The sequence below is a fragment of the Acipenser ruthenus genome, chromosome 6 (genome assembly GCF_902713425.1).
Source record: "Acipenser ruthenus chromosome 6, fAciRut3.2 maternal haplotype, whole genome shotgun sequence".
In the NCBI taxonomy this organism is placed as follows: domain Eukaryota; kingdom Metazoa; phylum Chordata; class Actinopteri; order Acipenseriformes; family Acipenseridae; genus Acipenser; species Acipenser ruthenus.
In genome coordinates this window covers 14,985,619-15,104,357 of record NC_081194.1, presented here as the reverse complement: position 1 = coordinate 15,104,357, position 118,739 = coordinate 14,985,619, and the positions used below count along the sequence as shown (strand labels likewise).

At 39.2% G+C, this 118,739-nt stretch overlaps 4 protein-coding genes across 10 annotated transcripts; 2 read left to right on the top strand and 2 right to left on the bottom strand.

Moving 5' to 3' along the window:
- Window positions 1-3,366: 3,366 nt before the first annotated feature.
- LOC117410672 (son of sevenless homolog 1-like) lies at window positions 3,367-64,412 on the top strand. The gene is made up of 22 exons (XM_034017394.3): window positions 3,367-4,310; window positions 30,503-30,628; window positions 31,973-32,104; window positions 33,206-33,370; window positions 36,031-36,240; window positions 36,805-36,948; window positions 37,177-37,287; window positions 38,016-38,114; window positions 44,818-44,945; window positions 45,743-46,398; window positions 49,289-49,370; window positions 49,560-49,682; window positions 50,636-50,739; window positions 51,117-51,339; window positions 52,345-52,464; window positions 57,098-57,260; window positions 57,358-57,475; window positions 57,922-58,094; window positions 59,204-59,320; window positions 59,980-60,244; window positions 62,823-62,944; window positions 63,614-64,412. Exons 1-22 carry the CDS (start codon window positions 4,224-4,226, stop codon window positions 64,106-64,108), a joined length of 3,963 nt encoding a protein of 1,320 aa, XP_033873285.2. The 5' UTR covers window positions 3,367-4,223; the 3' UTR covers window positions 64,109-64,412.
- A 3,019-nt stretch (window positions 64,413-67,431) lies between these two features.
- Window positions 67,432-89,406, bottom strand: LOC117411265 (rho guanine nucleotide exchange factor 33-like). The gene is given in 13 exon segments (XM_059025932.1): window positions 67,432-71,136; window positions 73,762-73,907; window positions 74,275-74,983; window positions 77,414-77,562; window positions 78,228-78,316; window positions 78,768-78,846; window positions 79,864-79,980; window positions 79,983-79,996; window positions 82,325-82,443; window positions 82,568-82,689; window positions 82,772-82,936; window positions 86,218-86,261; window positions 87,343-89,406. Coding segments are annotated over 13 exon segments (1,899 nt in total). The 5' UTR covers window positions 87,353-89,406; the 3' UTR covers window positions 67,432-71,000.
- Window positions 89,407-90,249: 843 nt separating this feature from the next.
- dhx57 (DEAH (Asp-Glu-Ala-Asp/His) box polypeptide 57) lies at window positions 90,250-112,119 on the top strand. 4 transcript variants are annotated; one of them, XM_059025066.1, is made up of 24 exons: window positions 90,250-90,361; window positions 91,045-91,241; window positions 92,518-92,796; window positions 93,615-93,815; window positions 94,669-95,492; window positions 95,864-96,045; window positions 96,718-96,839; window positions 97,185-97,380; window positions 97,952-98,076; window positions 98,487-98,620; window positions 99,007-99,061; window positions 99,572-99,774; window positions 100,253-100,369; window positions 100,988-101,084; window positions 102,000-102,173; window positions 102,775-102,975; window positions 103,583-103,859; window positions 106,553-106,648; window positions 106,910-106,993; window positions 107,466-107,603; window positions 107,811-107,885; window positions 108,120-108,254; window positions 109,133-109,333; window positions 111,146-112,119. In XM_059025066.1, exons 2-24 carry the CDS (start codon window positions 91,054-91,056, stop codon window positions 111,287-111,289), a joined length of 4,248 nt encoding a protein of 1,415 aa, XP_058881049.1. In that variant the 5' UTR covers window positions 90,250-90,361; window positions 91,045-91,053; the 3' UTR covers window positions 111,290-112,119. The 4 variants fall into 4 exon arrangements, with proteins under 4 accessions (XP_058881049.1, XP_034777692.2, XP_058881048.1 ...); XM_034921801.2 differs by having other exon boundaries at window positions 90,250-90,505; XM_059025065.1 differs by lacking the exon at window positions 90,250-90,361 and adding an exon at window positions 90,513-90,653.
- A 161-nt stretch (window positions 112,120-112,280) lies between these two features.
- LOC117410403 (gem-associated protein 6-like) lies at window positions 112,281-115,516 on the bottom strand. Of its 4 annotated transcripts, none has more exons than XM_034016914.3 (3): window positions 115,472-115,516; window positions 113,569-113,704; window positions 112,281-113,256 (listed from the first exon to the last, which is right to left on the bottom strand). In XM_034016914.3, exons 2-3 carry the CDS (start codon window positions 113,691-113,693, stop codon window positions 112,875-112,877), a joined length of 507 nt encoding a protein of 168 aa, XP_033872805.1. In that variant the 5' UTR covers window positions 113,694-113,704; window positions 115,472-115,516; the 3' UTR covers window positions 112,281-112,874. The 4 variants fall into 4 exon arrangements, with proteins under 4 accessions (XP_033872805.1, XP_033872804.1, XP_033872803.1 ...); XM_034016913.3 differs by lacking the exon at window positions 115,472-115,516 and adding an exon at window positions 115,264-115,464; XM_034016912.3 differs by lacking the exon at window positions 115,472-115,516 and adding an exon at window positions 113,827-114,079.
- Window positions 115,517-118,739: the final 3,223 nt, after the last annotated feature.

Here is a 118,739-nt window from a genome sequence, read left to right as displayed (position 1 = left end):
TTATGACCATCCCATCTTTTTTTTGCTTGGGCAGATGCCACCACTTATACATCCCTAAAAATAAATAACATAATCTTGGTTGTGTAACTGAATAAATCTAAAAAAAAAAAATGACACCAATGTAGCTATTCACTAACATTTTCCTGCCAAATTAGTAACTACAAAAGCTTTGGGTGCCATGCACAAGCTGATATAATTACTCACTTTTTCACAGTTTCTGATTGCAAAAGCAAATCTTGACTCGGACTTGTAGGCGGTTAATCTGGACATGGCATTACATCATACCATTTCCCCCATATTAATAATCTAAGGTCCATTGGTCTAAAGTCTGAGGGGTGCAGTTTTGTAACCTTGAACTGTTGCATTCATAGTACATAGCAATGTACTTTAAAAAGCAATGATAAACTTTGACATTGTGTTGTGATTATTTGTACTATCTATATTAGTTTCCAGTTAATTTTAAAAATGATAAATGAGTATAGGAAATAAAATAGAGAAAATCAACGTTGTAGTACTGGAATAACTTGGGACAATGAACTGTCTGCACCCACCTGATTAAACTCTGTTGTGGTTCTATGTTTAATAACTACCTTGTAGACCCCACAAAAGCAATCCAGACAAAAGCTTAATTATTTGAATGCATTTCACCAATTCAGTTCCTATAACAGACACGGGTACTATGACTAGTGCAAAGCAAAATACTTGCAGATTAGTTATTGCAAAGCAGTATTGTTTCTCGCTGATTCTTACTCGTGTTTCTGACTCATGTGTTCTGTCAGCTGGGTAACGTTTAATGCTTGACGTTGAAAGACGACAGTAGCTAATCTTATTTTGCGGAACCACCAATTACGAAAATGTGGGTTTGACGGAGCGTCTAAACGTGAAGGAGAGTCTTCTGGGACTTGTAGTATTAAGTAGTCCGTTTTAAAAGGATACACTTGGACTTGACAGTTGTCCCGTGGTCTCAAAACGTTACTGCATCCAGTTTTCACGTAGTGTTATTATAGAGCTGTCAATAAATGTTTCATGTATATAGGTTTAACATATACAAAGGTTAATTTATTAATATAGTCTGTCATTAACTGCATTTTCCAGCCCTTGAACCAACTAACCGTAGAGGGATAAGCTGGACGACTCAGAAACACACAAATAAAAATGAAAGTGAAAGAAAATAATGATCTTGAATTGATTTTGTTAACACTATTATATTTAATTTCTAAACAATTGTCCATAAATATTACATTTTTGTTGAGCACCTCACAGTGAACCGCAGATAATATAAATAAATAAATAAAAAACAACGATTCCATCACGTCCGTACTTTCCATCTGTACGCATGCGTGATTTCGATTGAGTTGATTTCAACTCTGACATGGGTGGGAGAGGCAGGGGTCTGGTGATTCTGGAGACTATTAGTGCAACAAAGCAATATAAGTCACACACTCTTTAGCCAGTGACCCACCTTGGATGATGTTTGAAATTTCATGACCCATATTTTTTAAAACAAATTGTCTCCCTGCAAAACCACACTACCTAAAATGACCCTATTCACACTGTCAGAAATATGTGATATTAAAAGGACAAGAAGAATAGAACTTATAAATATGAATAAGTAGATGGGTTTATACCTTCATTGAGAGACATGCATTTTGTTCACTGCTACTGAAGTTAATGCTGAGACTGGTGACACATGCTACAGCTGGGACTGGTAAGACTGGTGCTGACACTGCTGGAACTGGTGCTAAGACTAATAGGTATGATGCCACAATTAAAACCACTGATTTAGAAGGCTTTACTTTAAATATAGAGTTTGCCAATCCTCCTATAGCCTGATCTATCAAAACACTGTAACACTTCCTTCTGGGACACTTCCTTGTCTCTGGACACATAGCAGGGCAAGGCCATTCAGTCTATTTTCACCCATACTGCTGCGAGACCACTCATATCGAAACGATGCACTCAGTTAAACTCTTTCTACGTCATGAACCACAATATTAACCCAGATATGCCTGATTTTATTTTGCAATTCCATATGAAGATGACAGTAAATAGTGAGTCGGCCTGTGCGCTAAATACACATGGTCGCCAAACAGTGATTTATGGCTAGAATTACACGTACCTCCAATTCTTCATGGCATCGGGGCCATCGCACAGAAATACAGTACATGAAAAGTACTAAAAACTACAGCTATGAATCGTTATATCAGGGGAGGGGGAAGGCGGTGCCATTGCGCAGGAAAAACATTGATTTATCAAAACAATATTAAAATAAGAAGAAATAAAATCACTAAACATTCTTACTTAGAGTTGGCTTCTTCTGAAAGAAGCGTTATGGATTGGTTTCTTCATTTAATCTTTGAGTACGGTATGTACAGTACCAAACCATCCACTAAATAATATACTGGACTACCCGCTGCTCCAGGGGCCGGTTGCACTATCGAGAACAAAAAAAATGGATCATAAGGCGTTGTAAGCGGGTCTGGATCAGGATCCACTGATCCGTAATCTTGATCCAATTTTGGAGCTGCACGCGACGTAACTAGGGAAACTGACCAATGAGAAGCGATCACGTCTGTGTGGCGCGAAGTTTCAATACACCGGCTGTCGAAGAAAACACAAGAGTGCAGAAAGTTATGCCGAATGCCTTTGGATCATTTTTATGTTGGCTTTAATAAAAACGTTTAGCAATGTTAATTATTATAGTTTTATCTTGAGGTTAATGTTTGTTTTTTTTATATTGTAAACATTTTAAATGCCACACATAATCATGCTGAGATGGGAAGTACATGGTAAGGTGATAAATATGGACTATTTTGTATTATTTATAGTAACTTTGCTGACTAGAAAGCGAATACGAGTGTTTCCAAAGAGATTCTCAAATACTCTTTTAATCTTTTAATTTGGTGTATTCAAAGACATGTACTTAAAAGTTTTAAGAATTAAGCCAATACTGTTTGGTATTCTATCCTAAACCAGCAGTTTGTCAGTCCCAAACTGTTGATACATAAATTATATATTAAATAAACGGGACAAAAAGGAATGTGGTAATCAGAATATTCTTCCTTTTGTTGCAACTGTGGTACCATTCAGTTGAGTGAAAATTGTAATGGGGTACTTGAACTGAAAACTAGACAGACGGGTACAGTTTCAATAAAGGGTTGAAAACTCCCGCGCTTATAAATTAAAATAAAAATAAACTTGATGTATAATGTAATGTAAGGGCCCCGTGTATCTTAATGTCCCAGCCTCACGTCTTGCAGTTAGTTGGTGGTGGAGCTATTTCCTGAGCACGGGTTGTCTGCCAGCCGATAGTTTGTCATCTTCTGAGATACATTGCTTCGGTCTGATTTCCCTGTGCCCTTTCAACCCCAGTTTCATTCCGTATATGGGGGAGGTTGGATGAGCTCGGGTTTTGGCAACGCAGAAGGCACAGTGCGCATGCTCCTTCCAGCTATAACTGCATCCGAGCCATAACACTCGCCAGAATTGAACATTTTTGGCTAAAGAGTCACAAATCAAAAAAGCACAATCCGAGGAATCAGATTGTCAAAACAACAGAGCAGGTGACACCCCTTAAACAATGAAAACCCTAATATTCAGTTTGTGGAGAATAAGAAGGTGAGCCTGCCTTCCTTTGCAGTGAAGATTCGGTGAAAATGGGCGATTATGTATAGAAGAGGGTTTTTTTCCAAAAACGGGGAGTTGTGAAAAAAAAAAAAAAAAAGAATTATTTTGAAAAAATCGTCGTATTGCATCGGTTTGGTGGTGAAATCATACCAACACAACCCGGATGTTTTAACCAGCTGATGAGGAAACAAGCAGTTTGGAAGAGATAATTGTGTTATTTTTTTTCCCAAATCCAAGCAATGTCCTGAAATTAAAAGCCAGGCTGTACACTGACCGAACATACAGTACAGCAGGAGTAACCGGCGATCACCGTCTTCTAACTTTTTCTTATCTTTTTATGTATCGTGGAATAACTATTTGAGCCGCCGGGGTTATTGACTACAGTACCTCAACACTGTATATTTGTATGAATTATTTTTGGGGGAAGGACTTACATGTCAATGGTCCGCCTTTCGCAACAGAAGTGCATCGCTTCCACCCTGTTTTGATGTGAGAAGCGGCGGAGATACAGCTGAATAACTCTGGCTGTCTCTCTCTCTCTGTGTATGTATGTATGTGTGTGGTGTGTGTGTGCGTGTGTATAAATAACTGGAGCCATGCAGACTCCACAGCTACAGTACGACTTCTTCAGCGAAGAGAACGCACACAAGTGGCGGGGACTGCTGGTACCGTCCCTCAACAAGGTAAGTCTGTGCCCCGGGGTGCATCAGACGTAGATACTGTCTTCGTACCGGCATGGTCTTGCTGCTTTTCTTTGCATAAGTCAATGACAGGTCGGCTGGAGCTATTTTAATCATTATGTTCGGTCATTCAAGTCTAGATATTAATTATATCAGTAATATACTGTAAGGAAACGGGAATGTTGATCAGTCGTTTTTATTGTAGTAACACAGTATTAGTGCTGGTGCTTGTATAGTTCTAGCACCGTTTGTTTATTTACAGACTCTTTCTCTAGACGCAGCAGCACAAAGAGGGTGGTGTTTGTTGCGTTCCGCAGCGCCTTGCCTTGTGAATCTCTCAAAACTGACACATGCAAAATTGACACTGCAAGAAGTCTCACTGTGTAAGATCAGTGAAGCTAAAATTATAACCGGGACAACTTGTGTGTTTATGGAGCTGTACCCTTTAGTGTTCAGGGAGGAACATATTCCATTGCATGGCTTCCAGCAGGCTTAATTAGACACACCAGCCAGTAGCTAATTAAGCGCCTAGTACTGTATAATGTTATGCAATGCAAGTCTTATCAAAAATAGTATTTTTCATAGAGCTATTAATTGATTCATAGTTAGGCCTAATATTCCATATTGTTCAATAGCTGAGACAAATACGTTAAGACTTCTATTGAATACTGTAGCAGTTTTATGTGAAAATATACCTTTTGCTGATTTTACTCGCCAGATACTAGCCTATTGACCTAAAATGTTGTCACATTTATTTTTTATTTTTAGGAACTACAACACAGGAGATAAATAGTTGGTTTCATTTCAGTAAAACAATACAGAGGTGAAATTGACACATTTTCTGTATATTTTGTAAAAAAAAAATTTTAAAAAAAATAAATATTTGTATTCATGATACATCTCTTTCAAACAGGACTACATGTCATTTTCTTATACAATTTTTGAAAAATCCCCAGTATACTGAACTGAGACCGCACAAGGACATCCAGTTCTGAAACAGAACACCTACAGTTGTCTTACTTCTGCAGAAAGGCAATAGAGAAAAAAAAACTACTACGACTACTTTTACTGCTACGACTACTACTACTACTAAATAATAATAATAATCACTGTGTCTGGCTTCCAGTAACCAAACATAAATTATCCTCCCACATGAATTAGCAGCAAATTCTGGTTATTTGTTTAATGAATTTTGGTGCTTATGAAATGTGCAGGATTGCCAGTATTGGAGACTCTATGTAAGAGCTGTGATACCCCAGGCAGTGGCACTGTGAGCTTCCCTAAACTGCCACAGGCCTGCCCTGGAGAAACATATGAAGTCCTTCTCCGTGAAAGAACAGGGATTGCACAAGCTGTGGCAGTGTAAGCTTCCTTGCATCACCCACCCAGCATTGCTCAAGCCTGCCCTGGAAGGACTGCCCTCTTGAGGGGGGTGAGGTAGCAGTTTGGTTTCCATCCTCGAATAAATACAGCATTTGAAGCTACATTTCTGTGAAATCTCTAAAGCTTCACCTGCATGAAGCCACTAACTCCATGTCGATTGGTATAACCAGGCCTCTTGCCTAATAAGTCAATACAAACTATGAAGTCCTTCTCCAATTAAATTGCCTTGTAGATCCACCCAATGCTCACAAGAAGTAGACTTTAATGTTGCATTATACCACATAGTCTCCTCTACATATTCATTTTTTGTGACTGCAATATCCTTAATGTATGGCAAACAGGATCGGCTGAGGAAAATACACCCTTGTTTCAACCTAATTTACATCTGTACTGGTGTTAGCAGTGTCTTGGTAACTGCAATACAGAGTAGCCAATATAACTCTCCTCTTAATATAACCTAGCCCAGATCCTGTGTTTATTTTTCTCACAAACACTGGAACCCTTTCTTCCTTCACCTGGAATTCATCTATTATTCGTCACAACCACAAATGGGACAACCACCTTCCCAGAAATATGGATGACCAAGTACTGTTTTAGTGGCCAAGGACTTTCAGGGGGAAAGTGCTGTTAACAGGTGGAACTTTGTTATACTGCAGATGAGGGGCCATGTTAATAAGCTTTTTTTGGTATTGTAGAAAAATAGCCGGAGGTGACTCTTGGTTTAATGGCCATTACATTTTTATGATGATTAGCAGGGATCCCAGGAATCCGTTTGCTCCGGGAAAAACACACATTTTGTATGTCAAAGAATTATTAGTTTTACACTTGAGGCATTTTTTGTTTTGTTTGATAACCAAATCAATACACTTATCATATATAATTGTCAACACAGACAATTTTCCTTAATTTATGTAAACATACTTGTTCAATAAAACTGCTTCTGATGTACAGAGGTCAAAGTTGAACGAGGCACACTGTCACATTTATGTTGAAATGTATCTGCAGTTTACTTCAGTATTCAGTGCGTTGTTACTACTGAACAAGTTATTTAAAGATGCCAAAAAGGATCGGGTTAATGAGTTTGGCAGTACTGTCCAGATGACAAAGACTAACATGGAGATAAATGAATATGAATATGAAACTATCTGTAGTTTATTATTACTACTACAAAGAAGTGTAGGTAATGTTTAAAGTAAAATGGTAAGTTTGTTTTATGTTATTGATTGATGGCACTGGTGAGCATGTAACTTCCTTAGAATTTAAAAGTGTACAAGTAAATACTTTCTGTTAACTGTTATTCAATAGTACTCTTTTAGCCTTTTATTTTAATTGTACAATAACACAGATTTTTTTTTTTCTTTTTTCTTTGAGAATTTTGTTTTTTTATTGCGGGAAAACTAGGATCCCTGATGATTAGGCATGTGCAAGCCTGCTGTATTGTGAACTGCCAGTTAGAGATAATAACCAAGGCTTTAAAAAACATTTTCATCCAGTAACTCGTAACAATTTTCTTTAAAGTTCACCCTTGTCTGAGAAAGATTAACCTTTTTTATCTGTTTTCAATATCGCATATTTTCCACACGATGACCTAACTGTAAATTTTTTTTAAGGGGAGAAAAAGAAGAAACAATTAGTTTTCATGCTTCTCAAACTGTTTTGGCAATGAGTCCTTTCTTTACCAATTTCCCCTTTCAGATAGCTATAACCGGCCCCATCTGCTGCTGTTCTAAATATTTAGAGTGCCTTCCCTTATAAGAACCTATTGCTCCACTTGTTTGTCTCCTACAGAGTTTTGTCTCGTGAACAAAGACATATTCTTCCTTACTGGTAAGATAAATCAAAACAGGAAAATAGAAACCGTTACAAAATTCAGTTCGCCAACTGCTAGGACCAACATTACCGGGGAGTCTGAAACCATCTCCCCAGTAATGTTGTTGAAGCTGACACCCTGGGATCCTTCAAGAAGCTGCTTGATGAGATTCTGTGATCAATAAGCTACTAACAACCAAACGAGCAAGATGGGCCGACTGGCCTCCTCCCGTTTGTAACCTTTCTTATGTTCTTATCCTGATACCTCTAGTGACTTCAGTAAAGAATAGTGTATCTGAAATGGACGAAACTGAGTGGCATGCTTTAGTAATTTTGTCTGGTTTTATTGTTTTACAAAAATATTTTCTTTTCTACATGCTGTATAATTTCTTAATGCACATTCCTAGCTACTATGCCTCATTGTATTAACCGCACAATTCAAGTAATAAGAGGTAACCCCTACATGTATATAATATAGCTAGTTTTTATATTTTCTGTTCAATATAGCACTGATACCTCCATATCCTAATACTGTTCAGTAGTTAGCACTCAGTATTTCAAGGCTGACTGGTATAGTTTTTATAGAAATCAGTCCTGCTATTCTAAATTATTAAAATATAAACGTTTTCTTTCAATTCTGTAAAAATAATGGATGCAACAGTTTACCACAGTAAATTTGCATGGTATTTTTGCAGTTTTCTCATTGTTGTTATTTGCCTTTACCATGGTTTTAAAAAGCTAGCATATGCTTTACCATGCTTTATTACACTTTGATATGCTTTTATTGTGGGGAAACTGCCTCAAGACAGAGTTTAGTAGTACATCATATATGACTGTACCCCAGTCTTTGCAATATTAGGACATCCTATATTTTCTCATATTGTATTATTTAGTACTGAGATGTTAAGGGTTAAGAGTGGTTTGGGAGTAGAAGGTTCTGCAAACTTTAAAGTTGGCCTTCCTGGTTTCTTGTTCTGAAAACAAGCAACTGGTTTGAGCTTTCTATAAACCTAAAGATCTGAAAAACAGTGTTTTTAACTATTTTTATAGTTCTTCTGGGCTACCATTTTCATTATTTTTCAATACAGTTAAAACATGATTGTGCATTTTGACAATTTGTGTGAAAAAAAGGAGAATAGCCCCCTTAATCACTTTACGGTACATATATGTGCTAATGTATGTACCTGTACAGCATTAAAAACAATCACGAAAAATAGAAACTGACAGCTAAGAAGTAGCAATCATCAGCTGTCTCTCAGCAATGAAATGGAAGGTGGTGTGCTGTGTTATATTGTCATTTCGACGCTTAATTGAAAGGGGGGCATTTCTGTAACAACCCTCTTCCATCTGCTGCACAGCACATTTTTGTTATATATGTGAAACCTGGAGCAAAAAATCTAGCCATTTCTGAAGGAGTGAATTTTGAATGGACAGAGAATCTCAACCATGTGTGGTATTATAAAATATATTATAAGTGTTGCGTTGTCTCACACGATTATAGTTACATCTTTGAAAAAATGCTCTGAGGAGACGTCCAATTTGAGATGAAGAGGTTGAAGCCAAAGTGTGTAGTATTGTCTTTCTGATTTAAGATGGTACTTTCCACTTTCACCACTCCTGGCATTTAGGGCCTCCTGCTTCCTTGACATGCAGTCTAGCCTGTGGAGAACCCGGATGCAGTTGAAACTGTCGTAGTGAACATATCTGGTTCTTTTGAAACAACAACGTCCTTCTGTAGATGGTGTAACCAGTCAAGACGGAGCATTTTAAGAAATCACCTATCCTTTCTGATGAGAAACATGAGTTGCGATGAGTTGGTTACATCAACAGGAACATTAGGGTATCCTAACCTCATACAGGGGCCAGTCAAGGTTTTTGATAACTTGCTTTTGCTTGAAGGCGATGACATACAGGAACCTGAAATTCTTTTTATTGGAAAACTGACTGAATAGTGAAAACATTGCAATGCCAATTTTATATAGCACCTTTAATCAAACTATCAGTCATCCAGCTGTTCTACATTACCATTTGTGTTGAAAGCAGATGAGTGAGATCCTTACTTTTAGAAATATACAAATCCTGTTACTGTAAATGTCTGAGACATCTGGCTCTCCTTTATAATAGTTTCATTGGGATAAGAACTTGAATTGCATCAAAAGGCCTTTGGTTTTGCATTAGTTCTGTTATTGGCTTCTCTGTAGGGCTGTGCAGGTGTGTGTCTGAATGTACCGTAGCTTGAGATTAACCTTAGAAATATTGCGTACATATTTGTAACTGTTTTCTAAGCCTTATTTATGATATTATGTGCCTATAATGAAGAGGGGAGGAAATGGTCTGTAACAAAAAACTAGGCCCTCCGGTTTACAGTAGTATCTTTTGCTGAGTTACTGGAAATTCCATTACTTCTGTAATGTCTGGCTCTGATGTAACATGTAATGCAGCTTCAATTGTCTTTGTGCACACATTAGCAAACATGGCAAACTTTCTGTTTGCCCAGTCAAATGTGTACAGCATTAGTAGAAAACTAGCAGCAGGGCTCCCACAGCGGAATAATATGAATAAGGAGATTAATTGTAATTGAAATGGAAAAGTCAGCTCTTATCTTGGACTGTGTTGGTACTCGCTGGTGAATTAAATATGTGGAAGTGTAGCAGGGCGCTAGTCAGCCCTGCTGATTACAAGTGTATTTGTTTATTTTTAGAACGGGGTTCTTCCCTCCGCCCCTGTGCTGTGTTATTTTGTATTTGTTTTGTATTATTTTTATTATTATTGTTATTGTTGTTTGTTATTTATTATTATACGACGGTGAACCGCCGTGTTATTTTATTTATTTGTCGGCGTAGCCGTGTTTTGTTTTATATTTTGTTTAGCGTGGATGGTTAGTCCCATCCACAGTTTAAAAAAAAAAAAACTTGTGCAGAAGGTGAACCGTCTCCCGAATTAATTACAGGATTAATTTTGTTGCTAATTGGGAGATGGTTCACCTTAATAAAAGCCTGCAGCTCTCGGCACTCTGGGTGGGTGTTTGGAGCGAGAGGAGAGAACGAGAGGAGAGAAAGAAAAAAGATAACGGATCAGTGAAGGCTGTTGCCCAGCCTGACCGTATTGATTTTGTGTTCGAGATTTGTTTCTGTTTATCTGTTTTATTTTGCTCTGTGAGCAGTGTTTTTCTGTTTAAACTTTTTATTTTCTTTTTGATTTATTTAATTAAAACGGTGCAAGCCTTTAAACTGCAGTACTGCCTGGTGTGTTTTTAGTTCCTGCTTCTGCCGTGACGTCAGACCATCGTCCACCCTGTCACAGGAAGTCTTTGTCTTTGTTTCACTTTGGACTGCGCCACTTGATTTGCTATGAAAGTGAAATGGTTTTACTGCAGGTTGTCTGATACAGGGATTCATGTATTGCATTTACTGCTGCTGTTCTTGGCTGCATTGGTGCAATTGCTTTTGCACTCTGATTTTTTTGGTTGCTAATGGGACACAACATTTGGGGGGAGAGGGGGAGCTTTACAATTAGGTCATTCATATGAATGTTATTAAACTATTGGACAGGGATTAATTGAAACCATTATTTGCCGACCGAGGACGGGAGCTTCCAGGGGGCGGCGCTCAATTGGCTGAGTGCCGCCCGGGGGGAGGGAGGCTTAGGTCGGCCACGGTGTCCTCGGCTCACCTCGCACCAGTGACCCCTGTAGTCTAGCCGGGCGCCTGCGGGCTTGCCTGTAAGCTGCCCGAGAGCTGCGTTGTCCTCCAAAGCTGTAGCTCTTGGGTGGCTGCATGATGAGTCCGCAGTGTGAAAAAAAGCTGTCGGCTGACGGCACATGCTTCGGAGGACAGCGTGTGTTCGTCTTCACGCTCCCGAGTCAGCGCAGGGGTGGTAGCGATGAGCTGAGCCTAAAAATAATTGGCAATTTCCAAATTGGGGAAAAAATAATTGGCAACGACTAAATTTTATAAAAAATAAAAAAAAATGCCTGTCTAAGTATGTACTGTATAGGTACCCAAAAGCAGGGATGGAAATAAGACTCCCATTGCATAGCAGTTTGATACATTCCTGGTTTTGCTATGAGTTGAATAAGACACACTTGAGGTGAGGTTGTCATCTATACACTGGGGCTAATCAAGCTCATGGTAAAACCTGGAATGGGTGAAACTGCTGTGCAATAGTAGTCTTATTTGCATCTCTGCAAAAATATTGATCCTCTCCTATCTTTTTGATGCAAAATGTTCCAATTCAAGGTAATATTATTACCATGGGTACAGTATGTGACCTGTATGAAAACACTTTTAGTTTTTAATTATGCTAAGAACTATTGTGAAAAACATCTGAATTGGAAATTACAAAATTAAAAAAAATGAATGTCAAAGAATCTTTTGGAAGCAAATTTGTATAAACTATTTTATTTTTTGTTATGCTTCATTTTATTATTTAAAACATTTAAATATATTTTGTAAAAAATAAATAAATAAATAGATACATTTGCAAACTGAAAAGAGTAATATTTTTTATTTTGCATCGTAGTTTCAGATTCCGATGTTTTACACAATAGTGGTGATAAGTTTTATTAGGTAGATCTCGTACTTCCAAAGTGATACTGAAGTAATACAGTTTTGTGTATTGGAGCATTTTGCATTGAAAATATGAAGGGGTTTCAATATATTTGGAAACCACTGTATGTTTAAAGTACTGTATACCACCATTGAGTGTTTTATAGTTCCATGTCCAGCACTATGTTGTACATATGATTTTTTTTGTTCAAGTTTTTTTGGGAATATGTTAATATATGGACTATTTTTTATAATTACATTTTTAACACTGTAATATCTCTAGACAGACACTGTCCAACACTAAAGTCCTGAATATTCCAAATCAATGTTCTGCACTCCATACAGTAGTCCTGATTACCGTAAATCTGCAACAACTTGGAGTTTACATACAGAGAGGCAGGCTAGAGACACTGTTCCATCTGCAGTAATTGTTCAAAAAGACAATCACAGTTGAACTTTGTTTAGCTTTATGAAATTATTGACAAAATATATATTTTCTAAATGTATTATAATAATAATTAAACAAGTGTGCTGTAATTTGATTTTCAGTAGCAGAAAGGTGAAAAAGAAAAGACAGATCCTTTGTTATGTCTGAGTGACACTTCTCCGTGGTCCGTACACCAAGATTATGTACAGGAAGCTTTTATAATTTTGTCTAGTTTAAATAATAAATGCTGATCCATTTAGCAAAAAAACAGTTACAACAATCAACACATGTGCTATGAAGTAGCAAAAGCGAGATTCTTTGTCTCAAGGTCAATTTGTGAGAGCATTGGCTTCAGCCTTGGATGACCTTAAGTAAGATATGGAAATTAATCGAATCTGATTGTCAAAGGAAAAAGCAGAATTCATAATAACTCCTAAATGCTTCACATTCGATACTGGAACAAGGCAGCAACATGGTTTATCTATGTGGCTCCCTAGAATTTGGACCACTGGAACTGGAATGACCCCCAAAAAAATACAGTACATCTCGTATGCATATCCAAGTACATCTAGACCCTGATTACAGATAATGGTAGCTATGTAGAAACAAAATGTGTTCCAAAAATATTGAAGAGCAACACTCCTTACTGCAGTTTCCTGACGTTCTACAAGCTAGGCCTAAATTCAGTCGATGAAAACATTGAGAAAATTAAAGGCCTGGTGAAAATGTGTGTCAGGGCAGCCTCTGCATGTGTGCCATGAAGGAGCAGCAGCAGCAGGAGGAGGCTGTGCCTTGAACTGCTGACAACATGAAGGATTCCTGGCATTCCTTTCCAGTGAAGCGGCTGGCAGCACTCTCACTGAAACTTAACAGTTTAGAAGCCTGGTTTCCTGGTTAGCCCTCCCCTGGGAGGTCTTCGGTGAAACGGGATGTTAATGTTTACACACCTGAAGGTAGAGAAAGACTGTAAAATGAGATGTGTGGGATGAGCTGACAAACGCTGGAAATACCACAGCGGTGGTGCATCAACCACAAATATGCGAGGAATGGCACTGAATGCCTTTGGGTCAGTATAGCCAGTATCCTCTGATGTGCCTGTTCTGGAAGGTACTGGTGGGATTCAGGCTTGTGCCAATGGAGCTTTGGTTGTATTTTAGGTTTCACAGGAAGTTAAAACTATGCCAAAAAGCCCGGGAGTGGGGAAACTTGACAACCATATGACAGGAGCCTTTTTATTGGAAACAATCTCATATAGATGAGTGGCACATCAACACGTATTGATATAGGCTTGAAGTCCAGTACACAAAATGGTGTCAAATTTCACTTTTTTTTTGTTTTACAGCTTAGAAGTTTCATTTAAAGCGGTTGTTTAAAAAATGTCGTTGGTTTATTTAGTATTTGAAGTTTTGTGAAGCCTTTTATTATTCAAGAAATAAAAAGTCATTTTTCTTTTTACTATCATGGTTGCCCTGGTTACCACACCGCCCAACATAGAAATAGACTTCCCCCGAGGAAGCATCATGAGCTATAGAGCTACTGTTGTGTTAATGGTAAAGTCTCTTGGGATTAAGACCAATTATAAGTGTACAACACGTCCTGTTGCAATCGCAAATAAAATATGTCAAGTCTGTGTCATGTGGTGTCTTAGGTTTATGCATGAAACAGCACAATTTGAGATTTAGTAGTGCCTTCATGTAGGTACAGCTAGATTCTGAGAGTCATGTCCCATTAAGAGGTGCTGTCAATTCAAGGGGTAGATGTACTAAAGTGTTGCGCCTGTTGCGGAAGAAACACACAGTACTGCGAAGTGAAATGTGAATTGCGCTGTTGCGCAGTTTAATAAATGAACAAAATAAAAGGTTTAAACAAAAACATCACACGGCACTTGAGGCCAAAATAAAATAGACAAAAACGATCAGACGAAATGAAACCGACACTAACAAACAAACGGTGGACTAACACTAAACAAGTATCGTGCGAGTCCTCTTTCACGAGTATCATTTGTTATTGTTTTAATTATTTATTATTTTAATCTCCTCTCCACACCCGTTCTCCACTCACGAACACACAACTCGGAGTGAGTGAAACATGCATCTATATATATACTGTTGTCCCGGGATTCAATTAATACTAATTAATTATTCACTTGAATCTCAGCACGTGAACTCATTTGTGCAATCCCGTGCTCACATACTATTGCATACTTTAAATGCAAGTGAAGTCTTTGTGCAATCCCCGTGCCTAAATACAGCTATATATTTTAAATCACTCGTGTTACACAGACCCATTTATATCCTGTGCAGCAATATCTATAGATCAATATTAACACTCCACACGCCACACCTAACACATAAATACGCACAGGGGCGAGCACTTTGCCACAGGGCCACACTATAGAATCTAATGGGATTAAACTTCCTTTCATTTATTTATATATATATATATATGCTCCCTTGAGAAAGATATGTACAACATATCGAAACGTTGGGCAGCTGGCTATTTGAGCTAAAATATATATATACAGTACTGTGCAAAAGTTTTAGGCAGGTGTGAAAAAATGCTGTAAAGTAAGAATGCTTTCAAAAATAGACATGTTAATAGATTATATTTATCAATTAACTAAATGCAAAGTGAGTGAACAGAAGAAAAATCTAAATCAAATCCATATTTGGTGTGACCACCCTTTGCCTTCAAAACAGCATAAATTCTATTCTATTTTTGCATAATTCAGCATAATTCATGTCTATTTTTGAAAGCATTCTTACTTTACAGCATTTTTTCACACCTGCCTAAAACTTTTGCACAGTAATGTGTGTGTGTGTGTGTGTGTGTGTGTATATATATATATATAATATATATATATATATATATATATATATATATATATATATATATATATATATATATATATATATATATATATATATATATAAACAGTATTTAAAATGTTATTTTGATTCTTGCACCCTCGCATGTATAGACGTTATCCTACAGGCACACTTTGCTGCAGCAAACCACAACTCAGCTCCTGCTATTTATATGAACAATGTCGCAGGACTCTCGCAGTGTATAATGCTAGAGATCTCGCTAAGAAGATGCAACAAATATTTCAATTAGTATATTGTGGCTCTTTTCATTAACATATTTTCTCTTGGTACATACGACAAAATGTATAGGCTACTTTGCGAATTGTCGCAACGAAAATGCAAACCGCGGTATGTTTGCGCTGCGTCTGGCCCATCTTAGTACATCTACCCCTAAGTGTTTCACTGCCAATTTGTTTAATACTCTCAGATCAATGATACTGGACGTACTCTTTGATATAGTGTCTTCACATTTGGTAATTAGCTGTATTCTGTAACTCTCGGTTATCTTCCATCTTTGGTATTCTCAAATAACAAAAATGAAATGATTGGTGGCCACATTTGGTTTATCAAATTTCAGAAACTGCTAACGATACATACTTTTAAACTGAATCGTCTGCTTTACAACCACTTACACCACATATCCATGTTACTTTACAAACCATTAGACCAGTGATATTATCCCATAACTGTACATTATGCCACCAGGGATGCTTGGTTAATGTTCTACTGTATGACTGAGTTTATCAAAACCTACCCACATTTCAAAGGATACCAAACACAGATTGGTTGTGCTACACTATGTGGTATGTATATGACTTGAGTGGTAATTGTGTGGCTCACTGTGCCAAAGGCAATAATGACAAAATTGCTATTTCATTTCATGCTTTCCTATCTCATTATGTCTCTGCGTGTTCTTGGCTTTACAGGCCTGCACTGGCTGTTGATCTCTGAGAAGTGAATTCCAGGCATATCTTTGGGTTAGTCTAGCAGGCTTTATGCAGGCCACCACCCAAACGCTGTTTTTGGCTACAGAAGCGAGCGAGGCTGCATAATCCTGGATGACCATCGGAGAGTTTCTGGACCACAAAAAGTGTGACTGTGTCTATTCCAAAGCCATTCTGCCTAATGAGGCGGTGAAAGCTTAATATTGGCTAAGGTAGCATCACACCTCCAAGAAATATTTTGCCCTTTTGTTCGCCTAGAAGTAGCACCCCCTCTCCAAAATACCTGAGCTCCTTCCCACAGCATACTGTAGTTCTTTACACCCTGCAGGGTTAAGTAAAGGCATGAACCATCATAATGTCTGTGATCTTCATAATCCCATCGCCCCCACAGAGTGGACCATCCTCTGTTTCCAAACAGCCTCCTACATTAGGCGACTGTTCTCCCTTCTTGCCAGCCCCGCTATAGAAATTGACAAACACAACTCTTGAACAACAGTGTTTTTTGTTTTTTTTTTAATCTGGGGTGAGGTTTGCCCCTCATTCTTTTTAGTACAGGTGCTTTTGGCTGGAAATTCAAATGATACCCTGATAACAGAGATCTAGTTGAGGCAGTTTGCCTTATGCACTCTGTCATGTATAGTTTTGCATGCAGTATATCTCTAGAATCTAATGTCCAGTTATGATGAAACTTGATAAGGACCTCTTTAGCTCATATTATTGAATGTGATTTCCTCTTGGGGTGCATGGAGGTTGTCTCTTTCCAATGCTTGTCTGTATCTATTTATTCATATCTAGAGAGCTGCTTATTCAGTTATTCTAAAACATTTAGTTGGACATTCTTTAGCACTTTAGTTATTGAGAGCATCATACAGTAATGTGGTGGTTTGTCTATCTGTATATAAAACTAGCACCAGTGGATATCTATCATGGTTATGTTACTGATAGCTTGTAATACAGCCATGATAGGGGTTGTACAGTATGTTCCAAGGCTATGGTAGTTGAATTTCATAACCTGACCTAACTCAGAATATTAATAGAGAGAGGAGATGGTGGTGAGATACATTATAGTTTACATCCTTTTTTTCTACAGATTCTTACAGTGCAGCACAGCTTGGTTTCCCCACTGACTTACCAAAGTGCAGGCTGTTCTGTTCCTGGAACTGACCTGTCATGTGAACTTTGGTTAGCGTTGTGCTCTTTGGAAGGGAGTGAAGCCTGCTGGGGAGGGGATGGGAAGGGGGTGAGGAGGGGGTGAGGAGGGGATGGGGAGGGGATGGGGGCCATGGTGGTGTAAACAGCAGCTGGAGTTGAAAAGGTGTCTGGCCTGCAGCTGGTCTGGACCAGTAGTTTGAAGAGTTTGCTATTCTTAGACTATGCTGGAGCTCACTTCTCCTGCACCTAAAGGGCTTTGAGAACCGTAAATCATTTCAAATAAATAAATAAAATACTAAATCACATCATCTTGTTGTCTTGTGAGAGCATCCATATCTTAAACTACAGGCTCACAGCCAAAATCCAAACCGCCATCTGTGATTTTCTTTATTTGTTTGTATTTGCCTTCAGAAAATAGAATGAGAATTCTTTAACAGGGCTTTGTGGATATTCATGTGCAGCTTCCATGGCTATCTGTATGGTTGGTTGTGTTTTTTTTTTTTTTTTTTTTTTTTTTTTGAGGAATGGGTTTTAAGGAATAAAGATGAGACTAATTATGGATGAATATTATCTGCGACAGGGATATCGTGGAGTTGTCTATGTCCTGTACTGTACTCTACACATGCTGTATGTTTTGTGAGACTTGCCCAAATTTACATGGACATTTTCTAAGAAGTTTAATATACAGCGCATGCTTTGGTTGCAGGCTAGGTACTATGGTAACACTTAATTGGCTGAGTTATTGAAGGCATTATCTCAGTGTTCGAGGTCACCTACATATCAAACTGGATGCATTTTAAAACTGAAATGTAAAGCAATTTATGCCACCCAAAGAGAAATGACTTGTTAAAGAAGAAGTTGAAATTTAAAGTGAACAGTTTTTTATATTAATATCTTCGACTAGGAAACTGTTAGTTATTCAAACGGTACAAATATGTCAGCTCACATTTGTCAGCTGTTTCCACCTGGCATTTTACCATAGCGGTCATTACAGTGCAAATACCAAAACATACAAAGGTCTTGATAGAAGAAATGCTAAAATCGGCCAGTGGTAATGATAAAGGACACATGCAAGCACAATTATATTTTGCTTGATTTGCAAGATTTGCATGTTCTGTATAAAGGTTGTCTAGTTTGTCCACCTGAAGTCCCAAAGTTGAACAACTGGAACAGTAATAAATGGATAATGTTACTGACGACTGTTACGGTAACCAAAATATATCGCTTGCATTTATATAGTGTTTAAAAAAATGAGCATCACTGTACTGTACAGAGTAAGGCACATAAACTGTGGTGCATTGTGATGTTCCATAGAGCTTCAGAAGCAAGCCTATTGGAATTAAAGTTGATTTTGTAAAGGGTGTTTTATTCAAATATAAAACCAGTAAATCATTTGGGAAATGACAAGCCAAATATTTGTGGAGCGCTGCATGCTGAAAATAATAAGAGTACCTTTCCAAAACTTAAAAGTAAAATTGTGCCTGCAGCTTTTCTGTTTCGTCACCCACTATGGCCTTGGAATGGAATAAACAAGAGATTGGAGTGCAAGAGAGACCCTTGCTGTAGAAGACGTTATCTTCATATATGGAATCCCTGGATACAGTAAACCGCCCCTTTCACATTATATTCTTAAAGGAGAATGCGAGAACCTAGAGAATGATTTATTATTTACCTTGTTTGGTCATGTAATGACAGAAAAGTGGACTACTCTTTATGACTAAGCATAGCAAAGATAACTTGACAGATGAGGCTCAAAGCTTTTAATAGCAACTATACCCTTGTAAAAATTTACCACAGTATTTTTGCGAGCTATTTTTTGCAGTTTTACCATGCTTTTCCTAGTTAGGCCTATATGATGCATTTACCATAGTTTACCCTGGTTTGCCATACCTTGCTATTCTTTACAATGCTTACCTGTGTTTTACCATGCTTTCACTGTGCTAAAGTACACCTTGAGTACAGCTTTTACTATGTGAAGCTTTTATAAAGTTATGCATTTGTGGCCACATCTCTACTCATACTGTATCATAGTACTTCCATTTTTAGCTTTCTTGAGAACTGCTTGTTGAATTGTATTGAATATTAGTATATAACGTTACAGTTGTAGGTCAAGGTTACCTAGTTTTCATGCTTCTGATATCTTATTGGCTGATGGCTACATCTTGGGATATCTGACTGATGAAACTATAACCCCTTTCACACTGGCGTGCTCTACTCGGATCAGGACCCGGTGTCATACGGGTCAGCTACGCGATTTCACACTGCTTTTGGTCAAATGTTTGTTCATCCCTGCTGCAATCTGGCTCATGGTGTGTCTCAAGCAACAAAAATATGGCTAAACAGAAACATTCCTTGCGGTAGTGAAACCTTCACGTAGGCATGGCTGTTTGTTATTTCGTCGGCTTATGAACGGCCGACATTATTATTATTATTATTATTATTATTTATTATTATTTATTTCTTAGCAGACGCCCTTACCCAGGGCGACTTAAAGTTGTATACAAAAAATACATATCAAGAATTACAGCTCAATTAAGAGCAAGATACAAAATACAACGACTTCAGTCCTAGTAAGAGCAAATACAAAACCCAGTACAATTTGATATTGGGGCAGTTCAAGAGCAGATAAGTGTTGATAGTTACATCAGTGTTAGATACGAATGCAAGTGAAATACAAAATACTACAGATTGGGTTAAGTGCAGGAATAAATACAGTAAAATAGGGAGCAGATAAGTGTAAGTTAAAGGCAGAGTGCTATATTGTCCAGAAGGGAAGGGTTGAGTTTTACAGGTGTTGTCTGAAGATCTGTGTCTTGAGGAGACGCCAAAAAGTGGTCAGGGACTGGGCAGTCCTGACATCCATAGGAAGGTCATTCCACCACTGCGGGCGAGGGTGGAGAAGGAGCGGGCTCTGGAGGCAGGGGAGCGTAGAGGAGGTACAGCCAGTCTTCTAGTGCAGGCGGAGCAGAGTCGGGTGGGGGTGTAGGGAGAGATGAAGTAGCTGGGAGCAGTGGAGTAGTGTGGGAGAAGCGAGGCAGAGAGAACACCAGGCAAGCAGTGGAGTTCTGGATGAACTGGAGTGTACTGGCAGCGGATACAGGGAGGCCGGCCAGGAGGGAGTTGCAGTAGTCTAGGCGGGAGAGTACCAGGGCCTGGATGAGGAGTTGTGTGGAGTAGTTGGTGAGGAAGGGTCGGATTCGAGATGTGCTGGGAGTAGGAGAGGCAGGGGTCCAGGGTTACTCCAAGGTTCTTGGCTGAGGAGGAGGGAGAGATCATGGTAGGTTCCAGAGGAATTGAAATAGTGAGATCAGGGGGGGGGGCGGGGGGGCGGGGGGGGGGGGGGGGGGGGAGGTCAGATTTAGAGAGGTTGAGTTTGAGGTGAGGTGATGCGAGTGCATCCAGGAGGAGATAGGATGCAAGACTGATCCTTGGCGGGGGGGGGGGGGGGGGGAACTGCTGTTGACAGAGGGTGAGGTGTGGATGTTGAGCTGTGCCAGGTTACCTGGTAGTAGAGGTAGGAGGAGAACCAGGCCAGAGTAGTGCCGGAGATTCCCAGGTCAACGAGAGAGGATAGTAGAATAGAGTGATCGACAGTGTCAAAGGCAGCAGAGAGATCGAGGAGAGAGAGGAGAGCGAGGCAGCACGGGCAGAGTTTTAGAGAGGGTCGAGCAGAGAGTGGTTAGACAAGAAAGCAGAGAGCTGTCGGTGTACTGCCCGCTCAAGGGTTTTAGAGAGGAAAGGTAAGAGGGAGACAGGACGGTAGTTCTGGAGGGAGGTGGGGTCGAGGGTAGGTTTTTTGAGGAGGGGGGGTGATAGAGGCTTGTTTTGCAGACAGAAGGAAAGAGGCCAGAGAGGAGAGAGGTGTTGAGAAGGGAGGAGATGAAGGGGAGTAGAGCAGGAGCAGCAGCTTGAAAGAGGTGAGGGGGGGGGTCCAGGGTGCACGTGGTGGGTTTGTGGCCCTGGAGGAGGGAGGAGAGTCTGAGAGGGGAGAGAAGGAGGAGAAGGTGGGTTAGTTAGTAGGGGAGAACAGAGGGTGTTGGGCTTGGAGGGGGTAGGGGGGATGGAGAGGTGCTGAAGAGTTTGTGGATATCAGAGATTTTAGTGGAGAAGAAAGAGGCAAAGTCTTTAGAGGAGTAGGGTAGGGTTGAGGAGGGAGGAGAAGGTAGAGAATAGTTTCCGACAGTTGTTAGTGGAGGATTGGATAATAGATTGGAAACAGGAGCGTTTAACGGAGGAGAGGAGGGAGCGGTAGAGGTCTAGGGCAGCAGGGAGTTTGGTTCTCTTCCATTTCTTTTCAGCAGAGCTCAGTTTGGTTCTTGCAGAGCACAGGCGAGGGGAGGGGCGGGTAGGTCGGGAGGTGAGGGGAGTCGAGGGTGGAGGTAGCAGAGTACAGAGTTGGGAGAAGGAGTCGATAGGAGGGAGGTGAGAGAGAGTGCTGGAGGCAAGGACAGAGGGGGAGAGAGAGTGGAGGTTACAACAGGAGGTGACAGTGGGGGTAGGTGGAGTAGGGAGAGATGAAATAGTCATCAGAGAGGTCCAGAGGCGTGACAGAGAGGGTGGAGGGGCAGTAGGCCCTGGAGAAGGTGAGGTCCAGTTAACGGCCAGCTTTGTGGGTAGGAGGGGATGGAGAGAGAGAGAGAAGGAAGTTGAAGGAGTGAAGGAGAGGAAGGAATCCGGCAGAGTGGGTGGTGTTGGAGAGATGGATTTTGAAATCACCTAACAGGACAGTTGGGGTAGACAGAGAGGGCAGGGAAGAGAAGGAGATAGTCAAGTTCATCGAGAAAGTGAGTGAGAGGTCCAGGGGGACGGTACAGTACAATTAGCAGTTGACAGGGAGAGGTTAGTTGGACAGTGTGAAATTCAAAGGTGTTAAAAGTGAGTGAGGAGAGGTCAGAGGGGACAGAAAAGAGTAAGGAGGGAGAGAGGAGAAGACCAGTCCCACCTCCCTGCCTAGTGAGATGCGGCGTATGGGACAGGACATGGAGAGAGGACAGGGCAGCAGGAGTTACATTTTTATCAGGAGAGAGCCAGGTTTCAGTGAAAGCACGGAAATCGAGAGAGATCGAGGTGGGTCGCTGGGACCCGGGTCAACCCGGGTATGACCCAGGTACGTGGTTTCACACTACGCAGGATTGTGACCCAGGTAGCCAGAACCCAGGTCGGGATCCGGGTAGGAGTGCCAGTGTGAAAGGGGCTGATTTGTAATTTGTAGTAAAAAAAAATCATCAATCAACATAAAATACAAAATACAATTCCTAAAATCTGTTTTAAGTCACTCTATGATTTTTGCATGGATTTTGTTTTACCTCGCTTTGCATTGAATTTCCAGGTTAACCTGTCCAGATTCTTTGAATTTGGATGCTTTATCTGCTTGGTCAGACTTGTGAGTCTGTGAGTGAGGAAGAAGACCAGGTTCTTGTGCAGAAGAATCCCCTGAATGTAAATTAGAATTAGATGTATTATAGTTCTGTGGATGGTATTAAGCTTTTTAGGATGGGGCAAAACTAGCTGTCAGCATAAACCTAAAGGAGAATCATTCATAATGTATGGTGGCTATTAATCCTTTGAGTGAATTAATGTTTTCCTTAATATTATAACCATATTTTAATATGGGGGGGGGGGGGGGGGCTTATAAAAACTGTTTTACATTGACTGCAATGGATTGTTTAGCTTACCCACTATTAACCCCCCGAATTGTAAATATTGCTTGCAGTTGGGGCTACTGTAGTGCTCCCAAGTGTGAGAGAGTATAACTGAGAAACCAAAAAACACTAAAACACCACATCTGTCACCCACTTGATGTCTGGCTAACTCCTCCTTAGTCACATTGTCATGTGTTTTATTTTATTTTTTTAATACTGAAACCTGAAAGCTACTAACTACTCATGTTAAAGATATGTGGGCCTTTTAACATACCAAATATATAAACTAATTCAAAATAATACGAGTTTCAGACATTAGTCTTTTGAACAGCCTCCTTTCCCTATGTGTTTTGTGATTTAGGGGTTCTACTGTATTTAGATACACTCGATCTGTTTGCAAGGTACCTTATCCCCTTGTTAATTAATTACCCCAGCAATGTTCATAGCGGGGAAAAAAAATAAAGTTGCTAGCTGAAAAGTATTCATGACCAAATTCAACAAGGGTCAAGTGGGGTAATGGACACGTCCTGAATATTTCACATTTAGATAACTACAGTGTTTGGTTAAATTACACTAATTCAGATAATTAAGGGGTACCTCTACTGGTTTGTGGAACCTGGCTGGTTGACCGTCTCACAGAAGCAGTGGTACCCCAACTTTTTATTAGTCTGGTGCCTCCTTCCCTGATTCCACCAGATACTGTTGCTGTGGTAACTAGCATTTTGTACTGACCAGAAGTGAGGCCTACTGCTTGTTCATTCCTGCTCCGCTGCAGCAGGAATGCCTGATATGCAGCCGTTATCTGCGGTGCTGCTAAACACTCCTGCGGGGTCATGTGAGTGAGTGAATGTACTCTAGAAGAGAGCCATTTTGCTGATAAAGCACTCCCCAAATGTTTATGATGCTGCAGCTTGGCTCCTGAGTACCTGCCAAGTGTAACAGAGATACTTAAAATAAAGAGAGAGCGAGTGTGTGCGCACGCGTGTGTTTTTGCAAAGTCATGCTCCATCTGAGGGAACTTGGCTGCATTTGAGTTCAATTTGTTTTTTTTCTGTGCAGCTATTCCGAGAACGGTTAAGTTGTATCTTCTATTTAGAAATATGCAGTGCTGGATTTTGTAGCAGTATGCTGGGAGGCTTGGTGACTTAGCAAAAGAAAATTAACTTTAGCCTTTTACCTGATGGTTTTCAGTACTGTAGTTCTCCAAGCTGGTGGTTGATGAGAGCTGCAGTGGACAGCTCAAGGAGAGTATAGGATGGCTCTGTCTGAGACCTGAGGCTCTTGGTGGGTGGTTTTCCTCCAGTTCCTGGCACTTGGCAGTATTCCAGTATGCCAATGATGAACTTGGGCATAAACATTAAACTGGGCCCCCCTGCCCCAATTTCTTTTCTGCTTTTATGAACATGCTCCGGGAAGATCTCTGGTTAGCGAGGAAGGGGGATGAAATAAAAAAAAAAAGAAACACATAGGTGTTTTTAATGTACTTTTTATAGCATTAATATGGCAGTTTGCATAGTAAAGTAGACAATTCAAAAGAACCTTAACCTGTACAGAAATCATTAAGACATTCAATAAAGTCACTTTCAAAGGTCAAACAAAGTTCTATGTCAGCAGAAATCAGTAATGGGTATGCCCACCATTGGCATCAATGATGGCCTGACATCTCCTACCCTTGGATCGAATCAGAGCCTGGATAACATGTTGGGGTATGGCAACCCACTCTTGCTGAAGTGCCTGGAAAAATCCTTGTAACGTCTATGGCTCGGGGTGATGTCGTCGCACACGGCGATCAAGCTCGTCCCACAAATGCTCAATAGGGTTCAGATCTGGTGATCGAGACGGCCAGGGAACCACTTGAACATTGTTCTGAGTGAGGAAAGCTGTGGTGGCCCAGGCTGTGTATTGTCATGCTGGAAAATGACTTTACGGTGGTTCGTGAATGGGATCTCATGAGGCTGTATGATCTCATGACAATAGCGCTGAGCTGTCAGGTTGCCTTGAACATGTACAAGGTTTGTTCTGCCACTGTCTGAGATTGCCGCCCACGCCATGACACTCCCACCACCAAATCCGTCAACCTGTCGCACACAGTTGGCTGCAAAACATTCATGACGTCACCTGTATACCCGGGCTCTTCCAGCTGTACATCGAAGCAGAAACCTGGATTCATCACTGAACACCACATTTCTCCATCTTTGTATGGGCCAAACTCTGATTTTGACATAACTGAAGTCGTAGTCAACGATGTTGCGGCGTAAGAATCACTCCTCTAACTGGCCTTCCTGCTCAAATACCTGCCTCCCGTAGGCGGTTTCTGACAGTCTGGTCTGAAATTCTACGCATTCCTGGTACTGCAGATGTTGTAGAGGTTGCAGTGGTGAACCTGTCACGTAAATGATGTAGGCGTATAAATCTGTCCTGGGCTTCCGTCGTCACACCTGGTCTACTGGATCTTGGGCGGTCAAGTGTTGTTCCACGTTGCTGATATCGGTGCCAAAGTCGTCCTATAGTGCTCTGGGAAACATTCAGATGCCGTTCCACAGCGGACTGAGATTCGCCAGCTTCCAAATGTCCACTAGCATTATTCCGTTGAGCCTCGGTAAGTCTAGGAATAACTTCAAATATGTCTACAGCGAACACCAATAAAACAGGCAAGCTGAGAACCGTCCACTTTTATAGCCACATCTCTGCATGTTGCACGTGCAGTGAATGCACGTGAATATTAAGTCTTAAGCAAATGGTGTTAATTTTAGGAATATTCACATGTTTTGTCATTTTGGCATCTCTCATGCTTTTCGATCCTGACACTGTGACAATCTGTCAGAGCAAAACGTGTTTAAATAAAATACAATTCTTTTGACCAAGTTTTGTTGCAGATTTTTAAAGCATGAAGAAAAAATATCTGTTGTGCATTTCTTTTTTAGAAGGGTATAATATATATATACAGTGCCTTGCAAAAGTATTCAGACCCCTGACCAATTCTCTCATATTACTGAATTACAAATGGTACATTGAAATTTCGTTCTGTTTTGATATTTTATTTTAAAACACTGAAACTCAAAATCAATTATTGTAAGGTGACATTGGTTTTATGTTGGGAAATATTTTTAAGAAAAAATTAAAAACTGAAATATCTTGCTTGCATAAGTATTCAACCCCCATACATTAATATTTGGTAGAGCCACCTTTCGCTGCAACAACCGCTTTGTCTTTTGGGGTAAGTATGTACCAGCTTTGCACAGTGGAGTGATTTTGGCCGATTCTTCTTGGCAGATTTGCTCCAGGTTGTTCAGGTTGGTTGGACGACGCTTGTGGACTGCAATTTTCAAATAGTGCCACAGATTCTCAATGGGATTGAGATCAGGACTTTGACTGGGCCACTGTAGGACATTCACCTTTTTGTTCTTGAGCCACTCCAATTTGCTTTGGCCTTGTGCTTGGGATCATTGTCCTGCTGAAAGGTGAATTTCCTCCCAAGCTTCAGTTTTTTAGCGGACTGATTCAGGTTCTCTTGCAGTATTTCCCTGTATTTTGCTCCATCCATTCTTCCTTCAGTTTTAACAAGATGCCCAGTCCCTGCTGATGAGAAGCATCCCCACAGCATGATGCTGCCACCACCATACTTCACTGTAGGGATGGTGTGTCTTGAGGCATGGGCAGTGTTAGGTTTGCGCCACAAATAGCGCTTTGAGTTTTGGCCAAAAAGCTCTATCTTGGTCTCATCTGACCACAAAACCTTTTCCCACATCGCAGCTGGGTCACTCTCATGCTTTCTGGCAAACTTCAGACATGCTTTCAGATGGTAGTTTTTGAGTAACGGCTTCTTTCTTGCCACCCTCCCATACAGGCCAGTGTTATGCAGAGCTCTTGATATGGTTGACTGGTGCACCATTACTCCACTCCCAGCCACTGAACTCTGTAGCTCCTTCAAAGTGATTGTTGGCCTCTCTGTGGCTTCTCTCAAGTCTCCTTGTTTGAGTGCTGAGTTTTGAGGGACAGCCTTTTCTTGGCAGTGCCTGGGTGGTGTGATGCAGCTTCCACTTCCTGATTATTGATCCAACTGTGCTCACTGGGATATCCAAACACTTTGATATTATTTTGTACCCTTTCCCTAATCTATGCATTTGTATTACTTTATCTCTAACTTCTGTAGAATGCTCTTTGGTCCTCATTTTCCTTCAGATTCACAGCCTGACCAATGATCCTTCAACAGTGGGGTTTTTATCCAGAAAATGTGACAGCAACTTTAATGGTTCACAGGTGGAGGCCATTGGTAAGGTAATTGCGTCCTCATTAGGGCAATTTCTTTCATCGGTGTAAACTGGGAGCTTCCACAGCACAGGGGTTGAATACTTATGCAAGCAAGATATTTCAGTTTTTTATTTTTCTTAAAAATATTTCCCAACATAAAACCAATGTCACCTTACAATAATTGATTTTGAGTTTCAGTGTTTTAAAATAAAATATCAAACAGAACGAAATTTCAATGTACCATTTGTAATTCAGTAATAAGAGAGAATTGGTCAGGGGTCTGAATACTTTTGCAAGGCACACTGTGTGTGTGTGTGTGTGTGTGTGTGTGTGTATATATATATATATATATATATATCTATATATCTATATACACACACACACCAAGCATCAAAAGAAACCTATCACTATTATAACACATTTATTTTTGAAAAAAAAAAATAAGGTAGACATTGACAAAATGTTTTTAGTTTCTTTTAAATCACTCGATCATTCATCCTTGACCATGACACGCTTGAGTGACTATGACTGAAGCAGATGCACTTAATCACCTAATTAGTGAGACGGTTGATTGGACACTGGAGTGATTTTCAGCTGTTGAATTTCAAGCTTGAATAAAAGCAATAAAGAAAATCACAGAAAAAAAACAATATGCCATGTTTTTTCAAGAGAGCAGCGCCTTCGTGCAGTCGGCATGTTGGTGGCTGGACTAGGGCAGCGTACTGTGGCTCGCCGTCTTGGGTGCTCACAGTATAACCAGACACACACTGTCAATGACAGGCCACGAACTGGGAGACCAAAAGTCACAACACCTGCCCAAGACTGACAGATCATTTTGCAGTATCTTCGTGATGTCAATTGTTAATCGGCACAATAAATAGTCACTGCACCTGCTCTAAAACAGAGTTTGTCATTTTTTGATCACATCTAGTGAATTTTATATAACAAATATAAGTGATACGTTTCATTCGTTGCCCCTTTTAATCAGACCCAACACACAGAAATTGATTTAAGCGCTTACGCACTATTTTTAATACACAAAATGAAATAAACAAACAAAATCCTAACTCCGTGTTGGAGCACTGACTAGACAGGCAGGTCCCTGACTAGCTCGCAGGACAGCTAAGCAATTTCCCTGTCATCAGAACAAAACAAACCACACAGGTTTAGCACAGCACTTACTTTTTATATGACTGCTCGGAAACAGAGCACACCTTCTGCTTCCTACTACTCCGCAGCCTTGAGAGACTGACTGTCTCTCTTTTAAACTCTGCACCTGGCTCTCATTTATAATGTGAACCATGTGCGGGTGATAATTAACAATAAAGAAAACAATTAAATTAAACAAATTTGCACTCACATGTGTTTTTTTTCTTCAGCAGGGAGGAATTTAACCCTCTCCCTGCTCACTATATATATATATATATATATATATATATATATATATATATATATATATATATATATATATATATATATATATATATATATATATATATATATATATATAATTATTATTATTATTTATTTCTTAGCAGACACCCTTATCCAGGGTGACTTACAATTGTTACAAGATATCACGTTATTTTTTACACATTATTTATACATACAATTACCCATTTATATAGTTGGGTTTTTACTGGAGCAATCTAGGTGAAGTACCTTGCTCAAGGGTACAGCAGCAGTGTCCCCCCACGACCCTCCAGTCAAGAGTCCAAAGCCCTAACCACTACTCCACACTGCTGCCCTAATGTATAGCGCAGGGTTTCAGATAATTGGCCAATATCTTTTGGTATGCTATGGAATCCATTTTACCATTTATTGGAACAAAATTTCCTGTGCCATTAGAGGAAAAATAGCCTCATAGAAGGATATTTACCACCTCCATGCTAGACAATAGGTATGGTGTTTTTTTCTTTGTATGCACTCACATGCTTAACCCTTTTATACTCTCTCAGAATGTTCACCTACAATTCAGCATTTTCTAGACTTTACTAGAATTAGGTTCTGCATTATCATATTGAAATTTCCAGCACCTTGTAGACAATACTATCATAGCATCAAAGGGTATGAATACTTTTCAATTAGCATTTTTTGAGTTTTGCAAAAAAAGTGCTGAAAAAAAAAATAATTGTAGACATTATTTCTTGTAACTTTTTTTTTTCCTCATCCACAAAAGCAAAACCTTTGCTACAAAAGATTTTTCCTAAAATTATTTGTTTTCGAGAAATTTCTAGAAATGTCATTTTTTTTTTTTTAAATGTTCTGAAAACTTCTCGGTCAAAATAAAACAACACCTTTCACTTTGTGGCTTAAGAGGGTTGGTCATGTTTGGTTTCCAGATGATAAAGCCCTTCATCTTTTGAGATAGCGGTTTCATACTCGGTACACAACTAACTGTATTCTATTCTGTAACACTTTTTGTGGCTGTAGTTTCACAAAACGTCCACTGTTGCTCTGTCAAAGTCTCATATCTCAGACCATCTGAGGAAGTGACTTCATGTTTGCAGGTTTATGTACTGTAATCCCTCCAGGCTAAATGTGTTAGGGGACCATGACATTCACCTTTGACCAAATATGACTGTCATATTGTGGCCATGTGACTTTGTTTGGTTTCTGTTGTATAGAGACACCGCACTGTGAATTATTGTCCTCCACATTTAATATACAACTATAGGGTTTAGAGCTCTCAAACCTTTTCACTGCCATATTTAACCTCTGGCCATATTAGTGATACAGACCACATACTTTGAGATAGTACCCCGTTACAGCTAGTCCACAGCTGTATTCTATGATTCTCTCAATAATGCTCCAGTACAGTAACAAAAATAACCATTTCACTAGCACAATGTTTTAGCCAATAACAATGAGAGACAGACAATATGCTTGAGATCAGGGCTTTAGCGTACATACACAGCTGCATTCTGGATTCACTGCAGCTCAATACATTTCTGTTTTCTGTGACTGAATAGAATTGTAAGGCATTGCTATGTTAATGGAAGTTGCTCACTGTGGCAAAGTGGCAAGTGATCTGCAGGTGAAGAACAGGTGCAGTAACCCATTTGAAACAAGCAGACAAAAAGGCACAGGTGAAATTGTTTGTTTATTAATTTTGTAATCCAGATGGTCTGATGACTAGGCAGAAAAGAATAATGATTTCTCTTTTTTGGTAGGTTTTAAACCAAGTCCACCCAAAGCTCTCTTCAAAGGAGGATGCCCTACAGTACATTGAGGAGCTGATCCTGCTGTTACTGAGCATGCTCTGTCAGGCCCAGCCACGCACCGTGCAGGATGTGGAGGTACGTTGACTGCGGGAGAGAATTCGGCGGGAAAACTGGGAAAACTATCTTTTATTGGGTTACAGTACTTCAGATAGAGCTTTCTGTTTAAAATTTGGATTGCAGACCCACTGTCCCAGATATCAAATGACCTGAGGCCAATTATAATTATAATTAATTTTAGTTCAACCTTGGCACACCTGTGGAATTGTAATTATACCATATAATTGATCTATTACAGTTCAATTACGCATTTATTTGTCATTCGATTCTTATTCTTGTATTTTCAACCACTTCTGTTGACCCCATTTGTTTTGAAGAAAAAAAAAAAAAAAAGTAGTTGTTACTTTTTAGTGTAATTGAACAAAATATAATTGGAATTGTAAATAACATTTCAGCAAACAATTCTGCTGTAATTGTGATTATAATTCTGATTGATCCCAGGTCTGGCTTCAGTGTGTTATTTTTTTTTTTTTTTAAATGATAATACTTCACGTTAAGTTTCTGGGCCCCTTTGTTTTTCAGTTTGCATTTGATATTGCCACTGAATATTGTGGTTTTTCATTCTTTTAGTATGTTTTATGCAAGAACAAGTTAAATGGATATCTAGTGTAGGTTACACCAATACAGTGCTTGCATACGTTTTTAAAGAAAGCCTTGTCACCATTTGTCTTGTTTCACACTCCCCCGGTGTTTGAAGGAAAGGGCCCCCTCTTTTGGTGAACAGCTGCAATGACTGCTCGTAATATTTGCTGCATCAGCGTTCCCCTTAACAACCCAGCAGAGTGGATTTGTTGCCTGCTCTTGGAAACCATTCATTTGTTTATTTTGTGTGAATTTGTTCCAGCATTTACATGAAAACAATTGCTGTATCTTGGTGCATAGTTTGTTGATGACTCTGATGGAATACAATGCTTTAAACAGCAGCAGTCTTTAACTCTATATTAACCTCACTGGTATTGAACCACGTATCACATTACTACATGCAGTGATATATCCAGTTTAGACGAGAACTTTGGGATTTAACATGCTGACCAGTCAACAGGTTTTTATGCTTCTGCATGCTATGTTGTGCTACTTTTATAAAAATTAATATTAAAAACAATAATGTTAAGGTGTAAATCAGTTGTATGACTGATACATTTGATTGTAAGTAAGCGGAGTGTGATACTATTTGAAGCGATTATTATCAGGTTGTCCACATTGACTTCCATTATATTGCGGCAGGGACATATCAGAGTGATGATAAGAGGAGAGTGATGTTAGCAGCAAGAATATGAAGGGCATGTCACGGTTTGTGTGCAAGTAATACAAAATGTGGGCACATAACCACCTCTTGAGTTTGCCTTCTCCTTGCACTTTCAGGAGCGTGTACAGAAAAGCTTTCCACATCCGATCGATAAGTGGGCCATAGCAGATGCACAGGCTGCTATAGAGAAGAGGAAAAGAAGGAATCCACTAGCCCTGCCTGTTGACAAAATTCACCCTCTCCTAAAGGTAAAGACAGGTTCAATTTAATACCCAGATAACCAAGTAAATCAGAATTTCCTGGTCAGACTTTTTTATTTATTATTATTATTATTATTATTATTATTATTATTATTATTATTTTAATTGTAACAAAAGTTGACTTTTGATCAGTTTTAGTAGTGCTGATTTTCAAATGGCAAAGCAGAATTAGGAGACGGTTGAGAAGCAAGCTGTTATGTTTCATTGTATACAATCTTAAATTAATCTCATTCCGATAATCATGTGCTGGCCTGTGTTACCGCCTGAGTTTTCCATTAACCAATTTGGTTTACCAGGGTGGAGTTCAATTTTACTTTGTTTGATACTGGTAGAGGCCAACAGAGGGCAGTAGTTATTTTAAATTTACTTTACTGAGACATTTTGGGTTCTAGTCTAATACTCCAGTTCCATTGCCTTATTTCCAGCAGATGTTCACTTCATATTTAATTCAGTTTGACAAAAAAAAATTAAAAAAATCTTCCAAATGTAAAAAGACACACATTTCTAAACCTAGTTGTACAGCCAGGGATTTCCTCATCTCATGCTGCCTGTCTTAACAAATAAGCATGCACATAAACACTGATTTGATTGGAGTTAGGGTTGGGGTCAATTCCTTTTTTTCAATTTCTTTTTAAAATCAACCCCAACCCTGATTTATAATAGATGTATTCATGTAGTTTGAGCCCCATATTACTCTGTGACAACAACCTACTAAACAGAGACCTGAAGTCTGTTAAAACATTTTCTTTGAAGTCAGGTACATAAGAACATAAGAAAGTTTACAAACGAGAGGAGGCCATTCAGCCCATCTTGCTCGTTTGGTTGTTAGTAGCTTATTGATCCCAGAACCTCATAAAGCAGCTTCTTGAAGGATCCCAGGGTGTCGGCTTCAACAACATTACTGGGGAGTTGGTTCCAGACCCTCACAATTCTCACAATTTTCAGGTACAGACCGGCTCAATGCAGCAGAAATGATCACCATGGACAAACTCCAGTGGCAGTCCCACCCTCCTTCATCTCCCTGTACTCTGTTCACGTCATCATAACTTTTTTATTTTTTTTATTTTTCCTTTTCTTTCCAATTTCTAGGAGGTCCTGGGATACAAAATTGACCATCAAGTTTCAGTTTACATAGTAGCAGTATTAGAATACATCTCTGCCGATATTTTGAAACTGGCTGGGAATTATGTACGGAACATCAGACACTATGAAATCTCACAGCAGGACATTAAGGTGGCAATGTGTGCTGATAAGGTAAGAACATGTTTACAGTATATATGTTTCAAGGACTTGTTTTATGAAACTTTCACGTAGATTGCCCCTGGCCATTCTGGGTAATTGGTTCTGTTCACAGCTGATGAGTCTTAGGGAAGGCCTAAGACTCACAGGCTAATATTAAGTTGGTAGCTCTATTAAGTAAAAAGGGTTTTCTGCAAGACAGCAGCAATAGGACACCAGACCTGAGATCAGTTATAATTATAATTACAATGACAATTACAGCAGAATTCTTTGCTGAAATTTCAATTACAATTACAATGTTATTGTGTTCAATTACAATTAGTTACAATTATGCTGCAGTAATTGCAATCATAATTCCACTCAAAAGTAACATAAACAACTGCACACATTAACATGTTTACTTGATTTATTTGAAATAACCCAGCAATAATCACAGGTACACATACAGAAACATACTGTGTAACTTGTTTTTTTCAAACAAATGGGGTCACCAAAAGTGGTTGAAAATGAAGAATAATGATCGAATGACAAGGAAATGCATAATTGAACTGTAATTGATCAATTATATGGTATAATTACAATTTACACAGGTGTGCCAAGACAACTAGAAGTGAAGAGCAGTTCCTAAACTTCTTGTCAATGCAGTTTAACACAGAAATATCATATTTTACCTTTCCCTTCAAATCTCTGCTGTAATTCTCAACTGGCATACATACATGTAGACATGATGATCACTTACTACCCAGGCATGTTTTACACAGAAACATGTCCACCCACTTGGATGCAATCTTAGACAAATACACTCACACTCTGCTTTTCTTAAACCTCCCAAAAGATGCAGCGACGATGTTGTTATTTGGTTAAGAGTAGATAGCAAACCCTAAATAAAGTAATGTAACACAATGAGAAATTCACACGACTGCAAACCTCCAGCACGCCTTACTGAGTTAAAGCCGTCATGGTAGAAGAATGTTCACACAGCACACATTTCTTGCCCACAAAAAGCTTTTTATTCTTGGAATATAATCAAGTGTGAAAGAAAATGCTCTGCGCACATTCTTCACATCAGTGTAGGCTAAGAATAGTGTTTTGCTTTTGTGTTATTTGTTCATTTTAATGCCAAGTCAAAACATTCCAGAACACACCAGCCATATCTTTTAAATACCAGTGTATGTAGTCTTGAATTTCAGTGTATTACAAAAAAAACAAAAAAGAAACACATCAATGTCTACTCTATTCAGCTCAAACACTAGAGCAGCACCTGGTGATTTCGTTTATTTTGACACTCTTTGTTTGATAATGATTTGCGTGGGAATTTGACAGTGGCTCACCTGGTAAAGGCACGACCGTGTGGTGTGCAGGGTGAGCCGTGCCAATCTTGGCTGTAGCCCCCACAGGGAGTGTTGCGTTTTCTCTTGCACTGCTGTGGGTTGTGGAGGTAAAATCGGCTGCTTCATCTCACCATGCCATGCCACAGCGGCCCTAACTAAGCTGACATTTGCAGAACTGTCTTTTGGAGATCAGAGGATGCATGCTGACCTTAAATTCTCCTGAACTGTTGTGCTACAATGAAGAAACATAATTGGGTGGGGGTGGGGAAGGATAATATAATGAATTGTGTAACTATAACTCTACTCTGACCCTTCACTGATGGTCTCGTGAGTCTTCACTAGACTTCTCTATTCCTTTTGCAGCCCCCTTCCATTCCTAGTCATAGATCAGGAAGATATTGCCCTCCTTCCCTGGTTAAATTTAATGATGACAGCTGGAATGCTGTGTAATGCAAATTAAATCCACGCGAAACCAGAAGCCTCCTTGAAAATCCAAGTATTCCACTCATAGAACAATAAACGCCCCAAATCGCTTTCTTTTTTTACATTTTGTAACAGACGTTGGAGTGTTCTGTACAATTTTTTTGATGTACTTCTTAGTGCTTCAGCATCACTTTAATGACCGGTGACGCTTTTCAAACTTTTTTATTATTTATTTATTTTTTTTTTTTTAGCCCGGTAAAGCTGGCCTTTTGTTCACAAATATAAGATCCAAGTACTTTTATTTTAGAAGTTATTTTTGTGTAAACTTTAGGTGACCATGCACGTCAGCTGATGCTTCAGTCTTTGTTCCTCCCACATTTTTCATAAGGACACGGTCTTCAGCTATACGAGACATTATAAAACATGTACACCAGTGCCAAACCAACAAAAAGCTCTGTAACAAAGCTTCAGATAAATAACCCAGCTTTTAACATTAGTTGTATGTTTTCCTTTTACAAAAAAATTAACAATGTTGTAAATTCTTTGGGAAAATATGCCCCAGGGTCTTCTATTATTAAACTGCTATAAATAGTGACCACATTTAAGATCATTACAGGAGATTATGTTTTATATTTGATATCGATTTAAAACATTTTGACATCAGATGAGATGTCAAATTGACTTATTTATGGTAACTCTTCATTTTTACCACTACATAAAAAACTGCATTTTACAGTAACACAGCCATCTGGATTGCATCCCCATGGGTGAACTCCGGGGACCCATTTTTATTTATTGTTTTGTGTTTCTTATTTTTATGCTTAACCCCAGCTGTGATGTCAGGCTAGAATGCTGGTAAATTCCCTGTGGTGAGTTAGTTTGTTCCCTCTCTATGACTAGTCCATGTCATGTCCTTCCTAGGTGCTCATGGACATGTTCCACCAGGATGAGGAGGACATCAGTGGGTGGGCCCTCATTGACGAGGAGCCCTCTTCCTCTGGGGAGCAGATGTACTACGACCTGGTCAAGACCTTTATGGCCGAGGTGCGGCAGTACTTGAGGGACCTCAACCTCATCATCAAGGTCTTCAGGGAACCGTTCGCCTCCAACACCAAGCTCTTCTCCCTACATGTAGGTTTCTCTCTCCTGCTTATCTCACAGCTGTATTCTCCTTTGATGAAACCCTCCCCTTGTTAGGCAACATTAACTCTATTAACATTATCGCTGGCCTTTTAATAAATCCATAACTGTAATTGATCAATTATAGGCTTTCATTACAGTTATGCAGGTGTGTCAAGGTTCAATTACAATTACATTGTAATTGCAATTAATTATGAACTGCACAATTACAACTGTAATTGACTCTAGGTCTGGTTCAGGATATGCAAATATTTCAAATACAACACTATGGATAAGTGCTGAAGTCTGCTACATTTGCTGTTGTACACATGGTCCGGTTGAACTGCTGCACATGGAAGCAACTTCTAAGATATAGAATTGTGTTTGAAATACCTGCATATTCTAAATTGAAATATAAAATACAGGCGAAGAACCAACATATCTCTGGGGTGTATTCTGCTGTAAAATATGTAGCATATTATAGGCTACTATAGAGTTTTTGGATGGTATATAGTATTTTTTTTTTATATGGGTTTGCACCTCCCATCACAACTACATTTCATTCTTCTCTCTTAGGACGTTGAGAACATATTCAGCCGCATTGTAGATATTCACGAGCTCACTGTTAAACTGCTGGGCCTTATTGAGGACACAGTAGAGATGACAGATGAAGGGAGTCCTCATCCATTGGTAGGAAGCTGCTTTGAAGATTTGGCTGAGGTAAGAGACCCCCATCCTACCCTTTGTTTCCCTATTTACCTTCTATTTTCATTACCCTTTTACGTTTTATTCAATCATTTTGAATTTATTTTGGCCAATGCTCTATAAGGTCCTTCTTCAGAGTGAAATATGTATAAATAAATAAATGAGAATGCTCCACCATTTACTGCCTTTTAAAATGTGTATTTCTTGACCTGCTTTCTGTACAAGTGAACGGTATCGTTTCAGGAGCTGGCGTTCGATCCTTATGAAACGTATGCACAGGACATCCTCAGGCAGGGCTTCCATGACCATTTCCTCAGCCAGCTGTCAAAGCCAGGGGCAGCTCTTTATTTGCAGGTATGTGTCTTCACCCCGTCCCCAACCCCCTTCACTTCCTCAGGGAGAAGGGAATAAGAGAAGCTAATCGGCCAACCACTGACCATGAAGTGATTTGTTGTGCTACTTTCATGTCTTCTGTGCCTACATAAACATGTGATGTAAGCTTTTTTGCATGAAGATACTGCACTGTATTAAATGGTACAAGGTGTTTATGTAGTTTGTACAAGGCTCTCCTGTCTATTTGGTGCTTGTGCATTGTTTATGATAGGAAATCAACAATGGCAGTTGCTGCAGTCTGGCACAGAGCTGGCAGAAAGTGAGAAAGCTTTTCTCACTTTTTTCTGCCAGTGCACCTCCACACTGACCTGAACACCCCCATCCATTCTATCCTGGGCCTTAATCAGAGACTACAAAATTCTGTGGTGGTTTTCTAGTTATAACTGACTGTCAGCCTGGAGGGAAAATTAAGACCTTTAACCCGTTTAACTTGTGGCCTGAAGTGGATTTAAAACTAGGCCTTCGGAGGAGAAAGTCTAGAATAAGCCTTCTGATCCATCAAGCCCTTTTCATATTGTTGTTCGTTTTTTTAGAAAGTTGTAATGGTAAAAGTTGTAAAATGAAGTGCGTTGCCATGCCGACTATTGCTGTTGGAGCACCCTGTGCTGTTTTATGTCCTGTACACCTCAATTGATTTTGCAGGTTTGGTAAAATGTGTGTCCCTTCATGTGATTCTTTTTTTCTTTCAGTCTACAAGTGAAGGGTTTAAAGAAGCTGTCCAGTATGTCCTCCCCAGACTGCTTTTAACTCCAGTTTACCACTGTCTCCACTACTTCGAAATTTTAAAGGTAAGCCGACATTTTTAACTGTGTTTTGTCTCCTAAGACATCAATGCTCAGCCAGTCCAGAGTTTCCCCACTGTTTGAAAAGGAGTTGGTCTTAAATTAGCTACATTTTGTGATTTCGATTGAGATTTATAATAATAATAATAATAATAATAATAATAATAATAATAATAATAATACATTTTATTTGGCGGACGTCTTTCAGGACACTCAAGGACATCTTACATTTAAAGTAGGCCTACATAAAATCAAATGCAATCCATAAAATCATAAAATCAAGTGCATCAATCAACAGTGCAATCTAAAAATCTAAAATCAAAGGACCAGACAAAACAGAACAGATAAAAAGAGGAGGGAGGGGTTGGGTAAAGGATACAAACCCGGTTTAGGGTAAGGGTTTAGGTTTACAGTTTACTGCTCCATAAGCCTAATATTTGAATACGTTATTGTTGAGAATCTGGTTGTACCTTCTCCTTTGCCATTTATTTTGGAAATAAAAATGTAAAGCCCTCATATGGACATAGTCGGAAAGCAAAAGGAAGACTAAAGAGGTCGACCTGGAGATTGGTGGCACTCTCTGTGCTGTGCCTCTTCATGCCTTGTGTCATCCCAGGGGCCTTTGTTATCTCCTGGTAACCCACCCCTCTGCTGTGCCCTGTTGCTGAATTTACTGGCAGGATGCTGTTGGTCAGTACAGGTGCTCAAGATCCTCTCCTAAAATCAGGTCACTTATTTTTAACCGGCGATACTAAGGGGAGGCTTAGTCATACTTAGAGCCCCGTGTTTTTCGCAACGAAATGCAAATATAAAAAGAAAAAAAACGAAAAATTATTCTAAAACAAACACAGAATGACATTTTTAAATTGGGAGGTTTATACTTGTAGCAATTGTAGTTGTCACCGCTCCGCTGTTACCATGGACACGTGATATACATATATTTGAGTTGTTTTATTAATGTGTATCTGTAATAAAACGATATTTGTGAAAAATAAAAATAAAAAAATATATTAAAAAAAAAAAAAAAGGAATTTCACGGGGGCTAGTCATACTGTTTTGATATTTAATTATTTATTTATTTATTTTTAAACAGTGTTAATAGAAAGATCCTGTTTGCACCTGCTGCACTCTAATGTTTATTCTAATGTTATGTGTTAATCGCAAACTTTATTTATATTGAATTTTGCTGCAGGGCGAATGCATCTTAGCCTAGCCTAAGCTAGCCTATACTTGTAAGACTCTTGTTCATAGACTATGAGAGAAAAAAAAAAAAAAAAAACTTTAATTCAGAGCATAGATTGATTGCTATAATATGGTGCTAAATATATGATATTGTTTCTTTTTACTGACAAAAACGGAAATGTAATACCATTTAGGAACCTGTCCAGTAAAGCAACAGACAAAACAGGCCCTGTACTAAAGGACACTCTAGTTCTCCATTTATAGTTATCTTAAATATTTACACAGGATGGAAAACCCTCACAAGGGTGTCTGGCTGCAGCAGTAATGGCTTAATTACAACCAGACCCCCTATTTATTTAAAGACAAATGGAGCATTGCAACAGTACGCCAGGTCTGATGTACACATTTCGGTGCAATTAAAAGCATACTGTTGAGCATACTCCCACAGTACAGTGGAACAAAGTGCTGGCCACTTAAGCAGGATGGCTTTTCCACAGAGCAACATGCCCAGAACAAGCGCTTATTATTTGGAAGCCACAGAGATGGCTGATGTCATGCCTGGCTTGGGTTATTTGTTGTGCTTGTTTGTGCGAGAAGTGTTAGGGGAGCACTGTCCTGGGCTAGCAGGCTGACCAGATTATCCACGGCAAACCAGTTATAGTTCAAGGAATATTTGCACCACTTGGAACCCCTCAACAATGGTCCAAACTTAACAACCCTGCATGTGGCCATATACTGTACAGTTCAAATTTGTGAAAGCCATACTAATTAGGATTAACAAAATAATTTATAGTACAACAATGCTAAATATTTGCCTAAATTTTGCTCGGAATTTGTAGTGCTAAAATGCAGGTTACCACCCTTTGTATGGCTATAAAACTACTGTATTAGAAGTCAAGTGACAAACGTTACGGCTATAGTGCCTTCATCAGTACCAGTTGCAACTGAATACATCTTTTTACACCTGTTAAAAATCAGTTCCCACAGAATTTCTTTTTTAAATATAACAAATTGTTTCCTTTTTTCGTTCAAATGCAGCTGCACGGCATCTCCCTGGTAGTTAGGAACAAGGAGAAGAGCAATAAGGATATACAATTAATGTACAATAAACCAGACTATTGTTTTCAGTAGAGCTTTAGCATATAGTCGGTTCCCATACACAAAATAAAAATCCTGAGAAGTAGGTAATGGTCCATTGGATTGTTGTTTTAAACATGGAAAACCAGAGCACCATGCATTTAAATCCGGAATACACTAGCTTTTCACTCCTGAAAATAACTCACTGTAGCTGATGAAGTTATTCTACTCATCTGGCAATGCTGTTATTAATAATTTGCTATAGCCAATGTAATTGTTGTGCTGCAGAGCCTGCATTTGAAGCAATGTGTTATTAAAGGAGCTTCTAAATTAAAAGCTACACCCCAAACCAAACATGCCAATTTACTCCTTTATTTATTGGACTATTTGTTTTGTTTCAAAGCCTTTTTTTCTTAGACACAATTTAGTTTAAACATGTGTTTACTTACAGTATTCTTGGTTTCTTGTAGTTGTACTACTGCAAAATGACTACGTTTTTGTAAGGGTCAGAGGAGAGCTAATAAAGTAGAAATTAGTACCCCAACCGTTGATTTTATTGGGGATGACATTGTTTCTGCCCCTATTGTTGAGAGAAATCATGCTTAAACTAGCCAGCCCTGTTAACCTCTCTGCAGTACAGTCATGCTGCTCCCCTGTGTCTTCTGAAAGTACGTCAACACGTCCCTTCCAGGATTCGGCTGGCACACTAATTAACCAACAGGGACGCCTGCGGTTTCTCTCAGAATGTGATGTGAATCATTCAGTAACGCCTTGTCGTGCTGACTCAGCCTTCTATTAAAACCTGGGGACCACCTCAGTTATTCCACAGTGCATTCCTCCCCTCCTCTACATATCTCACAGAAAACAAAGACCAGTCAAGGGTTTGAAGCTATAGAAGTGTATGAATGAGCAGAATGTGTGACGCTTTTGCTTTCTGATCTGCTTTTGCATTGAGGTACATATTAAGTAAAAAGGGCTAGGCCTACAAACACAAAGAACAATCGTGTAAAATTGAATTTTCTTGTATCAGTATGTAAAGTTGGACTCCCTTACAAGTAGCAGATTCTCAGATAAAAATACTTATTTTTTTCCCAGTTGAAGTGTTTAGTTTAAAGGCACTGCAATCCAAAAATGAACTGTTCTCTTGCAATTTAAATAATTTGAACACAGCTTGTTTGGAGGAATTTCTCTGGGCCAACACATTATGCATACTAATACAAAATATTTTAAAACTATGAAAATTTTTCAATAAACAATGCATGTAATTGCATTTTAATAGATAATTAAGCACAATAACATGTTAAAGGCCTTATAAATAAAGGTAAAACTGTGTAAATCATAACCTGGTTATATAACGGTGTGCCAGTACTGGGTTAAACTATCTTGATAAACTACTATTTGTTTGTTCATTCTTGGTCATTTTTTGCATCTACCCCTTCTGTTTTATCTAACACTTCTCACTCTCTGTAATACTTGTTTTATGGCATGTGATATTGTACAGTAATGCCTTTGTGCATGTGGGGTAGATTTGATGTTGATTATGGGGCCTAGACAATCCATAATCCACAAGGCAGTTTTGATAGTTCCTGCTACCACAGCCAACACTTGGTTTTTGTATTCTTTGGTGCTGTGAATGGAGATATCGAATGTATTTTTGATGACTGTAGGCAGGGATTGTATCCTTGTGGGCTTCATTTGCGTATGAAGTGCCACAAGCCTGTTGTCATGGTGGCAGCAACCAGCCTGCTGCTTACGATGGCATCAAGCTCAGTATCATGCTGTGGTAATCAAGCTGCTCACTTAGCAGGCTGCATCATCATCATCCTCACTGAAGAAAAAGAGGTGACGGAACAATACTGGCAGCTCCATGACCTGTTGCCCTATGAGTATTGAGACTTGCTGACAATGCCTTTTATCCTGAGGTGAGATTTGCACCTGTTGCTTTCAAGGGACAAACAAGTTTTTCATAGATTTTTTTAAAATGTATTTTAAGGAGAAAAAAATCTTGTAAGATATATTTAAGACAGTAGAGGCAGTTTTATGCTGCCATAATTGAAAATAGATGGTCTTCAGCGTTGAACATGGATGTTCAATCCCAAAGTATTCTACTTAATAAATAAATGAAAGTGGGCAACATATTTTCTGTTTTAAAAGGGTGCTTAGAAAAGAAAGCCAGCTGCTAGGATAACTAATTAAAATGTTAAATGTCTTTTACTTAAATGGACATATATAATGGTATATTGCTGTAGATTACTTTACTGGTCTGATGTTTTTTTCCTAAAACTGCATAAGGTCTTCAGTGTTGAAAATACATGTTCAATCCCAAAGTATTTTTACCTAATACAAAAGGGACAACATATTTTCTGTTGTCTTAAAAGGGTACTTAGAAAAGAAAGCCAGCCGCTAGCATATACAAGCGGGTCTGAAAATAATGGTTTAAGACGAAGTTGAAGTGATTTATGATTATAGCTGTTCTGATTTTATTTGACTAAAACCTCTCCAGGTCACAAGGATCTGTCAATGTGACCCCCAAAGTCCTAGTGTCACACATTTCATTCACGAGGTAGGGAATTTAAGCTACTTTCAGTGAGGAAAAATGTTTGTTGTGTTTGGAGTTGTTTGTGCAGAATTTACATGCCACTGGTTCTTGTAAAGAAAGGGTTTCATTTCAGCAGTAACGCTTAATTGGAAATGTTTTATAATAAATTGTTCCACTACCTCTTTAAAAAAAAAAAAAAAGCATCTGGATACAAGGTTGCATATGGCTCGATGAATATCTCTCGTTACAACTGCAAGCCTCAAGGGGGATGCAGTTGATAAAAGCAAAGCAGTAGGTTTCTTCTTAAAATGATTGTATTTTACTGTAGCAGTGTGAAAACTTTCTTTTGGAAAGGCAAGTTACAGACAATTGGAAGGCTTATGGGGTGTATCCTTTAGCATGTTTCTGGTGTTTTTTGCTGTGTAGCTACTATACAGAAAGTATTGGTTTTCACAAAGCATCACATTAAAATACAATTTATGTGGGGCTCCAGAGTGGCACATCCAGTAAAAGCACTCGCGTGCAGGATGCACCCTATAGTCTGGACATCGCCGGTTCAAGTCCAGGCTATTCCTTTGCCGACCAAGGACGGGAGCTCCCAGGGGGCAGTGCAGAATTGGCCGAGCTCCACCCGGGGGGAGGGAGGGTTAGGTCGGCCAGGGTGACCTTAGCTCTCCGCGCATCAGCAACCCCTGTGGTCTGGCCGGGCACCTGCGGGCTTGCCTGTAAGCTGCCCAGGGCTGTGTTGTCCACCGAAGCTGTAGCTTTGGGTGGCTACATGGTGAGTATGCAGTGTGTAAAAAGAAAAATAAATAAAAAAGCGGGCGGCTAATGTCACACACTTCGGAGGACAGCGTGTGTTCATCTTCGCCCCTAATGAGTCGGAGCAGGGGTGGTAGCGAAGAGCTGAGCTAACCAAAATAAATGGACACTACTAAATTGGGGAGAAAATAGCAAAAAACAAATTGGCAACTACTAAATTAAAAAAAAAAAAAAATACAATTTCTGTACAATTTTGGAAACCCTTTTAGTCAGTACATTTCACACAAATCTGCTACTTTTTTCAGTTCATAGGCCTGCTTTAATATTGATGTATTTACACATGGAAACCCCAATTATTACGTGTAGCATTTTACTAGAATGTGTGTTCCCTGTTTCTGTTTTTTCAACCACTGGGTTGGCTTCTGAAAAGACTCTCTGAAGTGAGGGAGTTTGAAAACGACCACCAGGGATGTGCAATTGTGAGGTTTTTTGTGTAGAAATTTCTAAACCAATGCTCAGTTGTCACAGTTAAAAACTACAAGGGGACTAAACGTTTTAATGAAAATGTTGTTTGTTGTTTTTTTTTTGTTATGTTTTTTTCCCACTGTTTCAACCCAAAGTAACTTCACAGAAAGACTATGTCTAAGATAATTAATTACAATTTTCAATGTATTTTACTTAAATGACAAAAATGGGAATATTGTAGTAGATTACTTTACTGGTCTGCTGTTTTGAGTGGAGTTTTCTTTCCTAGACTCGTATAAAAAGGTCTTTGGTGGTAATAAAAATAAAAACATCATTACAGTTTTTACTTAAATCGCTGCGGCTGTCTTATTTTATTTAGATTTTATTTCTTTGCGTCTTGTTTAGCTTCTCTATGAGGTTGAATGCACCCAGACATTACATTCCTTTCTTGCTTCCCTTTCACAGAAGGGCAAAAGCCCTCACGTAGCAGGAAATATATCCTCTGTATTCCACTCTTCTAGTTGCTGTTGTATGCCCCTTTATTTTCAGAGAGGGCGATTTAGCAGACAAGGAGCATGTTTTCTGTATGTGGTTAATCTCACTCATGAGGAAGGCCTTACTGCTGTCCAGTCCAAACCTTTTCCTTTCCTCATTTTTGTTTCTTTTTTTTAAATTTCTGATCAGCAATTAGAAGAAAAGAGTGAAGATGAAGAGGACAAGGAATGTTTGAAACAGGCAATAACGGCCCTGCTTAACCTCCAGAGCAGCATGGAGAGGATATGCTCCAAAAGCTTGGCAAAGCGACGACTGAGGTAAGTGTCTTTTGTTTTGGTTGCCCCTGTTTTCAGTTACACCCCCTGACACACCCCTCCTCCTCCTAATAATTGGCTTTTTCAGTCTCTCCCAATTTCCTGAGGAGAGAGACCCAGAGAGGGAGGGTGCAGCCTGTTTGGTGGCCTGCTCTATTGTCAAAAGGAAGTTACGTCAGGGTGTGAGTTAGGGGCCTGTTATTTTAAACTTTCAAAAAATATAACGGCATCACAGCCTCCCAATTTGAAGTCCTGCTTTTTTCTTTGTTTTTTGTTTTTACCTGGTAAGAAGTAAGTTGTGTAGAGGTTTTAAATATGTTTGTTACAGAGTTACTGTATGCATTTTTAAATGGTACCAGTAAGTATGTTTTGGTGTTTGTGGGAGACTGACTTTTTAGTTAAATGAATGGGTGGGTCTATACAGTAGATAGTGTAAAGGTGTTCCTTACAGTACTCTGTTTTGTTGTAGCTTAAGGCAGAGGCTTCTTGACAAGAGACTGCATATTTCTGATTTAGACAATAATTTGCAAGGTTTTTTTTTGTTTGTTTGTTTTTTTTTTTTTACGAATACAGCTTTTGAGTAAATATGAATGTACAAGAAAAAGTCAAGTGTGAACAAATTCTAAAACGCCAACGCGTTTGTTCAAATCTTTTGTTGACACTCGACCGTTGATGCTGTCTATTATCTAGCAGGCAGTGCCCGCTTGTGTTGGATCCATGTTTTGAAGATTCTGCTTTGCTGGAAAAAAATAAATAAATAAATAACAAAACCAAAGCATTTTTCTCTCCCCGATCCACAGCGAGTCTGCCTGCCGGTTTTACAGTCAGCAGATGAAGGGCAAGCAGCTGGCCATCAAGAAGATGAACGAGATCCAGAAGAACATCGACGGCTGGGAGGGCAAAGACATCGGGCAGTGCTGCAACGAGTTCATCATGGAGGGGACGCTGACGCGGGTGGGCGCCAAGCACGAGCGCCACATCTTCCTCTTCGATGGGCTGATGATCTGCTGCAAGTCCAACCACGGGCAGCCCCGGCTCCCGGGCGTCGGCACCGCGGAGTACCGACTCAAGGAGAAGTTTTTCATGCGCAAGGTGCAGATCAATGACAAGGACGACACGGGCGAGTACCGACATGCCTTTGAAATCATCCTGAAGGACGACAATAGCGTGGTGTTTGCTGCCAAGTCCGCCGAGGAGAAGAACAACTGGATGGCGGCGCTCATCTCCCTGCAGTACCGCAGCACCCTGGAGCGCATGCTGGACCTCACCATGCTGCAGGAGGAGAAGGAGGAGCAGATGAGGCTGCCCACCCCAGACATGTACCGTTTTGCAGAGCCCGACTCCGAGGAGAACGTGGTCTTTGAGGAGAATGTGCAGTCCAAGTCTGGCATCCCCATCATCAAGGCTGGCACGGTGGTGAAACTCATTGAGAGGCTCACCTACCATATGTATGCAGGTGAGATTGGCGCATGAGAAAGGGAAGAATGTAAAAAAGAAAAGACAATTCAATATGTACTTGTCTGTATGCTTTTTTTTCTTCTTTTTTTTTTTTAAACTTGCATAGGAATTGTTTTAAATATTCAGCTTGCTGTTCATGACTATGTAATTGTCTTTCTATATTCATGCATACATTTAATTGTTTATGGTCTTTAAAATACCTATAACTTACCCAAATGAACTAATGGGAACCTTTAGGTTGTGAAAATCATTTTTCTGATTAACCCTGACGTGGAATGTTACTTTTCGTGTAAGTTCTAGTCTGGTCTGATCTGCTCTGGTCTGGTCTTTATGAACATGTTCAGCTTGTACCTGTATTAGATTTTTTAATTGGGAGTTTTCAACAGTTAAGAGTTGATTTTATTAAGGCAAAAGCACAAAGTTACTGCCTGTGTTTCTCATCCTGCTCCCTTGAGTGTTTGCCGTTCTAGTACCAGCAGGAAACCCACAAGTGAACCTTCTAACCCAAATATAATTGAGACGATTTATACATTTTAGGACAAAACATTCAGCATTTGGTTCAGTTTTGCACTTGGATATCCAATTTTCTCATCAGACAGTGTGTTCAGCCAGAACACTGGAGTCTTCACACCCGTTAGCTGTAGACCCTTGTGATTTAATAGGCGTTCAGGTTTGTATTTCCTCCTGCTCTCCTCTGACTTCGTCAGTAGTGTGCTATTTAAAGCATTCTGCATGTCTTCCATAAATATTTAGAAAACGAGAGGACGTCAGCAAGGCAAATATGAGGACCTGTGTTGTCCGTGTCATTTCAGCCCTGATAAGGTTATAACTGTACAGATGATAAACAGAATTGCACAACAGATTCAGTTACCAATCTCAGCAGCCCTGATGGTTTCAGTTTTGCGAAGGTTTCTATACACTTTTTTGTATTGTTATTGAATTTAACCATTTGTATGCTAACTGGCCTGTCTTTCAGGATTCTGTGCTGTGTGTATGTATGTACAGAAATCTACTCTGACTGTAAAGGTACAGTAATAATGAAAAGCAGCGAGCACTTCAGTCTGTGGTTTATTTGTAGTTTTTTTAGTGGTTACTGGTATTGAGAGCTTGGAGAACAGGACTCATGCTGTACAGAGGTGCCTTTCACATTACCAACTGAGAAAATTGATATTAGTGTTTGATTTGATTCTAGTTTAAATAAAGAAATGTGTTTCAAGTGTATGATGGGCTAACAGGGACTTGATCAACCAATCCTCCACAAGGATGGGCCACAGCTGGATCAACCATCTATCTCCATATTAACCAAAGCATCCATGATTGATTAAATTAAGGGGGATTCACTGGGGTGTAAAATTAGAGCTTTCAGGGCAGGTAATTGAAAGCAGGGTTGGGGTCAATTCTAATTCCTTATTAAATTCAATTCCCAATTCCAGCCCCCTTTTAATCAATTCCAATTGCAAGTCCTTCAAAGGAATTAATTTGAAAGACTTTTACATGGTTCTCCTTTACAAATAATTCTAAATCCAACTCGTCAGCTTTTATCAGTACCTATAAGAGTATTTCCTCTCATCGAACTGATCAGTGTTCCCCTTGACCAGTCCTTAAAAAGCAAAGGGAAACTGCCCTTTCAGTAAAATAATTGTGCGTAATGTTTTTTTAACTGAAGGGACAGGAGGGTGCTTCCTGTTTCCCCCACTTGTCTCCATACCAACCAAGGCAATAGGCCTGTGTACTGTAAACCGTATTTTTTCCTTCAGTAACCCTGCTTGGCAAAATTGCTTTTCTAAGAATTTGATGCCATTAAAAAAAAAAAAAAACACCAGACCTGAAGTGCACTTTTGAAAACCTCCACTTTACACCCCACTCCCAGCTTGATTGTGCTGCTCTGAAGGCAGCTGTTCTATTTTTAAAAGTCCCCTGATGTGTCAAAGTGGGCCTTGTGCGTCAGCCCAGTGTCTGTTTCCTTTCTAAAAAAATCCCAGGCTGATTGTTTGTTTGTAAATGCGTGCTGAACCTTTTATAGTTACACGTCGGCCAGTTTGAATGGCTTGCTAGAGATTCATCATGTGAACAAACATGGCGATTAACCCCTGGTCCCCTGCCTTATCAAACACTCCGAGGAGGCTGGCTGATGTGGATCTCTTCCAGCTTGCTGTTCAAGGGCTGTTGACACACAAGCCATTGTGTGATCGTGTTTAACTGCTGAAATAGTCTCGCCAGTGCAAAGAACATTTTTGTTTACATCTTTTTATTGTTGCTAAAATGTGCTCAAATGTCTGTGCCTTTTTTTTTCCTTCCCGGAAGCCCTGTACAGTGCCCTGTATATAAACCAAACAGCAAAATTGCTTAGAGTCAGTTTAATATGTAATAGAACTCAGTTGTAACTTTGGCAATGGACCAATAAAAATCAGCATGGAGTTTCTGAATGGTAGCCACTTCATTGCATTAGGAGTAGAGCCCTGACTGTTATAAGCTATAAGAGAGTTTCCTAACTGTTTTAAGTTATAACTGTTTTTATTATTGATGAGTTGTTTATTTATGCAGACTCTCATGAGTAACATGACCACAAGTGTAATATGCCCAGGGTAACAGTAAACAGTAAACTCCACCAATTTACATTACAAAACCAGACGTCCGTGCTTTAGAAGGGATGTCAGTTTTGTTCAAGCATTGCATTAAACTAATACAAATAATTACTGAACAATATAGCACACTAAGGGTAACAGACAAGACACAACATTGCAGCTATGGTTTTAATTGGCCGCACCTAAGCTTAATTAGAAATTACTTGGGTGATGGCGTGACCTGCTTGATTTTACATTTTCCAAAAGGAAACTTACTGCTTTTTTTTACCCGTTTTTTTTTATTTGTTTGTTTGTTTTCCCTAGATCCTAATTTTGTACGAACGTTTTTAACAACATACCGATCGTTTTGCAAGCCACAAGAACTTCTCAAGCTACTAAAAGCAAGGTAAGTAACAGAGACAAAGTGATGCTTTTAAACTGTAAACTTCCTTTCACCCAAGGCTGGCAGTCGCTCTGTGTGCGGACAGGGTTGTTTTTCGAGAGCCCCGGTAGTTATGTGCGTTTCTGTGTCTTGCTGGTACTGTCCTTCCCTGTGGCAGTAAGAGGTTTGACTTGCGCCCTGTTTTTTTTTAAGGTTTGCAATTCCAGAGCCCAACCCAACTGAGGCTGACAAGGCTGCTGTGGAAAATGGAGACCAGCCCCTGAGCGCAGAGCTGAAGCGCTTCAGAAAAGAGTACATCCAGCCAGTGCAGCTCAGGTAGGCAGCCATGGGTGAAGGAAGGTGGCAATAGCCAATATATTTTACATGAAATCATGGAAACGATTTTGTCGAGATGTCCATTAACCAGGCAGAGGTTTGTCCAACCTTTTGGATAAAAGTGCTATACCAATGAGGACTAGGGAGTTCTTAAATACTCTAGACACTGCTTCTGTATTTAAATGCTTATAAAACCTGTTACATGTTTAACGTTCATGCAGCATCATTTGTTTGCTACTATCAACAATTAGTGTCCATCCTTCACCTAAACCGAGAGAGACATCTTGTAGAGTTCAGTAAGCTAAACACTGTTGGATATCTTGTGTCAAGCAATGGTACAAATGTGGGGGCATTTGCTACTCTTTCCCCCCCCCCCCCATCTTCAAATATATGCAAATATTTTAATGAAGACCCTTTGCTCACTAAATATATTGCGATCTTTAAAAACATGCAAAAGATTTGAGTGCGCTATCTGAAAAGACAGGATGGGACAGGAAGTGAAGTTGAATATTCTTTAATGGCATCCTGATTGCTAAACATTTGCATACTGTGGTTTTATACAATTGTAATGACATGGAGACTATATTGCAGAGTGCTTATTACCTGACTTATAATAAGGTTATGTATACAACAGCCATACATCAAAGGAAATATATGATTACTCCAGGGTCCACAAACAAATGGAAAAAGGATGAGACACAATTTTCACTACTCCATAGCTAATTCTTGCAACCGATATGAAGGTAAATTACATTTTAAAAAGGTGTGCATGCTTTTATTTTCATCACTGAATAAATTAATGGGCCTTGCCCATTAATTGCCTGAAACGAGATATCTTGACCTGTTCAATCAGAAGAGATGTCTCTTGAACAGCCCCTGGATTTAACTGTTTCTGGCCGCCTAGGTTTCACGACCCTGTTTTACGGTGTCTAACTTGCATCTCTCTTCCTCAGAGTTTTGAATGTTTGCAGACACTGGGTGGAACACCACTTTTATGATTTTGAGAGGGACGCCGGCCTGCTAAGTGAATTAGAAGAATTTATAGGAAAGGTCAAAGGTATGAATATGAAAAGCCATACGGAAGACCATAGGCTCGGTTTTAAACCGAATAACACAAGCTTACCTAAGTTTCAGGGTTTAAATTGTCAAAAGGGTTTGTATTAGATTTTTAAAACGTAGACAGTTTTTACATTCAATAAATGTGTGGTTTTACAGAAGACACACAAACATTTTAGACCACTGTTCTAAGTGAAAGGTGAAGCATTAGTAAATGAGAAGTTGGCAATAAGATAACTGGATTGTGGATTTCTTTAGCTTTGACTGCGGTGTCAAATATAGAGGGCATTCTTTGCCAATTTGCCAATTATTTTATGGATACATTCTAACAAGTGTAAGATGCTCCTAACCATGTGTGTAACTTCTGGTTTGTTTCAGGTAAAGCAATGAGAAAATGGGTTGAATCGATCACAAAAATTATCCAGAGGAAAAAACAGGCGCAAGCAAATGGACCAAGTCACAACATTACCTTTGAAAGCTCCCCTCCTCCTATAGAATGGCACATAAGCAAACCTGGCCAGATGGAGCATTTCGACCTGCTGACGCTGCACCCCATTGAGATCGCACGGCAGCTCACCTTACTCGAATCAGACCTGTACAGGTATTCACAACTGCCTTTCAATTTCCTTTTTTAGTGATGAATGTTGGTGTTCATGAAAGGTAACTTACAAAACTAGGATAGTATTAATAGTGTAAAATATTTGAATTGATTATAATTGTAATTATTATTAATCACATTTGTTACAATATTATTCTCCCAAGTAGAATAAATGAAACCCCACTTCTGAAATGTGCTGATGAGCATTTCTTCTAACGGATGGAGGGTCTGACAGGGTGGGCATGTACTGTATGCTTTATTTGTAATGTCCTGAATCCCCGCAGGACATTTTTGGAATGCTGATGACCTTGGAGTTACAATTGCTGGCTGTTTGTACATTTGTTTGTTGTTCAGCAGCCTATTGTTTCTAATTTTATAAAACACACAATACTTCACAATAGTGGAAAAACAGGCCAAGGTGGGATTCAGGGACGCAACTGAATATATATGGCTGACCAGGTAAACTGGCAGCTGATGTGTTTATTTTTTGTTGGTTGATTTTGATGTTTATTGCAGGGGCAAAGAATCCTGTCTTCCTCAGTAATTCGCATTACATATTTGTTGTTCCAACAAAATATTCAGAAGCAAGATATTCTGATTTTGGTATGGCATTTTTATGGCATTTTGAACTGTCTATGGATAACATGGAATGAGAAAATATCTCTCCACACTTCTAATTCCATATTTTCTTTTTGCACTCATTGTGGAATCCCACCCTTGTTTGTAATGTGACAGTGTTAGACTTACTCCCTCTTTGTTTTGCAGTGGACATGTCCTTTCACAGGACACTGGCCTTGACCTCTCTGTCCTATGTTCAGTTTTGAACCAAGCCCAAATTAAATGCAGTTCTGAGGATCTCGGCCTACCACCAGAAAAACTGGCACCAGAATTTGGCACAAAAAATAAACAGTTGTTTACCTCAATCTGAATGTCAAATGTCCATATTGTGCCATCTTCCACGCCTCGCTCTTCAGGCCCAGTAAACCAGTACACTCTTTCATCTTTTAGGGCCGTGCAGCCATCAGAGCTGGTGGGCAGTGTGTGGACAAAAGAAGACAAGGAAATCAACTCTCCCAACCTCCTCAAGATGATTAGACACACAACCAACCTCACACTGTGGTTTGAGAAGTAAGCTTTAGATTTAATGAAACATTTTTTGAAAATTTAAGCATGAACATGTGATAAAACCTATAGGAAACTAAGTCAAGTAAACAAATGTTTCAGCTAACGACTGCATCAGTGTACATCCACTGCTTCCAGGTGCAACCTGCAGAGTTTCATGTCTTCCAGAAGGTGGCACTGTTGGGCAGTATTATGAAAGGTGGCAAAGGTAGTAAGTGCTAAAATGCACCAATACTTTTGTATTTAAAGTGCTGGAGTTCTCACAAGTTTTTAAACATAAGAAGTAACGTTAGGTTATTGTCATAACCCTGGTTCCCTGAAATAAAAATATAACCATTACCTAATGGGTGTTTACCTCCTAAAGACCCTGAAACCTGAATATTATATACCAAAGCTGCTCGTCCGAGCCTGTGACACAGTCATTCAAGCCCCTGAGTGTACAAAAGGACTGCGCACACAGATCTTAGCGTCATTTTTCCTTCAAATCTGCTGCACTCATGGACACAGCGACCTTAATTAATGGATACATTTCTATTTCAGTGAACCAGGGTTATGACAATAACCTAACATTCCCTTTCAAGTATGAAATGTAACCATTACTGAATGGGTGAGAGTACCAAAGCTGTCGCAGGGGCAAGATTGCCAAACCACCAGAATACCACAAGGCTAAGCTGAGAGGCTGCCTTGTGCGTTACCATTAGGAACCCCACAAGTAGCTAGGGCTAAAAAATTGAGGGAGGCGCTCACCTCTATGCCTGTGTTATAAGGTTCTACTGGGAAGCCGACCCTAACACTCTGGTTCCAAAGCCAGGGTTTTGAGGATCCACGACATTTAGTCTGTAGAACTTAGTGAAGGTATGGGGAGTAGCCCACACCGCTGCATTGCATATGTCTTTGACGGATTCACCCTGGGATAAAACCCACAAAGTAGCCATACTCCCATAGGCAGTCTTGACTGTATCTGCTGTCCATTTGGACAGCCTCTGTTAAGACAGGGCTTAACCATGGGACTTTTCGTCATGTCAGCATAATATGCCAGGGCCCTCACTGGACAGAGCGTTTGGAGCTGCCGCGCTCTGTCAGACCGGAAAGGAGGTGGATTCCACTGACTGGTTGACATGAAATGCCGAGATCGTCTTCGGCAAAAAAGCAGGATTGGTACGGAGCGTAACCTTTGTCCTAGCTTCTGCAAAAATGAAGCAGGCTTTTGCTGTTGAGAATGCCTGCATCTCACTCCCCCACTTTGCAGAAGTGATTGCAAGCAAGAAAGCAGCTTTTGAGCAATAAAAAATTTCAGCTCCGCTGATGCAAGGGCTCAAATGGAGGCTTCATGAATGCGTCAAGCTAAGACTCCAGCAAGGAAAAATATTCTTCATAGGCGGCCGAAGCCACTGAGCTCCTTTCAAAAATTGCCCGCCAGGAAGAGAGCTTCTGGGGAGACCAAGTCAATTTTGACATTGTAAGCCATGACAAAGGCTAGATCTTTAATGTAGAGGCCCTGCAAAAAATTACAGTATAACTGCCATGGGACAAGTCATAGGGTCAAGACGCTCCACTTGTACCAGTACTGGGAACGTGTGGACACTGTTCTGCCATTTTGTAGGGTGTTAATAACCCTATTGGACAGACCCACACAGCTCAAATGCAGCCGTTCAGTGGCAAGACCCAGAGCTGCAGTCTCGATGGGTCGGGATGCCATAAGGTCCCCTGTGCCTGACTGAGTAGGTCGCAGAGCTTGGACAGTCTCCCGGGCTGGCTGCTCAGGAGCTGCATCAGGGTTGAAAACCAGAGACTCCTGGGCCAATAAAGGGCTACTAGGAGCACCTCGGCCCTGTCCTGCCTAATTTTCTGCAGACACAGAGGGCGCAGGACGAGCGTTGGGAAGGCATAACAGTTGCTATTGCCAGCGGGTCCCTGCTTATTATGGAGAATCGGAGGGGACATTGGGAGATCTAGCTCTGCTCTCCTGAACCTCTCCCAAATGGGGTGGAGGTCCGCCACCCAGTTTGTCACCCCAGGTAGATTTACTGCCCGCAGTGAGAAGAGGTTCTCGTGTGCCCAGAGCAATAGCTTGCGTGCCACTTGATGGAGACTGGGTGACCTGAGGCCGCCCTGGTGGTTGATGTAAGCCACCACTGTTGTGTTGTCTGTATAGACAAGCATGTGACTCCCTATAATCTCCTGCAAAAAATGCTGCAAGACCAGGTATACTGCCTGCAGCTCCAAAACATTTATGTGGAGGCCCTGCCAAGGGCCATTCCACACAGCGTCCCATCCTAGGCTGGACGCATCCGTGGTGACGACCTCCCTTCTAGTGACACTGCCCAGCGCTACGCCGAGGCGTAGATAGGCCGGCTGTTTCCACCAAGTGAGTGCCTTTAGACAGTGATGAAACACTGTCAACAGGCAGTCACGGTTCAACGCGGGCTGAGAAACCCTGATGTTGAACCAGGCCTGTAGAGGGCGCAGGCGCAGGAGATCCAATGGAAGGGTCTGGGAAGTTTTTGCTATCAAGCCCAGAATTTTCTGGAAAGTCACTACCGTGAGCGTTCTGTTGAGCTGAAAGAGCTCCAAACAGGAGGCTATTCTCAGCACTGCCATCCGACAGAGTGGACAGCATGGACCTGGAGTCCAAGCACACTTCTAGATAGGAGGCTGTTTGAGAAGGCATAAGCTGGCTCTTCACATGATTTTACCATCGGGCCCAACCGTTGAAGGTGGCCGGTGACAGGTTCCGTGTGGGCCTCTGTCTGTGCTGGAGACTGGGCACACATGAACCAGTTGTCCAGGTAATTGAGCACGCTAAAGCCTTTGAGTCTCAATTCGGCCAGGATAGCTTCCATGCACTTTGAGAAGGCATGGGGAGCTAGAGGGAGGCCAAATGGCAAGACATGGCACTCGTACGCTGTTCCCTGAAAGGCGAACCGCAGGTATTTCTTATGCACCGGTTTTATGGGGATGTGGAAATAGGAGTCTTTGATTGACTGGTCAGATTGACTGCAACATCTGTTGTATTGTCAACATTTTGAACCTCCTTTGGCTCAGATACTGGTTGACCTGTCTGAGGTCGAGAATTGGTCTGAGGCCGCTATCCCACTTGGGCACTAGGAAGTACCTGGAGTAGAACCCTTCCTACAACTGGAGGGGGTCTATTATGCGAAGAGCCTGTTTTTTGCCTCAGAGCTACTACCTCCTGAGACACCACAGCGGCGTCTTGTGGGTCCGTGACTGATGTGGGAGTCACACCCCGAAAGGGAAGGGACCGTGCCTGAACTGCAGTGAGTAGCCAGTTTGAACGGTAGTCAGCACCCAGATGTCTGTGGTGTACTGACGCCAGTACTCCAGATGGCTTCCTGAGAAGGGGCCCTGGACCTGTGGCAGCAAACTCCTAGGGCTGCTGCTGGGTTTCTGGTTTGGCCTGAGGCTTTCATCTCTGAGCCTGGCGGTGGAACCTATTAAATTCTCTGCAGTGAGCATGCATGGGCCCGTTCTGAACACTACCTCTGGCAGCAGGCGCAGCTGGCTGTGCCAGTCTCTGAGGCTGCTGGGGCCTTGGGCGCCAGCTTGCCACTGGTTTGCACACTGGAGGTAGTCGATTGGGAAGTAGGCGAACCAGCTCCTTCGTGGATTCCCGCATGCGGTGAGAGTACTGCAGCATCTCGTCCACCACAGGACCAAACATATGCCTTGGTGTAATAGGGGCATCCAACAGCAGTGCTTTGTCCTCGTTAGGTGCGTGTGCCTGGGAAAGCCAAAGGTGCCTACGTGCAGATAACGATGCAATTGAAGCCTCAGTTGGTGGAAATTGGGCCAGGCCCAGCGTCTCCACTTCATGCACCCTATATAGGGTGTCCATCGACCGGGAAACAGCATGAGCTGTAGCCGAGTGACCTCATGACGACTGACGACAACTATACAGGTCTAAGAAAGATAAAAAATATATATTTGAATATCCCTTAGAGCTGACACATTCTCCACAACTATTAATACTCATGTAGAGTACAGAGGAAGACAAATAGTCTGTTCCTATTTGGGGTGTGTATTCTGTTAAATGTTTACTTGCTGGTTTGTATTTTTCCTCTCCAAAAAAAAGCACAATACAAAGTTCCTGTAAAGGCATTTTGCCAGACTGCTCCAGACGTGAATTTGCACGTCAAATGAAGGAAGTATTCAAGGCCAGCAGTTTAGACAGAGTTCAGATTTCTGTCATACCTACAAGTGTAGCAATCAACCAAGCAATTCATCATAAGTTAAGTGAGTCTTCACACAGTACATTCAATGAGATGTTGATACAGGTCAGCCTTGGAGTTGAATGCAATGAAAAAGATAAACAACTTGAAGGGAGCTTGCCTAACACAGCCAATCACACCGATGTGCGCTCGCAAACTAATATACTCATAGGATATAATAGCCAGTGTGTATGTTTCAAGGGTTTAGGGGGAACTTGTTTTCAAAACAATCTGCAGCTGTGTGTGGTTATTCCCCTGTCGTTTATAAAACCGTATGTTTTCACATCAATCCAACAAGGCATTCAGAAGCTTTGAGCCTCACAATCTTTCATAGAAACAAACATCCACACACAATAACGTTTATAAAGTATGGCTTTGTGTAATTTTTGTGTCATTCTCTCTTTTTAAAGGAGCATCGTGGAGACTGAAAACCTGGAGGAACGGTCAGCGGTGGTGGCTCGAATAATCGAGATCCTGCAGATTTTCCAGGAGCTGAACAACTTTAACGGTGTCCTTGAGGTTGTGAGTGCCATGAACTCCTCCCCCGTGTACAGGCTGGACCACACGTTTGAGGTGTGCTTTAGACTTAAGTGCAGAGAAAGGGTTTCTCAGGATAATGTACCATTTCAATCAGTACGACCAGGCCTAACATCCCACTCTTCTTCTTTAGCAAATCCCAAGCCGGCAGAGGAGGATTCTAGAGGAAGCTCACGAGCTGAGTGAAGACCACTATAAGAAGTATTTGGCTAAGCTCAGGTCTATCAACCCACCCTGCGTGCCTTTCTTTGGTAAGTGGTTTCTGTTACAGAGGGGTTTACCGTCCCAGAACGGTCCATAGGATTATTTAATGTTCCTGGCGCAAGGAGAAGTAGGTTCCCACAAGGGGGTGCTGGTGATCAGGCAAAATACATTTTCAGTTGATGGCTCCTCCACTATTGAACCCCCACAAAAGGTTTTGTGAGGGGTAGTTAGGACAGAGGTGACCGTCGATATGGGTCTCCCTGGTCAGTGCTGGATCCTGGAAAGTGGACTGCTAATACTAAAACTAGACTTCTCACTTCTTTAGTGCACTGTTCCTGTCCTGTTTATAAACCCCAGGCTCACTGTTCATTTGAGTTTTGAACACCAGATCACATCTTGATTTGCACCCCTTTGTACAGCGAGTGCACTCATACCTCATTCACTGTGTGTTGCGTGGACATTGTCTCTTCACACTCCCTCTCTGTTTACTCAGGAATTTATTTAACTAATATCTTGAAGACTGAGGAAGGCAACCCAGATTTTCTGAAGAGACATGGCAAGGACTTGATAAACTTTAGTAAAAGGAGGAAAGTTGCTGAAATTACAGGAGAGATTCAGCAGTACCAGAATCAGCCCTATTGCTTACGAGTGGAAAACGACATCCGAGTGAGTATGGAAACCTCTGTGCTGAGGGCGGGTCGTACCTTATAAAATGGTGGTTTACAATTACATCACAACATTAAGTAACCTGACTAATGGAGACGTAAGCAGGCTGTTTAACTGGACCCAACATTGACAGTAACCAAGACGCAGCGCAAGACCGAAAACCACTGCAAATTCCTTATGAGCTTGCAAAACCTTAACATTGAATGTGTTGTTTTATTGGGGCCAAGTAGGGTTCCAGTTAATTGACAATCTTTGTAATAGACTTCTGGATAATCGACTCTGTATTAATTACATTTTAAATGGCGTTTTACCTTCCAGCAGTGCATATCCCTTTGTCTGACAGGAAGTGACTTTTGTGGTTGAGTACAGTTCTGTTTTTGTATGGCAGTAAACCAAACTTAAAAAAACCAAAACAAATAAGACTTCACAAACTCGTAACCGAATAAGAGCCGCATTTAGTTTTTATGTGGAAAATCAAATGCAGAGATGACCACTTATTAACAATATATTACTGCCAAATACAAAACAAAATGTGTTAAAACTAAAACACTTCAGCATTATGTTATGTATGTATTAGTTCCTTTCACATAGATGGTCAAATGTCTCTTTTTCACAAGAATAAGTGGAACTAAAGTTAATTGCACTAAGAGCAGGAAGCAGTTACGGGTTTTCCCTGACTGCAGTTCAGCCCCTATCCAGCAGGTGTCACTGTGAGGCAGATTAGCCAATTTACCTCCAATATGCCCAAATCATTGGTATTAGTGTTTCCAGTACTGCAAATGGTTCCACTATGATATATATTTGTATTAATCTGTACAAAACTGACACTGTAAAAATGAATAGAGGTTAATAGATTAAAGAAGTAGGAAATGTGTCACAGTGAGGGTAGATCTAAAACAACAACATTCACATTGGCTTTATTTTTGTAGTAGTAAATATCAGGTAATACCATTTAAAATGATCTGTCTTTTGTCTTGCTTTGTGTAGTCTGTGCTTGATCATTTCCTTTTTTTTTGTTAGCAGATAATGTTTATCTCAACACTAAAATTGAATTTTTTTTTTTTCGTTAGTTTTTTTTAATGTTTTTTTTTTGTTTTGTTTTAATCCAGAGGTTCTTTGAAAATTTAAATCCCATGGAAGATAAAATGGAAAAGGAATTTGCTGATTATTTGTTCAATAAGTCGTTGGAAATAGAGCCTCGCAATGCCAAGTCATTGCCTAGATTTGTAAGTGTTGCTTCATACTGATATTAACTGGAATAACAATTAATTTATATCAGTTTAGAAGGCAATAAGATATATTTTGTTTTGTCTGGGGCTACCATATATATATATATATATATATATATATATATATATATATATATATATATATATATATATATATATATTAGTTATTAAAAAGTACATCTACGTGTGAAATATTGTGTACGCCCTGTTACACTTTTTTGAGGAAAAAAAATACAACGCATCCTCCTTAATTATGTACAATCACTGCAACAATGTTGTATCGCTATTAGAGCCAATGGTCTGTCCTATAAATAAATGAAATAAAGACTATTGTGAACTTTTTAAAGTGTTCATAAACATTACTGTACATTATAATGTCACTACTGTACATGGTGAAAGCATAGCAGAATGTGGCGAAGTATGGTAAACCACATATATGTGTTGTAAAGCATAGTAAAAAAAAAAAAAAAGAAAAAAGGTTTTAAAACAGCAGATTTACTATGAAGCTTTACCTCAGTTAGGGACACTTCAGGAACTTGGCTTTTAAGAGTTTTATGAATACTTCCCCTTCAGTCTGTACCATAAAACAAGCAAAAACTAGAGAAAATATAGCACCAGGTAGCATCCCAATTCACCGCTAATGCTCTCCCCTGCAGCCGAAGAGATACAGCTGTCCCATGAAGTCTCCCGGTGTACGCCCTTCAATCGTCAGGACCAGTACCTTGAGACACCCGACTCCGCTGCAGAATGAGCCGCGCAAAATCAGTTACAGCCGAATCCCCGACAGCGAAATGGAAAGCACACCGTCCGCCCCTAACTCCCCTCGGACGCCCCTGACTCCTCCCCCGGCGTCCGCCGCATCCAGCACAACGGACGTCTGCAGCGTCTTCGACTCCGGCCCGCCCAGCCCCTTCCACTCAAGTACGTCTCAACAGAGTTGGTCTGATGGCTCCATTTTATAGGTTGCACTTGCTAGCATTGTATAATTGTTTTATAAGGTGTCCAGTTATAAGACTGTGTGGTCATTTTCCCCATAATGCCCTTGTAATCTGGTTATATGGAAAAACACAGAGAGAGCATTCCCTCCAAGTATGACTCCTGACTAGTGGTATAAAGTGGAAAGCATTATACAGGGGGATTAGAAAGTATGTTTACCATATCACCATAAGTTTGTATAGTCAGCTGCCTTGAAATATATTCTGGTTTTTATTTCATATATCTTCTTAAAAGTTAACCTTTAGCTTGTGTTTCTTTCAAGCTAAAGCCTAACTTGCTGAAGTGGATCATCTTAAAAGAGTTATTATAGACAGACGGTCTTTGTATACATTTGGCTGAACAATACAATTGCATGCTGTATGTGTAGGAGACTATTCTGTGGTTCTGAATACAGGCTTGACTGTAGTTGCCTTATTAATTTACCCAACGTAATCCAACAGGCATATCAACGTTGGCTTCCATTGGTGTGGGAGAGAGGGTCATACCCAGTTGTACCATCTAACTACTAATCCATACTAATTCCTCTTTGATAGTTTGAAGTATTCGTCTTGCAACAGCCATTGATGTTGGTAGCCAGTACTGCTTAGCTGGAAGCATTCTCTCAGGGTGCCTCTTGTTTCCTTTCACAGGCAGTGATACCAGCTTTGCCCCAGTTTCACTGCCACAAGGCCCAAGTTAGTACCAGGTTTCAATTGCCTGCTTCAATCCAGCATCACAGAACTGCATTCCTTATGTCAATCTTTAGCCTCCTTGCTGCTGACGCACTCCTGTGTACAAACCCAATGCCATGCATGCCTAACCACTAGGGGCTCCCTTCATTCCTTATGAAGCCAAGTTCTTGTCAAATACTTTCATACACAATCCTGTGGCTCTTCCGGTCCAGATCAGGTCTATATTTACTTAACTGAATCTTCCAGGTTCAAGTAGATCTATGGGACTGAATTGAGCCCTGGACGAAGAATCACAGAGTTGAACTCCAAACGTAAAACCTGTTTTAAGCTTTAAAACCAAAAAAGTGTGTTTTGAAAGTTTTTTGATGTCTGAGTTACACCCATAGCAAAGCTCTGCATTTTTAAATCTGTGTTTGGATTGAAAATACTGATTGTCATTGATGATCTATGTAGCAGTAAAATGTATGTGAGCAGCAAAAGTGGTCAAAATGAGTTGATACCAAGCTTATTCCCTATGAAGCTTATTTTTTGTCTTTTGTCTTCCCCTATAGATGGAAGAGGGGTTTTGTATTTTTATAAAATATGGCTAACCCTTTTAAGAGGCACCATCTGTCACTTGCCTCCAACCAGGCGCTCTCCTGTTTCAAACATTTCCATGTGATTTTAAAAGCTGTTATAGTTTTGAAATGATAAACTAATAGTGTGATTCACTGCATTTTCACTTCTGTAAATGTACCAACCATATACTGTAGTGAGCATATTAATAGTATGTGTGAACAAGGTTCATCCCAAACCAAACAATTAACACCAAGGACTTGTAACAAGTTTCAGATTTTTCTTCTAAATGACTGACTGTGAAAGCTTCTATAAAAAAAACATGCTTCTAATACAGTAAAACTTTCTTTACTCAAACTCTGATTACTCAGAGTAATCAATTTACTGTGTTGTTTAAGACCCCATTTAGTGTTGAAATGTGTAAAAATGAATTTTTAGGTTAAAAAGAAATTCACATTAAGTCCAATTTGTTTGCTGTTGTAGTATTTCTTTGTTAAGTAACTTAGACACCAAAAAAGTCAGTGAGACTTGAGTGCTGCCCGTTGTTGGAATTAGTCTATCATAAAGCAATTTTCTGCATAGTGTTGAGGAGTCTGTACTACCTTGGCAGAACAGTTCCTGCAAGCTGCACCCATTGCACACATGATGTTGAGGATCAGTGGAGCTTGGTGTTATCCAGCACTGCTGTAGTTATTAAAGATGACTGGCCAGGATGTGCACTACTTATTTTCTAACACCTATCACTCTAGTGTACCACAGACCCAGCCATTGCTATGCATGGTCAGACTTGCAGAAATGCAGTGAAACCCTGTGTATGTGGTTTCTTTGAATCTGCTTTTTATATTGAACATTCCTGTCAAATCAAACCAGTGATCAATAGTAGAAATCTAAAAGTCATGCCAATTTAGGACCTGATGTTTTCAAATTTATAAGTTATGTTTTCAAATTGACCATTGTTTTGATTTGAGTCGGGCTCCTGCACTTAGACACAAAACATCACATTTACTACATGTGGCTCCATGCACACAAATAAAGGGGCAATTTGTATCACGTGTTAATAACATGTTTTGTATTTATATGTATAATAGTTAGGGCTGTGGTCATGTTTTAGCAATGTGTGTTTGTTTAGCCGATTTTTATTTGTTTTTGTTGAAGATCGCAGGTGACCTAAAAATCTACTGAAAGTTACTCAAATGTAGCATGTTGGTAAAACAGCCTCTAACTTCTTAATCAGTGCAGTATGTTGTGATACATGTAAGCTCTCTTATTTCCAATAGGATCTTCTTCTGTCTCGTCAATGGTTAGCTTTAACAGAAGCCAGGAGGATGGTCCTGCCCCTCCACCAGTCCCCCCAAGGAGGCGGCCAGATTCGGCTCCAGCAGAGTCCTCTCCTTCAAAGGTAGGGATGTGCAAACTGCATTCTGCACCAAACCAGGTGCTTCAACAGTCATGCCTTCTGGCACCAGGGTGCAGTCCTGAGAAGAGTGACCTTCAGCTTGGTGGTAGAGTTGGGGTGTAGTGATTCTAGCCGGCTTTACAGAAGGGATTATATCAAGGCAATAGGAGACAGTGGCTGTGCAGAGATTCAAACTTCTTGGTTGATAATTGTTAGGCGATTCCAAGACCCTGTTTGTTAATAGCATAAACATACAGTAGTGGAAATTATTGTATTGCGCTGTGTAAGTGTTTTGTACCAAGATCCATGTCTAGTAATTCAAAAGTACAAAGACTATTTTAAGCGTTTATCAGTTTTCCTTGTGCAATTTAAAAAATAATTTGTATCAAAGACAAGCACTGGAATTGCCTTGAGCCTTATTATACCTATGTATCTGCACAGTGTTCACAATGTCCCAGCGTGTAGTCAGTGTGACTGAAACCAGCAATTGTGGCAGAACTGGCAGCGTTTACACGTCAAATCTTAAGCAATGGTAACTAGTGGTGGTTCTATGTGGAACTCACCAATGGTGAACTTACTGGTCAGTGAGGTGCATAGTGACTTTGTCCACATACTGTACTGCCATGTGACAAGCATGTCCTTATACCCTTCCTTACTCTCACTCTCTCTAAGATTATGTCTAAGCACTTGGACAGCCCTCCTGCCATTCCTCCCCGGCAGCCCACATCGAAGGTGTACTCCCCGCGGTACCCCTTGCCAGACCGGACCTCTGCGTCGGAACCCCCAGACAGTCCACCCACACTGCCACCGCGGGAGCCCGTGAGGACACCAGATGTCTTCGCCAGCTCTCCAATAAATCTGCAGCCCCCACCCTTGGGGAGGAGGAGCGAACTGAGCCAGACCTTCTTCCCAAGCAGCCCCTTGCCCTTCACCTCCCACCCCCCGCAGATGCCCTCCCCGCTGTGCACCCGCAAACACCTGCCCTCCCCGCCCTTGATATCCCAGAACTCTGAGCCCCACGGCACGGCCGGCCCTCCCGTCCCGCCCCGGCAGAGCACCTCCCAGACCATCCCCAAGCTTCCCCCCAAAACCTACAAAAGGGAGCACACCCTTCCATCGATCCATCAGGACAGGCCAGCTTTGCTGGAGAATGCCCACTCATCCTAATTGGAGGGACGGGGACACGGCCTTGCTAACACTAAAGACTTGAGAGCCAGTGCAGGTTCTACCTGTGACCTAACCTTCAACCTTCAGCCTTCAAGTTTTTTTTTATTTTACTACAGTAAACCAAGGAGTTTGCCTGCTTGTTTGTTTTTTTGTGTTTTTTTTTTATTATATATATATTTTTTTTTGTTTACTCATTTTGGTGAATCATCGGCAACGGGGACGCGAACAAACACGGTGAATAGGACCAGATTTACATTGCACACAGTGAAAGAGGACAACATGCCAGTTTTAAACAGGTTTATACCTGTTTAAAAGAATATATATATATATATATATATATATATATATAATATATATATATATATATATATATATATATATATATATATATATATAATATATATAATATATATAATATATATATATATATATATATATATATATATAGATAGATAGATAGATAGATAGATAGATAGATAGATAGATAGATAGATAGATAAAAAGAAAACTATTGTACTTAAAAGAAAAATAAAAAAAGTGATGGGCACTAAAAACCCAGGAGCAGAAAACTGGCACCTTCTAACATGCAACAACAGGGATCTACAGCTCATTCCTCAACCCCCATCTTCACGTCTTTGCTTTAAAACTTGCTATTTGTTAAAAAAGGGACTTTGGGAATCAAATTCTTCATGGTGTTAGACTTTTTAATCTAAGGTATAGCAATCTGTACCAGTAGTATGTTGGAGTACCGATATACAGGTATCCTCCACACCAAAGAGCTACATACACAGATCCAAAACACACACAAAAAAGTGATCTTTTTTATTTAAATATTTGCCAAGAAGTATGTAAATGGTTGCCTTCTTTAAACAAGGGAATACAAGTGTTTTTTGGTTTTTTTTTACCACTGTATGCTACAGAAAATCAATGAGAAACGCCTGATTTTAATGTATCAAAAAAAAAAAAAAAAAAGTATTACAATAATTGAACTATGATATCCTATACAAGCAGATAATGCCAACCAAGTCAGAAGGTATAATGATAATCCATTTTGATTAAATTATTATATTTTAATTATTAGAATTGTGCCTTTTTGTGAGTGAATCACTCACTAAGAAAATGTATTTTGAAAACCATCCACCTTTTCAATATAGCCACGGTAGGACATTTTGAGAGTTACATTGCTGGTGATGTAGAAAATCCCCTGGACGTTTTAACTTGCTGTGGAGTAATCCCAGTTGTCCCTGAATAATTGAACTGCTAAAAATGTGGGGCATTCAGTCAGCTTATTATATGGTGTAGTCATTTAACTCAAAGTACAATCAGCAGACCTGTGAAGAATCACAAGCCTTGCTCTCATCTTTCTGCCTTATGTAGTTTTAGATCGTCATTTGGATTATTGATATACCTCACTGCATTCACCTCTCACAGAAACACTAACAGTAATGCATGTTTGGCATATACAGCTTTTAAAGTGAGTCGCCATTGTTCATTATATTACACATTGCTCTATCACATTTCCAACTTGGAACCATACTAAAATTATTGTGTGCATGTTTGTGTTTAATAGAACCCTTATGTTGTCATGCTACTGGGCATGGCAGTTGGGTATTTAAACACTTTGACATATCATTATTTAGGCTACGTTGTTACCAAGCATTTCTAGAAAAGACACCCAGAGACTTTTACCATTAGAAGATTGCAGCTATTTGTAACAGACCAGAGAATATTCTATGCTGCAGATACCAGCTAATCTGGGAACAGCTGAGGGAAAACAAATAGAATCATGTAGCGTCAAAAAGTCAAGTAGATGACTTTGCTAAAATGCCTTGTGCTAAAATTCAACTGTTCACGAGGAGAAGACTTCATTTCAGAGTTTCAATCACATTTTTCTATCACGTGTCTTTGGCCAGATTTGTGAAAGGACTAAAGCTCACCACAATCCACGTCACAGACCAGCCCCGTGAAACTGAATCCAGGTGGAATTCCACACTGCTACCTCTGATTCATGCCCTTGTGTGTTGGGATTTAACAGATATCCTCTTGTTTAGTGTGATTCAGAGGAGGTTGCTTTATGTGGTGAGTTTTACATGTGAATTGGGCTGTGGTATACTAGACCATTTACCTTTTTTTTGTTTTTAAGCTCACTACATGGTACCTCAATAATAATCGTCTGCTTTCGCTGGGGTTAAAAGGTACGGAAGAGGCCACTCTTACCAAGATCATGACTCTGAAAGGGGACATACTCGTTGATTGAATGTCTGAGGACAACAAGGATTATATTAGAATGGTCTAGTCCTTTTTGGAATCATTGAAACGTGTGACATTGGGCGAGTCATAGTGTTGCTATAGAAATGCTATTCACACCAAAGCATTGCAACATGTAAGTTTATGCAAAACGATTGTAGGGATACTGCCATAAGTCTTTATACAGGGATGGAAATAAGTCTCCCAGTGCATAGCATTTTGATCCTCTCCTGTTTTCACAATGAGTTTAAGATGACACACCAGAGATTATTACCTATACACTGTGGCTAGAGAATCTCACATTAAAACCTGAAATGGGTGAAACAGCTATGCAATAGGAGTCTTATTGTCATCACTGTTATAGGTTGGGGTTGTTGCATGACCTAAATATTGTATAATTTGTTACCAAGGGCTTCTCTCCTTGGCATCATAATAAAACAGTGGTATTTCTAGAATTGGCCAGCATCTGGTATCTTTGTCTAACAGGCTTCATTGTTCGACAGTAAATGATTTTCCACCGCAGAAACACAATGTGTGACTTTGTAACACAATAACAACAAATAATAATTTAGATTACTTTTTAAAAATATTTTGAACAGTGCAAGTTTACTGTATAGTAAAAGATTACAAACCTACTGTAAAGTCCGATTTGAGGCACACTTCATGGAGAGGGGCAATTTGTATAATGTTCTATACAGTGTGACATTGGGCATCTGTGTTTGAAAATGGACTGTATTTCAATTCTTACTTTTACAATGTTGATGCTTTTACTTTTGCATTTCATTGGTTCTGTATGGCTGTCCAGAATAAACCCCAGTTAAAAATAATATGCTGAACACTAAAAAAGTGCACTAGTATTTTCTGTGTTTATATAATATGTGAATCACAAAACAATGTTTATGGATTGCAGCTATTTTTAATGCAGTCACAAGATCCTTTTTTGGGGTAAATCTGCATTTCGTTCCATATAATTTGGGCTTGAATTGAACTTGTGTTTATATTTTATTTAATTTTTTCTGCTCCCCTGTCTGATGTCTGTGGCATGTGAATACAATCTATATAGATCCATGCTGATGTTTCATACAGAAAAAAAAAAAAAAAAAAACATCAGTTGGAATGCATCACTGGGTCAGACAACTTTCAGTGGCACTAATTCATAACTTTTAGACAAGCAAACATTCTGTATGTAGTAATACAAAAGAACATGTGGCCATATTGAGAAACAATGCAGGTGTTATTTCCTTTATACCAGTAAGCCCTAACAAAATGTGCTATTTTTTAACCCTTTGCTGCCCAGTGTCTATTTGACATTGAGAGAATAGTTATTAAATAGGTATGGGAACATACCCAGGGCAGTAAAGGATTACAACATGGCCTAAGTTAAGCCCGACAAAAGTTTTGACATTGTGTCATTTTCATTGTCTTTGTCGAAAACATTGAAAGATCTCTCTAACTAAACTGAATACACTTGGGTAGGGAGCAGAGAAGCCAAGATCACATGCCTGTACAGCTATGGACAAAAGTTTTGCATCGCCCTATAGAATTAACAAATGTGTCTCCAGGTCATCATTATGAAGGGTCTGTCCAAAATGATAATTCCTGAAAGATCCTGTAATTAAAAAGAAAAATAATAATAGGTCGCTGTTTTGTTTTTTGTAATGTCATTGGTAGCTGAAGTATTTGGTGTTCTTTAATTGTCTTCACAGACTGCACTTTGAATAGTAATGTTTAATACTGAAGACATGTCTGCTAATACAATACCACAACCTTCGAGTGCTGCAAAGTGTTGCTTATTTAGTATCCAAGTATAGTGTCAACATTGGCAATGGTTAAACACTTGTGTCCGCATTCCTTAACTGTTTGCTCCTACCACAGGTACAAAGATCTAAGTTGTATGTACAGATTCACAAATAATTTTAACCAGATTATTATTTTAATAAATTTCAATTGAGCGGTCACAGTACCACTGTGGGAAAGCATGTAAGTGATTGAAGTGTATGTTAGACTTTTAATGTTGGTCTTATTTCCTAAAAAACACAGCACTGAAAAGAAAGAAATATATCTGCATAAGAGTATCTAGTGTAGCTTCCATTATGTCTTGGGTAATTACCATAAAGTGCATTTTAATGTCAACTGTATGTTGATTTCCCCTTTGCCTTTATCAGAAACAGTGCTTTAAATAGCTCTGCAGCAAACAGTGATACACAACAGGTAAACCAGGTCTCTTCTAACACCTGTACAATTGCTTATGGTTTCAATGCAGTCACCTCCAAGGTGTCTGAATGCGTGATAATTTTACCCTGTGCCAGATGCATGCCAGTTTCATTAGCTACCAAAATGTGCCTTTTTATTACACCCATCATTTTATTTTTTTATGGTTTTCCAGGTGGGGATGCATTTAACCACTCGAGTGCCAGGTCGTGTTTAAGAAAGGACCCAGCAATCGCTGAGGGTTTAAAACGTACTGGCGACCAAACCTTGTCAGTTTAAAAACAAAACATGAAATTAAAAAAAAAAAAAAAGTGAATTGTACATAACTTCAGTTTAAATTTATTTGTGTATATATGTACTTGCCTTTTGCTTTATTGGCATGATTATTTGCTATGATTAACTGTAAAAGCTATGTGACTGACCGAGATAAAAGAACAAAGTGGTAATCTACTGGCACACCTAACCTTTACCTGTGTACCTAACTGTGTCTGTAGATGATCTTTGTATTCTATGTTAGTAACAGTATTCATTTTGCATTAAAAAATGGAAACATGACTCACCATTGTTTTTGGCATTAAAATGTGTTCTACAAACTGAAAGCAGGTGTATCCTCATGACTAAATATCCAGTTTGCTTAAGTGTGATTGAAACATAAAAAAAAAAAAAAGATTTATCTTTTTGCCTTACCTAAATAGTGTTTTATGGGTACAGGTTTCCCCAAATCATGAAATTACATTGCTACCATCTTAAATACTGTACATTGCACCATGAGGTCAAATCTATTAAACTCCTTCTTAGTACTGTACCTAGTCACGTGAGATGCCATACTGTAGGTCACATAATCAATGCTATTAGACCTTTAGTGAGTAGCAGCACAGGAGGCCATTACTTTAGGTACTGGGATGCAGCAGCAGCAGCTGCAGTATGTGACATACCTGCATAGTTAATAAAAACTAACAATCACCCAAAATAGCTTCAACACAGGGAAAAGGGGGAACAGTGATAATTTAGCTAGTGCTTCGTGCGAATAAGAGATGAGAAAATGCAACACTTTAAACCAACTAGAGCACAGACCAGTGTGTAAGTAATATGGTGGGTTAGACTATTTATTAGATTTATTTAAATGGCATCACTGACGTGTACTATAAAAGCTGTATCTGGCAGTGTCAGTCACAATGGGCGAGACAGACTGTCGACGAAGGCTTTCAGTTGGCAGGTGCTTTGACATCCAAGTTTCTACTATTTAGTCAGCTTTTTTAGTTAACTAAACCGATATACACCCCTATTTTTTTAAAGGCATTAGAGGTGGTAATCATTAAGCAATTGTCCTGTATCCCTGAAGAATCTGAATTTCTTGCAGACTTGTCTCATTAAATCAGTGCAGTCCTTGTTAACAGTGTTATGGTAGGGGTTTCCTTTTTGTCTTGTTACATTTCATAATTTTCTATAGCAATGCAGACGTAGCCCTAACATTAAGTACGGCATGAACAGAGTGCTTCAAATCAGGTCGCCAAATGTGACCTTCAATTTTAATATAACCAGTAGATTTGACCACAAAGTTGCCACGCCATTTACAGGATATACAACAGAACTTCGGTTCTGTAATAAAGGCTTTCTGCTTAACTGTCTGTTTCCATAGTAACGCGCACCAGCCAGAAGTTATCATTCCGATTTTTTCTGAACTGTCTACAGTTCGGAAGAGATTCCTCTCACCCCAACATCAACAAGGGATGAAAGGAGTGTTGAGGTGTCTGTGCTGCCTTACGGCACAGACAGGGGGTTTAAAATAACTGCACAGGTTTTTAAAAATTCTCAGTGTGAGTGCTGCAATGCTACAGGCCATTGAGTTTCCCTGACTTGCTCGGTGATCAGCTTAGACAGCACGGGAAATTAAAAAACATTTGCTCAAAATATATCTTATTTACCCGAATAAAACGTCAAAGAAACTGAAGCAACAACCACATCTATTTGCATTTGGATTTGAACAAATCTGCATCTGGACAAACATGAAAATGAGCTAACAAAGTGTACGTATTTTAGCCAGTAATTGAAAAATAAAGAAATGTGTTCACTTCCCTGGCATTTGATTAATATAGTTCTATGTATATAGTTCCCTGGCATTTTATGTATATAAGTCACTCACTGGCACTTTATGCACACAGAAAACAGTTCCCTGGCATTTAATGTATATTGTTCCCTGGAATTTTATGTACTTTTCTGGCACATTGATTGTATATAGTTCCCCGTCCACAATTTAAAGATAATTTAAAAAAAAAAACACCCAAAGCATGCAAAAGCAAAAGTCTCCTCATATTATCCCCATTTTAAAATGTTGGCCACCATAAATGTTAACTTGGCCACCAGGTTTTGAAAGCTAGTGGCCAAAGTGATTTGTCCCACCCTGGGCATGATTGTAACTTGGGTGAGCTGTTCCTCAGACTGCAGTTCCCTTATCCAGATCTCCGCTACGAGAAGGTTGAGGTGTCTTTGTTAATTCTTGATGAGAAATGGCTGCCTGCTTCGCTGTTGGTTTCTCATTCCCCTTTTCTTTGCCTTCTGAACTGCTTGATCTAAAACCAGAAATGTAAGAACTTCTCAAGAGTAATTGTTGTGGAGTAACTTCCTGGCGATTTTTGTAGTAGGGTATTGTCATATTTTTTAAATGTATTTATTTATTTTTTTTAACATTATCCAGCCCTAAGGGGTATGTATGTATACAGACACACACACACACACCCACACACACAAAGGGTCTAGGAATAAGAATACGAAGAATATGCTCAAAAGAAAGTGACTATGTAAAACAAAGAAATGTATTAAAAACAAATGTTAAAAAAGGATACAAAGAAAGAATTATAGAAATGGAGTTAAGAAAAGTGGATAAACTAAAGAGATGATCTACTAGATTATAAAAATAGAGATAGAAAGGTCAAGAGAGTCCCATTAGTGACTTACTCTAAACTTTTGCCTAATATTTCTAAGATAGTTTGGAAACACTTGCAGATTCTACATAATTCAGAAAAATTGAAAAAAGTATTTCTTAAGGCCCCAGTTGTAGCTGATATTTTAGTTCACAGTAAACATAAAAGAATAATTGACAGAATAGGTTCTACAAATACTTTTAATAGTACATGTAAAGTGTGTAAATACATGGACAAAAGTAAAAATATAATTAAACATAAGAACAACACATATCCACTAAAAACTAATACCTACTGTAAAAATAGCAATGCTGTTTATGGAATAGCTTGTGAAAAATGTGATGAAATAAAATATGTTGGAGAGACTGGAACAACGTTATATAAAATAATTCAGAACCACCTTTCATTAATTAGAAATAAGAAAATTAGGACATGACATAAATGATGTAAAGTTTGTAGTATTAGAACAGCTAAAATTAGACAATGTGACATACAGAAGAATAAAAGAAAGTAAATGGATAAATAGACTGAACACGATTATGCCAGCGGGACTCAACAGAAAATAATAAACTAATTAACTCCAATAAATATATAAAATTTAAATAAATAAACAAACAAACAAAATTCATTAAAAGGTTGTGCATGCTGATGTGCTGGGGAGGCCAAATCAAGGCTGATCCTCAGAGCCAGCATTGCATGATAATATAAATATAAGTTTATATAAACTAATGGTAATTAGAATTAATTCAGATTTAAAGATAGAAGTAAAAATTATGTCACAATATATTGAACACCATTACACCATGTAAGAATATATATATATATATATATATATATATATATATATATATATATATAAAACATATAATATTCATTTTCATCCTCATAAAATTTGGAATTATGCCTACAAACTGTTATTATGGAAGTTGTCCCATAGGGTATATTTGCAAAAATGAACTAGTGCCCAATGAATTGAATCCTAGGTAGGTCCACTTGTGCAATTTTACTAATTTTATGGTCATTTTTACTTCCTTGCTTTTAATTTCATCACATCATAATGATTGTGGCAGGGCGAATGCCCTGCACAGGTGGGAATTAGTGTTGGTATAATTTGTATGTGGAAATGGGTTTATTGTGTGTCTTTTTGGAGTTGATTTGTGTGATTAAATTATTGTTTACAGACAGGCACTCGATTGAGATTTGCTGCCTGCTAGGCTTGGTTGAGGGGAAGGGCAGCAAGTGATTGGCAGTGCTGGTCCTCAATCAGCAGGTGGGCGGGTCTTGACCAAGTGTCTGTCAGTTTAAAAATATCCGGTGGAGATCGCTCAGGGCGACTGTAACTCCATGCAACAGAGGGGAGCTGCGTATATTCGGGAGAGGGTCCGCTCTGCAGGAACGACAGCTACGCAACCCTGAAACTGCAAGCGGTGCTTGTGAAGGCAATGCCCAGCCAAGGCCGTATGAAGCAGCAGGAGTCGTCTTATGAATACCGGCTCATAAGTAGGTTAGTTTAGGGGATAGTGATCCCAAGTAATGTATAGTGAGGGTTACGTAGTGTAGCCGGTTCCTGGAGCGGGACGCCTCGTTTATAAGGCTAGCGCTCGCCCTGTGTGGCACCTTTTATTTGTAGTTTTTGTACTGTGTTTTATTTTGCCTTTTGTACAGCCTGCTGTATGTGTCCTCTGTGCGCTACCATCGTTGGTAGCATCACATGACCTGTTTATTTACTTTCTTTTTATATTAATAAATCCTGCACGCCTGTGCTGGCGTTTCAACTCCACCTCCCATGTCTCTCTGTATTGCTTAAGCAGCGGTTATCCACACACGTGACACGAGCACCCGGTCACAATGATAAACAACATATGGAAGACTGAAGTTCTTTAAAGATGTTAATCATTAAAAAAAAATATGCGAATTAAGGGCCTATGTAGGATTCAATACACATGGAAAAAATAAGAATGTGGCAATAGACAAGTCCATTTCTACAAATATACCACAGTAAATATATGTATTTTTGGCTGTCACTTAAACCATTGTCCTTTACTGACTAATTGACACCGAAATGCACTTGAGACACTGACCCAGCCATTGAGTGAAACAAAGAGAGAAACTACTAGTGTTGAAACTGATTGGGATAAATGGGTTAACATGACATTCCCAATAAGAGGCGAAGGTGGCTAATGTATTGCGCACAGCATGGATGATTACCAGGGGCCTGTTCAGATAACAGAAGGTTTGTAAAATTAACATTGAGAGTGGATTTACTGTACTTACTTTTTCTTGAACAATTTCCGGAAAGAGCTTCTAAACCCCCCTTTCTGCTCTTGCTTCCTGTTTCGTCCACTGAACCCTGTCTGGACGTTTTCTTGTGCTCTGCTTTTCAATTCTAACACTCCACTCCTGGTCAAGGCACAAGTCTCCTGCCAAGAGTTTGATTCAGTATTTATCTTTACTTTCTCTGCATGCAAAAAGCCAAATTATTCATGTTCTGAATGTATTAACCTTGCCTACTACAAACATGAATGTCTCAAGTCATACAGAAAGATGGATTCAATAAACGAAAAAACTTTATAACATGCAATATTTTCCTGTCCTATGGCACTAGTCCATTAAACTCACATGGATACTCCTTAAACCTGACACTACATTCATGCCAAACTCTTATCTTAAAATCTATAATAATCAATGGCTTCAAAATCAAAAATCAAAAGAGGTAAAAATAAGTCAAGTAAATCTATAAGCCTATAACAAAAAATAAATTACATTTTTGAAGGGTAAACAATTTACCTTGTCTGATTCCCCCCTTGATGATTCTTCTTGAGCAGCTGCTCGGTTTTTGCTCTCCCATTTCTGATGCGGGTTAAGGCTCCTCTGGGGTTTTTGTGCAGCCGGCCCCTTGGCGGCAGCCGTCTCCAGCTTGGTGTGCTGGCTGCCTCCACTGCCGTTACTCTGCAGGCTGTTACCAGGCGCAGTCTTAAGGTTGTCAGCGTCAGACGCGGTGCAGGTGCTTTCCAGCTGGAGACCGTTCAGTGACTTGCTTTTCCTCGTGTGCCTGTAGGAACCTGGGTCCTCTGGGGAGAAGCGAGTCCTCCCTGACTTATGGTAGTCCAACACGCACGACTCACTGGTGTAGTTCTTGGTGCTGATGAAGGTGATGTCCAGGCTGGAGTCCAAGGAGGCGGTGGAGCAGTTATCAAAGAGAGACGCGTTCTGTAGAGACTCCCTGTCTTCTTCATACAGGCTCTCCAGGCCCAGCGCCTCCTCCCGGAGAAGGATGCTGTCATAATCGGCAATGCTCTTGCTGCTGGCCTGGGGGCTGGAGGAGGATCTATTGCAGGCCAGGTGCTTCAGGGAGCCGCTCTCTAGCTCAGTCTCAGGGATGACCTGCAGAGGGGGCGATCTCGACCTCCTCTCTGTGTCAGGTCTACAAAACGCCCCTTGGTTGAAACACTCGCCTTTGTCACATTTCCTGCTGTCTGACAGCCAGTCATGCGGTCTTGTGCACTAGATTTGTTCCTGTAGCTTTTGCTTGCTTCTCTTTACCTGGGTTATCCTTTGTCTGTTAGAGGGAAATAAATGCAAGTAACAACATTGTAAAACAAACTGTAAACTATACTGTAAAGCAAACCATTTTAAAATGCACAAATCGGTGCAACCCACTTATCGATCAAGAAAACTGAAGCTCAGCAGGCCAATCGGCTCTTTTCACCTGCCAAACCTGAGCAACAAATGTTGACAAACTATTAAACCCAGAAAGCGAGGCCCAGTTGGCTACCCTCAGCCTGGCCTCATTAAATGGCTATGGCCCCTGTGGCCCCTGTGTGTGTGTGCCTTTATTTTATAGCAAGAAAAATATGTTGTGGGGGCCTTACTTTACCCCAAAGAATTAACTACAAAACAAAGGAAGCCAAACAGCAGTTCAAGTTAAACGTTGTTTTGTTTATTCCCAAAATAAATAGTACATAAAGTTGACACCGCATTTTATTAATTTTTTTCCCCATTCCTTGCCATTGCCATTTCTTCACAGTGAACAGGGGCCATCGACACGTTTTAATAAATTAATAACATGAGGAAGCAAAAGAAAACTGAAATTTTACTTTAAACACTTCAAATAAAACAAACGTGGAAGTGGTGTTGTAAAATGAAGGGGAAAAAACTCACCTGTTTAGTTCGCGTTTATTACATTCCACATCACAGAAAATCGCAATATATAATATAAAAAATCTATATAAAAATCACTACACAACATTTCCAGCAAGTTGGGCACTGTTTAAGCAAGGCATTTCAGAATGACGTGCTTGCCTTTTACTGTCCCATTAGATTCTGACTCAACGCATTTTTGACCCAGATGGCCTTCCGTAGAGATCACTATGTGTGTGCGCGTATAATCTGGTTTGTTTAGTTTCTGCTGTCTAAAACTTTTAAACAGAGGCTTAAGAGCTGCTGTGTTGATCCTGTATTTTGTTGTATATATTAAGCTCACATATCACACGGAGCCACAGAGCTCTTATTCATTTTTTAACTGTCACGTAACTTCTGGTGAGGTGGTAAATAAGTGCAAGGTATTTTTGTCATTTCTAGTGAATACGAACATCTGATTTTTTTTTTTTTTTTTTTTTTTTTTTTTTTTTTTTTTAGTAGTCGCCAATTAATTTTACCCTGTTTTTCTCCCAATTTGAAATGTCCAATTGTATTTAGGCTCAGCTCACCGCTACCACCCCTGCGCTGGCTCGGGAGCGGCGAAGACGAACACACTCCGAAACGTGTGCTGTCAGCTGACCGCTTCTTTTCACTCTGCAGGCCCACCATGCAGCCAAACCAGAGCTACAGTGTCGGAGGACAACGCAGCTGGGTAGCTTACAGGCAAGCCTGCAGGAGCCCGTCCAGTCTACAGGGGTCGCAGGTGTGTGGTGAGCCAAGGACACCCTGGTCGACCTAGCCCCCCCCCCCCCGGCGACGCTCGGCTAATTGTGCTCCGCTCCCCCGGGAGCTCCTGTCCATGGTCGGCAGTGGAATAGCCTGGACTCGAACCGGCGACGTCCAGGCTATAGGGTGCATCCTTGAACATCTGATTTTTGTATCTGAATACATGTTACAAAATATTTGTTCAAATATTCGGATATTTGTCCCATCATTAATAAAAGGTGGCTAGTGTATATATTTTTTAAACAATCTGAATTCATTATGAAAAAATACTGAAAATCCATATTTTAGATGCTAATAGTAGGTAAAGTCACTCAGATTTGTTTTCATGCAATTTTTTTTGGTTTGTAACAATCAACCGACCACTAACATTAAAGCAGAGCTAGGAGTGAATGTGGTTCCTATATCCTCAGACTGAACCCCAGTCCATGGAGAAGCCAATAGTCTTGCATAGCTGTTTTAATGAAGACCTAACAATAACAAAAAAACCATGCTGGAGATTCTCCTCCTACTTATCCACTCCACACACTCTCCTCCGTTCACGCTGGACCTACTGCCTTCACTGAACCATCTTCCTAAACAAAAATGTGACAATCATTCAATCAACCACCATCTGGCCACGTTCCACACTCAACCACTCACTCTCAAACAATTCATCATTCAATCCAACAATCACCGACCATGTGGATGTGCAAAAATTGGTCATCTTGGTTGCAGGCTGTCCCTTCACCAAGATGGCTGGCAGCCACCAAGACTTTATTAACACACACGTGCACCCAAGCGTAGAGCCTCTGCTCTACCACAGTCTAATTTCGATAAATGAGGTAATGGATTCAAACCATGTGATATGCTGACTGTGTGACATGGAAGTCCTAGAGACCAGGGTGGATACAATGGAGGTGGGCGGGGTAACTGAAATGGCTTATTTAATGATTCTTTTCCAGAGATCTACTTAAGAAAACATTTGTAAACATGCAGTTTGTAAAATACAAAGTAGTATCACCTCTTTAAGTCTTTCATGTCCTGAGTCAGCAGGGCTTCATTATGCTGAAGCAGGTGACTGCTCTGGCACAGGAAGGATTGAAGCTGCTGGATACAGATCAGTAACAGGTGGTAATCAGGGTGCTCTGGATCAGTGTGTTTCAACAAGTTCTGAAACAGGAACACAAGGTTTAGACAGATTGCTGTACATTATGACAGTATCTGGGCTAAACTGACTGTTCATGTTTTAGTTTAATAATTGGCTCGTTGCCTTAAATAGCTTAAGCAGCTGTTTCAGTGTGATAGATGATTAGTCATTATGCATATACTTAAGGGTACTGCACTTTCCACAATAAAATTCATTTTTTTTCACCTCAGTAGCGAAAATTTTTGGACGACTTCTCCATTTATTTGTGCTTCTATTTTTTCAATACAGATTCCATTCCCATTGCATTAGTGAAGTCTTCATTCAATCCAAACAAATGTTGTTTCATATACACCTATTTGTTGCATGTTTTTCCCACGCAATCCTTTTGTGCCCTGATACTAAATGAAATTGAGCTATTTCATGTATCCATAATAAAATGAATAATCTTACATTAAAAAGGGTCCCAGATTTCAGTGTTCATACATAACTGCTGTGAAGACTGGATCAGGCCTAATTGACCATATTCACAAAGTATTTACCACTCTGCTAAATTAACCGGTTTAAAAAAACAAATAAATAAATAAACAATGTTAAAATGTCGCGGTTTAGATTTTCGCTTTACAAAAAAGGGGTGCAGACCTAGCAATGTGAAGTGTTTGGATAACTCCAGTGCTCCTGGAATCCCTACCTGTAATAGTGAAAGGTATTCTGGGACACGGCGCACTGGCTGTAGGAGCAGCGAGTGCAGGGAAGGTTGATGCTCATCCCCTGGGGCCTCTCCCTGTAACAGGGTCAGAAGAAGCTTCTATTATCTGCACCCATCTAGCAAAAACTCTATTTCTATGAAGTGATGTCATCTGAGTGGCTTTTCTGCCTGGTGGTTTTGGGAGCTTTAATTCTCTGGTAAATGGCAGAAATACTGAGGCAATACATTGTTATTATTTTTTCTATACTGTAAAGCAGTGCCCTGAAGGGACAGTTTAATTTCTTTCTATTTTAGAACATTTAGGTGTCAGAATCACATGGGCAATTACTGTGGAAGGTCAGAAAACCATCAAAGTGTTCTATGGGGTTAAAGAGGGCAAGTGATTTTCAATGAAATGTGTTCCGGATGCTTAGTGCTCTCTGTGCTTGAACCATCAAGTATATACTGTAGTACTGACTTTAACATTCACAATGTCTCAGTGGAATGACCATTCCTCAAAAAGGCTTGCGGTTTTATGGGAACTGGAGCAGGACATGCTCACAACAGAAAGGCATTCAGGCAACTCCTTCAGATACGCAACATAGTAATCAAGGAAATCACTCTGAAAAGGAAATTAGCAGGAATTAGCAAAATAATCAGAATACAGTATGCAGCAACCCTCCCAATTTGAACAATTTTACGTGTGCTTGCTTTCCATAAGGTACAGGTCTGTCATTATTTCATTTTAAACTGCCCCTCTAATATCTTCCTGAATCCGGATCAAGGAATCTGTTATGGTCCTGAAAATACACTGGTTATGTTTTCTTACTTCTTATTGCATTTAGGGTTCCCACCTCTGACTTACAAAAAACCGGGACACCAAAGTCACTTTGCACAAAAATAAATAAATAAATAAATAAATAAATAAATAAATAAATAAATCATATACTTTGACATTTAACGTCCCGGGAAGTCTTACAGATTTCCCAGGACAGCTGCCTTTAAAAGAGAACAATCCAGGCAAAACCAGAACGGGTGGCACCCCTAATTGCATTGCTCATCATGACGTCAGAATTTGGGAATAGATACAAATTGCACTGCAACCATTTTGTTCCAGGCACTCTAGATAGGTACAGTACAGTACAGTGTGACTTTACCATGTGAGCTACTCATGGGACCCTACTAATGAGTTTATTGAAGGAGAAAATTTGCATTAAACTTAAACAGAGCTTATAATGCTAATAAAAAAAAACAACTTACTAGTACTGAACTTTTCACTGAAGGATCGTAATGCTTACTGTATGTTGTAAGGTATAGTACAGGTGGTATCCCTGTTGTTACTTTTCAATTAGAGTGTAATAACCATTACCTCTTAGACCATTTATAAATGTCCAGGAATTAAACAAACACCTAAAAACAGTAACTGCTGTTTCCCAAAAAATCAGCTTACAAGTAACTTGTCAGAGCTGTTTGAGAAAGTTTTTGTTTCTTAACTAAAGACAGCTACATTACTGTATTCAAGTGTCTGACTGGCCAGACAGTCTACATGTGTATAATAAAACAAACAAATGAAATGTCTGGTAAGTAAGCATTGAGACAACCGTGTAACCAACAGACCAATTGTAAACGATGGGCATACCTCCTTGCTGGTTAACTTCATAAATATATCCCCCATGATGCCCTGCCACTGGCATTTCAACACTCGGTCTTGCAGGATGCGAAGCAAGTCCAGATGCTGCTGAATAAGGAATTGCAGAGAACTGAAAAAGAGTCTAATTTAAAAAAAGAAACAAACATATATCTATATAAAACATATAATCGATCGTGTTTTCTTTTGTAATCACAACTTGTCCCTTGAGGGTGAAAACATAAAAATAAAAACACACAGATTTTATATTTTACTGTGTTTTTTATACAAGTTATATAAATTGTGTCAATTGTGTCAATTATCATAAATATGATGGACAAATTCAAATTAGACATGTTCCACCATCTGATCTTGATATTATTTATCATCATGCATATAGTTAGATCATATGCTGTTAGTAGATGTGCACACATTTCACTTGGTCACAAGTTGTGCAGATGCTTATCAATGCAATGCTTGATGATAGCCCTCCATCATGCCTGTTTCTTTCACAGCAATTTAAAACATGAGATACAGATATATACAGTGCCTTGCATAAGTATTCACCCCCCTTGGACTTTTCCACATTCTGTAGTGTTACAACCTGGAATTAAAATGGATTTAATTGGGATTTTTACCATTTGATTTACACAACATACTTAACACTTTGAAGGTGCAAAATATTTTTTATTGTGACACAAAAGTGAATTAAACAAAAAAAAAAGATATTTGTTGGTTGCATAAGTATTCACCCCCCTTGGTAGAAGCACCTTTGGCAGCAATTACAGCTGTGAGTCTTTTTGGGTAAGTCTCTACCAGCTTTGCACATCTGGATCCTGCAATTTTTGCCCATTCTTCTTGGCAAAATTGCTCAAGCTCTGTCAAGTTGGATGGGGACCGTTGGTGAACAGCAATTTTCAAGTCTTGCCACAGATTCTCAATCGGATTGAGGTCTGGGTTTTGACTGGGCCATTCTAAGACATTCAGGTTCTTGTTTTTAAACCACTCCAGTGTAGCTTTGGCTGTGTGTTTAGGGTCATTGTCCTGCTGGAAGGTGAACCGCCGCCCCAGTCCCAGGTCTCTTGCAGACTGAAACAGGTTTTCTTCTAGAATTTCCCTGTATTTGGCTCCATCCATCTTGCCCTCAGTCCTGACCAGTTTCCCAGTCCCTGCCGATGAAAAGCATCGGCAGGGACTAGCGTTTTTTTTGCACTAAGGCCAAAAAGTTCAATTTTGGTCTCATCAGACCAGAGAACCTTTTTCCACATGTTTGCTGTGTCTCCCACATGCTTTTTGGCAAAATCCAAACAGGATTTGATATGGGCTTTCTTCTCGCCACTCTTCCATAAAGCCCAGCTTTGTGGAGCGTCCGGGTTATAGTTGTCCCATGGACGGTTTCTCCCATCTCAGCTTTCTCCCATCTCTCCAGCTCCTTCAGAGTTACCATTGGCCTCTTGGTTGCTTCTCTGACTAATGCCCTCCTTATCTGGTCACTGAGTTTTGGTGGGGCCTTCTCTAGGCAGAGTAGCGGTTGTGCCATATTCTTTCCATTTTTTAATAATGGATTTAACGGTGCTCCGGGGATGTTCAAAGTTTGGAATATTTTTTTATAACCCAACCCTGATTGGTGCTTCTCCAGAACTTTATCCTGGGCTTGTTTTGATAGCTCCTTGGTCTTCATGGTGCTGTTTGTTTAGATATGCTCTCTAACAAACTCTGGGGCCTTCCAGAAACAGGTGTATTTAATCTGAGATCATGTGACACTTTAATTGCACACAGGTGGACTCCATTCAACTAATTATGTGACTTCTGAAGGCAATTGGTTGCACCAGAGCTTATTTAGGGGTGTCACAGCAAAGGGGGTGAATACTTATGCAATCAAGACTTTTCAGTTTTTTATTTGTAAATAATTTTGAAAAATATGTAGATTTTTTTCCTCACTTCGACATTATGGACTATTTTGTGTAGATCAGTGACAAAAAATCCTAATTAAATCCATTTTAATTCCAGGTTGTAACACTACAAAATGTGGAAAAGTCCAAGGGGGGTGAATACTTATGCAAGGCACTGTATATATTACGGCTAGGGCAAATTACTATGCCTTTATAGGATGACGGCAGAGCCATTTAGGATGTATTAGGTCAACCAAATTAAAAAAGACCATTACAACTTAATATCTAACCCTAAACAGTTCAAAGCAACTAACACAGGCTATATATTATATATATATATATATATATATATATATATATATATATATATATATATATATATATATATATATATATATATATATATATATATATTTTTTTTTTTTAAACTAAAATATTATTTGCTCTTATACAGTATATTGGAGAAATGGCACCAGACCCCACCACCACAAGACCCTAGTTAAAAGCTATCTAAATGTGGGGTTCATGATTCTTAAAGGTTTGAGATTATTGAAACTGAAACTGTAAAATGTGTAAATTACCTTTTTGAACAGCAGGATTGTTGGGTAAACTTGCAAAATAGTGCTGTATCACATTGAGTTCCACCTGGTTTGATAAACACTGACTGCTTTCTGTTAGACCATCCTCTCTGTGGCTTTTTCTGAAGGATCCATTAGAAAATAAATTAATGAATACATTGTTTAATGAATGAATCATTCAAAAAATTAAATTACATAAAATTTCTGGCTCTGTAAAGGATTATATGGTGTTTCAGACTTGATTACCTATGTAATGATGAAAGGACTTCTCTTTCCATCTTTATCTGGAAGAGTTTTAAGTTCTTCTGCATCTCTCTCTGCCTGTAGTTGGTCTTGTTAATCCGTGACAAGGCCCTGCTGAGCTCCTCCTTTAAAAAATGAAAGATACAAATCACATACTCCATCCATCCACCTACCAGCATCTACCCCAGCATGGTCCTGAGAATGTACCTTAAAAGTGTTAAATGAATTCTTAATCCCCATGAGTTTTTCATCCATTTTGTTCTGACAGAACTTCATCTTCTCCTCCAGGCTGTGATCCCCTTGCTGGATATTGGACAGCTCCTGCATGGTCCCCAGAAAGTCACACTTCAGCTCAGCAGCCAGTGCCTGCAACTGTTGTATTCATGTTATTGTGTGATATTAAACCTTAAATTATCATCGCAGAGTAAATCAACTGCTGTTGCACTGGAGAGGAGTTGTATTTTAGTATATATAGATCAGCCAAAGTCTCTTAATAGAAGAGCCAGTGCCATCAGTACCACTTTGGATCAAGTTTCCTTTTACCTTCCTGACAATACACTGCTGTGCACTAGCTGGTGCGGGTGCTTACTAATATAAAAACACCTGATGATCTAGTCACTACATACTGTATGTCTAAGACATGCAACTGGAACTGAAGACCAGGCCCTAAACTCATAGTCAAAACACCTGTCAGAAATAAAAATAAAACAATATTTGAATAATAAGAATGATTCAAAGTTAAAGGTAAAATAATAAGAAAAAGAAGGAGGGTGAGGAAGAGGAAGAAGAGGAAGAGGAAGAAGAAGAAGAAGATAATTTAACATAAAGCTACTTACTCTTCAACCTAGTATGGTACCAGGAATTGTTTTTAAAATACAAGAAAAACATTTTAGTTATAATATATGGCACACATGTGATTTACATAGTAAATATTATTACCTCTCGTGCACTTCAATAGGGAATGGAAGATCATGAGAGGAAAGATTTATGGAATTGTTTATCTAAATCCACTTTAATAACTCCAGGAATTCTCCAGCAGCATTGACAACACATGTCCACCACTGAGGGCTCAAGTAACCCTACAGAGAGCAACCACATGCAGGACAAATAAATAAGCATATGGTACAGAAAAATCTACAGCGGGGTTCCCTTTATGAACTGTGAGCTCCCCCCTCTTGTAAACACTTCCCATGTGGTTCTGATTGCTCTCCTACAAAATAAATGCACACAGAGGCCCCCCACACACATACCTCTCTCAGGTATTATTAGTAATATGCCAAAACTATTAATATGACATTCTCAATAAAGAAACCTACCGAAATAATTACAATACAAGCCCTGAACAATTAAATAGAAGAGGTATAACTTCCTAAAACAGGGAACTGTCATTTTGTCTATGACAACAGTAGAGCAGAGGTGCATTGCACATAACATGGCTGGTTACCAGGGTTGCTGTTTGAGGTTTTTGTAAAATCAGATAGCCAAGATTTTATTGTAAATGTGTCTGTATCTCAGCCGACTACTCTGGATAATATTATTATAATCTGTAAAATAATAAACAAACAGTTTTTAAATAAAAATAAAATGCCTTAAACCTGTTTACTGTCTATTAAAAACAAAGTGCAGTAAAACTTAGTACAAACATAGTTAGGGAATGGTCAACCATGCTAAAGATCAGAAAATGTGTAGTTTAAGCTTGGGAAAAGCATGAGAAACAGCATCATAATGGATGGTTTATAAAGGATTCTTCAGGTACAGATCCTTCAAAAGAAGGGGCAGCATTCAGTTTTACACAAAGGCGATGTTGTTGCCATTGCCATTATTCAATTTAATCGTAAGGGATGATGAGCGAATAAGTTAATGTGGAAAACCACTACATTCAGAATGCAGCCTGAATGTGAAAGACACTTAACAGTAGGAAGGAGTCATGTGAATAGCATTATGTAGCGCCCAACTTTAAACAGATGTACCATTCTAACAGCCAAGCAAGGTCTCTTCTTCTATTATAGCTTAACCCTTTTCACACCAACTTTTTTTTCTTTATTGTGATGTTTGGAGCACCAGGGAATTCCTCTGAATTTCATTATCTGTCTTTTTTAGGGCAAATCCAAAGATAAAAGTGGAGAGATGGTTGATGCAATCTAGGGGTGAGGGTTCCTAGTGCTATAACATTCTCCAGTACAACCCCAGCTGGTTATAGGTTGATCACAAAATCAGATGTTTGTCTACTTCACGTTCGTCTCCTTAAAGAGTAAGTAGCAGGGTTCCGAAAAATATAGCAGTACACGTCCCCACATGTTTAAACAACAGTCAAAATGTCCGCTTTCGTGCACTGATAGTGTAAGGATTATTGCCCACATTGTCAAACAGATAACATAGCAATAACGATTCATGATGTGGTACGGAACAGAAAAGCCAGAGCAATTGTAGTTATGCAGTGATTCAGACGACAGATCTCAAACCCCAGTGCACTAGAGTGGACATTTTGAAAAGAGCTTTGAAACAGACTTTAAAGTTATAAGTGTAAAAAGTTGTCAGGATGTTAACAATGAAAACAATTACAGGTACGTTATTTAAACAGGTGTAGCAACACGTGGGGACGTGTAACCCTATATTTTTCGGAACCCTGCTACTTACACTTATAACTTTATGGAAATATGTACCAATAGTAAATCAGTTTCTACAAAGCTCAAAAGACAATCCCAATGCACTATCAATTACTCAGACATCTAGTTTAATACAGTGAACTCCTCTAATGTGGACACCTTGGGACAAGGCATTTTGTCCACATTAAACAGCTGTCAACAAGAACAGATTGCAAGAGAAAAAGACTAACTGAAAAATAATTAGCTCACTGGTTCCAATTAGAAATACAGCTGGTATACTGGGTAGTTAAAACTGTAACACAAAAAAACACCAAGAACCCTATACAGTACCGCTATACAGAGATGTGATTAAAGTACAGTACAATACACAGTATTTTTCAGCATCACATGATACATTGGGAACATTAAAATGTATATATGCTAGTGTGGTTGTTAAGTGGATAAATCAGTGCATGTATTCACATTAAAGGGAATGATCACATGCAGTCATGTTTGTGTTGCATGATAGTAATCACAGTTCTCACATCTGATGAAATAAAGAACAAAGAAGCCAGGGTGTTGGCCATATTAATTTGAGCTGCACACAGACACTATTTACACCCTTAAAGCACAGCCCTTTGTATACCAAGGTTATGAAAACCACCATGTCTAAATAAGTCTAAAGAAGGGGACGTCAATAATCTAAGCTGTTTAGATCTGTTCAGTGCCTGTTACAATAGGGATTTTTGTTTAATTCTTTAAGCCACCTATTCTGATTTGAACAAGGTTTAACGGGGCAAAAGTCAAGTGAATTCCTTAACCACTGTACAACAGTATTATACCCTTTGAACGAGTAGGTCTAGAGCTCATATCTCGTTACCTTTACTCACCAGCAAGGGTTAGTGGTATAATTAACTAGATACCACAAACAGATGGCATGCACATTAGCATGTTAGTTAAAACCGAAACCTTTGTTTCACAATCGTCGCCACACATAAAAATGATACAGTTCGAATGCGTTTGGCTATAGTGTTCTGGTAATTCGGGAAGTAAAATGCACACATTTACCTGAGCGATCTGTGAATTCACCTCCCCAGTTCCGGCTTCACTTACTGGGAAATGAAAACAGGAAGTAATTAGACGTTTGTTGTGCTTTTGAAGAAAAGTAAACAGGACGCCATTATAAATCAAGGTGCCTCCCTAGAATGAGCTCCAGTTACTGTTTCAGGTGGTGGTGCCTTCTGACTACAGTAAACAAGCATGTCTTTAATTACTTCTAGCTTCACACAAAAAGGGAAGACATTGTTTAATAAAGCTAGGAGAATTCTAGTAACTGGCCATTTACTTTATATAGCATTTGATATAAAGAATATAAATATGAATTAGAAAAAATTTAAGGAGGCATACTGACAACCACTGTTAGCAGATACATACACTAGAGAATTCCATAAGGTAGACATCATAGTGTATGCATTTGAAGGTAATTAAGACATTCATACCTTATCATCTTTTAAGAACAAATCAATAAATTATTAATGTAGAAATTACAGCAGGTCTCCTAGAATGTTATCCATTTTAGTCAAAGTCTTCACCAAGTATTAATTTGGCTTTTTCTCTAAAGTTTAAAATCTTAAAACAGAAATAATATTTTCCATTGAGTAATGCATCAATTAACTTAAAAATTAAGTGCCCGCTAGGGATGAACTAACTAAGGGTTTATTATGAATATCATATTATTATTATTATTATTATTATTATTATTATTATTATTATTATTATTATTATTATTATTATTATTATTATATACTTAATATAAAGAAAAGCCTGGCTGCTATTATGGTGAAGAACAGAAATCAATCAAAATACTAAAAAGCTACTCCATCAACAATTAATCCAAGGGGACATAAAAGTACATATTTAAAAAGTGCATATGTCACTTAAGAGTTTATCCATGCCTGTAAACCCTTATATGAACTGACCAACAGCAAATACTTTAACTCATTAATTAATAAGACATGTCTTCCACAATAAAATTTAGTTCAATATAGTTCTATATAGCGTCATGGTTAGGCTTGACAAGACTACAGAGATAGAATTACAACCATTACAGAGACACAACCTTTCTCAAGTGAAAAAAGGTATGAACCTGCATTTTAAGGTGTACGTACTGTAAATAAATCAATTGCATTTTACCTTTTTCCATGGCTCTCCACTTTAGCCTCCACAGCCCTTTGTTTGGCAAAGTTACTGTCTTCTTCACTGTAGAACTTGAAGCACTCAGCTTGATCTCGCTTACATCCCATGTGAGTGATGATGTATCATACAAAAAGAGCTGTTGTTTTACTATAAATAATGCTTGAACGGATCGGTCTCCCTCTGGCTGGAGTACTTTCTTAAGTCTTTTCATTTACACTATTCAGTGAGCTCAGTCCTCAGCCCACAGACTGTACAATATGCCTTAAGGCACTGTAGATACATTTAGAATTATGATTGATGTATTCTCCATTTTATTTTAAGCCGCATTATGTTACCGTTTGACAAAAAACCTAGTCATAAAAGCTTGGATAACACAAATGTATTTAACTTAGTCTGTAAGTGTTATGTGATTAGCTAAGGTTTTAAAATCAATTTTCCTATCCTTGATTCTGTGTCCATTCCACAGCCCCCTTTATCTTTTCAAGGCTTGCCAATGACAGTTGTAACTAATTGTTTATTTTGAGGTTTATGGGACACTTAAGGAAATTAATTGTTACAACTCAAAGAGTTGTACCCGCTGTGAAATGTTTTAATAAAATTAAGTCTGATTAAATTGGGTCTTATGTGTTTTATTTAAATATCTCTTGGTATCCCCTAAATTGTTTTCCAGCACTGTAAGTTCATGGGTTCTCCTACACAAGTCATAACTACTCTAATTATTGGAATCCAAACGTTCCTTCAGACAATCAGAGTGGTACGCAGCTGTATCCAATCAATCATATTATTGTTATTATTGACATTACAACATTTCTGCAAGCAGGTACACCAACCCTGTCTGCTGGCAGTGTGGGCAAATATACAACTTGGCAAGCCAAGGCTATTAGTCTTCAAACCATGTTTCCTGCATTAATGAACTAACTTAAACTAACTTATGCTGCCAGTTACATAATATGGATCTGATTAGTGTCACAAGTTTGAGCCTTGTGCCCAACATTCAGCAGCAATGAAGAATCAAGACCAAATAAAAAAAACAAGTGTTTTCTGTGTTTATCTGTTTAAAATCTGAACACGATGTTTGTTTTAAATGGAAGGTTATTTAATTCTCACAAATCAGGGCCTATCGGTAAACATGCCCCCGTTCCTCACGTAACCCTGACAACTTGAAGTAATTGCCCTTTCCTCTTTATGCTCTGTTCTTGCCAGCCTTTAATATATTTTCTTTTATTGTGTATAGTAAAGTACCCTTTTCACTGCACACCCAATCTAAAGCCCCTTTTACACTGGCACTCCTACACAGGTCCCAACCCGGGTTCCTGCTATCCGGGTCACAATCCTGCGTAGTGTGAAACCCCATACCTGGGTCATACCCAGTTTGACCCGGGTCCCAGCGACCCACCTCAGGATGTGGGGTGACACGCTTTGACCCGGATTGAGTGAGACAAAATGCATGATGGCGGTTTGTAAGCTGACAAAATAACAAACAGCCACGCCTGCGTGGAGGTTTCACTTCCACAAGGAACATTTCTGTTTATTGTATTTAGCCATGTTTTCGTTGACTGAGACACAGCGTGAGCCAGATTGCAGCAGGGATGAAGAAACATTTGCTTTAATCAACATTTGGGCTGACGGTTCAATCCAGAGAAGCTTGGATGGAAGCGTCCATAACAAGCTGCTTCCGGGGCATTGATACGCACGTTAAGTATTTACTTCTATCACCCAGGTCGACCCTGCTTTATGAAAAGCAGTGTGAAATCTGCGTATATGATATGTCGGGGGAAGGCAGTGTTTAAGATAAGAACCTATGCAATAGTCAGCGTGCCCGCAAACAGCCAAATAAGATCAATTTATGCCCGTGCCCAAATTACTGTGAGGACCACTGATCTAGTAACTTCTGTAGACTAAAGGCTTGTGGTATCGTACTAACTGGAACAAATATGAAAAATCCCAAAATGTATTGCCAACTTTTATTAAATTGAACTATTCATAAAATTCACCAAAAATTATATTAAGTGATTTGAAATCTTCTGGGAGGGAAGAAAAAAAAACGTGTCAAAACCAGTTTCATCCTTACTCAACATAGGCCTATTTTATACAAATAATAATAATAATAATAATAATAATAATAATAATAATTCCAGTACGACTTTCCGGTGTCTACTTTCAGCCTCTTCCACAGATTTTTAAAATGTGCTCCTGTACCTGGCCGCTTCTCAGTGAAGACAGCTTTAAATATAATGACTTTAATTAAGTTACTAGGGCATTCATGTTCTAATGTATAAGGCTACAAAAATGCCTGGTATTGGAAGATATAAAGGCATCTATCAATGAAAAAACATACATAAATAGTTCAGGTAAACGGAGTAGTTCAAACTTCAAATTAAATTCAATAAGTTGCTATTTAATTACAGTAAAAACATTTGAGATTAAACAACAAAATGATCTGTTATCTTTATTGTTTTGCTTATTTGAGAATACTCTTGTGCAGCACAGCTGAAATGTTATGTTATACTTTGGTATGCGACAGTCCACACAGAATAAGCTTATGACATGTGGTGATACTGCAGGACAGAATAAACTGGCGACAATGCGATTGGCAACAAGAACCTTCAACGGCAATAATAAGGGGTATACATATAACATTTTCGCAGTCAGTTATATATCATGCCACTTTCTGAACTCAAAAACTTTACAATTAAAAAAGATTATTTTTTTTTTTCACTTACCCTTTCCTGTGATAGTGAAAGCTTTTCAACAATTCTATCCAGCTATGATTTAATTTGTAACAATAAATAATAATCTCCTTGGATTTAAATTTTTCTCTGAATGTGTTTTGTCACGATTCTTTTTTATTATTATTTTTATCAAATGTTTTTCTTTTGCGCCGCTTCTGTGAAAACACGTTGAAATCACCATGGTTACACTATCACTAACCCGGAAAGAAAAACTATGACCCCTAAGCCGGAGAGCCAATAATAAGGAAGCAGCGGAGCCGGTATTCTGAAAGGTCTTGCATCAGGTTTGAAGATGTGATTTCGTTTATATTTTTTCATTTATATCAGTTATGTTGTCACAAATTTTAAGCCACACAGGCAGATTGTTTAGTCACGGTGTCACGGAACTGGATTTGTGTAAAATTCTCGTCAGTTCTCCATTTTAAAAAGTACGTAAACGTGATTATTTCTTTGTCCCTTGCTTGATTTAATATAAAAACTAGCGCGGTCTATATAGCATTTATTAACATGACCTACTTAAAATATGCCATTTATTTATCAAGACATCACTTGGGATAGGAATGATATCTCTAAAAGGTAACAGTGCTTATATCGCTTTTATTAACTTAGTCCATTCAAAATATGTCATTTATAAGGTATATCAAGACTTCACGTGGTGTATGAATGGTACGTCTTACTTACATTTGTGCTAATTTAAGATTTAAAAAATGGGGGCGTTTGTATTCTTAATTTATCTTGGAACTCGATTCTGTTTACTGTGAGCTTATGAAAAAATCATTTTGTTCTGACGCACTTCATTCAGTGCTAGTAAGTTACCACTAGTACCTTGATAATGCTAACTAAACTACACAGACTATTTTGAATCCCTCGGGATATACATGTTGTTAGTAGTCTGCTTATTGTGGTACGTGGAGCCGTTTTGTCTTTAAGGCATCCAAAAGTCAAAAACTTCTGCACATGTTAACAGGAAACAGCTATGAGTGTGAGAAGAAAAGCGAAGCCGAACCGAGGCGGGGGACGGTTCAACAAACCTCGAGGGGGAGGAGGAGGAGGAAGAGGAAAAAGCGGAGGCGGAGGCGGAGGCGGAGCCAGGAAGGCTGCAGACAACTCCTGGGATGATGGAGATGATTTCAGCCTGTTTGACGGACCGAGTCGGCCACCCAGGTTAGCTGCAAATCGTATTGTGAAGCTGTGCCATTTTTTTAACCAAAATATGTGTTTTGGAAGGCAATCAAATAATGTGTGTTCAGTGTAGCATTGTACCAGCTTTTAAGAATATAAGAAAGGTTACAAACGAAAGGAGGCCATTCGGCCCATCTTGTTCGTTTGGTTGTTAGTAGCTTATTGATCCCAGAATATCACCAAGCAGGGTGTCCGCTCCAACAACATTACTGGGGAGTTGGTTCCAGACTCCCACGATTCTCTGTTTAAAAAAGTGTCTCCTATTTTCTGTTCTGAATGCCCCTTTATCTAATCTCCATTTGTGACCCCTGGTCCTTGTTTCTTTTTTCCGGACACAAAAGTCTCTTGGGTCGACATTGTCTATACCTTTTTGCATTTTGAATGCTTGAATCAAGATTGTCGCGTAGTTTTCTTTGTTCAAGACTGAATAGATTCAATTATTTTGGCCTGACTGCATATAACATACCAGGTGACCAGAACTGAACCCAATATTCTAGATGAGGTCTTACTAATGCATTGTAAAGTTTTAACATTACTTCCCTTGATTTAAATTCAACACTTTTCACTATATATACGAGCATTTTGTTGGCCATTTTTATAGCTCCCCACATTGTCTAGATGAAGACATTTCTGAGTAGCATGCATTTCTGGTAGCATATTTTTATGAATCTTTCTCAAACATGAGTTTTCAAGTCTGATCACCTAAATATGTTTTTCTCTCTTATTCGATTCTATTTTGTCAAGGTTTTCATACTTACTTTTCTCACTTCTAAGTTCAGTATCTCTTTAAACAGTTTAAAACTGGCTTGCAGCTGTACACCTAGAATTTGCATCACCTAGTATTTTTAGGATTGAGACATCATTTAAAAAAAAATAATATATATATATTTGAAAATAATTTAGATATTTTATTTAACGTCATGTAATCAAAGAAATTACAAAATGATATCACGAAAGTATCCCGGAAGCCATAATAGTAGTACAGTATTTCATGGTAAAATTCGAAATGTCACAAATGTTTCTGTTTTTTTGTTAAGTATATGGAAAACTGCAAAGCGGTATGTAATTCATTATGTCAACTTAACATTATTCAGCAGGTTTCATTCGACTTTACGAAGCAACATTTGTTAATTCTGTAGGGTGATGCAAAACTTTTGGCCATAGCTGTATATTTAGCACAGTTTCAATATCCGTTTGCTAGAAAATGTCCAGAAGGATGGTGATGTGGTAAATCTATGAACTGGATTTTTCTTCCCAGACTGGGAGGTGGAGGTGGAGGTGGAGGTGGAGGTGGAAGAGGCAGAGGCAGAGGCAGAGGCAGAGGCAGAGGTGCGGGAGGTGGCAGTAGCAGAGGGAGGCCTAAAACAGAGACTGGAGACAGGCCAAGGCCCAGACCTGAAGAGAACGGCAGGCCTCGGCCAAAAACGGAACTTCCACGAATGCCGATGCAGAAGATACACATGACCTCTGAGAATCAGGCCAGCGTTAAAGAACTTCTGCGGGAACTGCAGACTCAAGATTTTGAAGAACCTGAGGAGTAAGTCTTCTTTTTATACACTATGCAAAAAATGTGTTTATATTTTGTTCGAAACGTGCCAATACATATCCCCTTCAGTCACAAATTTGTAATTACATTTTTCTCTTTAGAGAGAGTTTGCGTGAACTCTGTGGAGTTCGAGAAGTTGCCCTGCCATTACTTTGAAAAAAACATATATGCATTATAAGATAGATACATAGATAGGAAAATTAACACGGTACAATTGTGCACACAGTAACTGAAGGAGATATATTATTTTGCCAGAACTAGGCAAACCACATTGTACAGTTTAAATGGTGACATAAATGTGATCCATCAACAAGCATTCAATTCTGTGATATACATATTCTGCTAATATGTCCCCAGTTTGTGATGCTATCAGTAAGTTGTGATAAACAACATCCTTAGCAAGTTTCACCGCAATTGGATAAGTTATATTTTGTGTGTGTGCTTTGTGGGACGGTGAGGGGGCAAGTAGATTTTTAAGGACAACTAGATTTGTCTAGCATTTTGTCCCCAGGACAAGAAGTTTTTTTTCAAAGATTGCACACCCCTGTATATGTAAAGCGTGACAAATGTACAACGGCCTCCACTATATGCACCCCTAGCCGTAGATCGTAAGGGTGTGATTATTTTTGTTATACATAAGAAAAATTCTTTCAGGTTGTCAAAGTTAGTAAGAATCGGTATAATTCAAATTTGTGTGGAAATCATTTGATGTGAGAGAGTAGTATCTATAATTGTACAACTCGACACTGTAGTACATATTATAGTGACTTTATGATGTGAATCTGATGGAGCAATTGTTCTGTCAACAGAAACTGTGAAGAGTACTCTGGTTCTGAACCCGAAGAGGAGGAGTACGATGAGCTTGATTACCGTGATGATGGTCAGTTCTGGTGTACTAACGATGACCCGGTAGAAGTCTCTGATAGCGCAGTGTTTGAGCCCGATTCAGAGGAGGAACGAGAGGTTTGTGAGATCCCGATCTCGTATGTTGCCATTGGAAAGCTTAGCAGGTAAAGTTTTGTTGATCCTTACTTCCATAGAAACTGCCCCCCCCCCCCCCCCCCCCAATGTTTACTGAGATTAGTTCATGTGCAATTGCTTGTTGTTGCCCTCACAATAGGAAGCTATTACAGAACTTGCAGCACAGTAAAAGATACAGTTTAAATACACTGTATGGGCTTCAGTACACACTGACAACTGCTCTTGACACCACATTATGAGCAACTAGTTAAGTTAACTGTGATATGAAATATCATAGTCAACTAATGTATTTTACTTGTTATTTAGACACATTTTATATCCTGATGTCAAACATGTCTTCTCTCCAAGTACAGCAGGCACACCAGAGTCTAACCATTTACCTGATCCCCTGCCACACCTTCTCCCAGTGGATGTTAGAAATATCACAATTGTTCTGTTTTATTGGTTTCTTACTTCCACTGGGGGCAGTTTTGCATGCAGGACAGGTTAATAGTTATACTCTGATGTACCAGCTGGGCTTGGAGAAGACTTGTTTGCGAGTTCTACTGGGTCACGGGGGTTTATTACATTTTTATAGTTTTAAAAAGTAACTAGGACATGAGGTCTGAAAAAGAAAAGGATTTTAAAAATATAATATAAAACAAGTAGAGGAATAGATAAGATAACTAACATTTTATACCCATGCATTACTCATTTAACCTGAGCAGCATGGATTACAGTGTTTCACTAATGATACTTTCAGTAAATTGTTATAAAGTACAGTGTTGTTAATATGCAAGAGGTAGAGACAGAATACATCATTCCTTCTACTTGACGAGAGATAAGGGGTAATTCATGTAAAAACTGCCTTTTTTACAATTTGTTGTCCTGTTTCTTGTGCAGATATGGTTTTGATAAGGAACGTAGCAAATTGGCATTACAATCTTGTAACAGAGACGTTGGAGTTTCTTTGGAGTATTTGCTTCAGCAATGCTTTAAAGAAAAGTATGGAAAGCGTGCCAGGTCTATAGCCACATGTCGTGACATTACCATGGAGGACTGCCTGGTGCAGCGGCAGGAGGAAGCTTTTGCCCTCTCTTCCATATATGGGGACAGGTTCTCAGAGAGGATCCATAATAGGGTCTGGACAGTCACGGTGGCACTGGAGTTTTTAATTGAGAAAGGCAAAAATCACAAACAGGGAAGCGCCAACAAGGAAACCAGCCAGGTCTTGTTAAAAGATGTGTGCCGGTTTTACCTGAAGGGGGCAGGGTGCCGGTTTGGGACGAAATGTCGATTTAAACATCAGATGCCTACAGAACCCTGCCCAAATACAAAGAAACCTATGGGACTAAGTCAATCCAGCTTTGAAAGCAACACGCCTCCTGTGTATGAGCTTGAGATCCGTTTCCCTGAGGGCAATCGGTACCCTTTCCAAGCTCCCGTAGTGGCATTTACTACTACTGATGAGACATTGCTACTTCCGGGTCGTTTACACATTTCTGAATACCTCTACGGGGAGGCTCTGGTTGCTGCAGAGTCAGGTGAGCCTGTCGTGTTCACCTTGATCACCTGTTTGGAAGACGAAGCCAAAATGAGTGAATTACTAGCGAACAACCACCACAAGTACAGCGTCCCCCCACCGCCGCTGCCTGCCGTTGCTCCAGCTAAAAGTAAAAGTGTTAAAAGAGCTTCTCCTGTCCAGGATGTCCCCAAGCAGCTGGAAGGTAAAAAAAAAATGAAATCATAACAATATGTTCAATTTGTTTTTGCAATTTATGTATCTATTTTATTTAAGGATTCAGCATACATTTTTTTTTTTTTTTAATAGCTTCATAAACAATAAATGTAAGGTTTGTTACATCATCAATATCAAACCACTGGCACTCCCCATGAATTATGGATTATTAGTTTTCTGTGTATTAGGTTTCACCCATACCCACAAAAAATTGGGCTTCCCATTAGTGTGGTATTAGAGTAACAAACCATTTTCATGGAATAGCCCTGTACTGTTAGGTGACAGATTTCACATAATAATTAGCAACGCTTTAATGCAGTGCCCAGTGGTGTTTAACTTTGCAGTCTGACTCTGTTTTAGTGAAGAAAGCTGTGGAGTCTGAAGAGGAGGAGGAGGAGGACCTGGAGGATCCCCCAGCAGTCCCTGTGGAGAACGAGAGCTATGTGAACTTCAAGAAAAAGTTCACCAAGAAGTACGAATGGAAAGCAGAGAGTGTGCTGCAGGAAAACGCAAAGCTTTGTAGACAGTTCAGGAACAAGCAGGTACAAACCATTTTTCTTTTAGATACTGTGTCTTTATCTCTCCAACTCTGAGCATGAATGGGTTGTAAATCTTTGAAAACCTTTCTTAAAACAGTAAATCAAGCATAGATTGACAAAAGAATACGAAGTGCCACCTACAAGTCCAATATATTTTCACAATGTAGTCATAGAATAATTTAACCTATGTCATTTTTTTTAAGTAGCCCCCATAAGTAGTGTACTTTGCTTTATGGATTTGGTGAAGCCCTCAATACCAAGCTGTTTAATATACTGATATATACTGTAAGACAGATATATTGGAATAGCCAGCAGACCCAGTAGGGGCTGTAGTAAGGCAGGTGTTGATTTTGTTCAAGATCTCTAAATTGTGCTTTGGAAGCGTGTGTAAAGATCGACAGTAGTAACAGATGTGCATATGTTTAACCAGTACATCAAATGGAATGGTCTTGATGGCTTCAACAATTAGAAACTGCCTGAATGCTGGCAAAAGTAACCTGATGGAGAAGCCCTGTATTAGAGGAACATGTGAGCACCATCTGGTGGTGCAGGGTGACATTTATACTGTGTTGATAATTACGCCTCTTGGTTTTTTGACGACTTTATATTTTTACAAGCATTAAATTGTGTTGATCACTGATGGCTTCAACTAAAAAATGATCCTGTGTTTTTTAGTCGTCCAGGCGCTTTCTCTCGATGTTGCAGGAAAGGCAGAAGCTTCCTGCATGGCAAGAAAAAAAAAACATCTTAGAAATGCTGAGTCGAAGCCAGGTGTTGGTTGTGAGTGGAATGACTGGGTGAGATTCATGCAGGGGTTATTTTTATTGTCTTTTTATGCACTGTAATGTAATTTTCCTTCCACGTTACCTGTTAAAAGTGTAATAAGAAAAATATAGATTTATTAAGTTACCCAGCGGTTAACTGAAATGAACTCTACTATGTAGATGTTACAGTGCGTTCAGGTGTCCTCATGCACAATAATATCTTAATACATTGTACACTACTTTACTTTTATACAGTCCCGTGTGAGAAAAAATTTGAATTGAATATATGTTGATTTGTAATTTAGTTTGCAGTGCTCCAGCAAGAGGCACAGCATCCATCCCAGTTTTTGGTCCTTAATTCTTCCTTTCTGATGGCAGGTGTGGTAAAACCACGCAGATCCCACAGTTCATCTTGGATGACACTCTGAAGGGGCCTGCAGGCAAGGTTGCGAACATCATCTGCACACAGCCGCGCAGGATCTCTGCCATCTCTGTAGCTGAACGAGTGGCCCAGGAGAGAGCAGAGAGACTGGGGACGACTGTGGGGTATCAGATCAGACTCGAGACTGTGAAGGTTCGGGCTTCAGTTGTTTCATTTGATGTCATTATGTACCGGTCAGAGTTCTTCTGTGATAGTTTGTCTTGTATGTAATGTTTTTTTAAATAACCTCAAAGGGTAACCCTTTGTGTCCTTGGAGGTGTTATCAGGGAACTAGCATTGTTTATCCACAATGTGCCTTAGAGCTTATTCTCTAATAGTGCTAAATAGTGTTTTCAGACTTGTTCTGGTATCAAAACAGTGACTAGTAGGTGTCCCTAATCCAAGAAGTAAATCACTGTTAATCCGTGAATGGATCAGTAGGTTGTTGACTTGTTTACATTGAAGGAAAAACATAAATGCATAATAATAATCACATTTAATAATAAAATAGGTACTTCAGTACTAGCCTATAATACCATGGCTAATACTAGAATACTCAGTTTGGCAACCCTTTCAACTAATGCCTTAGTCAGTGTGTTCAGTCATAATATTAACAAAGACATTAGCTGAAACATGAATCTACTTTTTACCTCAGAATCTCTAATTGATTGTTGATAATGAATTATCAGCACTGGAATGTAATGTTTAGCTGTCCCTCCTTTAGTCTTCTGCCACCAGGTTGCTGTACTGCACTGCTGGAGTGTTGCTGAGGAGACTAGAGGGAGACACAGACCTGCGAGGTGTTACTCATGTTATTGTGGATGAGGTCCACGAAAGAACAGAAGAAAGGTAACGACATGTGCATTCGTTCAACGCTCTTGATTATTCACAACATTAAAAAAATGTATTGCCACACTACCAGAGCAAAGTGCTGGGTAAGAAGACGACACAATGGCAGGTGTTTGTTTCTGCTCCATAAGGGCACCTCTCACACACACCAATCAGGGGATCCCTTCAGTGTAGAAACATACTGTAAGCAGAAGCAGCAACTCCTTTTTACTAAATCAGGTGGTCTTAAATACCAATACAATTAAAAAAATGTGTGTATGTATGTATATGCATATATATATATGTGTGTGTATATATATGTGTGTGTGTGTATATATATATATATATATATATATATATATATATATATATATATATATATATATAATGTGTGTGTGTGTTTTTATATATTCCTTTTTCTTCCTTTTCAGTGATTTCTTGTTATTGGTCCTGAAAGACATAATGATCCAGAGGTCTGACCTGCGCATTATACTCATGAGTGCCACACTTAACGCTGAACTCTTTTCTCAGTACTTTTATAAATGCCCCACTATTAATATACCAGGTAAGAATGGTTTAATGTGTTTCGGTTCATTTCTGTTTCTGGCTCTCCAGCCTTCCATCAGCATGCAATATGGGAGACTTAAATGTGTAGTGTCCCATATGCTTATAATAGTTGTACTGTAGGTTTTTCCAGGAAAGTTCAGTAATAAAAACATTCAATAATAAAAAAGGGAATCGGGCCTCTTTGTCTGTTTGTCTTCCCGGGCTGTTCCATAATCATTTTAAACCTCTTTCTAGGAGTAGCAGAAGCGTTGAAGAATATAATAAAGGAATTCTATTTTACTGTGGAATTGAACATGATTGTGGGGGCATATGCAATATTTGAAACAAATGATTAGCTATAAAACTAAGAGAATCTTCAACATATTTTGTATTTCCTCCTTAAAGGTCGTACATTCCCAGTTGATCAGTTTTTCCTGGAAGATGCCCTTGCAAAAACCAGGTAAGAAATAAGACTTAAACTTTTCAGAAGAAACAAAATACTGGGTTTCCTCGTTGTGCTTAATCCAATTAGGATCAGCACTGCTTGCTAATCCACAGGCTGAGACTCAGAGTGGACTGCTTTTTTAAAAAAAAACATTTTAAGAGAAAGGTACAGTACAAGTAATTTTACTAGTGGGCAAATAATCAAGAGGTTTTCTTCGTTCTTTGATATTCCTGATTTCCAAATGGTATAGAGTGAACATTAATCATGTTGTGCTAGATAAAGAAAAAAGAGAAAGAAAAAAAATGGGCAAATTCCTCATGCTGTATCTAATTTTAGTTATGAGAAAAAAATGGATTTCACTTCGTATATAAACAGGAATTGGGACCCTGCATTTTAGCCGACTTATTCTGTTTAAATATCTTCAAGTACAATTTGGACATTCTATTCTACAACATTTGCGTGGTGTAAACTGTGTTTTGCTTCATCATATGTGGGAACTGTATAATATAATTTGTTTATTCACAGATATGTTATAGAAGATGGAAGCCCGTATATGCGGTCTGGAAAGCAAGGCAACCAGACAAGCAAAGGGAAGAGTAACCGGAATGCAGTGGAGCAATTGGAGGATGACATGTGGTCATTTATGCACTTTCAGAAAGATGAGTTTGTCAAAGACTCGATTCCAGATCAACAGCTAACAATCCAGCAAATGACAGTAAGATATAAAGGTAACCTTGAGGCTCAGTACTGTGGACACCTGCACTTGTTTTTAGCAGCAATGACAGACCTCCAAGTTCTAATTCCGACATTGTTGTGTAAACTCCCTCCGCTTGCAATGCTAGACCATTTATTTGCAATATCAGTACCTTAAAACTGAAAATTTAGGAAACAATGCAAGCATTTCTTATGCCAAATACACAGATTCTGTCACCAGCTTCTCTAAGCAATCAATCTTAAAAATAACAGGTGGTTTTTTTTTAAAAAAAAAAAGAAGTTTCTGTTTACTAAAACACAAAACACTTTTTCACAATTCAATTTTTTGTTGATCATGACAATCGCACTATAGTGCAACAGTTGTTTAACTTAATTACAGCATAAAGAAAAATGCTCCACAATAAATATATAGTAATATATATTTATTTACTGACTTGGTTCGGTTTATATAAGACATGCCGATTTTATATTTGTATATTTATTTTACATAAGGGGTAAGCAAGTCCGTTCTTAAGACAATGGCAGCCATGGATCTAGACAAAATCAACATGGACTTAGTTGAGGCTGTGTTGGAGTGGATAGTCGATGGGGATCACAACTATCCACCAGGTAATAATAATTTTAAATATTTAATCCCTCTCATGGGATTTTCTTTCCCAATTTATCAAAGACAGAAAAAAACAGGTGGAAAGAGGTCATTGATGGATCAGACTAATAAGATATTAAGGTATTAAGATCTTCTGTTTAGAGCATTAAAATAGTCTGTCTTTTTTACTGTGGTTTACCTGGTCTGTATAATTATTATTATTATTATTATTATTATTATTATTATTTATTTCTTAGCAGACGCCCTTATCCAGGGCGACTTACAATCGTAAGCAAATACATAATAGTACAGGGACCTAAGACTTCATTTTTGAATCACACTTGCCGCGCAGTATAAAGATAATCAGTGCAGTGTGATACAGAGGTTTAAATATTGGTTAAAGTGTAGCAGATCTGTATGATGAATAGCTAGCTTAAATTGTAAATACCCTAAATGTGTTTAACTTTTTGTCATAGTATTTAATTTATATATGCAGGACTGAGACCAGATTTTTATATAACGGGCAAGTGACAAACAACTGTAATTAGAAATACTAAATTCTTTAAAAAGGCTAGACCATCAGAAATCCTCCTTAAAAAGGCAGTTTATATAATAACTACATTTATAACATTTTCTTTTAGGTGCTGTTCTGGTATTTATGCCTGGTTTAGCAGAAATTAAGATGCTGTATGAACAACTGCAGTCCAATCGTCTGTTTAATGGCAGGCGTAATACAAGGTATGAAGACCTATTTTTATATTCAACATGCTTGAGACTAGCTAAAATAAACTGTTAATAAAGGAAAAATAAACCAGAGTTGGCCTTTTAATGAACCAGGTAATGCAAGTCACTTACTCATATGTCCTTGAGCTCCACCATTGACCCAAAGTAAATATAATGCAGCCACCCTGTCAGGCCCGTTACCTCCTAATTTAAAGTTATTGTGTATAGCAGGGCAAAGGAGCTTAAGATTGCAAGGGTAACTTAAGGATCTTTCACGGTTTATACTGCAAGACCTTAATCACTGGTGAGTCTGGGAGCCTCAGTAAGCCTCAGTAAGCAGGCTAATTTGTAATCTTGCCTGTCAGTAACAAGTGACAATCCTTTTAGGGGGCATTGAGATAAAGATAAAAATAATAATTTCCTTGCATCAAGAAGCAGCGTGTCTTGTGGCTATAGATTATATATACATAATGAGTTTATTGAAGGGTCAAAGGGTATAACTGCTGCAATCTAAGTGGTCCATCCAATAGCTCCAAACCAATATGCAGTAATAAAATATCTGGGCGCTGTGCCCTTCAAAGATTTAAAAAAACAAAAAAATAATTACTGTCCCATGGCTTATAAGATGCAGAAGACCATTTTTTTTGTTTATTATTGAATTAATTCACTATCTTTTAAAGAAACAAGAGCAATCCTTCAATATTCCTCAGAGTCCTAATCTCAGTTGTGCTGTTTGCAGAACCTTGAAGCTGATCTGTATAATGAATAATGAATATTTGTTTTTATTGAAATTAAAATGCAGGAAAATTGGCAGGGATCGTTTTATAATAATTACATACCTTACTTTCAATGATGGGTCTCCATGTGGCTTTTTCAGAAGGTGGGGGAGCACTTCACCCATTCGCAGATGGCTTTTGCTCTCTATTTTAGGTGTGCCATTTACCCGCTGCACTCATCGCTGTCCAGCGAGGAACAACAAGCTGTGTTCAATCGACCACCAGAGGGTGTGACAAAAATCATCATTTCCACAAACATTGCTGAAACATCAGTCACCATTGATGACGTGGTGTACGTCATTGATTCAGGGAAGATGAAAGAGAAGAGGTAAAGGTTTTCAACAGTCTGCACGATCAGATACAAAATTCAGTTGTTCAGTCTCAATAATGTCCGTCGCGTAGGAAGTAACAAGGTTAGAAACTCGCATTAGCCCTGTACCCAGTCCTGGGTTTCCAAACTACCATGAATTAAGTATATTATTGAAATGGTTGTTCCTTCCCTTATAGCTGTATGAACAACTCCTAATAGTCAACCTACAGATGCAGGTGGGACTTCTTGAATTATGATCAGTTCAGAGCAGATTGAGCAGGGGCCTGATTTTTCAAACTCCTGGCACCTGTTGATTTCAATAATATACCTAAACATGGAGAGTACTGAAACCCAGGACTGGGTGCAGGACTGGTTAAAGTTCCTAACCCTGAAGTAGCTGCTCTGTGTAAATCATAATTTGTCTCCCTTCCACGGGATGCTTCTGCATTTAAAATGAAGTATTAAAACTAAAGGGATCTGTCAAGGTAGTGTACCAGTATTTAATTGTAACTGTTTTCTTTTGACAGTACATTTTGTTGGTGTGGTGTTGTAGCTGCTGGCACTGCACAAGCTACATGTTCAGAGATGAAATGCTGTCCCCTTTGTTTGAACACTTCAGGTACGATGCCAGCAAGAGCATGGAGAGCTTGGAGGACTCCTTGGTGTCACGAGCCAATGCTTTACAGAGGAGAGGGAGAGCCGGGCGAGTTGCCTCTGGAGTTTGCTTTCATCTCTTCACCAGTCACTGTTTCCGTCACCAGCTCACAGAGCAGCAGCTGCCAGAGATTCAAAGGGTGCCATTGGAGCAGCTGTGCCTCAGGTAAGGAAACATATTATTATTATTATTATTATTATTATTATTTGTTTATTTAGCAGACACCTTTATCCAAGGCGACTTACTGAGACTCGGGTGTGTGAACTATGCATCAGCTGCAGAGTCACTTTCAATTACATCTCACCCGAAAGACGGAGCACAAGGAGGTGAAATGACTTGCTCAGGGTCACACAATGTGTCAGTGGCTGAGGTGGGATTTGAACCGGGGACCTTCTGGTTACAAGCCCTTTTAACCACTGGACCACACAGCCTCCTAATTCACAGAATTGTTGGTATGACTAAAAGTCAAGAGAGGCTCACATTGTCTGGAAATACCTGTTAATCCCATAAGGCTTCTACTGAACGAAGAACCAAGTAGACAAACCAAGGGAGGTGTGTGAAGTTCTTCCTGTGCCCTTTAAGTCAGTCCCTGATCTCCCTGCATGGTTTCTGAGTGAACAGTTTAATATTTTGTGTAGAATACAGTGCATTTCTTTAATAATTCAGTCCCAAATTTTGCAGCCTCAGTGTGGGAATATATTTTGGCATACAAAAACTTTGTCGTTGCAAAACTATAAACCGTTTTATGTGTGTATCTTATTTTTCTTTAAAGGATCAAAATTTTAGACATGTTTGCTGACCAACCTTTAGAGTCAGTTTTCTCCAGTCTGATCGAGCCTCCAGCAGCTAACAGTGTGGAAGCTGCTAAACAGAGACTGCGAGACTTGGGAGCCCTGACGCCAGATGAGAAGCTGACTCCTCTGGGCTATCATCTGGCCTCGCTGCCTGTGGATGTCCGGATTGGGAAACTGATGCTCTTCGGTGCCATCTTCCGCTGCCTAGACCCAGCTTTGACCATCGCAGCCAGCTTAGCCTTCAAATCGCCATTCGTAAGTCTCATAACCAGGTTTTAGGATTGGGGCGTGAGTCCTGAGGTCCTCTCTTTTTCATGTGTCTATTTCGTTTGTAGCTTCTGCAGGGTTTAATCGTCTTGAAATCACACATGAAACCAGCGCTCCAGATAAGCTGCGTACTGGGTGTTTTATGCATTAAAAAACATTAATTATGTATGATATTTAAATGTAATGTATAAAGAATAACACATAGGAATTTTGCTGCATAGCTTTAATTTGCATGTTATCAAGCGTCTTGTACCTTCGTGGGTTTCCAGCATCTCAGTGGTCAATTGTTAACATACTGCAACCAGTAGCTAGAGAATGCGTCATACAAATACCGGGACAGATAATTGTGGCCTGTCTGGGAATTACCAGAAGCACGTGACCAGTAATCAGGGGTTTTTTTGTACAGTTATTGTACAGTAGTTGCAATTAACATTAGTTAAAATGTAAGCCTGTAGTTAATGCATACCCCATAAGTTAGCATTAAAGTTTGTTCTGTATACAGTCAGGAGCGCAGGTTCATTGGGGATTCCAGAGGGCGCGTCGCATTGGCTCTGATGCTCATGCGGCTTAGGGAGGCAAAACTGGCAGGGACTGTTTCTCCTCATTGCGATACAGCGGACCCTGCCATCCAGCTCAGAGCGGACACCTGCAGGGCTGGCCTTTGTCCTCCAGAGGCCAGTGGCTTGCTGACATCCACTCTCTGGTGTAGAAGTGGAAGCTGGCTTGATTGTAGAATTGGAGGACGCCCAGTGAACCTTCAGTTCCTCTGAGCTGTGAGGAGGAATTGCTGCGATGAGGTGAAAACATAATTGGACATTCTAAATTGGGGTAAAATAATTGGGCACACAAAATAAAAAAAACATAAAAAGTATGTACTGTATTTATTGGACGTACTCATGTAATTTTGCTTTTTACTCTCCCAAAATACAGTTTACGCACAAAGGGTTCTATGTAACCTTGATTTTTCTTTTGTATCTTGACTTTTAGTAGGTTTTTGTGACTTCATAGCCCTACCCGCGATGTATTAGTCATTTTCACTCCCGTAACTTAGTTTCATCCTTGCTACGGTAGTTTAATTAAGTTTAAACTACTTTCGTATGCAAATTTATGACTCTTATTATTATACGGAAGTCTTGCGCTTACCCTTGATATATTATCATTTTTTCCTGATTTACGACTTCGGTTTGTGCCTGTTATTTTACACATGCCTCTCAATGGTTTAGATTCAACTAGCTGTTCATATGTGAAAAAACGTTTCCGGGCTTTTAGTTACTTTAAAATAAAGCACCTTAAAATATATAAATAAACTTTTTTTTTTATTTTATTAATAGTCTATATTAAATAACAATGGCAATATATACATTTTGTTTTTGTTTATGTTATTTTATATGTTAAGGTGCTTTATTAGTTAATGGGAAGCACGGAAATAAATCATTGCAGAATTCTTTAATTAAATACAAACTGAAATCGTTTATCAGTAATTAATTATGTAGTGCACAGACAACTGAAATACGCTGAAAAGTATTTACTTGTGTAGCTTACTGTATGTACTGTACTTTTTTCCTTTACACAACTAAAATATACATAGACTCAAACCAAATTTTTCTGCGATATTCTTAAATTCACATGCTTTTGGGATATTAATTTGCTAAGTGTGTTCATAGAATTATGTTTTTGGTTATGAGTTGTAACAAATGCATTTGTTCTGCGGGCTAGGTTTTGAGATGCACGTATGTGTTTTTTTTTATAAATATTTCATACTACAAGATTTAATTTCTTATAAAGACTAATAAGCCAGTCTTCTTCAGGTGGTTTCAATCACAATAGTTTTATTCAGCAAATCAAAGGTAATACAACAGTGATTACACACACATGCCTCAGTTGATGGTATTTTCAGCAGCCCTGGTATAGAGATGTTAGTTTCTGAGCTCTCAAGGCATCAGAGATGTTGGTTTACTGAGCTGGCATCAGTGTAGATGTTGGTTTCTAAGATTAATTTAAAAATCCAATTGATGCCTACGATTAATACGTTTTGTGACTAATTTGAAGATATTACTATGTTTCAATATTGTAGTGTTTTCTGGTTCTTTTTGGGACAGAAATGAGACTGCAACCCTGAGTAGATTAAGGCTCAAGCTGTTTATTTGTGGTACAGCACTAATTAATAAAATACAATCATAAAGTGAGGGAAGGGAACTGGGAGTCGAAAATAAATGATTACAGTTATTTGCTTTTCCCTATTCACTTAGTTGTTCACAAAAAATAGCTGTTTAGTACATCGCACGCAAAAATTCTACGAAGGAAGGAGGCTACAAATTCGCAGTATTTACAAACACATAAGTAATATTAGTACATAGAGCCCATAGTGTTTAAATTGGAAAGTAAATTACACAGTGACCCAAAACCTGGAGCGTTGCATGAAACAATATAAGAATATACATGGTTATAAAACTGATCTCCTTTAAATTAAAAGTTAGTTTACCACTTACAGTTTACTAGTTTGTAACACCTATACATTGCCCAATAGTAACACATGTCAAGTTGAAAGGTGGGGAAAACATAATAAATTACAATTTACACAATTACATACGTGTTTCATTAAAAGGGTTTATTTAGTAAATGGACTGGATAACACATTTGTAAACACTGAATAAGCTTATTATGAATCCATTTTTAATTAGGTCTCTCCGTGGGATAAGCGAGAGGAGGCCAATATCAAAAAGCTGGAGTTTGCCTTAGGCAACAGTGACCATCTGGCTCTTCTGCAGGCATACAAGGTAGGGTTTGTGTAGTGTCTGAGGAACAGTTTTCTTGAATTACCAATTTGGCATAAGCTTGTGTATTACATACATTGTATATTGCCATGTAATCCAAGTACCTTCTTCGCATTGTATTTAAATGGTTGATCATTTTGAATGTATAGAGCAGTGTGTTTGGTTGACTGACCAGTACTAGGGTGTGGGGTTTGTGACTTTGCTGTCTGCTGCAATGAACAGTGTCATGTTTTAATTTTGTACAAATGTTGTATTCCCTTTTAGGGATGGAAATCTGCTGCTAAACAGGGTTCCCAAGCAGGTTTCAGATACTGCAGGGAACACTTCTTGTCTGGACGAGTTCTACAGGTAAGACCTGTTTTATTAATAATAATGTAAATTATTATTTAAAAAAATGTAGCAGGTAAACTGAGCAAATGGAGCTACAAACATAGGTAATGTGGGTTTTAGCAACTCATCCTCTTATATGGTCACATTGTCCTATTATGTAATGTTGAATAAGGAAAATTGACATAACCCCTTTAAATCCTATTCCCAGTTTACTAATCCAACCAGCCCATCATTTGTTTTACCCCTGAGCAGTTTATCAGGAAAGGAGAAATACTAAAATAAACGTTTGTCCTTAAGATTGAGTTTTTTTTAGTATTTCTTACTTCAGCAGTATTGAGTGTTTTAATATTTATGTATGACTTTTTTATGCTCCTGCGGTCTGCTAGGTACCCAAAAAGTGTGTTTTATTTCATATGGTTGTTCTGAAGGTACTGATCAGTTATACTCTGGATATCAGTATAATTTTATTAATTTTTTTTTTTTTTTGCAGGAAATTGCCAGTCTAAAAAGACAGTTTGCAGAGCTGCTGTCAGATATTGGGTTTGTGAAAGATGGGCTTAAAGCCAGGGTCATTGAAAGGATGAGTAGCAAAGGAGAAGATGGTATATTGGAAGCTACGGGTCACGAGGTAAAATAACAAGCATTTAACATTTAAGAAGTAATAGGGTGTGTTTCGCCAGAATGATTAATATTTACTGTACAGAAATGTGCTGCCGCATATAAACCTTTTTCCAATTTTCCACTGTGTTACTGTTATACTGTAAATTGGCCCACAGTTTAGTCCCTAAAGTTCTTTACTATAAAATTCTCACTTATTACTTTGTCCTATCGATAGGCTAACTCTAATGCTGACAACATCAAGCTCATGTCAGCCATGCTTTGTGCTGCCCTCTACCCAAATGTGGTTCAGGTAAGATTCTGTTTTTTTAAGCCTTTATACACTGTCAGATTCAGAGTACTATAATACAGTTTCTTAAAATATTGTATACATAGTGTATATGTTTTGATGAATTATATCTGAATAGGGCTTCACTTAAAAACAATAACATTCAAAGCACACATTCTAAAATGCCTCTTTTTGAAATGCATTACTGCTGTATATAAATGTACATATTACTTAGTTTATTATTCTTAAAATATCCAGGTAAGGGCTCCGCAAGGTAAATACCAGCTAACCAGCAAAGGAGCAGTGAAAATGCAGCCCAAAGCAGACGAACTGAAATTCATGACGAAGAACGATGGCAGTGTTCATGTTCACCCCTCTTCTGTGAACTATCCGGTGAGCCCTGTGTTTACAATAATTAACAGGACCTTTGCTTGAGAAATTGTTTACGATTTGCAAAGCTTTTAAAAGCTGCATGCCATATTGTATCCTTGATCTGTTAGGTAAGCTGTGGTTGTTAAGAATGTGGTTGATAGCAGGCTCCAGAGTGGCGCATCCGGTAAAAGCACTCCACGTGGAGTGTAGGATGTTCCCTATAGCCTGGAGATCGCCGGTTTGAGTCCAGGCTATTCCACTGCCGACCATGGACGGGAGTTCCCAGGGGGCAGTGCACAATTGGCCGAGCGCCGCCCGGATGGGGAGGGCTTAGGTCGGCCAGAGTGTCCTCGGCTCACCGTGCACCAGCGACCCCTATAGACTGGCCGGGCGCCTGCGGGCCTGCCTGTACCTTGCCCATAGCTACATGGTCCTCCGACACTGTAGCTCACTGACACTGGCAGGCCTGCAGAGTCAGCGCGGGGGTGGCAGCAGTGAGCCGGGTAGAAATAAAAAGAAATGGGCTTTCCAAATTGGGGGAAAAAATGAGAATAGAAATAATTGCCGATTCCAAATAAAAAAATTAAAAAAAAAGAATGAAAGTGGTTGATGGATAGTTTAAATACAGTAATATAACTTTCACAAAAGCATGCATTTGTTTTTCTGTGAGCCAACTACTGTTATCCTCTTGTGTGACTGTGAAGTATGATCCAATTTGTTTTCTTTTATAAAAGCCATTAAACAATGGCTAGCAGTAAAGATTATTATTCTGGACAGGTCTATACACAGAGCAGTCATTTAATCTTTTACCTGTGCAGTCAATAACAAGTCCAGAGATTGCCCCTAGTCTAGGAATCTGTTTCTAAAAAACACCCTTTTCTTTGGCTGGTGTGTTTTAGGTCAGACACTTTGACAGTCCTTACCTGGTGTACCACGAGAAGGTGAAGACCAGCCGGGTTTTTATCCGAGACTGCAGCATGGTGTCTGTGTACCCACTGGTCCTGTTTGGAGGCGGACAGGTGAAAGTAGACTTGCAGAGAGGGGAGTTTGTCATCTCCCTCGATGACGGCTGGATCTGCTTTGCAGCTGCTTCACATCAGGTACTGCTTAATCATTTTGCCATTTAGGCCATTTTTTCTGGCTTTTATGTAAAACTGTCAGAGGTTTGAGATTATTCATTATGATTAGGGCCCTTTGAATCGCGATTTCACAGACTGCGCGGAAATCGTGAAATTAGCCCAATACCGCAATTTTTACAATATTCTTAAGAAATAAAAATAATTTCATAATTATTTGTATTTCATACTAAAAAAATCACATTAACGAAACTGTACAGCTCTGATATGTGCCTGTGTGTTATATTCGCCATGTGCAGTGATTGTCATGTCACTATATGCAATCTAAACGGGAAATTAAAATACTACACACTGTAAACAAGAAAATGGATGTCTCTAAAAAGGCTAAAAATGTGTCTGCAGCAGATCATGTAAAGCAGTATCCAGCAGGAGTTTTACACAGCGATGGAGGTAAGCTCTTCTGTAAGTCCTGCAACGTTACTGTAGCTCGCTACCAAAACTCGTCTGTTGACAGCAAGTATTCACCGAAAGAGAAAGGCGGAAATCCAGAGCAGTATTGCGACTGCTTTACTTGCAAAGAAACAAAAAACGGTGACTTCCGTATTCCAAAAGTCCACTTATTAAATTTTGACCTGACTGAGGCGTTTGTTCGGGCAAATATCTGTACACTCAAAAGTTACGTTAATTCTTCAGAGTGTAGCAAATGGTGGAGTGATTCCTTCATCAGCCCAAATAAAGTTGCCGAGTATCACAAGCAGGAGATTATGGAATTGGTAAAACAGTCTGGTTGCTTGTCAGTGGTCACACTGACGAGTCGACTGATGCACAAGATCAGTATGGGTTACACATTGTATTTGTTTTGCAAGACCTAAGTGGTGAACATGCACCTGACGTACTAGAACTGAAAGCTGTCCTTGCAGATACACTTTACCTACAGGCTGTTAATTACAACACCGTTTCACAAGCTATTGTAAAGTGCTTGAATAACTTTGATGTTAATTTTGATGTCGGTGCATTTATCTGTATATTTGCTGTTTTAAAGAAAATAATAATAATAATCTGTACATGTTAATTTATAACATATTTCCGTGCACGTTCCACAAAATACGATACAACGTAATCACTTAATCGCTACACTGTGCTATGCAAACCTGTCTTGCTCTGAAAAGCAATCTATGTTCACAATTTGAAAATACTGTATCCCAGTATGTTGTATATTAAACGACATAATTAGCATTGGGAAGACCAGTCTCCCAGAGTTCTGTCCCATTTTAAGCAGGAATCCCGATTTTAAGTGGTGCCGACTGAATCAATGGAGCACCATATGGAATTATAGAGTGTAATAACTCTTGTTTGAGTATTTCCCAGTTCAAAAGGTTCATATTTACCATTTAGAATTGTTTGCACATTTCCCTCTTACATTTTAGGTTGTGAGAAATTTCTGTAGTTATCAATTTAGTTTGCTTTCAATGTCAGCAATCTACTTTAATGACTTTTGATGTCTCTGAGTTGCTTTTTTCTAACTAGTGGGACTGTTTGACAAAATTGTCCCATGGTTTCTCATTTTTGATAAAGATTTGTTTGAATACCAGTAACGGCCATTTTCACAGACCCCGATAAGCATTAATCTTGGACTACCTTTCCTAAGGTAACATTTGGTATTCCAAGATTACTTCTAATCGGCATGAGCCCTTATGTCTATTACTAGTGCTATTGCATACTGAAATGCATCACAATCTTCTACACCAATAACTGTTTCTATGTCAATGCAACTGTACTAGAATTATTTAACAAAGAAGGAGTAACTTAATTTGCTTTGCTTTCCTTCACACATAGGTTGCAGAACTGGTAAAAGAGCTTCGCTGGGAACTAGATCAGCTTTTAGAAGATAAAATCAAGAATCCTACAATGGACTTATGCAGTTGCCCCAGAGGGTCTAGGATTATTGACATGATTGTTAAACTTGTTACTACACAGTAGAAACACATCACTGCATCCTGGTCGGTACTGACAGATTCGAACTCCAAGAAGAGTTAGCAGCAGTTTGAAGTTTGTCTCACTTTTGTTTATCTTTGTCACAGCCAGTGTCATTGTACATAACACACTATTAAATGGTGGCTTAGTAAGAGGTGCACAGGTAAAAAATATGTTTGACTTGCTTGTGAATATTAATATGGGTATACTACATTTGCCAATATACAATAGTTATATAGTATGTGCAGATTAACTATACTATAGGGGATCCAGTCTGGATGAGACATAAACTGAGTTCAGTTTAGGGGAAGAAACCAATTCTCTCAAATCCATTCCAAGCATGTATGTACAAAGAGGAATCCTTAATCAAAGTTTTCAATTAAGTACTTTTTTAGACATTGGACATTGAAATTTATCTTTGAGGACATATAAAATGATTTTCTTGTTCAAAGAAATTGTGAGAAATACAACAATTTAATTGAGAGAACAAAGTATGTATATCCCATGGTTAGAGTTAATAAAATATAGATGGATCTGCTTTAAGAAACAGATTTTATATTTTGTCTTTTCAGTTATGTTTGCATTTAGTGTATGAGAGATGTTTAAGCTGACCACTTATTTATTTATGTTTATAATTGAAAATGAGCTTAAATTAAAAAGGCTCTTTATGAGCAACACGTGTAAAAATGTTTTCCTGGTATTGCCAAAGACTGTGAAACAAAAATATAATTATTATAAAGATAACGTATACTAACCAGTAATTACTGTTTGTTTCCTGTAAAGGTATGTAAAAAGACCACCAATTTGATGCAATAAAGCACCCATTTCTGAAGTTACTAATTTTCTAAGTCTGTATGAACAGTATGTCACACATTTTTTAATGTATCTGTTATGTAGAGACTTGGTTAACCTAGTTCTTACCAAAAACGTTTCACAGGAATCTAATTAAGCATGATATAATTGAAAACAAGATTGTTTTAGCTTTTTTGATATTTGCCATGCGTTCTTTTTCATATGCATTGCCATTCCACAATAGAAATGAACACAATTGCAACATTTGAAACAAATGAACAGAAAATGAAAACAAAAATTCTTAACTTTCAATACTTTTCTGACCATACTAGTCACATCGATTTTTTTTGTTTGTTTCATTACAGAGAGATTGTATCTGTGCTCAAAAACATTTTTAGGAATTTAAGTTATTAAAAAAAAAAAAAAAAAAAAAAAAGTAAACATATGTATTACAAACATAAAGGCCAGCAGAATTCAAATACTTTCTGGCATTTACACTATGCCATAATAACTTAACTAATTTGGAATAAATATACATTAGGTTTACACATTATCATGGCATCTTTAACGGCATACCCTCGAAGGTCACCCTATTCTGCTTTGGTAAGTAGCACTGTATGCTTAAAAATGAACATGCCCTTTGGAGGTGGGTATGTTTGTGTGAATATGGCACTCCAAAATGTTTTTCTATCTGTTATACACACACATTTGGACAGCAAACTGAATGCAGAACTACAATACATTATATAATATCAATAATAATAAAAATAAATGATGTTGACCAGATCAGCTGAAAGTCTTATTGATCTTGCTGGCAGTCTGGGTTGCTCTGTATAAGGTGCTGCACCCTTGATAAAATAATTTCATTGGAGCTGCTACAGTCCTCAGGTCCATATGGGGGATTTACTGTTAAAGCCCCAGCCACACAGAGTGTTTCCTGTTGTGCACCCTGTTCGGTAAAAGGAATTCGATTCTTCTCCAGCCAGTCTCTGAGGCAGCTTTTCCTGTTCTCCAGCTCCTCTCTGCTGTAACTCTGGGCCCCTGCTGGCATGAATAAGGAGGTCAGCTGGTCTGCCATGCTGCTGTCCCCTTCTCTCAGCACCTCCACTGCCTCCACAGCATGTCCCATCACTGCCATGACGGATGCCTTCCCGCCATCCTTCAAGTTCACCAAGACAATACTTTGGGGGGGGGGAGAGAGAGAGAGAAAGGAAATTGCTTTGCTATAATTTGCAGGGCAGTTCATTATTCAAACATGGGAGTAAAGGCAATGAAACATAACTAGTTATGGGAAACATTTTCATAAAATGTTCATCTTCAAATTGAAAGTACTTACTTTTAGTAACATTTGCAATCTGATAAAAAAAAAAAAGGAATATGAATGGATTACTAGGGATGATTAAACATTGGAGGAAACAAATGAAATATTGATTTTAAACACTGATTTATCTCCAAAAGTCTTTACACCAGCAAATAAACAATAATTTGCCTACTTGGCAGACACGGGATCCACAGTGAAGACCCATCCTTTGTATTCCTGTTCTGCAGCATTAACTTTCACCTCTTTGTTGACATATTCCTGCCACTCCAGGGGCTTCTTTCTGCACCATTCATTCATGCTCCCGGTTTCTGGAGAATTTAAAAAAATACATATTTATATGCAGTACCAAAATGGTGAAATTATATATATATATATATATATATATATATATATATATATATATATATATATATATATATATATTACAAACCTGAGACAACTACACACCTGCCTCGAAGCAATACAGCAAATAATGCGGACTACAGAAAATTACAAATGTATATCTAATGCAATACGAACTATAAATTGTAGTAAACTGTGCAATGCCTCTCACAACGTACGGAAAAATTATCAGTGAACAGTCGTTAAAAAAATACATTGGGGTTAAATACGACTGTAACACGAGCCGTAAAGAAACATGCAATATTGCCAAGTCTCACGAGAAAATAAAGCGGCAGTGCCATTCAAAATAAGCCCGACCCATTTCAGAGGGAGGGCAGTGAGGTTGTTTACAAATTCTTTTTTTTTTTTTTTTTTGTTTAAGTAATGCCAGTTTTTCTTAGTTGAACTGGTGGAGATAGGATGATTCTAAAATTGTAATGATGTACATGTACTTGACACCAGTCAATCACGCAAACCACGACTCAGTAAATGAAAGCGACGCTTTATAGCTGGCCTCGTTGTTTATGAAAAGCTTGGTTTTCCTGGTACTCTTAACTGCGAGTGTGAAAATGAATTTGAGTTTTCCAGACAGGTAGTTATTGTTTAGACCAACACATTTTTATGTGGATTTTGCACAGCTTCCAACATAAAAAGTAGATGACTTATTTTCATGGGTCTTGAACATGATAAACAAACCTCAAAAATCATTCACAACTACGTCTCCATACAACTTCAAGAATTAGCGATACAGAAATTGTAGCAAGTTTTATCTCAGTGAGTTATGGGGTGCCATGTCTAAAAAATACGACATGCCTTTTAAACCTGGGATCATTCTGGTCGCTCTTTGCAGTCTTTCTAGAGCAGCAATATCCTTTTTGTAACGAGGGGACCAGAACTGAACACAATTTTCTAGGTGAGGTCTTACTACTGCATTGTAAAGTTTTAACATTACTTTCCTTGATTTAAATTCAACACTTTTCACAATATACCCAAACATCTTGCTGGCCTTTTTCTGAGTCAACATAAACTGATAGGTCTTTTTCATAGGCCCTGTCCACACTACATAACCGATCCCGAGAACCGTACTGGAAACCGCTCTCTAATTAATCCAGCTCAAAGCGTCCACAAGTACCGTTTCATGTTTAGTCAGGCTTATTGCGTCCACACACCATTAGAATAGTTCAGTTACAATTCCCAGCAGCGCAACGAACCGTGGAAATTAATACGATAGTATCCCACCATGCACTGTATTTTATTTTAAAATAATGTGTTATGCCCCGTATTAACAACAGAGGTCCATATTGCATAAATGAAATACAAGTATTGCGGAAAAAGTAAATCCGAACACACACACACACACGTAGGTCTTGAAGTTTTCAGGTTTTATTTTTAATCGTGTGAAGTCCCTTTAAACAAACTGAGTTGATTCTGTTTCATAATTAAACTCAGAAAAAGCTGTTAATTACAAAACAATCTTTGTTTTTACCTTCATATCTTGCCTGAGCCTAATTCTGGTCCTCTTAATTTTATTTCAAACAGAGCTGACAAATTACGTAATTTGTTCATCCCCGATCATACTTTTAACTTGCATTTCATTTTTGCAGTCGCCTAATTTGACGTTGTGTTTTTGTTATTTTCCCCACTAGTTTAACAGAGATGTCCTGACAGTTTTTTTGAAGCATAAAAATTAATACCTAGTGCGGCGTGTACACTGATTTGCCTTCAGGCGCCTGCTCTGGGTATTTTGCCAAACATAGCACAAAGCATTTTGGGATATTGGAGGATACACAAAAAAAAAATGTAGTTTGGTGTTACAGCGTTCACACTTCTGATAAACCGCACTACCTGATGCGATCTAATTAGAACCGGACTCGAAACTACCTCCTGAGGTGGTCTCGAGTCCGGTTCTCGAGTACGGTATTAAATGCTGCGTAGTGTGGACGCTAACCGTATTTAGCACTTTTAAGCCGTCTTAAATGCAACTAATACGGTTTAAAGGCATAGTGTGGACAGGGCCTATAGATTCCTTCTTAAATTTCAGTATCACCCATATGATATTTATAATGCACATTTTTATTGCCTGCGTGAAGTACCTTACACTTTTCTCTATTAAATGTCATTCGCCATGAGTCTGCCCAATTCTGAATGCTGTCTAGATAATTTTGAATGACCTTTGCTGCTGCAACAGTGTTTGCCACTCCTCCTATTTTTGTGTTGTCTGCAAATTCAACAAGTTTGCTCACTATACCAGAATCTAAATCATTAAAATAAATTTATTAAAAAGTACAAAATATTAGTCAAACAGTATTCAGGGACTATTTTGTTCTCAGTGGAAGGATAAATATTTCTTATTTTTTTCCTTAAAAAAGCTAGTTTGTGTAATTATTTAAAAAAAAATGCAGCCATTTTATAAGCAAAATAACCCACTCCAGGGTGTGCGGTAAGACAGTTTCTCCATATATCTGTCATATATTTCCTTTAGAACATGCTTCTGAGTGACAATGGCCAAGGTAGACAAAGTGTTGGATCCTCAGCAGCTTGGGACGGCAAGTCAGACAGACTGGGACAAATGTGTTCTGTGTCAGGAGGACACACCCGAGGTACTCCACCGTCCAGCCGATTCAAGATGTGGTACAGAGGGAGCAAGTTACAAGACCCTATCTGACAATCTCATTGGTTTCAACAAAATTGGTTGCTTGCCAAGAACAATACAGTTGTCACGACTGGAGGATGGTGAGGGCATTGAAGCAACGTTCCAGCATTGCAAGGCCAAATGTCACGAATCATGCAGATTGCAGTCCAACAAAACAAAACTTCAACGGGCAGAAAAGAGGAAAATCGCCTGGTGAAGACAATGCAGATGTGCTCAAGAAGTACACTCGTCAAAGCGTAGGACAAGCACCCCTTTCTACTGCAACATGTTTCTTTTGTGGTGGACCTGCAGCTGAGCAGTCACTGTGTGAAGCATGAACATTTAATCTTGATGTCTAGGTCAGGCACTGTGCTCTCAAACTGCAGGACAAGCCTATGCTCACCAAACTCAGTGCTGGTGACTTGATTGCACAAGAGGCCAAGTACCATGTCAAGTGCTTGGTTTCTCTGTACAATAAAGCACGAGAAACTAAGAAGAAACAAATGTCAAAGCTATTAACCATGGCATCGCATTTGCTGGACTAATGTCTTATATCGAGGAAGCCGGTATGGACAACCGTGTGGCACCAGTGTTCAAAATGACAGACCAGGCAAATCTATCCAGCACCAGACTTAAACAGATTGGGACCGATGTGACTGGGCGTGTTCATTCATCCAAGCTGAAGAATCGAATCCTGGCTTACTTTCCAGACATGGAAGCCTACAAGCAAGGCCATGACGTGGTACTCGTTAGCAACCAGGACGTTGCCTCTGCTCTAGGAAAAGCATGTGAGCATGATGTTGACAATGATGCTGTTCATCTTGCCAGGGCAGCAAACATAGTCCGCAGAGACATGTTCAAAATGAAAACAAGGTTCAGTGGCTCATTTGACTCCCAGCGGCAGGAGGAGTCTGCCAAATTCAGTTTTGGCACTAGTGGCTATGATCTTGAAGGGCCCAAACATCAAAACACAGTCAAGCTACACGTCAGTGCCTCAGTCAACTCTCACGGCTACTGATATTCAACAGTTCTGTACGCCATGGGGAGACAGCTACTGCTACAAGTGCTGCTAAGCACAGACAAGAACAAGAAACAGCACTGCCTGTGTATCTTGGAGTAATGGTCCACATGAAGACTCGCAAGTGTGATCTAGTGGACGCTCTGTTCAATCTTGGACTCTCCATCTCATACGACTGGGATCTGGGAAACAATATCTGTCAATACTATGAGATGGAGAAAGCTGTCTCTCCTCCTCAACTCAGAGGTGGCCTCTTCACTACTGGTGCAGTAGACAACACAGACCATACTCCAAGTTCAACAAGTGCACGTGACTCCTTCCATGGAACTGGAATATCCCTGTTACAACATCCAAGCGATGAGGTCAGTGAAGTGGAACGGGCTGTAAGCACAACTCGTGACCACACCCAAGTTGCTGTGAAGAAGACTGTGGCTCACTTCCCAGTCATATACCAGTGTACCTCCTGTTGCTCTGTGTAGACAAGAGCCACCTGTGCCAAAGCTAAAAGGTCAGAACAAAGCAGAATGTCAGTTCATCCCTCAGGCCATGCAGAAGGAATACAGGTAGTTTGAATTTATTGGTATCAGTAGTGCTAAGTTATTTCTTTAGAGCAGACATACAGTAGCTTCCTTCTCAGTGCATGATATACACAGTAGTAAATGTTTCATTTTTTGTATTTTGTTTCCCAGATGGAAACATAGATCAGTTGTATTATCTTGTATGATCCTTGGTGAGCATTATAAATATGACTAAAGTTTAAATAATATATCTGAATCATGTTTGCAGCCCCACAACTTAGATCGAGTCTACCAGATTATGGGCAAAATAGGAACGGATGGCAGCCATCTTGGAAAATGGCTGCCATTGCCACCACAGAAAAAATCTGCAGTGGCCCTATAGCTAAAAATCTTCATGCCCTAGCTGTGTGCCAAAATTCATGCTTGTATCGCCAAAGGCACGATTCATTCACATATCCGCTGTACTAATACATACAAATATAAGAAAGTTTACAAACGAGAGGAGGCCATTCGCCCCATCTTGCTCGTTTGGTTGTTAGTAGCTTATTGATCCCAGAATATCACCAAGCAGTTTTTTTAAGGATCCCAGGGTGTCAACTTCAACAACATTACTGGGGAGTTGGTTCCAGACTGCATGATTCTCTGTAAGTGCATTTACACTGGCACAAATATTCCGGATCGAGAGGAGAAGAGGACGGATTTCGGTCACTTTTTGCTAGTGTAAACGCTACTGAGCACGTTCCTGAATCCGTCTGCTTATCCTCTCGAATGCTGAGTTCGTATTCCGGACTGAG

What these genes read in the sequence shown, in the direction of transcription:
- LOC117410672 (XM_034017394.3), top strand. Translation starts at nt 4,224, where the DNA reads ATGCAGACTCCACAGCTACAGTACGACTTCTTCAGCGAAGAGAACGCA. An exon ending in GCACCGTGCAGGATGTGGAG is followed by an intron (nt 30,629 to 31,972) that starts GTACGTTGACTG and finishes TTGCACTTTCAG; the next exon opens with GAGCGTGTACAGAAAAGCTT. An exon ending in CTCAAGCTACTAAAAGCAAG is followed by an intron (nt 49,371 to 49,559) that starts GTAAGTAACAGA and finishes TTTTTTTTTAAG; the next exon opens with GTTTGCAATTCCAGAGCCCA.
- LOC117410403 (XM_034016911.3), bottom strand. Translation starts at nt 113,994, where the DNA reads ATGTATTTTTTTAACGACTGTTCACTGATAATTTTTCCGTACGTTGTG. An exon ending in GCTGTATTGCTTCGAGGCAG is followed by an intron (nt 113,705 to 113,843) that starts GTGTGTAGTTGT and finishes TAAATTCTCCAG; the next exon opens with AAACCGGGAGCATGAATGAA. An exon ending in GTGGATCCCGTGTCTGCCAA is followed by an intron (nt 113,257 to 113,568) that starts GTAGGCAAATTA and finishes CCCCCCCCAAAG; the next exon opens with TATTGTCTTGGTGAACTTGA.
- dhx57 (XM_059025064.1), top strand. An exon ending in AATGGCAGGCGTAATACAAG is followed by an intron (nt 101,085 to 101,999) that starts GTATGAAGACCT and finishes TCTCTATTTTAG; the next exon opens with GTGTGCCATTTACCCGCTGC. An exon ending in TTGCAGCTGCTTCACATCAG is followed by an intron (nt 109,334 to 111,145) that starts GTACTGCTTAAT and finishes CTTCACACATAG; the next exon opens with GTTGCAGAACTGGTAAAAGA.